The sequence below is a fragment of the Scophthalmus maximus genome, chromosome 19, assembly GCF_022379125.1.
Source record: "Scophthalmus maximus strain ysfricsl-2021 chromosome 19, ASM2237912v1, whole genome shotgun sequence".
Classification (NCBI taxonomy): Eukaryota; Metazoa; Chordata; class Actinopteri; order Pleuronectiformes; family Scophthalmidae; genus Scophthalmus; species Scophthalmus maximus.
This window is the reverse complement of record NC_061533.1, coordinates 5,994,629-6,136,766: the sequence shown is the minus strand read 5'-3', so window position 1 is coordinate 6,136,766 and position 142,138 is coordinate 5,994,629. Positions and strand designations below refer to the sequence as shown.

General features: G+C 44.1%; 7 protein-coding genes across 14 annotated transcripts; 2 read left to right on the top strand and 5 right to left on the bottom strand.

The window, feature by feature from the left end:
* Positions 1–7,620: 7,620 nt before the first annotated feature.
* aacs (acetoacetyl-CoA synthetase) lies at positions 7,621–39,316 on the bottom strand. The gene is made up of 18 exons (XM_035640248.2): positions 38,970–39,316; positions 37,472–37,575; positions 36,256–36,376; positions 35,978–36,091; positions 33,584–33,681; positions 33,083–33,197; positions 32,561–32,642; positions 32,292–32,445; positions 28,536–28,616; positions 27,742–27,866; positions 17,840–17,904; positions 15,384–15,506; positions 11,610–11,723; positions 10,492–10,617; positions 10,219–10,288; positions 9,827–9,885; positions 9,458–9,660; positions 7,621–9,344 (listed from the first exon to the last, which is right to left on the bottom strand). Exons 1-18 carry the CDS (start codon positions 39,106–39,108, stop codon positions 9,207–9,209), a joined length of 2,031 nt encoding a protein of 676 aa, XP_035496141.2. The 5' UTR covers positions 39,109–39,316; the 3' UTR covers positions 7,621–9,206.
* A 4,338-nt stretch (positions 39,317–43,654) lies between these two features.
* Positions 43,655–69,224, top strand: gak (cyclin G associated kinase). 2 transcript variants are annotated; one of them, XM_047329130.1, is made up of 30 exons: positions 43,655–44,047; positions 49,918–49,979; positions 50,515–50,574; positions 51,507–51,621; positions 52,367–52,509; positions 52,698–52,823; positions 53,575–53,664; positions 54,137–54,272; positions 54,749–54,861; positions 57,066–57,144; positions 58,402–58,519; positions 59,780–59,788; positions 61,105–61,154; positions 61,354–61,502; positions 61,734–61,856; positions 62,036–62,169; positions 62,319–62,513; positions 62,637–62,754; positions 62,887–62,966; positions 63,167–63,360; positions 63,496–63,657; positions 63,835–64,001; positions 64,132–64,384; positions 64,461–64,655; positions 64,854–64,997; positions 65,110–65,196; positions 65,579–65,875; positions 66,228–66,376; positions 66,548–66,724; positions 66,858–69,224. In XM_047329130.1, exons 1-30 carry the CDS (start codon positions 43,906–43,908, stop codon positions 66,957–66,959), a joined length of 3,969 nt encoding a protein of 1,322 aa, XP_047185086.1. In that variant the 5' UTR covers positions 43,655–43,905; the 3' UTR covers positions 66,960–69,224. The 2 variants fall into 2 exon arrangements, with proteins under 2 accessions (XP_047185086.1, XP_047185087.1); XM_047329131.1 differs by lacking the exon at positions 59,780–59,788.
* An 815-nt stretch (positions 69,225–70,039) lies between these two features.
* LOC118314308 (calphotin) lies at positions 70,040–81,219 on the bottom strand. 4 transcript variants are annotated; one of them, XM_035640680.2, is made up of 14 exons: positions 80,576–81,218; positions 77,804–78,403; positions 74,048–74,095; positions 73,564–73,614; positions 72,915–72,974; positions 72,425–72,724; positions 72,157–72,189; positions 71,967–72,035; positions 71,770–71,877; positions 71,600–71,644; positions 71,344–71,448; positions 71,130–71,246; positions 70,938–71,031; positions 70,040–70,807 (listed from the first exon to the last, which is right to left on the bottom strand). In XM_035640680.2, exons 1-13 carry the CDS (start codon positions 80,618–80,620, stop codon positions 70,969–70,971), a joined length of 1,644 nt encoding a protein of 547 aa, XP_035496573.2. In that variant the 5' UTR covers positions 80,621–81,218; the 3' UTR covers positions 70,040–70,807; positions 70,938–70,968. The 4 variants fall into 4 exon arrangements, with proteins under 4 accessions (XP_035496573.2, XP_035496574.2, XP_035496575.2 ...); XM_035640681.2 differs by having other exon boundaries at positions 71,976–72,035; positions 80,576–81,216; XM_035640682.2 differs by lacking the exon at positions 72,425–72,724 and having other exon boundaries at positions 80,576–81,219.
* Positions 81,220–88,368: 7,149 nt separating this feature from the next.
* Positions 88,369–92,858, bottom strand: LOC118314345. Its single transcript, XM_047329256.1, has 4 exons — positions 92,720–92,858; positions 90,796–90,877; positions 89,865–90,144; positions 88,369–89,755 (listed from the first exon to the last, which is right to left on the bottom strand). The coding sequence occupies exons 2-4, from the start codon at positions 90,825–90,827 to the stop codon at positions 89,573–89,575; spliced, it is 495 nt and encodes a 164-aa protein (XP_047185212.1). The 5' UTR covers positions 90,828–90,877; positions 92,720–92,858; the 3' UTR covers positions 88,369–89,572.
* Positions 92,859–93,934: 1,076 nt separating this feature from the next.
* erap1b (endoplasmic reticulum aminopeptidase 1b) lies at positions 93,935–103,904 on the bottom strand. The gene is made up of 19 exons (XM_035640088.2): positions 103,689–103,904; positions 101,793–102,316; positions 101,326–101,464; positions 101,022–101,156; positions 100,708–100,828; positions 99,783–99,937; positions 99,560–99,673; positions 99,186–99,317; positions 98,950–99,081; positions 98,697–98,780; positions 98,449–98,606; positions 98,117–98,196; positions 97,691–97,874; positions 97,321–97,477; positions 97,023–97,207; positions 96,775–96,936; positions 96,533–96,673; positions 95,785–95,866; positions 93,935–95,619 (listed from the first exon to the last, which is right to left on the bottom strand). The coding sequence occupies exons 2-19, from the start codon at positions 102,284–102,286 to the stop codon at positions 95,449–95,451; spliced, it is 2,826 nt and encodes a 941-aa protein (XP_035495981.2). The 5' UTR covers positions 102,287–102,316; positions 103,689–103,904; the 3' UTR covers positions 93,935–95,448.
* A 1,393-nt stretch (positions 103,905–105,297) lies between these two features.
* Positions 105,298–112,752, top strand: naaladl1 (N-acetylated alpha-linked acidic dipeptidase like 1). The gene is made up of 19 exons (XM_035640089.2): positions 105,298–105,734; positions 105,982–106,154; positions 106,616–106,737; positions 107,374–107,493; positions 108,655–108,847; positions 108,962–109,055; positions 109,148–109,252; positions 109,496–109,581; positions 109,672–109,791; positions 109,897–109,982; positions 110,173–110,236; positions 110,374–110,441; positions 110,540–110,631; positions 110,883–110,976; positions 111,193–111,274; positions 111,491–111,664; positions 111,949–112,036; positions 112,153–112,245; positions 112,347–112,752. The coding sequence occupies exons 1-19, from the start codon at positions 105,532–105,534 to the stop codon at positions 112,522–112,524; spliced, it is 2,235 nt and encodes a 744-aa protein (XP_035495982.2). The 5' UTR covers positions 105,298–105,531; the 3' UTR covers positions 112,525–112,752.
* Positions 112,753–115,749: 2,997 nt separating this feature from the next.
* On the bottom strand, positions 115,750–141,451 carry LOC118314066 (protein FAM214B). 4 transcript variants are annotated; one of them, XM_047329216.1, is made up of 11 exons: positions 141,046–141,451; positions 128,937–129,115; positions 124,048–124,236; positions 123,648–123,854; positions 122,072–123,430; positions 120,643–120,701; positions 119,785–119,884; positions 119,058–119,216; positions 118,158–118,226; positions 117,710–117,918; positions 115,750–117,105 (listed from the first exon to the last, which is right to left on the bottom strand). In XM_047329216.1, the coding sequence occupies exons 5-11, from the start codon at positions 123,257–123,259 to the stop codon at positions 116,952–116,954; spliced, it is 1,938 nt and encodes a 645-aa protein (XP_047185172.1). In that variant the 5' UTR covers positions 123,260–123,430; positions 123,648–123,854; positions 124,048–124,236; positions 128,937–129,115; positions 141,046–141,451; the 3' UTR covers positions 115,750–116,951. The 4 variants fall into 4 exon arrangements, with proteins under 4 accessions (XP_047185172.1, XP_035496061.1, XP_035496060.1 ...); XM_035640168.2 differs by lacking the exon at positions 128,937–129,115; XM_035640167.2 differs by lacking the exon at positions 141,046–141,451 and having other exon boundaries at positions 128,937–129,279.
* Between the last annotated feature and the right edge of the window lie 687 nt (positions 141,452–142,138).

Below are 142,138 nucleotides of genomic sequence, written 5' to 3'. Positions count from 1 at the left end.
CCACTTCTCTTGACGGGCGAACGGAGGCGCTGGGGTTTGAAGATGTGACTTAACGTAGATTGTCTGGACGAGATCAGTTTTGTTTGGTGAAAGCACGAAAGCTGATGTCAGGTGCGGTCCATTGCGCCGCGAGTTCCTCCGTGCAATGACTCGAAACGGAGTAACAGACGAGTGACGCAGCGGCTGATTAAAAGTACAAACAAGACAACGAAGAGTCCAACTTGACTCGGCATTTACCAAAATAGTGGGGAGTGTCGCCGTGGTGACGCACGGGACACATTGTGATGCATGAAAATGGACTTAGAGTTGAAGTCTGACATAGCTGGAAGTCTGATATCTGGTCTGGGCTTGCATCCAAATCCAGTAACATTTGGCCTTTTCTTCTCGATTGAATTCGAGGGGCTCAAAAACTTCACGGGAGGATCGGGGGCATCCAAAGGTCGTTGCCTGGGCCCTGCAGATCTCACTGAGAGGGCGTGTTTATCGCCGGTGCGGACCGTTTTGAAGTCGTCAATGTGCATTGCATTGTCCGATCCGGAAGGCCACGCGGTTCAGAAGAATTTACCCCATGACACCCATTTTCCGACTTGTCATCCTCAGGGCGTTCGGCAGGCCGCGGCCGACGCTCTCGGGGACAGAACTCGCGGCTGCGACGGCGCCATCTTCAACAAGGTCTCTGTCAGCGGCTCACTCATTAGCATCAGCCCGAGATATCAGGGGTCCATAAAGATAACCCCCTGCTCTCGGCAGAGAGGCGGGGAACAGCGCTCCCGGGCGATGGTTCTTTAGCCCTTTTTAATATCTGAGACGGGGATCCAATCGATCCACGATCCCTTTCGGGAGTGCTGAGGTGAGGAGCTTCCCACAGTGAAATCTGCAATGTGTTATATAAAGCAGATTAATATCGCTGCCACGTTTAGACGTGCAATAATGATTTCTCAACCTAATTTACAAGACGCGCGGCGCTGCACTAAATGGGCTTCATTGCTTCGGGAACATAAAGCTCGAATCGCCCGCGTGCGCTTCGGCGATGTTTGTGATTGCGTGTCTGTGTGTGTGTGTGTGTGTGTGTGTGTGTAAAATAAGAGAACATAAAGACAGAAGAACGGTTGCAGAAAGCATGTCTGCGTTCAGACTTGACTTCTCAATGGTAAATAATATCTTGGCGTGTAAACAAAAAAAGGTCAAAACAATTACCGTGTATTTCTAAAAACTCAAAAATACTAATAGCAAAAGCAATAATTTGCCCATTACATGAAATAATCAGATTGATTGTCAAACGTACATCCAGCACAATCGAGTCAACTGATAGTGGAAGACCAGAGAGTAAAAGGGACAGGTCGCGAATGAGAGTACATCCACTACACGCACGTTTTCATAAAACGCACAAATCACAAGCTAATATAAATTCCACGCCTCGGTGGATAATGTGTTTATTTTGTATTTTTTTTTTTTGCCACATCTGCATTTTAACATGCTGATTTAAGCAAAAGCGAGCGCGTGAAAAAAAAATTACGTTTCCCCATCGCAGGCCGTTCCCTCCCCTTCAATTTCATGCGGACGTGCACATGGTCCTCTTCAGCTCGCCACGCGACCGGACGCGGACGATGGGAACATGAATACGCTCGCATTGGGACGGGGGGACAGACGCATGTGCACGTGCACATAGTTACCGCACGTGTCATGACCGGGTTTATCAATTGGCAAATGTGACGTCTTAGTGTCTGAAGTGCTGCATAGTTCCACAAACGTTGCAAACGGAGGAGGGTCACGGTGGATGAATGCAAAAACAAAATGTGTGTGTGTGTGTGTGTGTGTGTTTTTGTATGCGAAAGTGTGGACACACACAGGTGCATTAACGAAACACACATTATCCCTCTGTAATCCGCCGACCCTGACAAGCAAATGGAAAAGCGATACCTCGCAGAGGGTTTATGTGCATCACGAACCATTTTCTCTGCGTTTCATTTCTTCTCCTTCTCTCCACGTCTTAATGAAGCCGACTGCAGTCAAGGACACGGATCGATGCCGGCGTGAGACGACGGACCAAACCACCGTGGGAAGAAAAAAATCAACATGATTTCCTACATCGTGCCGTTGAGGTAGGATGGAGGTCGCTCACGTGACCCGTGAACTTTTCGCTGTGAGTTTAATTTCTATCGCAGGTAAATGGGTGAAGCTTGAGCGTTATACTCTCACAACGTTTTGTTTTTTTTATCTTCTATTACATCGATCTTAAAAGTTACTCTGCGTATCAAAAAGCATTATTTCCTTCGTTCTTATTCCTGTCTCATTCAGAATTTCGTGAACACACCATCTCTCTCATGCTCTCTCATTGTTATCGTTGCCGGTACTGCATTTACAGAACCACAGCAATATTTGTCATATATGCTTGGATTTGTAGAAATAGATTTAGTGGAGTTTGAACGTTGAATCTGAATACTAAATATTAGTGAAGGTTCTTAGTTTTAGCCTGAAATCGTAGGAGCATTTACTCAAAAAAATGTATCAAAAATTTTTATGTGACATTTTTATTTTTATTTATTTGTAAAGGTGAGGAGTCAAAATGTTTTTCATTGGGAGTTTTGAGGATAAAGATAAGCGCTCATGCAACAACAACAAGTGGGACATCCATCCATCATCTACTTAAAGGTCGCAGGGGGGGGGGGCTGGAGCCAATCCCAGCTGACATTGGGCGAGAGGCGGGGTTCACCCTGGACAGGTCACCAGCCTATCACAGGGCCACACACAGAGACGGACGACCATTCACTCTCACGTTCACACCTACGGTCAATTTAGAGTCTCCAATGAACCTGACCCCATTCTGCATGTCTCTGGAGTGTGGGAGGAAGCCGGAGGAACCCACGCCAACACGGGGAGAACATGCAAACTCCACGCAAGTACATGTTTTCCAACGTCCACACACACACACACGGCCCCGCGTCATTCACCGCACACGCACAAGCGCGCACGCAGATCCGCGAAAAGATAGCGAAAGTGCCAAATGCATCCCACCCTCGAGTATTTCTCACAGAAAAAAGGATCCCGACACGCGAGAGGGGTAAAAGACGAAAGCGGCCACCTCCGACACACGTGAACTGATCGGCCCTCCCGCTCTGCTCGCGCGCTCGGATCCTGTCGCCCGTCGGCGCCAGCGATTCCTCCGCAAAAAGAACAGCGAGATTGACGGGCGGAGTTGGAGGGAAATCAAAAATGCTCAGGCTATTTGTGACTTCGGATGCGATTCGTCTCTTCACTCTCTCTATTATTTCTCTGCCTTTCTTTTACCTACTCCCCACAATGACGATGACGGAGGAGAGGAGAATTGGAACCACGGTGGGTGGGGCGGGCAGGCCAATGACCCCAGGTCAAGGGGGCTCGCGCATGAAATTTGCAAGAAATTTTTGTTTTTTTTCGTGCGCCACTGACAAATACAGAATATAAATAATTCGTCGTGACGTGCTGACGAGGTTGCGGCCGCGGTGTGATAACTTGTCCTGTAACTTGTTCTCCATTTCACAGTACCGCACCACCATCGATGGACAACAGACTTTGTGTCAGATAGATTATAAACTATGAACTTGTTTTTGAACTTGTGTCACTGACCCCTTGATTTTATAGATTTTTATAATACCATGTGTTCTATTTTTCGTTTGTCTGTAAAATAAAAGTACTCTATAATGTGCAATCGAATATTTGTACGTATTTTCGGTTGACAGAGGTTTAGATTTTTTTGTCATCTCATCTCAAACCTTGTCACTCTGAGCTCCTGATGCATACTGGTAAAATCTTGAACTCAGATCATGAAGCCTTGATGTGACAGAATAGCTGGTAGCGTCAAATGGCGCGTGGGAACTTCGTGTACGCTGTTTCCCATCGCCTCTGCTGTTGTGTCTCCTGTGAAACATGTTCATCTACAATAGAAGTGAAATAGTGTACAGAGGCTAAAATGATCAACGTACTGAAAGTCTCAGGAATGTTCCACACATCCTGTCTTTTAATCGCCATGGCCACCACACAGCAGGTGGGATCATCTGTGTCTTCCAACCCCCTCTCGTCTTTTCAACGATACGTTCCATGAAGCCCAAGGCTTTGACAGCAGACCCACCTGAACTTTGCTTAAAAAAGAAAATGGAAAATGTTCTAAGCAGATAAGTGCAAAACTATGTTGTGAAAAGACAAAATGATAGGAGTTCACCAAAACACCGACAGAAAGAAAAAGAAATACGTTTTTTCAAAGTATGACAAATAGAAAGAAGTAACTAGACACAACAAAGCATATGCAAATATTTCTTACGCTTGTCAGGAATATGCATTTATTTGAGTAAGTATTAGCATCGGCTCAATATTTAAATGTGTTGTCGAATGTACTGCCGAAAAATACAGTTTATTTTGCAAAATTATACATTTAAGTTTTGAGAGAGACTTTTTTTTTTTTTTTTTAAATAATAATATGTAATTTGAATCTGATTGGAAGCGGGAAGGACCAGATAAGCGTCCGCTTCTTTCTGTCCCTCCTCGAACCCAAATAATGTGTGTGCAAGATTTATGCCGACTGGAGATTTTTCTGTCATGGAAAAATATTTTCGTTTTTCTATTTGGATATTGATATGTTGTGATCGATTTGAGATAACCAAAGATCAAATCAAAGCGGTAAACAGGACACTCACATGTAGACACATCGAAGCTTGTGACTGGTTGCGGCGGCACCAATGCTTCCCAGATCATATCTGTCAAATTACACGGTGATACGGCACCAATTTGAAGGTTTTTATAAAGTCGCAATTGCCTCGATCTCCGCGAGGCACATGAACATCGTCTCCCTCCGCGGCGATAAAAGGGGAAATCTGAAAATTGTCTGGGGGGGGGGGGGGGGGGCACTCTGCACGAGCACATGTCTCCGCAGAGCTTCTCTTCCGCTGAGCTGCTCCTCGTGTCACGCCCAGTCCAATGACCGCGTCAAACGAATTTTGGAGTTCATTTGCTCAGAGGGGGGAGTGGAAAGAACTACTGTCGCGGAGCGGGGCGCTCGGTCGTCTCAAACTAATTGTTGACGGTGGACGTGAAAGAAGAGCCACGGCGTCGCTGTGTGTGCCCCTGCGAGGACCGAACTGTAAAGGGGGGAGGACACACGAGGCAGATTGGTTGTACTGTACTGTATCTACTTAAAATATGCATCTCTCTGGCTGTGATTATTCCCCCCGGGGCTTTTTTTCGCTTTGTGCCACGCGCTAACACAAACAATCAGTCGAAACGCAATCGGCACTTGCGTCCAGGCGTTCACACAATTGGCCTGTGGCTCTTTTTGCACAATTTGCGAAGAGCGGGGAAGAAGCGTTTATCGGCCAATCAGACCCGACGAGAGTGTCCACAGAAGAGAACTCGCGACCATTTGTCTTTAAATTGCTTTCAGAGGGAGCTCAAAAGGTTGCGTGAAGGAGGGACTGGGGGACCTGAGGATAATAGGGGGACATGGAACAAACAAGAAAGGAGCAGTAACACATCTGGGAAGAGGGAAGGTCTCCATCTTCCGAGCTCGGAGGATAAACGAGGAGTGCGGAACGAATTCATCCAAACTGGAAGATGAGCATGTTGTAGTGGAGGCCACGCTCTCTTCAAACGATTCGAACCGATTTTTGGCTCTTATAGCCACTGGGGAAGTCCACTTCGCTTTAGGTGGCCCAACGAAAATGGTAAGTGTAACACAGCCCCCCAAAGCCAACAAGAGCGGAAATCAGAGGTGCGGAAATAAGCAGTTCCTCCGATGGCCTCTAGAGACCGTCCGTCTCAAAGACGGAATACTCTCCAAACTGCATAGACACCAAGTTCGCGCCGGCCAACAGAGGAGTCAATGGACAGGGGTGAAAACATAACCTCCATGGCGGCGGTAATTAACATAATATAGTAGTGGTGGGTTGGAACATTTTTCCCATTAAGATTATCATTTGACAGTTGGGGAAATATGCGCAAATATCGGACGGGATAACGGACCCTTGGCGGACTGAATGGCAACTTATCATTCATGTTCATCGGATGAAAGTTATTTATTATTTGTGAATCTGGTAAACACTTCAGCTTTTCATTTGACCACACATTTCTATATTCAACGCGACAACTCTCCGAGTTTGTCGCAGCCTCCTCTTCCCCCCGTCCGTCTCTCCCGCGGGCGCCAAACAAAGCGTCCCATAGTTCCTCCCGTTGGGAACACCAGATTGGCGAGACTTCTTTCAGTGGACTCTAAAACAAGTCTCACTTCTCTCCTCTATTTTTAATATTGTTTTGAAGTTGCGCTGACTGGCAGGTCCGAGCTCTCACATTTGCAAAGGTTGCGGGGTTTTTTTTAAAACTGAACTGCCAAGATTATGTCTAAGGTGGGTGTCAGTCAAAAAGACGGGCGCGCACACACACACACACACACACACATTCTCACTTTCTCAATGTGTCAATATGCCAATATTCTTCACCCTACAGCTGAGGTTCAGGACAACACAAGCTGCCTCCCGTTGTAGCTGTAGCACCAACGCAGATTCACTTTTAGAACGTTGTCGGCTTGCTGATGGCGATGGCGGCGCCTCAACATCTACAGAAAGAGATGCAGGAAATAAATATCAGTTTGCAAAAGAAAGCAGAAACGTTGACAAAAGCCCTGTGCACGCGCCTCGTGTGCTTGTGTCCAGCCAGCACGGGATCAAGACTCTCTCGGTTTTATCTTAGAGAAAGACGACGCAGACGCTGATGCTGTAGAGCTGCAACGGGGTATTAAAGGCTCGAAGTTTTCGGAACAGATGCTGTTTGTTTGAGTCTTTGCTCTCAAGACTGGTTGCGCTTCATTGGGAAGACGACAGTTGTCAACCAGGAAATGCAACAAAATTTCACATTCCTTCTTTAATTCAATCGTCATTAACGAACAAAAATAAGAATTTAAAACATAATCTCTATTTGCAGATTCACTAGAGGTGGACATGGAAGAACTGACTTATTACATTCTGAGCTTTTTATTTCCATGTGAAACACCCACAATTATGTTTGCAAACTCTTGGCCTATTAAAAGGTTTGCAGTTAATGAATTATGATCCCCGTCTCCATAAGAGACTTCTGAACTACTCTACGGAGCCGTCTTCCACACAAAGACAGGTCTGTTTCATGTTTTTCTCAATAAAAAGGACTGTGTGTATACTCGATTCTTTAAAAAAACAACATCATTTATTTATTTTCAAAGTCATAAACAGCTTAAAAGCTGATAGTGTGAAACCACCGGTGAAATATGCATCTTGTCTCCTGCATTGTGCACAAGATATACATATATATATATATATATATATATATATATATATATATATATATATACATATATATATATATATATATATATATATATACATATATATATAAACATATAAAAGGGATGGGTACAGATTGCTTCACCGCACCACTAATGGTCAAAAACTATATATATATATATATATATATATATATATATATATATATATATATATATATATATATATATATATATATATATATACATATATATATATATATACATATATATATAAACATATAAAAGGGATGGGTACAGATTGCTTCACCGCACCACTAATGGTCAAAAACTTCACAGGGTATCGTAAAGAGGAATTGATTTATTTCACCTAAACAGTGAGTATGACATTAAAGATGAACTGCACAGAGTTTTCCAGTTGATTTGTTTACATTCATACCCTTTAAACATGCTTTAAAAAAAATGACTCGTACCGGGGTACAGAGACTGAATTATAAGTCATTAATAAAAAAAATAAAAACAAACACCACGAGAAAATGCTACTTCTATACAAAGACTTCTCAGACATTTATATCTGCGATTTTTCTCCACAATTCACATCCTGGCCAAGTTATTATTTTCCTCCCGACAGGAAATTAAAATCAGGGGTTTAGTCGATTTTGTTGCTCTGTCGCGCGCCGTGTGACCAAAACCCACCGCAGTTCATCTTTAAGAGCATTAATTAGCCTTTGGGCTTTTGTAAAACAGCGAGAGGAAATAGCTGAATAAATAATTCACTCCGTCTCCCCCACCACACTTTTTCTTTTTTTTTTTACAAAGCGAGGAACAGGCTTTACTGTGCCGCTGTTTCACTCGAGTTATGACAAACCACGGAACATCGATATGGAACTAATAAATACAGGCTTTTTGTGTGGCGGCGTGAACATTTTGCTTTGATCTGGACTGACTTTGTTTGTTAAAATATATTTTTTCATAAATGAGGCCTTCATGCCTCGACGTCTTGGGCGGAATGAAATGGACTCAACATCGCACAGTCAGATGACGGGTTAGGATTGAGTGAGTGATACACAAAGAGGTCGATAGGTTTTTTTTCTCATTTTTTTTTTACATTAGCAGTCGGGACACATGTTCAGTACCTTTTGTTTAGTCTGGAATCCTCAGGGATCGTTTTTACATCAAACTACATCTCGTCACGTGTTAGAGTCAAGCTGGCGAAGAACTTTTGGTTAAACAGTTTTAGGTCACTAACTTTGAATGCAATTATCCTAATGTTTCACAGTCCCAAAAAGAAAATATTCATATTTATATATACATTCAATAAAGAAACACACACACACACACACACACACACACACACACACACACACACACACACACACACACACACACACGCCACATAACGACGACATGGTGATCCCAGGCGTTAATGTGTGTTTGCCTGCGTACCGGAGGGAGACGTCTGCGACCCGGCGCGAAGAACCGACACCGGGGTCGAAGCAGGTGACGCACGGACAAGCCCGGCGGCTCTTCACTGGCCGATCACGACGCAACGCTAAATCTCACTACTCCATTGTCGGGCGGCTGCGAAGCACAACGTTTCGAATCCACTTCAACGTTTACCTACCACAACAGACTATGGAGCTAGATCGCGAGCGAGCCGATGGAGCGGTGGACCTCGCGTTCTTTAAAGTCTCTCGTCTGGCTGAGAACATAGATTTGTAATGCTGATGAAGAAATTATTCTTATTCTGGCAATTTTGACAAACATTTTCTCCCTGTACCTGTACGTTTCGGATGAAGATCATTGAAAAACTACGCTGGATTCTGGTCGGGTGGTTCTTCGTCGTCGGTGTCTCTGTCTCTCTCTCTCTCTCTCTCTCTCTCTCTCTCTCTCTCTCTCTCTCTCTCTCTCTCTCCACCTCTCTCTCTTAATAGTTTTGCAGTTGGGGGATGTTCTTGTAAAGGTCCAGCGAATCCGGATTGGAGAAGGCTCCTCTCTGCGCCACCTCCCGGCCGGCGAGCACCTGCTTCACGGCCACCTCCACCTTCTTACCACTGATGGTGTACTGCGGAGAGGGATGAAGAAAAAGGGGCCGTCACTCAAAGAAGTGACGTTCACAGTCGCGGGCCGACGTCAAAGCTCATGTCTGATTGGCAGGATTGCTCTTGTTTCTCTTACGGGAATGTCTTTGGTCTCCAGCAGCAGCGCGGGGACGTGTCGGGCCGACAGAGCTTTTCTAATGGCCCCTTTGATCTTCGCCGCCAGCTCCGGACAGTAGGGCCTACCGGGCGCCATCTTTAAGAACAAAATGACTCGCTCCTCTCCGTCCGAGCTGTACTGAGGGACGCAAAGGCTGTCCGACACTTCCTCGAAAGCTTCCACTGCAGAGAGGGAAGAGGAAAGGAGTAGAGGGCGAGGAGGGAAACACGGGGAGAGGCGATGACAAATGGACAAAATTTAAGAAGTGGATGACGGGACATGAACATTAACAGTGTAATCCTTTGCTTGCGCCAACATCCTGCTCCACCCGTGATGTTCAACGCTCACCAATGTTGTAGATCTCCGAGCTGCCGAACCGGACCCCGTTGGGATTCAGCGTACCGTCACTGCGGAGGAAACACAAGTTCAAGATTATCAAAAGTCTTGCGTCTGTCGTTGGGATCTAACAGCATAAAGAAACGGTTTCAGTTTCTGTGAGCTGGTTGGTCGTTCTCTCTCTTATTACACATATACAAAATGAAAAGTACTGTATGCGTTTGTGTATTTAGTTTTTTTTGTATATTTCTGTTTAGTTTATCTCCCTTTGCCATCAAAGAACCAATCATTTTTTTCACTTCAATCTCTACAATCTGCATAAATCATACTTTAACCTGTTCTTTTGCAGAGCACTCTCATTAAATAATCCATAAAATCAGTTTTATTTCAGTGAAGGAGCCGACCTTCTGCCCAGCATGACGACGCCTCCTGTCTTTGGGTTGATTTTACAGTAGTCTCCATGAGCCCATACACCTTGAGAGAAAGAGCGTTATTAAGTTTAATACAACATCTTTTTTATCAAGATAGATAGATAGATAAATACTTTATTCATCCCAAGCTGGGAAATTCTGGAAAGATATATATATATATATATATATTATTCTTTTTTCTGATTTCTTTGTTTACATGTATAAGTCATATTTGATTGTATCAACATATGATGTGTGTGTACCTACCAGGGTATGTGGAAAAGTACGCTTTGTGGTATTTGCTCCCATTCTCGTCGTTCCAGAAGTGTGTTGGCTGACAGGGGATCGGCTTCAAGCAGACAAGCTCCCCACTGTCTCCCCATAGGGGCTTACCTGTACACACACACACACACACACACACACAGACACACTCACACACACACACACACACACACACACACACACACACACACACACACACACACACACACACGCACACACAAGCAAAACAAAAGTTAGAGTTTTCAGATGCACTTTGTCTCACACACACACACACACACACACCTGGATACAAATGGAACACACACCTACACAGATACAGTATAAATCATTCTCAGATAAAAAAACTAAAAAAACAAACCGGTGACGTATCCCACACTGGGACGAACCCCTCGCACCACTTTGGTGTGAGGTTTCACAAAGCCCCTCGCCCTCCTCCCTCGGGACGGTGTTACGGGCTTAAGAGACCCGACTCAAATAATCCCAAGCTCTTCCTACAAAACTGCCGTTTAAATTTTCCCTCAATCCCCCCTCTGCCTTTGAGGCGGTGGGACACGCTGCCAGTGCAGCCCTGCAGCGGGCATCGGGAGCTGGGGAACGAGGGACTACAATCAATGAGAAAACAGAGGGCTTTGAAGACTCCCAGCAAGATAAAGAAAGATTTAAAAAATCACTTTTTTTGTTGTTGTTTGGACTGTGAAGGAAAAAATTAAATGAATAAATAGCGTTTCCCTGAAGTGTATTCCTGTGTTCATCCAGGAAAAGTTCACCAATTACTCGGGCAGTGTGTTTTCCGCAACCGCTGCCTTTTAAACTCCTGCCAACGCGCACAGGTAACATCCCCCACGCGGGAGCAACCGAGTGTAACCGCGGCCCTGCTCTGGGTGGCCACCGGGCAGCTCCCGCAGCAGATGGAACGTTCGCTCTCAAGGGTTCGCTGTGATTTCATTTGGCCCCACCGACATATTCGCGCTCCATCCCCGAGCTGCATTTTAAAGCCTCCGCGCGATCGCCGCACCCTCGGCAGCTGGAGCGCTTCGGTTAGATGGGCAGAGTGCAAAACCCAACGCAGTGTAACGCTCTCCGAGCAGTCGGCACACGCTTACGGTCAAAGCCCCAGGCTTCCACGGCCATGCCCAGGTTCCTCGTCTGGATCTCGCCCCGGTACACCGGCACCGTCGGGTTCTGGCCCATGAAGCACGACACGATGTCGGTGCCGCCTTGGACAGAGGAGAGAGGTGAGAGAAACACAGAGGGGGAGAGTTACTTCCAGTTATCGTTTCATAAAGAGAGAGAGAGAGAGAGAGAGAACATAACACAGGCTCTTTTGCTTATATCGAACCACGTCTTAGTAAGCGACACATGCTATGCTGGCGGTGAGTTTCAATAGAGACGTAATGTGAAATGGGTTCCTTGCAGTGACAAACCCTCAGACAATTGCCACCCAGCTCAGCAGCTCCGGGAAACAACTCCAGCTTCCATTAGTTCATGGTTTTCTTCTCGCCACTGGGCAGCCACTTACTTTTCGGAGTCCTGCGCTATTTTGGTCGTTTATAAAAATGCTTTTTATTCAAAAAAAATTTTTTTACTAATGCGCTAATGTTTGGAATCTTTTGTTTCAGCGCGATATTGCCTCTTCACGTTGACATTTGATCGTGCTGGTGTAATCGTAGGGCGGATCAGGAGGACTGACGGGGAGCTAAAAGAAAACAGTCGGCATCCAAGCAGTCAAATAATAGACTTATTGTTTCAGCGTTGATATCACATCAGAGATTGATAATAAAAAAACAAAAAAGTTCACCGCAGCTTTGAGTTTATTACAGCCAAAAAACTTCCTTCCCTTAGATATTCAAGTGACAACACCTGGAGCGTAGTGTACCTGCAGTCAGGTAACACACGGCAACACATCAGTGAATGTGCACCAGGAGAAGTTACTCCACTTGGTGTCGGAATCAATCTGGTATTTGGGCGACAAAGAGATGTTAACTCCCTGCTCCGCCTCCTTTGACCTACATGTAGGAGCTCTACTCTGTTGCAGCAGATTCCTAAACTCACACACACACACACACACACACACACACACACACACACACACACACACACACACACACACACACACACACACACACACACACACTTCCTCTGCCACGATATACATTTGTCTCTCTCTACCTTCCAATCATTTACTATTTCTGACGCGCCCGATTCATCTCGCCTCCCATTGTTCCGTCTCTATCTCCCCGTTTCGCTCCCGCTCTGTATCACAGACTCTCATCCATCCTTCTTGTTCGCTTCCTTTCAACTGCTCTCTGCCCTTCCACTGCTCCTTCCTCCTCTCTTTCTGTTCTTTCCACCCATCCCCTCTCTCCGTTTCTCTCACTCTCTCTGCCAGGCTGTTCATGAGCTTTAATTGGCTCCCGGGAGGAAGTAGGAAACTTTTGTCTTCTGATTAAGCACACACACCTATAGTGGAGAGACACGCCATTATTTTACTATCACACTAACACACACACACACACAAGCGCACACACACTCACACACACACACACACACAAGCGCACACACACTCACACACTCACACACACACACACACACACACACACACACACACACACACACACACACACACACACACACACACACACACACACACACACACACACACACACACACGTATACAGTATTTGAAGTAAATCCCCACTGTTGCTTTTTTCGAGATGGCTTCCATCAGCAGCCATTTTTGTTCTGTATTCGTATAAGCTCACTCGGACGTTCTCAGGAAGTTATACCAGGGGGGTTCTGGCAGGAAAAGTTCCGCACAACGTCCGGAGCAACATTTCCAGACATTTGCATTCTCAGATACAGGCCCTCAGGACAATTTCAGGAAAATGTCGGGCGAAAAAAGCATACAGCTAACCTATGTATACGCTCCTATGTTCAATCATTAATTATAAAAAGAATGGTCATTGTGAAAGTCACAAAGAGACTTCAACACAACCACACAGTGTCATGAAGAATGAAAAACAGATGATGAGGTAGAAGAGAAGAGAGGAGAAGAGAAGGAAGAGAGTAGAGGGATGACATATGGGCAGTCAGATGGAGGTATATTAGAACGGGGGGAGTCAAGCAGTGAAAGTGTTAAAATCCCCCGATGAGGAGCGACGGGGGTCTGAAGTTCCTGCTGACAGGATAAAACACACACACACACACACACACACACACACAAACACACACACAAACACACACACACACGCGCGTGCAAATTAAAGTCCTGATAAAGACAAAATCTAAAAAGAATAGAAGATAGTTTCCAAAGACCAAATTAAAATTGTTCACACTCGAGCACAAGTCTGTGGACATGCTCACACAGAGACACACACTGGGTAAAATCGGCAAAGGGGCCCGTCACATATGTCACTGTGGCTACCAGTCAGTCACATATGCTGTGATAAATCCCATGAACACACACACACACACACACACACACACGCGCGCACGCACGCACGCACACACCTGCACTCACACACACACACACACACACACACACACACACACACACACACACACACGAACAGAGTGTTGACCTCGGGGGTCAAGGTTAAGTCGGCTGGTGGCCAACAGGGTGGCAACCTGCTGGTGCCCTTGGTGAGAGGAAGGAAACTGGCGGGGGCAGGACATGCTGTTCTGAAGAACGCACACTCTTACTTGCCCACACACACACACACACACACACACACACGAACATGAGCACACACCATCTGATATCCACACAACGAACCCAATCTCAAAACGTGAAATCCACATCCGCAATCTTGAGTTTAACTTTCAAGGTTTTGGCCACTATTCAAATTGCCTCTGCTAAAACTGTGCTCACCAAAGTAATAACTGAAATATTGCTGCAGCGTTAGTTTGCGTAGGAGTCACCTGTTTTCTCTTACAAATGAGTTTGTCTATACCCGAGGGTTTGTTTAAATTCTGCTTGTGTTGACTGCAAATAAAAGTGGACGCAAGTCACCGGGTCCGGAAAGTGAAGCCAATGCGGAAGTGTCTGAAACCTGTATTCTCTGTAATGACCAGCAGAGGGCGACTCAACCGGCTGCAAAAAGAAGTCCGTTTCCATAGGAGTCTGTGAGAAAATGAAGTCTCAACCACCTGACTGCAGGATTTTATACTAACAAGAATGAAACGGGGCAATCTGTTCTGTTGCCCCTCCACCGTTTCTCCTCATCATCTTGCCAGACTTCTGCCTCCTTGCCGCAGACGTTCCCTTCGACGCCAGCGGCTGGTCTTTCTTTGTGCATGTCACTGTGAGAATGTGTCTTTGCGTGTGTGTACGAGTGCATTGGAAGCTAAATGCTATACCCATTACAGCTGTCGTTCACTGTTTGTTCTGGTGCTGCCAAACAGCAGAGAGTGTGTGCATGCGTTTTTGCATGTGTGTGTGTGTGTGTGTGTGTCTGTGCAATACGTCAGTCACCCAGGCTGTCTAAATGTTAAATGTTTCAGGGAGAACAGAATGGCAGCTTGCATTCTAGGGCCCTGTCACCAGTACAATGGGCTGAGAGGGCAGCTGCGTTTGCATGTGCAATGTGTGTGTGTGTGTGTGTGTGTGTGTGTGTGTGTGTGTGTGTGTGTGTGTGTGTGTGTGTGTGTGTGGATGTGGGTGCGTGGCGGTGTCGTGGGTGGTGAGGAAAATGTACACTTCTATATAATTAATTTTTTCTGAACAGTCTTTCTGTGCGTCAGCCCCCTTTGTGTCTGTTTCGCAGATGCTTTGTCGCTGTATTTCGCATATTTTTTTTCTTTGCCAGTGTGAGTTCGGTCAACACAAACAACGTTTGCTGCCATTAAGATAGTTGGACAGTCAGTCAGTCAGTCACCTGAGATGGAGCCCAGCAGCACGTTGCTCTTGATGCAGCGGTAGACGTAGTCGTAGCTCTGAGGTTTGAGAGGAGAGCCAGTAGACAGGATGGTGTGGAGGGACTGGAGGTTGTGTGTTTCCGCTGGAGGTGAAAGAGCAAAAAAAGGAAGATACAAATGAACTAAAGGAAAGATTAATAAAACACCGGGGCAGTACATCTCTTTACTTTAAATACTGCATAACATTGTATTTGGTTAATTTAAACCACTGTTTAATATCATCCAGATTTGAGCAGATACTTTATGCTTTTAATGAGGAAATCAGAAAACTGAATTAAGATTGTATTCGTGCAAACCATTCTTGTGTGGTTTCTGTGGAGTCTGTTGAGACAACAGTAAAGACAATTCATTAAGACGCTTTTACATATATTTCATTAGATAAATTTGGCATCGAGTTTTAGTGCTGAAACTCGCATATGATAGTAGCTACAGTTTTGAAAAATTTCAAATGTAATCCACTGACGAAAAGCAATCATTTTGACTGAGACACACGCACACACACACACACACACACACACACACACACACACAAACACACGTTCAACATGAACAGCTGTGGCACCATGCATCCCCACATTTGTGTTGATGCCCTTTGCCAACATGATGTGACACGGCATACAGACACAAACACATTTAGCTGTTGCCCCTCGATCTCTGTGCTCACATGCCCAAACCACAAGCCAGTAACACCCTGCAAACTAATAAGCTTCCAGCAACCAACCCTCAACCCACACACACACACACACACACACACAAACACACACAGTGGGAACTCTTGATAACCCCCCCATAATGCCTCTAGGTGCCCCGGTCCAAATGTCAGCCCGGGGAAAAGGGCCTCTCCGCTGGGGCAACCAGTCAAGAAGCTCCCCCTACCCTCCCCAGCCCACTGGAGGCATGCTTGAACACACACCCACACACACACACACGCACACACATGCACGCACAGTTAGACAGATCTCCCTGTGCCATGCTTTTCTCTAATAAGCATCCAAATGCGCGCACACACACAGTGCCAACTGGATCAAGTGGTTGGCTGACTGATGGGCTGCAGCAGAGAGAGACAGACAGACAGGGAAAGAGCAAAGTTTTCTTTTTCTTTTTTTGGAGGGGGGGGGGTCATGCCTTCCTGTTGTTTAGCTACCGAACTGGGAAAATGTGTTAAGCTAATCTACGTCGCAGACAGACGCACACATGGGGGGCAACATGAATAAAGATTTGTGGTGATTATAACAGCGCAGTGGGAGCTGAGACACAGCAACTGTTTATGCAATAAACATTGGTTACAAGTGCTAATTTAACATTAGAGAGGAGAAGGGGAGAGGGGGGGAGGGGAGGAGAGGAGAGGGGAGGAGACGAGAGGAGACGAGACGAGAGGAGACGAGACGAGAGGAGACGAGGGAGAGGAGAGGAGAGGAGAGGAGAGGAGACGAGAGGAGACGAGACGAGAGGAGACGAGGGAGAGGAGACGAGAGGAGAGGAGAGGGGAGGAGAAAGGGGAAAGAGAGAAGAGCAAAAGCTAAGAAAAGGTAAGGATAAGTAGGACGAGCCCTTTGCATTAACTGTAAGTGATGATTTACATGAAGATGAGGAGGACAATTCCATTAGAGTTAAAACGAGCGGACGAAGAGGACGACGCAAAGAAAAGGCCAAGGGACACGCTAATGTAACTAATGTATCTGGTACGTCCTTGTCATTTTCCCAGCTAAAAGAGGTGCGCTGCCATTAGCGTGGACCAGGTGTAAAAGCTGAAATACCACGGAAATAATTGCTTGACTGCGCGATGGATCGAATTCAAACTACAATTAAGGAACCGGGGGCAATTTGAAAAAAACGTTACAGTACCGCAAGTGCTTTGTTCAACTACAACACAGAGTGTACCTTTACAAAAGAGCCCGCGCAAAACGGCAATCATTTTGTGTCACACAAACAGCAGGAGACCACAACGGCATGTATGAAGGTTACAGCACGAGGGCTAATAAGCACGGGCACGACTCTGGTTACGTGCGGGGACCTGGTTCCCCCCCCAGAGAGCCGCAACACTAAAAGCAATTAGATGGGCCTATCCGTGACTCATGTGAATTATCCCAACAGCACTTTTATCCATTTCGATTCGGTGTCAAACAGCAGAGCACAGGGGGCAAACTGTTGATTCGCACAGTGAATGGCATAAAGGACATTTAGAGCCAAACAGCATCACTTTAATAATCATTATCGCGTCCATCTGCTCTCGTCGTTCCGCGATCGGTCCTCGCCGCGAAGATGAGTGTTTTTGTGCGCGACTGCGTTTCTCTCTCTCTCTCTCTCTCTCTCTCTCTCTCTCTCTCTCTCTCTCTCGGTTTTCCCCGCTTGTTACTTGTGTGCGTCCATGTGTGTCTCTGGATTTCTGCGCGTGTGTCCGTAAACCGCAACTCACCGGGTTTCAGGTTCTTCTCCTGCAGCACCGACAGCCACTTGGCCCCGGTGCCGAAGATAGTGATGCTGGAGAGGAGAAAAAGATAAGAGAGAGTGAAAAAAGTAGAAAAAGAATGAGCGAATCTTTGTTTTCCAAACCTCAAAATAAACATCTCTTCCCCCTTAACCATAACAGGAAGATTTTGTCCATTATTTTCAGCGGTGAAAATTTGCGTCAGCGTTGCCAACAATGACAGCCGTCGCAAAAGTCCTCCTACCTACATGTACTGCATTCTGCACAGTGACAGCAGAAAACATACACAACAGGACGAAATTAGCAAACATAATGAATCATCCTCTGGGGTGGTATTAATATCGCGGCCAAATTTCACGGCAATCTGGACGGTTATTTTTCGAGTTATTGAGATAGATGGGTGGACGGGCCCGACCGTCATCTGCACTGGAAATTCTCCATAGTGTCGGTGTAGTATGTTTGAGAGATGTTGGAGGGTCTTTTTTCAAGTGGGAAACTCACACAACTCTTGCACCTTCCAGTGTGTACGTTTTAGATTGTGTGTGTTTTATGTTTTGGATTGTGTTATAGCCCTATCCGGAACTATTGTTTGCAACATGAGCGCAACAAAATGCTTCTTCCTCTACACGTCGCCCGGCGGCGGCGGGCAGTCATCACGATGTCGAGCCCAGCATAGGGACCCCGACACCCCCCAAGATGTCAAAGCAGTTCATGTTTTACACCAGAAGTTCTTGAACACAACCCACACGTCCAAGACAAATACGAACAAAGTCGTCTGTGACCAATCAAATGTTCAAATTAATCATGAATAACAAGTTAAAACTGCCTTACTCACATATATGCTTTACATAACATATCATTCATCACGGCAAAAAAAAAAAATTTCACGATGACTTTAAAACATGTGCTCTGTCTCTGCAATGGAGTCGTGTATGATAAAAATGTTTTTTTTTTCAATTAATAAGACCTGTCTGGACTTCTTAAATTTAACAGCATTACAGTTCCTTTTTTGACAGGACAGACACGCAGCAAAGGACCAAAGAACCTCGCACCTGCCTCAGTATATGGGGCTTGTGCTCTACCAGGTGAGCTACCAGGCATTTGGGATTCTCCCGAAGCTTTTATTCTAATGTTTGCAACAAAAGGTGCAAGTGAAGAATCTGGCCCCGCAAAACACGCGGGAATGATCGGAAATAGTCGATCACACTTGGCGACGGCTGGGGGGGTAATAGGAGATGCGATGGCATCTGGCCTATACCGGTTACAAAAGGCCTAATACACCGTCGTGAATATGACTGGATGTTATTACTCAGCTGGGGGCAAAAGCAGTTGATGAATGAGGCACTGATTGTGAGGCATGAATGGAGGGGCTGATGCGAGCGTGACTCCAGTAATCGCTACGGAACTGATGCAACGCTCCATTTTGTTGCCCTGAATCTTTGCGCGACGAGGCAGAATTTGAATTTCTTCGAATGCCGAATGCGCAAATAAAAAGAAGGAAAAAAAAAAAAAAGGACAACAGTTGCCGACGATCGAGCCTTTGCCCTTAATCCCATCTGCTCCAGTGGAGCTGCTCTGCATCCCGGTCGGACCGGGGAGTTCCCAGGAGAGATTGCCACTGCGTAAATGTGAAAGCAACGTGACGCTGAAACATCGCCTGTGTGCTCAGTCAACCCTACATGGATAGATAAGGAAAAAAGTGATTGGAAATTGACTTTCAACTGAACAAACAACGCACAAAGAAAAAACAAGAGTCAAACATAATAACGGTCAGTCCAGCACGAGAGGCCAGAATGTCTCCTTTGTAAATGTTTCACAAGGAAAATAGTTGAAGGGAGAGTGTATTGACAGGACGTGTGCACACGCGACCAGCCTGAGATGAAATGATTTTTTTGGCAAGGTGCTTTCTTCTGTGAGTGGAAGCCACCCTGACAGCTGACAACAGTTGGACAACATGTGGAAGGGGAGAAGTGACAGAACGTCACTGCTGCGTTCCCCCTGCAGTTTTAATTTGAAGACAAAGGGGCCTTTTTAAAGTCTGCCTCTGTGAACGGGTGTGCGTTTGTCCCAGTCTGTGTCTTCCCCCGTCTTTTCAAGTTATGTCTGTTGACGTTTAATCAATAAAATCGCCTCCTATCACTATGGTAACCGTGACTGTCACTCAAAAATACAAAATAAAGAGTCTGTCTCTGGGATACAAAACAATTGTCTGAAGATTGATTGGTCGATAACCAGCAATTGGTCGGCGGTGAAAGATGTGATTTGCTCTCAGAGGTTCAAATTGATTCGTGCTAACACGGGCCGATCGCAGGGTGAACGAAGGTGAAAGGGGCAAAGGTCCCAAGAAGTAATATGACACATGGTACATGCGTACACCTCTCGTCCTTGCTGGATCTGGGTGCCACACACTTCACCATTTCATTCGTTATCTCATGTTAATCTATAGTGTCAAAGAATATGTCTTTTTAATATCTAAATCTTGATTTTTCAAGTATAATGAAGATTAACCGGACATGAATGAAACCTAAATATGACTTTTGGATTAGGTTCGAGACAAATCACGGTACGTCAGCCTTACAACCTGTGCGAATATTAATTTGCACCATTACAAACAACGGCCTAATCCACCATTATACCCACCAACGTACGGCAATATCTTCGAATGACAAATTTTTAAAAATTCATGCTTTTACATAATTTTGTCCCACACTTTTATTCCACGAGGGTTCAAACTGTTTGGCGAGAATATCTATACAACAAAATGCAATGCTGCTTTAATTTTCTTTTGTATTGATGATTTTAAATTAGATATTATATTTTAACACTTAATTGCACGTGTTCATTTCCATGATTATTTGCGTCCTTACAATATTAGATAGATTTTTTTGCTTTAGTAGAAAACATGCTGTATACAAAACGAAAAGAAAGAAAATTCTCGCTTTAAGGAATTAACAAAAAAGAAAAGTAATGCAAAATAACAAATATTAAATTAATAAAATGACTGCCCTGTCAATTATTTCAATTTCTAAAATTTAATTTACTGTTGGCTTCTGATCTTAAAATACAGATCCAATTACTTTATTCATTACAGCTATAATATGACAAAATATAATGATTCAAAATGTGCATAAGATTGTACTGCGTGTACACACCTGTATACTGTGTGTAGATGATGTGTTTATTCGGCTGGCTAGATATGATCTATATCTATATTCGCGGAAAGCCGCCTGATACTGCAGATAAGAGACGCGTGGACAAAAACACCCCATATGGCGTCTGCCCACTCGCGCGGTCACCCGCCCGTTCCGTCCATCATGTCCGACCCCCCGTCCGCGCATCCGTATTTGTTTGCCGCCGGCTGCCATGGAAACAGTCACTCTGCTCTGATAGGAGGCAGGTGGCCAGGTGTGGCTGCTAATTGGGCGTTTAGGATGGAGGGCGGAGGGAGAAGCTGCGATATCTGATTCAAAGAGGGCATGTTACTGGAAGCCACAGAGTCAATAAGGGACACTCGGAGACAATCAGATACGAGAACTCGTACGAGCAGCTATTACATTAATGCGTCTCTGCGCACGCTGTGATGTGGCGACCACAGTCACGCTCGCCGGAGCATGTTTTATGAACGACTCCCTCGCATACTCGTCATTCAGATATGTAATGGCTTTTGTTCTCAAGCAGGCGCAGTGTGAAACTACTGTTTGATGGGGGCAATTCTTTACAGCTTTGCAATTAGTAAAAGCATGAGGCACTAGACAACTTGTTTTCTTCATAAAATCAACACACTTACAGTATGAGGGTACTTTGGTATAATTACCATGTATATACAAGAGGGAAATGTCCAGTATGATAGACTGCCTTTAAGTACAATTGTTTCAACAAAAAAAATAATAACCCTGTTGTTTCCCGTCACAAACAGGATTCTGATCGAGTGACAGCCCAACGTGAGCTCACCCACTTGGTTTGTGAACAGCTGATTTGAAGCCTCAGGTTTAGCATTTTGGCCGGTGCCACCTTGATATTTTTTTCTTTTAAACCATGACCACATTTGGAGGAGAGGGGGCTGGGCCTGACACCTGCGACCTGCACCGTTGCCCCAATGCAATGCTTTATCGTCTGTTTTACTCTAAATGGGACCGTGATTTACGAAATGAACACCATGCTGCATTGACGAAGACTTGAAACAAGGGATTGAGACCAGTAGATCCTCGGGAAAAAATGTTAACTGACGTTATAGATCAAGTGATAAGAAGAGTAATTTTCTCATAGACTTCTATAGAAACAGACTTCTTTTTGCAGCCAGTGCAGTCGCCCTCTGCTGGTCATTTGAGAGAATACAGGTTTTAGGCACTTCCTCATTGGTTTCACTTTCCATACCTGGAATCTACATCCATTTTTCTTTTTATATACAGTCTATGATTCTGATACTCAGACCCCCGACAAGAATTTGATATCTCCCACGTGTGAAAAGTGACTACTTGGTTTATCTTTCTCTCTCTTGTGTAGTTTTGTGAAGCTCTTTCCTATTTTTAAAAAGATAGCAGAGGTCAACATGTCTCAAATAAATTGTGGTAATATTCTTTTTTTTAATACAGTAAATTGAAACGCATTTAGCAATTCAATTAAGTATGGTTGATATTTTTTTTGTTTGGGAATAAAGACACCTTGAAAATGATAACATGAGGACATTTGTCTCCAATTCATAACGTCATAAACAAGGACATTTCTAATCATGATGTCCGTGTGTCGAAAATGTAGCTGAGCTGGCAAGATGCAATCTGCTCAACGGTATCTGTAGTTATAGTTAGCCAAAAGACACGAGTTTCCATTCAGTGGATGTTACAATGAGAACAGGACGAAATCTTTTCTGTCGTATCGGCCCAACACGTAAATGACAAAAGATGGAAAAAGAAGACAAGAAGATCCTCAGAGAAAATAGAGGGGGGAGCCTCTAATGTCGCATACATACATGGAACCTGTCACGACTATAAATGCTGTAACCTTTTGCTGGTTTCACCAAGGAATACTGCTGAATCTGTCTCTCCGCTGTGGCCTCAGTCTCATTTTCCTGCATGGCACAGGTGGGGAAAGGGCGTTAGGAGGTTAGGGTGCATTGAATATAAAGAGGCATAAGTGAGACAACGTATGAAGCTCATCGTCTCTGTCTATATTTATTTTTATAGACAGACATATTTATTCAATTGATATTGACATCCATGTTACTGGAATGCCTTGTCGTAAAACATTTTTGAGACTGGTATTCTCGTTCGAGGGGTTGAAGCTCTGGTGCTTCTTTTTTTTTTTTATTTGGTTATTCTTCTTTGTGGAAATAAAACTAAACTTGTTTTGAGTTGGACAGCTTCAGCAGTGGGTCCTTGCCGAATCAACTAGTGTGGTGATCCGCCATTCAGCGCTTTGGGTCCATGAAAAGCGCTTTATAAATCATATATATTATTATTATTATTATTATTCTGTCCAACACACAGGATTCTTTAACATTTAGTCCATATGTGTTTGGTTTACATGAAGAACTCTCATTTTCTCTATTCTCTCCCTCTCAAGCAGATTGTTGTGGAGCACACACATCTACTGGATAACTAAACATGAACACAAGTCTACTGAGGCCGAGACAGCCCCCTCCCCATCTTTTCCGCTTTCCTTTTAGCAAATCTGCAATCATCCATTATAGCAATTAAAATGTTTTCATGCAAAATTGGCCATCCTTTTTACCCATTAGTGAAAATGTCATCTTTCAGAAAAAAATATCTGTAAAGGGATTTTAAAACTGTAAATGTCACGTAGTCCGCGTGATGTGGACGTTAAGTAGTTATTTAGAATCCTTTTTGGGTGTACCGTGCAATAAAGCAATCGTGTGAGTGCCCGGCTCCCATTCCTTTCAAAACCCAGGTGTTCTTGCACCTTGCCGTACTAGCTAATCACACATGGATTTGCCAAGTAGAAAGACAGAACAGACTCTCTGCATGAGCGTACATACATTATTTACCCGCCTATGTAGGAACACATACCTGTCTCAATGAAGTGCCTTTAAAGGTGACATATTATGCTCATTTACAGGTTCATACTTTTAATTTGGGTTACCACTTGAGAAGTTTTACATGCTCTAATGTTCAGAAAAGGCATCAGTGTTCTCATACTGTCCATTCCTGCAGCTCCTCTTTTCAACCTTTGTCTGAAACGCCTGGATTCCATTTAGCCCCTCCCCCTCCTGTTCAACCCCAGTCTGCTCTGATTGGCCAGCTGGCCCCAGTTTGTTGTGATTGGTCAACCGATTTCAAAATGTGTAGGAAATGTCACGCCCCTTCACCACTAAAGTGGAGACTCTCAGTTTGCAGGCGGGATTACCCCCAAAAGACTCCAACTGTGACATCACAGTGGGACAAAAATCTGAACCAGTCGTTCAGAGGCAGGCTGTAGGGTTTAGCCATTTCACAAAAAACCACAGGGTGTTTCTTTTTCACAGTTTGTGGGCTGGCAGGCTCCGCAGATACACACATGTAGTTGCCCAAACTCTGAAAGAAGTGATTTTTGTATAATATGTCACCTTTAAATAAAAACAGTAAAATTCTGAACCATCGACATCAGACCAGGTCTTTGTTGGTCGATCGCTCCCCAATCGCTTTTTTGCGCCAACAATGCACCTGACCACACCTCATTTTAAGACCAGCACACCCGTGGGTGCTCATTATGGGCACAAGTGCATTTGCTATCACAACAACACGGGCACTGGTGGAAGGGAAAAATATGAGCTGCGTCAGTCTGAAACTAGCAGAGACACTCGCGTTACACGCTTGGCGCCGTTTTGTGCCCACGGTGTACGATAGCACCCCGACACTCTGACAGAATTGGCCCCATTTAAAAAAATGTCCAACCTTAGTTTCAGAAGATGAGGGTGCAAAAGAAAAAAAATGCATGTCAGCCTCTCCCACAGGAGTTTTTTTCTTTTTTACACACGAGCGCTGGAATCTGGGAAATGATGTGGCAACATCAGCACTTAATTGGTAAAAAAAAAAAATCTCTCCTCACAGTTTAAAAAGGTTCCATCTGTCTTTCTGTCACGCTGGCAGCCCTCGACTGAACTCCTCTATGTGGGTAATTATCCTAACAGTATTCTAACCTTGCTCACTCCATTTTCCCATTTAATTTTTTCAAGCGGTAAACGAGCCGCATTGGTTGAAAGACAAGGACATTTATCTAATCTGAGCTTTTTCTAAAGAACCAAAGAATGCTGTTGATATTAGCCCGCCGCAAAGCTTCAGAAACTGGAATAACCTCTCACTCTATTAGTCATTTCACCGAGGAGGAACCATTCATACATTTGAAGAGCCTAACGTGTTTGCTATTTCTAATGTCTACTAAAAACTGTGAAAGGAGCTCATTGGCTTTGGGATCTTCCAATCCCGTTCTGAGTTTCTGCCGTTAAAGTTTATTTTTCCTTGACACTTTCACTCCATAGCTTCCACTACTCCCCCATCTGTGTCCGTTTTTTTCTCTCTCCCCATTACTCCCCTTCCTTGCTGAAGGCAATATGCCATCTCTCATGCACTGAATGTGTGTCTGGGGTATAACTGTCTTTAAGCGTCTTACTTTTGCTGACCACAGTGCTTTTATTTATTTTTTTTAAACATAGTTTAGCCAAAGGTTGACTGAGTGTACTCAGTAATACACACACACACACACACACACACACACAGTAAAGCTGCCCTTATGTGAGACAGTCTCCTACTGCTAAAGTGGCTGAAGGGCACGTCGGGTTCAGTGTTCAGTCGGGGTGAAGAGGGTGAGAGAATTCCTCGTGGATTTTCCTCCACCGCTTTCCTTTTATAATATTTGTGAGATGTGGAGTTTGTCTGCTCGAGACAAAAATGCATATTCCCACGAGCATTGTGAAACACATGGGTTACAATTTAGGGAAGAAGTAAATGTTTTGGGGTAATTAAAAAAAGATTCAGTGCGATCAGACAGTATTGGAAACTAATGAGTAGTGATGGTCACCTTAAAGGGGCAATAAGCAATTTTAATCCAATAGATTTTTTGTAAAGTTTAGTGAATATTTTCTCATGGTCGGCTTGCTGTTGGTTCTGTGTGTGCGGCAAAAAGAAATCAGTTTTTTCGTCTCATCTCCTATATCATCTCCTATAGGTTAGACAAAGACAAACTTTGCAAATGTATTGCCGTTCTAAACAAGGGAAGTACAATTACATTTTCTGATTCATATATTCTTACACAGTCTTGCACATTATCGCTTCAATTTGTGTTGATTTATTGTGTTTGTTAAAACATTTCTAGCCATAGGTAGTGAAGGAACAGGCAAGCGATCATCATATGTTATCTCAGCTAACAAGCTAACACAGATGTGTATTATTATCCAGCTTATTTTACTGGAAAGCTCTCCTTAAAATGTCCTAAAAAAAAAGTAGCTGCTATTAAGCTTGACTTCAGAAGCCAGTGGAATTAAATAGATATCTGTGTTCAGGGGACATCCTGATTGAATATGGCCTAAGTGCTTAATTTAAAAGGAGAGTAAAGTGAAACTACCGGTCAAACATCATGGTCCAACTCAAACTACTGGCTTGTCATGTTTTGAACGTAATTATCCACTATATTTTACGGACTATCTGAGCTTACTACCCTGCCCCTGCAAAAGTGAAATTTTAATTGGAAACGCTCGGAGAGTATTGAGTACACGCAACCTTCAGACCGTTTGAGGGAATTTAAATACGAGTACACACACACAAAGAGAAAATAAAATATCTGCTCACCACCTTCTCTATTAAATTTGAAGCAATTAATTGCGCCCACCGGGCGTTTTTTTTTTTTTTTTTATCCTTGACCACTTCGAGCTTTTCTCTCGCTGTCTTCAGAAGACAATAACAGAGGATCAATACTGGGTTTAACATCTGCTGTTTATGGTGGTGATAGTGATGGAGGTGGGAGGGGGCCTTCAGGACCTTTACCCAAGATAGAGGCTCTGCTGTTAATATCCTCTGTGCTATTTTTGAACCTGCGGGTGCAGTGTGTGAAATAGTTGTTCAATGATCGAGAGGGGATACAGGGTCTACACAGCATCTGACGCTGGTATCACAGGACCATTAGACGGCAAACTTTAGGTTTGACTGTCTTGCAGCTTGACCTGGGCGTTTGGGTCATTACAAATACACACCATCACCATCACCATCAATCTCAATAACAACAGGCTTGAGAGGGAGACGACTGGCCCCGGTGACTCGGAGCAGCCTCTTTAGCCGAGGAGAACATGTCACTGCATTTTTTTAAATGACAGGAAGGCAGCTCATTTGTGGTAATCCATGAGCAAGTTGGGTTTATCATAGGGGTGTAGAGTGCCTCTTGTGAGACATCAGGATGTTATGTTTACCAAGGCGTTACACTACGTGCAGGCCGTTTTTATCTCCTACTTTTGTTAGTCTCCTTTGCCACCAATCCATCTTGTCTGTCCTTCTCTAATTTAAAATTAGCATTGATAAATTAGAGAGCAAACAAATAAAATGTTTACTGCACGCCGCATGTCTTGGGCTGCACTCTACTCTATTACAGCCACAACCGACAGTGAGAGTATTTAGAGATTTTCTTTACAGAAATAGGAAGAATTAGTTCAGTTTTGGAATTTGTTTTTGAAATTGTTTTGTCTTTACGGTGGCCCCAACACCGTAACCTGATAATTACGGTTATGATTCTTCACAGTTCAACCCCCTTCTGTCAGTAAAGCTCACTTTGATAGCACTCATTTTTTGGGGTTGAAAATAAAAATCATCCAACTGTAAGTAATAAAAAAATCCAGTCACTGTCACTCCCTTTTGGCAGCCCCTCTTATTCAGGAGTGTGTGTGTGTGTGTGTGTGTGTGTGCCTAACTCACCCCAGCTGGTCTGTCAGGTTCCACAGTACATCAGGTGTGGGCATTAAAGGTGAACCGTCATATAAAACCACTGAGGCTCCCACCGCCAGAGCCGACACCAGCCAGTTCCACATCATCCAGCCGGTCTATAAAACATCACAGGCACAAACACGGTGGTCAGTTTATTTTTCTGCGAACGCTTCTTTCTCGTCAATAAATAGATAAACGGGTAACAAACGTTTTTATTTTGCCCCACAAATTCCACATTCCTAATGCTGAGCTACTCCTTTTTTCTACTTCATTAAAGAAATGCATGCAGTGCCAATACAGGATATATCAAAAAGAAATACAAGAAATAATTTGGTTTTAGCTTCTCCGATGTGGGTATTTGCTCCATTTCTCTGTTTTCTACTAGTATACATTCAATACTTTGGAGTGTTGGACTATTGCTCAGGCATAACAGGTTATTCAAATCTGAGGACTTCCTTGTTTGTGTATTGAATTTTTGCCACAAACCTGATGGCAATTGCACACTAGACACACAAATACAAATTCCACACAATCGCAGCTTTAGCTCTCACAAATCAATGCAGTTCTGCTGATCCTTCGATAAGATCTGTTTGTGCGTACATGTGAATGTGTCTTTGTGACCGGGTTCATGCTTAATGATAATAGCCTGCAATATTAAACATTACACCCGTGCAGATAGCTAAGATGAGACAGCCGGGAAGGGCAGTGGAAACTGCCCCGGGATTAGGAAGTCTTGGTACCACGCGTGTCCCTTTGTGTGAAAAAAAAGTTGTGTGTGGACCTACCGTGGTGTAGTAAATGATGACATCACTGCTGGTCATGTTGCCATGGAGAATGTGTTCCTTCAAGTGCTGGATGAGCGTGCCCTGAAGAGACGGACAGAGAGGGAGAGAGTGTTAATGTGCTTTGTTTTTCGGTTCATATTTTTGACACATCACAATAAGTCTTATTGATTATAGTTTAGCTGTGCCTGAAATGAAGTCATTAAAAAAAAGCTAGTTTGTTTCTTATTCAAAAATATGTTTATACTCCTTCCTTATCTGAGGCAACTGAACACAGAAGATCTCTGTCCAACAAAAAGGGCAATTCGAGGTAAGTGCGGATTCTCCCGCAGCGTCTTACCCATCACAGTTGGATAGTTCATTATTGATGGTGCAAAGTATGAACTGTAGGACTGTGTGTCACTCGGTGTGCACTTCAGTTTTGAGCCTGTGTGTGTACTTTGCTGTTCACATAAACCGCTGGTCCGTGTATTCGTGTGCGCGCGTGTGCATATAATCTTTGGCAGGACTCAGCTGCCATGCCCGTCCTTCTGGTTCGTGCCATCTCGCCGCCGACAGCATGTTAACAGAGCCGTAACAAAGCAGAACGCGCAGCGGTGCCGGGGCTAATTGGCGGAGCCAGAGAGGACTGCCAGCGTCCCAATATGAAATGTTTTCTCCGACGCATTACTGTCCAATTATCAGCGGCATGGGGAGAAGGATGCGGCGCGAAAGAAAGCGACGGCGACAGGGAGGACGAATATAAAAAGAGGAAGAAAGGGGAGGAAGAATGAAACAGGGTGCTGGGGAGAGAAAGAAATCGAGCCGGGGAATAAATCTAATGGGAGTCTGGAATCGGGGACTAAGTGGCATAAAAGGGAGAAAATATGCATGCAAGTTGAGGATAGAAAACCAATGTGAAAGACGACTGGGAGGGTACAAGAATGAAACCGGGAAAAAAACTGGTGTCAGGGAGGAAGCGCTTTGTGTAAAAGTGCAAATGTGTTTGTTTATGTGTGTTGGCCGCGTTTTGAACGTCGAGTGTTTCAGCCTTCAAAGTGCAGTGGCCCTTTTGAAATCGTCTAACACTCTGCCTCGCTCAGATGTGGCATGAAGCAGGGGGGGGAACAAATGTCATTCATACTCCCCTCCGAGAGCAAATAACCTTTCAGAGGCCTGCTGGTGGAAGTCTGCTGCCACCTAGTGGTGCAAAAAGGTAACAAAAATGAAAACCAACAGCTACATGAAAGAAGATGGTTTTGCTCCTAATATGTCCGATGTGCGTCCCGTTTCTCTAACAACTATATGGTATTGATTAAGTGGGAGCTTTCATGGCCTTCACAATTTTGGATCATATTGTCACATATCTCTGGATACTGCCACTACATGGAGCATGTGGAGAGACCTTCAGCTTCTGTTTCCAAGGTCAAGATTAACTAACTTATTTAAAGCATAAAACACAACTTTTTGTCTTAAACTTGTCATTGTGATGGAAATGACAAAAAGAACAAGCTAACAAAAGAAAAAACTAAATGGAGTTCCTGCTTCCTTACCGCTGCGTCTTTATGACAGTTACCAAAGAACAATATCACCTGGAACCACTAGGGATACGAAAGTCGTCTGATGACTTTAAATTCAGGTCTAGCACAAACATGAATGAGACATCTGGCCAGTTGCTTGACCACTGAGCAAAATCTATCTGCTGATGAAGACCATGTCATATTACTGAAAGCTCCAGAAAAGCTTCTAAATGGACCAGAAAGGTTATTTTCTCAATTTAAGAATATTTAAGAATATTTTTATATCAAAATATTAATCTTTCTCATCTTATTCTTTTTCCTGGAGAGAAAAAAAATGGCCGTATATGAAATTTGTGCCTTCCTTTCACATTGTTCATATGTATATCAATATAAATGGCGTGCACTGCACATGAAACTGTAAATATGGGCCAACTCATGAGGAACAGATGTGGCCAGAATTTGTTTTTGTGTGTGAGTCTGAAACAGCTGTGGTCTGTCTAACCCATTTGGAGCAGTGAGTCAATTTAATATAGCTGTACAAATACAAAGTAGAACACAGGACAACCCACGGGCCAACTCGTTTTTTTAGGATGTAAGATGTACCATTCCCGTGTGGCAGATACGACCCGGCCTCAGAGCCATTAAAGGGTTCATAGTGGGGACAAACAGCTTGTTTTATGGACCCAAGGATTCAACTTTCTTCCATCCTACAATTAAAAACTATCATGCGGATATTGAACCGACACGAAATCTACCCGCTATGAGGAGAGAACGGCTTTCAACTCGTCAGGGGAAATTTACATCAGATGACTGGGGAGATTAAAACACGACGAAGTGAATGGAAGGAAGCGAGCAACATCTACAAGGAATGGAAATTCTACAACAACAAGGACCCATCTCTGATTAATATGTGCCTGTTACTTCACTTAACATGAAAGGACTTTAATTATCCCTAAGGCGTCACACCTTCCTCACACAATGGACTCTGATCATAGCTCTATTTCACGGACGCGGTGCTGGCGTCGGTACCTAACGTAGAACCGGTTCAAAATTGCCGGTCCATGAAGTCGTAAACGTCGACATCACTGGCTACGGGAGGGACTAGCACAGGAAATCTAATGTGATTTTGAGAGAACGTGAGTCAAGGCAGCAGTAGCATAATGCGTTTTTTCCGAAACCCCTTTAATGTGAGACGTCATGACTTTAAGAGTAGATTTATAAAAAGCAAGCGCAAGCTGGGTTCTGTCAGCCATGATTTCTCTCCAATGGAATCTTCCCTCCTCCAGTCTCTGCAGAACTCCCTGTGCCAGGGATCTCTACCGAACCAAGCCCCACCCGCCTCCTCCATCTTCACTGGCTTCACGGTCGAGTCCTGCATCATGTACAAAATCCTCCTCCTCATCTATAAATCCCCCCCCCCCCCGCAGTTACCGTTTGACCTTCTACACCCCTATATCCCCATCCTGGAACCTACGGTCCTCTGATACGGGCCTGCTCACCGTCCCCCGCACCAGCCTGACTACCTATGGTGACAGGACATTCAGTGTGGCAGCCGTCACCCTCTGGCACCCTCTACTGGTAGAGATCCACAACACCTCATATCTGGACACGTTTAAAAAAAGGCCTTTGGCCACTAGTATCATCATCCCCAGCGTGTCTACTATTATTTTCTGGCCTTGGTTGATTTTTATGTTATTAACTAAACTCTGTAAAGCAGCAGCAAGTTTCCCTCAGATTCCGAACAGGCCCAAAAACCGTGAATCATGCTGCAAAGCCACTGTTACTGTGAAAAACATGTTTTTCTCCTTTTTAGCACATGAATTGAATTTGTAAATTAATTGTTTCAGTTTTTATGCAATAAAGTTAATAGCATCCAGTCAAATATTTCTGCAATTCTCATTTCCTTGCTACATGCAGAGCCTGCATTGTATAGTGTGTCTCTGCCATGGAACAATACAGCCATCAACTGACTACATATACATACTTATTTAGCACCTGTCATGAAAACTATGTTCAATGCTAAAACTACAATCAATTTTTCTTATTTTTTTATTTTAAAAGCCTATGTACTGTTAGAAATGATCTACTCTGTTTATCGGCCAAATAAATCATTTGTTTTATGTCAAAGATTTTTGAAAGGATGTACTGACATGAAATCCATGTTTTTTAGTTTTTTTTAAAATTCCTATCAAGGTGGGTTAGGGTAGAGCGATCCTTAGTTTTTGATTATGGGCCAATTAAAAGCCAGCGTATTCCTTACCCCAGCAGAGTGGACCATACATTTAGGGGCTCCTGTGGTTCCAGAGGAGTACATGATGAACAGAGGATGACTGAATGGAAGCTGCTCGAACTCCAGCTGAGGAAACTGGTCGGCGTCGCCGCGGCCGGATGCCAAGAAGTCGTCTAAAAATACACTGTGAGAGAAATTCAAGAAAACGTTTATTGGATCATAAAACTAAATCTCTGACCTAATGTCAGAGGTTTGGCCAGTTTTAACACTTCAGTACAGTTGTATCCACAGACACACACCTGTTGGGGATCTTGGAGAGGTCGGTCTCGTGTTTGGAGCGAGCGTAGGGAATCACAACCACTTTCTCCAGGTCCGGCAGACCTGGAGGTCAGAGAGGAAGAAAAGATGATGTTTTTGTTTGGTTTTTTTCTCTTCACACTGAAGTTTAATGGTAGAACCAAGAGGGTTCCCAGAGGACACATTTTGGTTCTAAGTAAAAGTATAAATACATTTTGGTAAAAGAGTGATGATGCGTATTAATTCTATGAATATTCCTGTGGTAGCAGATTAGGATCCCTACTTCATTCTTTACATCAATCCTGCCTCTGTTCCAAGGTTTCACTTGCCATAAAGTGACCAAATCTCTCATCTCGCATCTCTAACGATATGAGACAAATGTTGTCTCTCTTTGACGGCCTCTGTACAAACTCTGCGCCTTCCATCAGAAGAAGACACCAAATGAATTGGTCACTCTGCAGAATAAAAGGATTCTAATATTTGGTCAGAGACATCAGATCAGAAGTAAAAATGTGATTGACAACCTTTGACAACACTGTTCAGCTTTTCCATGTGGTCATGCGTCTTTCCGTTGTAAACCACGGCGGCAACAGAGAAGATGAGTTTGGGCTGGATTTGAGAAAACCTGTCAAGGACACCCTGAAAAAAACAGAGTGAGAGTTAAAAGTGGAACAAATAATAACAACTGCAGAAAAAAACGTTCAAGTGTGATTAACCTTTCCAGGAGATGAGAGGAGAATTTTACTGATGCTCACAAGAAAAACTTGAAACACTTGTTTTCAGCATGGTAAGAGTAGTTCCCTGATCTGCCAGAGGGGGCAGTAGCACACCAGAAACACAGAAAAACAGGGACCAGGACTACAAAAGGACCATTGATGAAGGAGATGCAGTTATTTCCACTCACGCTCACACACATGATACTTTGCTCCCTCATTCCCCCTTTTACTATACTACATATTTATAGGGGGTCTAACAGTGTTTTTTCCCACAACCATGGATACATAACTGTACATTATAATCCTTACATTGACTCCAAAGTCAACAGACGTGGAGCTCCAAATGGCTCCGATGCTGGCTGCTGCTAACATGGCCTCCACTGCATGGATACCATTGGGCAGGTAGCCTGGAGGGGGAGACACGGGACAGGGAGGAGGAACACATTTAAGTTTGAAATACAATTCGAAAAATCAATCTTTCTTTTTTTTAAATCAAAAGGTGACTATTGATACATGTAGAAAAATTAAGTATTATGGCGGTCTTTGATGAATTTAAAGTACAGGTTCATCATTTATTTTCGGATTCTACTGGAATAAATGTACATGCTGTAACGTTCAAAATACGTGCGAACGTTACATGACGTACCGCTGCACATTTGAATGAGTCAACAGTAAGACTGTTTATTTTTCATGACAAACACTTTAAAACATATATCCCCAGAGCATGAACAGTGGCTGTGAAGGACATAAGCATTGTAACAGGGCGGAGGGCTGTGTCCAGGATGTCAAGACCAATGCAAATAAAAAGGTGCACAGAAGAGAGCATACATATGTGTGTATGAGTGAGAGTGTGTGCATGTGTGTGTGTGTGTGTGTGTGTGTGTGTGTGTGTGTGTGTGTGTGTGTGTGTGTGTGTGTGTGTGCGTGTGTGTGCTGAGTTGACTCATGTTCTGCTATAAAGCTTGGCTGCCTTCATCAGCTAAGTGCACATATATCTCCTGGATTACAGACACTGACACTTCAATTAAGTTACAACCTGGACACAAGGACATCTCTGTCTCTCACACACACACAAGTGAGGACACGCATACAAACTAATTTCTGTTAAGATATGTAAGAAATGTAAAGGAAAGGGGTATAAAGAAGCAGGCTATCTCCCTCTTTCTCTCTCCCTCTGCCCTTTCTGTCCCTCCCTGCGTCCCTCCCGTCTTTCTAATGAGATTCCTACAGGGCTTAAGTCATTTAGCTAATGGATTTCCCTCCCGCATCCTCCATCTTTGTTCTGAACACAAACACACACAATCTTTCAAAGCGCATCCGAAAACGCATCCCGGTCCTTCCTGCACAGACTGACTCGATGTGAGTCACAGCCATAGACGTCGGTCACATGGCTGCTTCAGAATAAAGGCAGGAAACCTTTGGAACATATAAGAGCCAAAGAATGTGGGTGTTATTTCTTCTGGATATGTCAGAATACAGTGAGCCACTATTTTTTTTTTCCCCCTGGACACTCAAATTCAAAATCTCAAGTCTTACCAGGGTGCTGCCCAACCTCAACTTGGAATTCTCTTCTATTAACTTTTCGTGGAGGATGACTTGTTCATTACAGATGACAGAATATTTCTTAGACCCTTGTGTTTGTACAGATTTTCACTTTGTCACACATTTTTTGCCAGAAATGAAATCTCCACAACGTGTGGAATCCAGCTTGAGCAGAAACAGAGGTCGCCTCAAAGAATGAAAGCCTCTGAAACCTGAGATGCGGCTGCTTGACAGACCCCAGTGTGACTGAAGCCCCCTGACACTGACACAGCGCCAACAGCTCGATAAGCATTTCTGTGTCACGGCCGGTGGAAGTGGCACAGAGCGGCGAATGGAACGCGTAAATAGCCGTGTAGGAGACGTTGTGATTACAGTACACGATAGACAGAAGATAGATGCAGCATCAATTCATGAGCCGGGAGAGGAAGAAGAGGTTTTCGATCACACTATATTACACAGAATTTAGCAACCACCGAATTTTAGAGCTTCTGACTCATTTAGGCAGCCAGACGACCGTGATCTTGACAAACAAAAGGATTGTAGTCGTCATATTAGCTGAACAAACACATTGTACTTATGTATAATCAGCAATGTTTGGTATGGCTGTGTATTCTGAGAACAGAAAACCTCTGAATGCCCAAAGGATTTGAGTTCAGACATCTGAGATACTTCAGTTTGACACCTCTAAAGTAACTCGACCCCTGATAGCTGAGCAGCTCAATGTGCAGCAATGTGGCAAAAAAGAAATGTGAAAGTGACAGAGAGAAAAGTTCTCAAAAGCATTTGACACAAGAGATTTTCAGAAAATGTGCAGATCACAAATGAGGGGGGGGGGAAATGTGTAGATGAGAACTGCCTTAAGGCTCACGCCGCTGCACTGCTCAGTGTGAACGTGTGGATCTGTATGACTGCACTGTACAGTGGTGTCTTGCAGGGGGAAAGCAAATCAAATATTAACTTTGGAAAAGCAAATGTTTATTTTCATAAAAAGCTGTCGTCCTCGCCAGTGCACGCGAAAACACAACGAATGGCAAATGGCTACGGTGAGGTGTTAGGACGTGACTTGGCAGGGAAAAATGGAACAAAAATACATAAATACATCAAAATACCAACAATGTTTTACCCCCGATGACGCGGAGAACAATACAATCTGAGACTCACCTACAACCCTGTCTCCAGTCTGGACTCCCATCTTCCTCATGGCTGCCGCAAACAACGCCACGTCGCGCCTGAGCTCCCCGAACGTCACCTTCACAATCTCCTCGCCCCCTTCCCCTAAAAGACGACAAAACACATCAATCAAAAGAAACAACGATTGAGTAAACTGTGGACATTCACACGTGTTTCGAATTGGTTTGGACACTTTGAGATTTTGTGTGCCACTTTGTAAATCCCGTTTTCATTTACGAGTTGAGCCATATACTATGCCGTATACTTACTTGCCGCATACAGAGCCACTTTGTCCTGGTCTGCGTGTTTGAGCAGGTTCTCGGCGTAGTTGAGCCGAGCCCCTTTGAACCACTCTGGAACATCTGAGATCTGCTTGGTTACGTCCACCACCTGGCGAGCGCCAATAAAACAGACACCAAGAACATAGACGGGGGAGAGTCACTCCAGGGTCACGGACCAAGGCTCTTTTGCATTTTAAAGCTCTACAGGTGATGTTGCTGCTGGAAATATTCAAATCCCCCCCCCCCTTCCTTTAATTCTTCTTCATTAAACTCTGACGTGTGCCTCTCCTCTTTACTTGTAACTGCCAGATTAATGCGTCCGACTAACTGTCTCCGATCCAATAACGGCAGGTGCTGCAAAACCTAAGAGAGGATAAAGTGGGCAATAAAGTGTACGATGGAAGAAGAACCCGTGGCCAGCGTGTGACGTGGAAAGTCTTTTCCATGTGTACTGAAGGGGTGTGGTGACAAAACGCTTGATGTCATTAGCTCAGGCAACAGGCATCATTAGTTATCTCACACACCCACTTGAGTGGCCACATCCTGGAACTGAGCAGCACTAGGAGGAAAAATGACATAACGAAGACAACAGAACTCAGATACTTTTAAAACCAGTGAAACGTCCTTCCCCCGACCGCAATAGGTTGATCTTTCATGTCAACAAATGGGATGAATTGGTTTGGCAATTATTTTAACTTCAGCAATAAGAAAAGTACCGTGTGTACATTTCAGCTGTAGACATGCATTTTCTTTTCACTTTGACAGGTGTCATCGAGATTTTTTTCTTTATTCCAAAAATGGTTCACAAATCCAATAATTTGCTGCTTAATCAATTCAGATACTGACACTCACTGCCTTCAGTCAACTCTGCAGCTGTGGTGATTTCATTTTCTCGTTGACTTCTATAGAAACAGACGTCTTAAAGGCATCGGCTTCACTTTCTGGACATGTTGACTGTGTCCATTTTTATATAAGGTCTATGGTTTCTGTACTTGTCACTTTGGAACCTAAAACTACTCATTTGTTGGCACTATTCTAAATTGATTCATAATATGAAAAACTCTAACAATAATGAATGTTAGAATCTACCATTCTAACATTCATTATTGAATGTTAGAACATTCAATCTACTATAATGAATGGGATGTGACATCACACCATTCCACTCCTACAGTGATGACGTGACAGCGGATGATGGACTCACCTCCTCGTACGGTTTGGAGCTGACGACTCCACAGGTGCGCCACACCTCCGCCCAGAACTCCGCGTAGCTGTCCACCGACCACTGGTACAGGTCGTTGTAGTTAACTAGAGGGGCAAAAAAAAAACAAAACAGCAAATTACCGGAGATTCATTACAAAATATCACCCTGCTGTTGTGACTATCAGCTCAAACTTGTAATGTGAAGTCGCTACAGATGGCTGGATACAAGGAAATATCAGGAAACAGGAAACACAAAATCAAAACCATTAATGACACAAACTATGACCTTTGACTCTGCAAACATGGCACTAACATTGATAATATCCATACATGACGTAAAGATTAATGATTAAATGTCAATAGTTATTTATTTATTTAAATGATACCAGTGGCTACTGTTTCCTGTTTGAATTGACTTCTGCATATTTACATGTTTCATTTATTTTTAAAAAAACATCATAAAATGTAAAAGTCTGGTTTTCTGCTGGATGTTGAAATTTTCCTTCTGAATATTTACAGCAGATTCAACAGTTCACGTATCGACTCGTCAGCAGAAAACCACGAGTTACTGTATTTGACAAACCTATATGTATGTATCTAGTATTAATCATGCTGTACTTTGAACAGAGGATATACTTGCTCCTCGTATATGAATAATCATCAGCCAGGGAGAGGATGTTGTCGCTGCAGATTGTTTCATTAAAATTGTATTATTATTTTTTTTTTTTAAGTCTGAGAAAATAAACAGAATGGTTAGTTAGGTCATGTGATGATTTCTTCTTTTCTATTAACTTCATCATCTGGTGATCAGGCCTCTGTCTCTCTCTCAGACACTTTACTGAACAACTAATCCAACCTGTCTGTCGGCCTGTCACGATAATTACTTTGTACAATATTTACTGCAAGCTCATGTGATTCAGCATTAAAAAAAAGGTCTTAAAATGACGTCTAATAATCGAAAAAAATGATCGTTAGTTGCAGCCCTATGGACAATATATCGTGCAACAAAACAAGTAGTTATCGTATAATACACACACAAAAAAGATTTTCAGCAAAAAAAAATTGCTACACACACATCTGTTCTCTCTCTCTCTCTCTCTCTCTCTCACTCAGTCACTCATTCATTCATTCATTCATTCAAAACGCTGATGATCAAGTTCCTCTGCATTCCTCCTGGATTTACAATTACAGTAAAACGGCCAGCTCGTCCTTGTCTGGAAGCCGAGCATTAAACCACTGCGCATGTAGAAATATGAATAATAATATTATTAATGGTAATACTCAGTATGTGGCAGGATAACGACACAACATGTGCTGACAGGTAGCAGAGGGAGGGGGGGGGGGGGACACTGTGTGCCATTGTGTTTACACATCCACCCTCACGGGCTGTAATGGAATCATTCATTCCAGACATACACCCTGTGTGTGTGTGTGTGTGTGTGTGTGTGTGTGTGTGTGTGTGTGTGCGTCCCTCCCTCGCTCCCTGCCGCGCCACTCACCCAGATTAAGCCCGTAGTTCCCGTTGACCTGTATCCTAAACTTGTCCATCTGCGTGTTCCTCTTGGAGTCCGGGTACCACAGCACCTTGCTCTCCATGTCCATGATCTTCTCGCTCTTGCCTTCCGTGTCTTTGGACATCTTCGTTTTTTCCTACGTCCCTCCTTCGTCCGGCCCCTGAACGTCGCGTGTCGCCCGGCAGTAGAAAGGGGCTGGTGTTGAATTAGCTCACGGGCCGGCGTCCTGCTTCCAGTGTGTGTGTGTGTGTGTGTGTGTGAGAGAGAGAGAGAGAGAGGCTCGGGAATCACAGCGCGCAGCAGCAGCTAGAAGGCTCCACTGTCAAAGGACGAGCGTGGGGGGCAGACCCCTGAACGCCACACAGGCCACTCCCCCGGCGCTATGACGCGCCAGGGCGTGCTGCGTTCAAAAGCTGTCAACTGTTCTGTACTGTTATAGACAAAATGCTAAAGTCCTGTTTGAAGGCGCCCCAGGGAGGTTTCCAAGTATTTAATATTTAATTTTAAGTAAGTGAAACATCTCACAGTCTTGAGTATAGGTAATTGTAATCACATTTGTGGATTTAAGTGAATCAAAATTAGGCTAAATGAATGAGAGCACCTATTTTGTAACTCGATGAGTTACATCATTTCCCACTTCCTGTGTTTATTTTAAAATATGATAAACCCTAAACCCGATACATGAAAAGATCTCATAGATATCCTGACAGTCTAATAGATGCAATGGTCACTAGCCAGATATGAGAAACCTTGCAAACCACCAAAAATATTAGCTTTTTTTTGTTGTTCTTGAATATGTCCACTGTTTGATTCAATATATGAGATTCACTTAATCTATAAATAAATTGGAGACATTTTGAGGATATTTTTTACTAAGGCACTGTACCGAATTGTAATTTCTACACTCAAGACTTTTACATTTACATCTTATTCTTCTCATGTCACTGCATGTAGCATTCATGGGCAGGTGTTTTTTTTTTTTTACTCGTATGTGATACTTTTGCATTTGTTATTTGTAAAGGTTTAATTCAATAATAAATGCAGATTAAACGAGTGCAATCTCTTATGGTCAACTTTGATCCACTGAACAATATCATGAATTACACTTTATATAAACGCATATCTGTTTATAATACGGGAATATTAATTTGCCAACAGAAATTTCATTTATGTTAACGATCCAATTCATTTCCTCGATTTTCGCGTTCAGCCCGTAGAACTCTTGAACGTCTCCCACACGTGAACGCGCAACAGTCGAGACTCTCGTGCGTGTTGCAATCTTGCCTGTCAAAAGGGAGGATTCTGATTGGTCCAGAGCGCTCTGGTTCCACATCAGACGACCGATGGGTCTATGCGTGGGCGTATCGTCCCCCGTGGACGGGCGTCTCCGTGGAGCAATGGGCAGCTTGGTTCGAGTGCCAAAGGGAGCGCGTTGGCCAATCACACAGCGAGAAGGAAGGAAAGTTTTAGAGGTGTGCCCAATCAGTGAGAGGGAAGAACGACCCTCCTCACCTTGTGGTGGTGTCATCTCAACTTTGATTCAGTAATGCTCTTTTCTCTAGTTTTGTCAAGGTAAGTCCTGTCTAGTCTAACTAAGTTTGCATTTCTGAATGCCCATAATAACTTATTAGTAGTGATTGTAACTGTCTTTCATTTACTTTTCACTGTTTAAACTCAAAAGGCAGCACGTCATTCCCAGTATCTGCTCATTAATCTACCTAGAGACCGAAAATAACCCACTCTGAGTGAGTCATCTTATTTCTGCATCTTGTAGGTCACATTAGTATTGCTCAAATGCAGAGAGTGAAAATCTCTTTGTGAGACTGTTGCCATTTTACTCCATAGAGCAGAAAGGAAGACAGAGTCAACTGGGCAAACAAAAATGTAACCTGATAGTATTTTGTAATGTAAGCGTCTGCGTCCTTATAAGAGCAGATCAAACCAGAATGCTGCAACCCAAAGTCATATTCTGCCCTAAAACACAGGAAACGGTGCCAGTTGTCAAGGGAAAATAAACCCAAATGCATGACACATGATGCAGATGTAAAAGTGTAGAGTCTCTTCCTGACCAAAAAGAAAGAACAAAATGTGCAAATGCTCCAAATGACGACAGAATTGAACAAAAACTGGGATCTTTAAACACAGATTTACATATTTATAGTTAAACTGCAATGGATTTTAAATGCACTGATTCCTCTTTACGTGATGTCTCTTCCGTTTATGTAAAATTCGTGCAGACACGTTTTTAGATATCAGCTTTCCAGTATTTATTTTATTCTCATAAAAAGTCCACTTCATCCGCACAGTGTTGAAAGTTCTGCCCAAAGGCTTCAGCTTTTGTCTCATCAAACCAGAGAAGATATAACAGGAGGATCACCGGTTCCCAAGTCTTATTGTGGTCACTGTGCTTATGAGAGCATTTAAAGCTTTAGAAATTGTTTCTCTCGCTACAATATTATCACAGACTTCTACAAAGAGTTTCTTGGATTTCATTCCTTCTTTTTTTTTTTACCTGACATAAAGTATCAATTGATAGACCAGGGAGTTTGCCTTTACAAATGATGTATTATCAACTAATTTTGCCATGGATAGACTCTAGTGAAGTTCTAGAAACATATCAAGGACAAATAGGGATAACTACAGTATTTAAATTAATAGATTAAATCATAACTAAAAAAGAAAATCTAAAAAGCTGTTTTCACTTTGTTATTATGGGTTTCTCGTAGTTGGGCAAAAAATACAATTTTGCATCACATTAAAGTGTGCAAAAAGTCTTACAGAATATGTTCTGTAGCCACTGTACATGCTTCAGTTTCACTGAGAACATTTTTTTTGTGGAGGATTCGTAACTGAAGGTGAACTGAAATAAACCCTGGCCTCACTCCTCAGCAAGTGTCTCTTTTATCTGTTTGTCCTGGCTCTGCCTCTACATCAGCTCACATGTCCTGCAATCCTGCCAAAATTCACATTTTGCAACAAGCAGCGGCTACAAGTGCCATTTCACTTCTCTGTGGAGGTCTCTACAAATGACCAATGAGTCAATGACTGCCCCTCGGATCCTGTGATGGAAAATATGTCTCATGCATATAATGTCTTTTCTGCCTTGCATTTTGCAATACATTGTATTTAGCTTAGCATCTCAAACAGAAAAACCCACGATGAACGGGACAAAAAGATGAAACTGCTTAATCAACCGAATGTGTATGAGTGCTTTTTTTAATGTGCTGGATTGGGGGTGGGATTGATGAAAGAGTGAACCCAAAGTGAACTAAGTTTGCGTAATCTTTACAATAATTTCAGCAAGTCATGTAGACTTTTTGTTACGTGTTATCTGATCATATCGTTTAAAAATATTGATTTGTGTGCACAGAAGTTAGCTAATATATTTATTGATTAACTGTTAGACAGCAGTGACATTTTCCACCTTTCTGTTTTTCCACCATTCACTACACCAGTGGATTACAGCTGGGACACATTGAGCAGTCCACATACATATTTTCAATCTAATTTTAAAATCTATATATGATCTCTGAGTCCAATGGTATTTCAGAAAAAGAGGCTTAAACCCAAATCAGAGTAAGGAGGATTTGGCTAACTGACATCTGATTATGTCAGAATATATGAAAAGCCCGGCACAGATCGCATAAATACGCAATGAAACAGATTAATGGCAGAGGCTGCAGTACATCACATATTAAAAACGGTATGAAAATAATGATAATATATATAAAAACAAGCATTGTGAGTTTCTGCAAGTAAATTAGAGATCCACATTTTGATAATGCATGGTTGGCAAGTTGTAATATAATCTGCCATCCTGAGCTCAGATAGGCCTGTATGGGATTAATAGGAGGATGATGGTGATTCGTTCATATGTTAAACTGTGCAAATATACTTGGAAGTTACTCAGCATAGAGCAGGTGCAGTCCAGTAGATGTCGTGATTTGCTAAAGTGCTTTCATTTTCAAAATAGTTACGGTCACTCAGCTGCACATTAACAGGCAATGTCTGTCTGACTGTATTTGTGTTGACATTGAAGATGTATGGGCTAGAACCTTTATTTTGAAAAGTGCAATAACGGATACAACACAATAGCCAATCATAAGCAAGGGGGCGCCGAAGGCCCACCCACCAAATAAAATGAAATATTATTGCATAGTAAACTTTTTAGTCGATAAGAATGGAAAACAAGCAATCGAGCTGAACTTGCGTTTATTGTTTGTTTGTTGTTGTTGTTGTTTTTTCAAAATTTAGAAAAGAAAAAAATTGTATTTTTGTGTTTTCTGTAAAAAACAAAACAACAGACGATTAAAACGTACCTTGGTCTTTCTTAACTTTAATTCTCCATAAAGCTTGCACTTTGAGATTGCTTTTAGCAATGAAAAGTGCTTTATAAATAAAATGCATTATTATTATTTTTATTATTAACGAAAATGTTTAACAAGATAAGAGGGAAGAAGCTCTTTTTATTTATATTAAAAACATGACATAAACAGAGAATTATATATGTACAAAAAATTATTTCCAAACGTATATCAATTAACGCATATTAATTTAAAAGCGTGATCCAAACGTTGATTTTCAACACATAAAATAAATCTATTTTATTGTTTGGTACGGTTTTTTTCTTCTTCTTCCAACATCACATGACTGAATCGTGCCTCTGCGTCATCGCCCTTCACGGAAGTCAGCAGGCATTGGTGGCTGATGGTGGCGGCCTCGTCAGCCTCGCAGCAGGAAGAGGATGTTTGTGTCCACCGAAAGAATAATATCAGCTGATACCGAGTCTTCATAACAGAGAGAAAGCCTCCGTACACCTTTTACGCGGAGCTCGCCGTGGGATCTTGGTCCGCCCGCTGCCCGTTGCCCTTTCGCCGGAGCCGGCTTCTGTGACGTCGGAAGCGGGGCTGCTGGATATAAAATGTCCCTGTTCCAGTCGGCACTGGATTTCCTCGCCGGGCCCGGCTCGGCCGGAGGGGCCAGCCGGGACCAGAACGACTTCGTCGGGCAGGTGGTCGAGCTCGGCGACTTGAAGCTGCGGATCAGGAGGGTGATCGCGGAAGGTGAGCTGGTTGTTCGGGTCCTCCTCCGCGAGAATTTTTGATAACGTCTCGGGGGGGGGGGAGGCTAGCCCCCTGCTAGCTAGCTAGCTAGCTAGCTAGCTGCGAGTGGCTAACAGGGGCTAGCATCTATTGGCAAACTTCTATTGGTATTCAGCGACATTCGCTGTTAGCGAGTGCAGTCGCCAAGGAAACGGCGGCTGTGTGTGTGTGTGTGTGTGTGTGTGTGTGTGTGTGTGTTAAAATCAATTGGAGAGACGAACTTAACTTTCCAGCTCGCTCCGGTACGTTTGTTGAGCTGCAACAGCGAGATACGAGGCTTCACTTGTTACCTGCCAACCTGTCGTCCGCCGCCGCACACCTCGACCCTCGTCGTCCTCTTCGTGTTCGATCAGATGTCAAACTGTGTGTCGCTGAAACAGAACAACAACAACAACAACAACAAGTCTGGTGTAACGTTAACGATGCAAAACATTCAAATGAAAGCGTCTGCAGAGCCAGACAGGAGTCTTTCTGGTGACATAGGCTGAGAGAAAGTGCTCCTCTCTCCCTGCGCCCCCCCCCCCTTTTTTTCTCTTCCTTTTATCCATGTGTGTCTGGCTAGAACTGAAACAAACAACAACAATAGATTGAAAGTATTGAGGAAACCTGTTTTTTAAAATGTCCAATTTTGTCTTGGGGTGGCCAGCATCGGGACAGTTGTGTTTTTGTCTACATGATACCTTTTGCAGGAACAGGATATAATATATATATATATATATATATATATATATATGTGTGTGTGTGTGTGTGTATGTATGTATGTATGTATGTATGTATGTATGTATGTATATACACACACACACACACACATGTATATATATGTGTGTGTGTGTGTGTATATATATATATATATTTATACATATATACATGTATGTATGTATGTATATATAGAGGTGCAACAGTCAATCAATTAATCTATTAGTAATCGACTACTAAATTAATTGCCAACTATATTGATAATCGATTAATCGGTTCAAGTAGAATTATTAAAAATAAAAATAAAATAAAATTCTCTGAGCTCTCAGCTTCTTAAATATGAATGTTTTTTGGTTTCTTTGCTCCTATATGACCGAAAACGGAATATATTTGGTTTTAATTGCAGCCCTTATATATAGATATATTTGTGCGTGTGTGTGTGTTGTATATGTTCACATACATGGCCAATGAATCTGATTCTGGAACATTTTTTATAAATAGTCAGTTCCAGGATTGGCTTCACTGGCCATTCAAGTATGTGAAGTGAACACATACAAGGAATTTGATACCGGGTTTACTTTGCTATCAGTACCTGCGTATTAATAGACATACGGCTAGGAAGAGGGGCAACAAAAGAAAAAGAAACCGAACAAACTAGTTAGAGAATGGCCGAAATAAATAATTAGTACTTGATGATACATTTGCAGACGGGAGGGGTTCACAAATGAAAGAATGGAACATACAAGATGGAGACTGACTCGTAAAAAAACTGTCATTTTAGGCTGTAAAGTAGTCTGTAAGTCTGTAATGAGTGGATGTTATATAATGTAAACACACACTATGTGTGCATGCACATAAAGTTGGAGCCACTCTTCTCAGCAACACTGGTTCATAATAATGTGTCCATGAGTTCCGAAATCTGAAATAGTAGCTTGTATTTGTCCGTGTGCAACGAGTCTGGTTGCAGGACCCACAGGTCAGGTTTCTTCTGATTCTTGCTCTCATGGCAAAGTGGCGACTTGTGCCAGACAGTCTTGCTCCTCTGTCATATGTGGTTAGTTACTCGCCACACAGTCTGTCTGTCTATTAAAAAAAAAAATACTGGTTGAGTCAAATGTAACCAGGCGTTGTGCTTCATTTAACCAAAAATATATTTCGACAACGAATAGTGGTTCAAATCTTGGTTTAACATTAACAGTGGGCTGAGATGGGACCCGAAAGAACAACTAAAATCTCTCAGTGTCAACACAGTTTTCAGCATGGTCAGGCCATTAGGTCACAGCTGAACTCATCCATGGTGGCTTCAGTGGCTCCGCAAACAAACCTGCTCGACTATTTTTTGTAAATTATGATCATTACATTTCTATAACACAAACCAGCAAAGTATTTAAAGGTACAATAACTAGTTTAAGCGTGATATTGACCAGCTCTTAAACAAAGTAGGCCACTCATTTGACATAAGTCCTAACAACTAAATGAAGGTTTTTCTGTCATGAACCAGATGACATTGGAGAAGTTGGCTTGAGAAGTTGTTCTTTTGTTCACAAGTGAGAAAAGAATGTGACCCATCTCGGTCCACATCACTTGGAAATTAAAACTTGATCAGAGGGAGGCTGTTGCAACCAACCAGCTCTAAACTTGTGGGTTGTCAGGTCCATCAGCTGGTTCCACATTACACGGCTTAACAACTATGTCCAGTTCCTTTTGTCTGCCTTCCATGTCCTGAAACCCTCTGTCTTTCCAAATGCCCGGAGGAGGTCCTTTTTCCACGCTCCTTCAGATGCCATAACAGGCTTTTGTTTCTACAGTGTCGAAAATGCAGTGTTTTTTCACACAATGCACAGTTTTTCTTTGTCAGCGGCAACAGGGTTTTTAGCTTCAAAGCTATCTATGGTCTCGCTCACCTCAAAACTTGCCTGCATAACATCATGTCTGTCATCAAGCTACTTGTTGGGCACACAAACTCTGCCATAGAGCGTGAACTTCATCCAAGTGCGTTTGTCCTCACTAATCAGCAACCTGCCACCAATGCCTGCAGCAACCTCCAGCATCCACTTTTTCTTGACAGGCGCCATAACTCGTACAGTAATGTGATTGCACGCAACAGCCGCCTGTCATGTGTCATTGCTGATCACAGCTATGCATTTGTTTTGTTCACCGTCTCGCAGGCCTAATGTGGCGCGGAGGGTCCCTCATCCCAGAATTACGTGGTGACTGAAATTGTTGCCTAACTTCCTGTACACATACCGTCAACTGATTGTTTCTGCACAAACTCCACTTTAATCAACTGTATAATCACAGTGCTGTGATTGCACATCCTCTGCCAATGGTAGCTGGCCAAGGAGAGGTTAAAGCAAACATAGAAGACTTTTAGAATCAGAGCAGATGGCAAAACTCAAGATCATTTTACACACGGCCTTTGACTGTTTTCCTACCTTGTTCTTTTTTCCTCCTACCCTGCTATTTGAAGGGTGTCTTTGTTGTGTTCCCATACCAAGATATTTGGGTGAGTGAATACAATGGATGGTTGGAAACAAATCTATTGTTTTCAGAGCGTTTCTTTCCGTTGTACAGATTTTTATTATACCTGGCTGGCTTTTACTTTATTTTGGTTTTCGTATCCCTTTTCTTATCCTTTTTTAGAAGGTGACACAAAAGACAAGAAAGATCTCTATATTCAGAGCTAGCCGGGGATAAGCTCTGGATAAGTTCTTTAGTCTTTATTCCTGTAATCATTTAACACAAACTCAATGATTCTACCCTAGCAAGATTCAAAAATGTGGTGTATGATGGAGAAGGCTTTCACCCACATTTTCAGTATTTCTGTTGGCATGGCTCGGTAATTGGAGCAGAGGAAATGGAGCTTTTCAGGTTTCATTCCGTCACTTTGGCAGCACAAAACAGAGTAAGACACGTGATGCCCCACGGGGACAGGTGTGCAATCTCAAAGCAGTTTGTAGTCAGGTAAAATATAAATTTGTTAATTATTAAAATATTAACTTCCTGTTGAGGCAGAAGTCCGCCCACCCTGAGTCTGGCTCTGTCGCCAAGTACCTGCTCTTTATGGGAACTGTCGGGTTTCTCTCTATAATATTGTCAGGTCTTGACCTGATTATGTAAAGTGCCTTGTGATCATTTATGTTGTGATTTACTGCTATACAAATAAAATTTCAATTGAATGAATTATAGGGCATCATGGGTTCAAAATGCAATAAAACCAGCCTTGATCTTCCATGTCGTGTGTGACCTTTAGGTTGCTGGTTTGAATCCCAGTCGAGATCAAAAATCAGGACTGGCCAGATAAAAGCCTCTGCAGACTCCTGTGCAATCTTCCCTTCGTAAATAAAGGGTTGAGTTTCTTCCTTTTAGGTTTTCACAGAGCAAAGCAAGGCTGGTAGTTGATTTACTCATCACTATGGTAACCCTGCCTTGGACCTATTTGGCTCGCTGTGTACACTTAGTGTTGAACACAATCACGCCCTTACCTCAAGTAAAGGAGTTTAAGTACCTCGGGGTCTTGTTTGCGAGTGAGGGGACAATGGAGCGTGAGATTGGCCGTAGAATTGGAGCAGCGGGGGCGGTATTGCACTCGCTTTGCCGCACCGTTGTGACAAAAAGGGAGCTGAGCCGGAAGGCAAAGCTCTCGATCTACCGGTCAATCTTTGTTCCTACCCTCACCTATGGTCATGAAGGATGGGTCGTGACCGAAAAAACGAGATCGCGAGTACAAGCGGCCGAAATGGGTTTCCTTAGAAAGGTGGCTGGGGTCTCCCTTAGAGATAGGGTGAGAAGCTCAGTCATCCGTGAGGAGCTCGGAGTAGAGCCGCTGCTCCTTTGCGTAGAAAGGAGCCAGTTAAGGTGGTTCGGGCATCTGGTAAGGATGCCCCCTGGGCGCCTCCCCTGGGAGGTGTTCCAGGCACGTCCAGCTGGGAAGAGACCTCGGGGTAGACCCAGGACTAGGTGGAGAGATTATATCTCCACACTGGCCTGGGAACGCCTCGGGATCCCCCAGTCAGACCTGGTTAATGTGGCCCGGGAAAGGGAAGTTTGGGGCCCCCTACTGAAGCTGCTGCCCCCGCGACCCGACCACGGATAAGCGGTTGAAGATGAGATGAGATGAGAGACAATCACGCACCGTGTCTTGTTCGCCAATCTCAAGAATGGAAATGCAAGAAGGGAAATGCGTTTATTGATTTATAGAATTAATTGTAAATGTGTCATAGTTGATCTATTGTCGATCTTGAGGCCACAAATTCAAACCATATCTTAGTACAAGACTTTTGTTCTCTGACTGTCAACACATACACTGGAGTGTATTTGAATCCATTTTCATTTTTGCAGCTTCTACGTAGAGTTAAAATTTGCCTTTTAGAAAATGATTTTTTTTTTCATGGTACTTATCTGTGCATCTGCTCTCTTCCACTTCTGTGACACCTTCCCTGCGTGGGATCAATAAAGTTTATATTATCTTATATTAGTTTTTAGTGGCACAGATTTCTTCCATGAAATGTGTAGTCATTTAGGCCATTGAGGGCAGTGTGGCGTCTGTCCACCTCTTTGGATTTCTGTGAGTGACCGATCGTCCCATGCAGAGCCGATTCTAGCTGGTGAACGCTGCAGCGCTCTGCACGTCATCAGCACCAGTTCAGGTTTCAGCCACACCTCCAGTGAAAAGGTGGAGGTTCAGCGGGGCTTAGTGGTTTTGAGAAGTGTCAGTTGTGATTGTGTTGTGGTGTTCTTGAGCAAGGCACTTAAGCTCCCAACTTCTTACAATGTGGCTGCTCAGTGACCAGCAGATGAGATAGCTGGCGGCAAGAGTGACTTATCGAGTAAAATACCTAGTGTGGATGTTTGATATTCAGTATTCATTAGTACCTTAGAACCACACAGCTGGTTCTTCTTCAGCCATCTGTTCTATCTTAACACATGAAATACAACAATCATGCAAAAATAAGACACCGAAACTTGACATTAATAGTGTATAACAACATATCTGGGTAAGAATCCCAGATCTGGATATCTGTGATTGATGATTATGCTTCATTTTAATAGCAGAAGAGTGCACAAACCTTTTGTGTAAATGTAAACAAAGTAAATTACATCCTAGCTGCTCTCTTCTTTTATTTTTTTCTCAGGTGGATTTGCCTTTGTGTATGAAGCCCAGGACATGAGCAGTGCTAAAGATTTTGCCCTCAAGGTAAGATAAACGGTTGCACCCACGTAGCATAGCAATTTCTTTACATAGCTGCTTTCAGACACGCACCGGAGTCCGAACATTTTCTTAGAACTTTTCCGGAAGGTCTGTATGTGAGAATGCATATTTCTAGAAAATGTTCTAGAAAATGTTCGAGTGACAATCCCCGGAAGCTTCACTGCGAGCGAGTGGGTGCTCCACCCACCTGTCGCCCGAAGGTTCCAGAAATGTTCCTTCGGTTGTGAACGTTAAGCTCCAGAAAATGTCCAGATCTGCATCTTGCATCCTACAGTACACACTTGTTATATGAAGTGGATATTATACCAATAGTAAATACCAATCAGTTTGCAGAATGCAAAAGGCCCTGCATTATCAAACACAGATGGGTCTATAAGTATTCGGACAGTGACACATTTGTCATAACTGCCTCTGCACACCACCGCTGTGGTTTGGAAAAAAGGTGTCAATATGTGATCAAAGTGTAGACTTTCAGTTTGAATTCAAACTAATTGTTTGCGTGTTTGTGCTTCTATTTCAGAGGCTGCTATCCAACGAAGAGGAGAAGAACAAGGAAATCATACAGGAAGTCTGCTTCATGGTATCCGTTATCGTGATGAAAAGAAACGTTGTTTTCTTAAGATTGTTATCAGCAACGCAGTTAACTTTAAGTTAACCCATGACTTAATAAGATTGTGCCTCTAACGTAGTATGCTGTCATTACTACTGTTTATTGGCAACAACACACAATGTCGAAATGTGTCATTCAGCAGCTAATATACACTTAGAGTTTAACTTCATAATAGCATTGTGGTTTTACAAGTTGTGTATCATGTGGTCTTGTCCTCAAGCTCGTCACTGATGAATATTTTTTAAACCACATGAAAGATTCTGCCAGTTGGTTAATTCATAGGAGTACGATCATTTCAAGACAGCTTCATGTCACCAAAGGCCAAATGCTGCTGGACGTCCCTTTTATCTCAGTGGCTCTGGATGTGTTTTAATTCATGAAGTTTTTAATCAATAAGAAAAAACTCAGTGGGGAGGACAAACAAACCCGGTCAGACGCTAAACACTCTGGGATACCTCATGTTCACTTGTGCAATGGTTTGTTTGGTGCTGCGAAGCACATTGTGGAGGCTTCTTGGTAAATGACGCAGCGTGTCCCTGGATCCATTGCGACATTTGTGTTTCCAGAGCTGAAGTATTTGCATAACGTTTTGATGTCCTGAATGCTGAATTCCTCCTATCACCCAACTATCATTTCTCTCTGATTTCACTGTTTGACCAGCAAGCAACAGGGAAAATTGTTAGAGATTTCCAAATCAATTGCCCCTTTTAAATCAGTCCTTTTGAATTAATTTTTTTTTAATCATACAAAACACTCGGGTAGGAGAGTGGAGATTCTTAAATGACTGACCGCCTTCCTGGTACGTAATCTAGTTTTAGTAGTAGTAGTAGTAGTAGTAGTAGTAGTAGTAGTGGTAGTAGTAGTGTTTATCCTGTATGTTCCTTGACTTGTTGGCTGTATAGAAAAAGCTGTCGGGTCATCCCAACATGGTTCAGTTCTGCTCTGCTGCCTCCATCAGCAAAGAGGAGTCCGACACCGGACAGGCCGAGTTCCTCATCCTCACTGAGCTGTGTAAAGGTAAACATACAAACACACACATGGGCTGTATGTGAGAACGCAGACGTTGCTCCCGAAGTTGTCCTGACTGCACCCAAGTAAAACTTCCGGAGAATCTCCGAGTGAGCCCACGGGAGAATACAGCCGGGGAATCTCCGGAGAATTCGCAGTGAGCGAGTGGGCGTGTTGATGATTGTAACCAAAAGCACTGCCTCCGCAGCGCAGTTATCAGAGCCTCCTGCCGCTCTCTACCCAGACACCAAAGAATGCTCCGGAAGTTAACCTGCTGTTGTGAATGCGCCCGACTCAGACAATGTCCTGCTGCAGTTGTCACATGTGAACGGCAAACTCTGGAGAATGTCCGGACACGTTGACCGGAGTTCACGTCTGAAAACAGCTGATTGAGACACTTTTCTCAATACGTGTGCCTCTGTGTCTTCTACCTCTTTCTCCATCTATTTCTTCACTACTGAATCGGTGCTTACTCATTCATCGAACGAGAGTGTTACCCAGTAACTTCAACTGCAATGCGTTTGTGATGAAACGGTTTCCTGTCTGTGGCCTTTCCACTTCCTGCTCTGCTTCCTTTCTGTTCGTTTGTCATTCAGCAGTTTTCCAGCTTTAAAGACTCTTCACTTCCCCTTGAAAATTGCATCAGATATCATGTATCTTGTAATCAATGGACAAACAGTGTGTGTTACTTTCACTTACACAGATAGGTTTTCATTCATTCATTCATGCATTCGTATCTCCTCCGCTTCCTCAGGTCAGCTGGTGGACTTTATAAAGCGAGTCGAGCAGAGGGCTCCCCTGTCATGTGACACTGTGCTGAAGACCTTCTACCAGACGTGCCGCGGCGTGCAGCACATGCACAAACAGAAACCTCCGATCATACACAGAGACCTCAAGGTTGGTCTGTCCTTGGTGGTCGGATGAGTGAATGATGAAGTGTATTTAAAAGAGCTGGTGAATGATGTAGTGTCTGTAATGTGCAGCACTTAAAGAATGAAGTGATTAAATGGAACACCCCTCAACATATTTTACATTTAGTTTCATCCTGACGGATTAGAGCACAACATTTCTTTGATGTGTTGCAGATTGAAAACCTCTTGATTAGTAACCAGGGCACCATCAAGCTTTGTGACTTTGGCAGCGCCACCACAGTGTCACATTACCCTGACTACAGCTGGTCGGCACAGAAGAGGTCCATGGTGGAGGATGAGGTGCGCACACACACTCAAACATCTCTTGAAGACAATCTCAGTAGGGCTCACCTTGTACAAATCATTGATTCTCCAATTAAATCAGCTTTTTTCTGCTTTCTTATTTCCATTAATAAAGGAATTGTGTATATAATAGTATTTTTCTATCTCTGAGACAAAAGCTTGGTAAATGCACAAATATTTCACACCACACAAATGTTTAATTTGAGGCACTAAAGGCTTTAGTTTAACAAAGAACAGCCAGTTTTAAAAAACAATATTATATTCATAAAAAAGTCAGGTCAATCAGTTCAGAAGTGGCAACACTGACGTCATGTTATCGGACAGGAACCAGAAACCTTCTATCGAATTAACAGCTGGAAGTCCAGGAAGGACTGATCAATCCGGTTCATTATATTAATACCATAGCCGCACACACACACTCACACACACAAGGGGTTGTGCACAGATGATCTCAGTATGCACAACCCCAGAGATCTGAATGTAATCATCTGGGTGTCCACCAGGCACCTATGTGCAGGCTCCTCGGACAAACAAGATATTTGAATATTTTTTTATTTTTTATGATGGTAAATCTGAAGTGAGAGCTGTTTGAATCATTTTTTTCTCAAAACATGATTTAGCTCTTTATGTGGGAGCTAGTAAGATTTTCTCTTTTCCATAAAATCCGAAGGTTCCAAAGCGTTTTCTTGATTTATCAGTTTTTTATTTAAAAGCCAAATTTTTTAATTTTTTTTCTGTTTGCATGTAGATCACAAGGAACACAACTCCAGCGTACCGAACACCAGAGATGATCGATCTCTACTCCAACTTTCCGATCAATGAGAAACAGGACATCTGGGTCAGAGCCTTTACACCTTTTTTTTTGTTGTTGTCTGCTACTGTAAAAGACCAATAGTGTTAATCCAGGTCCAATCGTGTTTGAGATCTTACCCTTGCTACAAGTGAGCTTACCATCTCTGATGTCTATGAGCCAAGACAATCAAAGATCAAACCATCACATTCTCTGATTCCGGAGATGATGTAGCTGTGTCACTAACAACATTTGCAGTCTGTTGTTGAGGAGGAGAAAAAAAAGTGTTTTCTCCCGTTTCCTTCAGCAACGGAAAATAATGACTTCTTGCACTCACAACAAAAAAACAGGCTTTTTCAGACATGGTACTAACTGTGTCTGTAACAGATGGTTAGTTAGTCCTGTTTCTGTGAGTTATGTGGACACAAAATGTTGACTCTCATTCCATATTCTGAATGTGTTTTGTGTCTTTTGCTTGAACGCTTGAAAGTTAATTCATAATTTCGGCTCTTCCGTGTAGGCCCTTGGATGCATCCTCTACCTGCTGTGTTTTAAGCAGCACCCGTTTGAGGAGGGGGCCAAGCTGCAGATCGTCAATGGGAAATACGCCATCCCTCAGAACGACGTCAAATACACTGTGTATCACAACCTCATACGTACGTACTGTGCTGCCTGTCTGTCCCTCCTCCAGCCCGCATGTGCTGGTTTATTCTTGTCACTACATGTATCCATCAGTCCCTCTATCTGCACCTGCTTCTGCTCCTGCCCATCACCCACAGTGGTCACCACAAGCCAAATTTACTTATAAACTTTATTAGTTTGCTGAATGTCGTGGATGGCACCTCTGAAATGAATGTTGATATACTGTAGAAGGAGATTTTGGAGAGAAATGCCAGTGAAAGTAAATCAGGTTACATTTCTAAACCAGGTTAATTAAGATAACAAAGCATGTGATTAAAAAAATGAATACAATTTAATGAATATGAATGATTTTGATAAATACTGTTGTTTTTCTGTTGTCCACAAACATTGTATTGTCTTGTTAGATTTGAACATTTCCCTTAATAAAGTTGTCTTCCTTCCTACGGCACACACCTCTACTCTTCCTCCTCCTCCGGCTCCTGCTCCCCAGGTTCCATGTTGAAGGTGAACCCAGAGGAGCGTCTTTCTATTACCGAGTTGGTCAACCAGCTGCAGGAGATCGCGGCAGCACGCAACGTCAACCCAAAGTCTCCCATTACTGAGGTGGGTGAAAACAATATGACAGCACGACGTGCAGCAAACCGTTAAATTAGTTTTCGCTATTTTAGGCTTATAGTCTATGACTGCTGTGCTTTTTTGTTGCAATCAAAATCAGATTTTTTTTTTTTGTCCTGTGTGCTTTCCCTTGAAATTTAAGTCTCTGGCTTCCTGAATAAAGCAGAAACAAATGTTAGATTTTGAGAAAATATCAACACTTAAGATAGTTTAGATCTGGCTGTTGAATGACTCAACTCTTCTGTCCACCAAACAAGGGAAACGTACAAAACGACTAGATGAGAAAGCACCTCTTTCAATTTTAGTAATTGATTAATGAAATTAGACTTTACATTTTAGAGTGCGGCTGCGAAGTTACAAATGTCTGAAGTGTCTCTTTTTAATCTGCATCGTGAATTTGCCAAAAAAAAACACTGTGTGGCTACCAGTTCAAACGCTTCACTCAATCAATTTTGAGTAGAGGATATACTTCAATATACTTTCATAAAGTGTGTTTGAGTTGTGTTGTGTAATGAGGAAACATGTTGATTGGCCCTGTCAATATGCAGGCAGTCACAGAGACGCATCCTCAGTGTCTGCCTGCATATTGACAGGGCGTCTGCACAGCCCCTTCTGCGGTGTGTGTGTGTGTGTGTGTGTGTGTGTGTGTGTGTGTGTGTGTGTGTGTGTGTGTGTGTGTGTGTGTGTGTGTGTGTGTGTGTGTGTGTGTGTGTGTGTGTGTGTGTGTGTGTGTGTGTGTGTGTGTGTGTGTGTGTGTGTGTGTGTGTGTGTGTGTGTGTGTGCGCGCGTGTACGCTCTGAAATTAAAGCCCACGCAGACACACACACAAACACACACATGGTGACAGGCACAAAGGAGTCTGTATTCTCTCTTCCCAGCTGGCTTGGTCCTAATGGGTCCAAAGGAACATCGAGACAGAGGTGGAAACTGTGTGAACTAAAATTCAAAATAAACCCGAACCGATACCAACACGAACACCAACACATTGGTTTCAGCAGTATTGTGGGCAGCACAGTCTTTCTAAATGCTGAAAAGTAATTGTTTTCAATTTTTTTTTCATTTACCACCCAAGGTAGCTAATACAGAACAATCAGATTTAGGATTTTAGCCTCGGGTTTTGGAGCGGAGGAGAGAAAAGAGACTTAGCAGCCACAGCTTCTAATGATTCTTACCACAAATCCTTGTACTTATCACCAAATCCTCAACCGCAGTTGTTGTTTAATATAAAGCTGATTTCAGTGTCACAAATCTCCAAATTTACAGCATCTATTCTTTCCTCCAGCAACTTTCTGGTCTGCAAAATATGACTCTTGCAAAATGTTTATGGATCAGTTTATATTAAAATTTAAAGTATGGATCCTTTTTTTTTTTGTTGAGAACAAATTAGTAAATTAGGGACACACGATTCTTCTGCATCCCAACCAATTCATCACTAAACAGAATCCTGATAAGGCTGGTAAATGTGTGCGGTACAAAGGTCGATTTGACAATTGCTGATCTGATTAGGATTAAGACGGGGTTTCCCTGCTGGACATAAGAAGATTAGAATCCTTCTTCTTCTTCTCCTCCTCATCCTCCTCCTCCACCTCTTCTTCTCTCTGCTGCTTCTCAGCTCAGACACATGGAGAGACGGACTGTGAGAAGGAACAGAGAGGAGGACACTTGTGAGGGGAAAGGAACAAAGATGGAAGTGAAATACTAAGAGGGAAATACGGTAGACATCTCGGAGAGAAAGAGAGACACAGAAGCGATCTGGCTGCCTCAACACAGACACAGACCCAGACGCTGCAGTTCCCATTGGAAAATTTTATCTAGCACACAAGAGATTTTTTAAAAATTGCAATGTGTTGTGATGCATCTACTTTTTGGAATTCTTTGGAACTGAGGATTTTACTTTTAGGCACAGAAACGAGACCTGTTGCTCGACACTCAGGATTTTTTTCATGTTCCTCTACTTCCTCTTGTGGAACATTCGTTTTCTCTAGAGGACAATTTTTATCCAGGCTGTGATTTCTTATTTTAAGTCGCTATTGCTGCTCCTCGTTCATATCTGTTTTGAACCAAATTCTTAAGTCCTGGCTTCAAAATAAGTATTTTGCCAGCTTAGTTCTCAAAGAGTTGACCTACGTGTCACGATGTTGAGTGCATACTACTGTTGGCGTCCAGTGTATGACGGCTATGAATGTCTGCAGCTGCTGGAGCAGAACGGAGGGTTTGGCAACAACGGAGCCCAGCCGCCGATGCAGATCCACAACGTCCAAAACAACGCAGGTACAGTTATATTGTTGTTGTCCTTTTGGCATGTCAATGCTGTGCTCTCCGTGGGTTTGGGAAATCATTTTCTTTTCTTGAGATGTGGCCGGTTATCAAAAGTGAAATTGGAATAACTCATTGATTCACTGAAGGGACAATCTATAATGCTGCACTTGAAAAAGAACTACATTTTATGATTTACAAACAACTATGCTGCTCTCATCGCCAAACTTCCCTTCTTTTTTTTTTTTAACTGCCTATATCACTGAAAGTCTGGCGTGGCAATAAGTAATCTTGTTAATTCACCTATTAACAACTGCCTGCTGACACACAAATCACACTCGAACAACACTTTCTGTCTATCAAGGGCCCTGTGACGTAACTCAAACTATCCTCTTCCTGAGCAAGGGAGTGTCATCATGATCAGTTCGAAAAAGCCCAGATCAACGTGGGTGCGTGAAATCGCAGAGAACCGATGCATGGGGATTTATAGATTCATGAGAAATAAGGTGGAAATGTCCTAATATATTAAGATCTCTTACTCTACAGTCATTTTGAAATTGTTATATGGGAGGATTTTCTTTTTCATCCAGTCGGCATGGTTTCCCTAGCACTGTTTCATTGTCCAAGCACAGATTTGTTGTCATGCGGTGTGTCACTAACCTTGACTGGGGTGTGGCTGATGTGACACGATCAAAAGCAAACATACATATTAGCATTTGTCACGACAGCCGTTGGCAATTCTCTACCCTACAATATGTCTGAAGCAAAGTAGACAATCCCTAAAAAATAGCTTATCCTTCTCTTTTTCGGCGTATTTAATTGAGATTATGTGCACAAGATACGTCGTGCTTTTTTCGTACCTTTTCTTTAAATGAGCAATAATAGGCTCATCATTTTCCCATCTATGCACAAGAACAGACACGCATGCTGACACGCATGGCGGCCGTGTTCTGTCCATTAAGAGGATTTCTGTCATTCAACCATCTGTCGTAAGGCAGAAAACATTTGCTCTCACCTTTTGAGAGCGTCTCGTGTCCTCCTGTCCACACCTCCAGACCTGGATCAATCCAAAATCATGTGTCGGTTGTTCAGTCCCAACATCAGGCAGCTCATTCGATAATAATTTCAAATATTACAGATTTTGCTGGCTGTTCAATGGCAATGTTCCATGAATATCTTTGTCGAAAAATTGGGTTCAGCTGTGTCAGTGCCAAAGCTTAAACAAATGAAATGATATTAAGCCTTCGCTCTTTCCCCCCTCAATGCCTGTAGGCGTGTATGATCCTGATCAGTCAGGCAGTGGCCTTTTCGATATCTTGCGGGGAGGAACCGAGCGCTTCCTGACCAACATAAAGGACACTTCCTCCAAGGTCATCCAGTCAGTAGCCAGGTAAGCTACGCCAACCTCGTTACCATGAATATCGCTGTTGTTATTGTTATTTATTCACATTTCATTTGAAGTCTACAGATCAGCTGGCGCTGATTGTGCTTTATTCATACAACCAAACATTTCTCCCGAACTTGAGATTAGCGATCATTGAGTTGAAATTTTCACAATTTGCGCTGGCGACTCTTACTTTACATGTCTACTTATTACTTATTTGACCCTTACAATTCCACCACCATGTTTGGTGTCCTGCAGAGAAACTGTAATTTCTCATAACAGTCGTCATGTTTAATCAGTTTCATCAACCTGAAGAAAATTAATGTTGTCTATCATATTATACACTTTGTAAACTGATATTATCATTCATAATCATACTCACCCTTTCCCTTAGATTTACCTTTCTAAAATGAACATTTTCCTACTCGGCTGTCTGACGTGCATCACAAAGTGTGGGATGTCACGCTCCGTATGCCCCCGACTGAAGAGACCTCTACTCACGGCATATAACCTGCACTTTCACATGTATGCGTCGGTCACTATGTTCATCCTGCAGCTCTTCCACCTGTCATTAACTTGGAATAAACCCCAGCTACATCACGGCGCATGGCTGTGGAGAATATTTGGATTCGCATGGCGGCTGAGTAGGCTCGTCCGGTCAATTCCCCCACACCTTTAGAACCGTCCATGGTGACTTACTTGGCCCCACAAACAACCCTCCCTTCCAAGTACAGGTTCTCCACTTCTCAGCTGGATGATGCTGTGATCCCAAGGAATATCTTATCTTAAAACACAAATCTTTGGAACCTCCTGGCCGTAGATGAATCATCATCACAAGTTGTGAATAGAGGCGTCTTCGGTCTGGACACGTAGGGCGTGACATCCCACAAATTTGTGTTGTACCTCTGTCCTCTTTTTCAGGAGACAGAATTTATCGTTGAAACATTTTGTTCAGCACTGTGACTGTCCAGTTGTGATTCTCCCAGAGGAAAAAACTAACATTATTATCAGGTTATCTCTCTTGTAGTTCTTTGACTAACCACTGGCACAAGATTAAGTGAGTGGATGTTGGGAGTAACCTAGTTGAAAATATTAAGCACAATGTTCTTTTTACAGCCACCCTTGTCCCTCTCTGTTTGAGTTTGAGGTTTCATTTGGTTACTCTATCATCGCTTTGTTCCATTTGTTTGGTGGTTTTGTTTATTTTTTGTTGTTTCTTTTCTCTGTCCCAATCCCTCATGGTCCCAATATGTGTCCATCACCTAGCAACCCCAGGTAAATATGGGCCACAGTCGGGCGTTGCTCTGTGTGTTCCACAGTTTGTGTTTGATTTAGACCAAGAAGAAAAAAAAACGTTTACTTTTTTAATTTTAATTTGGCTGTGTCCGCCCTCACAGTTTGCTGATCCTAACATCACACATTCAATAATTGAGTTGAATGAATGCACAGCGGGGGAAAAATGTTTTTAACGTTTAGCTTTCTAGAGCAGACCCAGCCTGAATGAATGAGTGAGTGATTGAATGAATGGTAGTGTAAAGGTTGTAATGTGCTCCACTGCTTACTAAATTACCATGTCAGCAACGTCCGTGTCTTCATCTGTGTGCATTAACACCATACTGATAAAATATGAGTATTAGCGTAGATAGATTAATCACTTTGCTTGGCCTACACTTTGTTTGTCCGCACTAAATTTTTATAAACGTTAAGAATTATGATGCATTGTTTCTTGCTGCTGTCGTTCATTGTTCCAGTGTGATTTTGTTTGCTGTGAAATCCAATGTAACCTAATTTCTACTTTAATTAACGGTTTAATTGGTCTCAACATGATCAAGGAAATTGGCAGTAATGATTCTTCTGATCATTTTTTTTTTGCATCTGTTAGATGCCTGTGCTACATAAAAAAAAACTTAAACTGGGGACTGTCTTAAGGCTCATTTATGCTGCCTTTGTGTACGAAAAGAGATACGTCCGCTTCAAACAATGACCATGTATTTAGCAAAAAAACTCCACTAGAGGGCAGCACAGACTCAAGAGTTTCTGACTGAATGAACGCAGAGCGCGGACAGTCCGAGGCGCCGTCCATCCACGTACACGTATCTTAAAATTGAGCATAAATGAGCCTTTAATTTCATTTGTATATTTCCCCTCCATCACCACTGGTTGAAGTCTATAATTGTGTGGGTAGCTCTGGGACAGAGATGTCCATTCGTCTACCTCTCCATAATGCAACATTATGGATCCAAGTTCCAGGGTCATATCAGTAGTATATTGAAAATGCAAAGCTTTCTTGTGTGACTAAGCTTTGTTAATGGCTGTGTGTGTGTGTGTGTGTGTGTTTGTGTGTGTTTGTGTGTGTTTGTGTGTGTTTGTGTTTGTGTGTGTGTGTGTGTGTGTGTGTGTGTGTGTGTGTGTGTGTGTGTGTGTGTGTGTGTGTGTGTGTGTGTGTGTGTGTGTGTGTGTGTGTGTGTGTGTGCGCAGGCTCTTAGATCGTAGTCAAAACTTTTTTATTTCTAGTAGTGATTTTTTTTTTCCCTCCCTACTTCATGATCTACTTTCTCTTTTCATAAGTGCTCTTGTCCTTTCTCTCACAGCTACGCAAAAGGGGACCTGGATATTTCATACATCACGTCTAGAATAGCAGGTAGGCATTCCCTCCATCAAACGTAATTTTTTTTAAATTATTATTATTTTCTGTTCCTGTTAATCTGATTATCCTTAGACCTACAACTTAAGTGAAAGTGATGTGACCTAAAATCTTTCTGTGTAACTATTTGAGAAAGAAAGAAATATTTGATGTAATAGTTATGTTTGTGTGTGTGTGTGTGTGTGTGTGTGTGTAGTCATGTCCTTCCCAGCAGAGGGGGTGGAGTCGGCGATAAAGAACAACATAGAGGACGTCCGCCTGTTCCTAGATTCACGTCACGCTGGCCACTACGCTGTGTACAACCTCTCCAAACGATCCTACAGGCCTTCGCGATTCCACAATAGGGTAAGGAGTGTGTGTGTGTGTGTGTGTGTGTGTGTGTGCGTGCCTGTACATTTTTGGTGGGTAGACATATCAGAGTGGAACATTACCAAACTTGTCCCTGTGTAAGTCAATCATTGCACTGATACACAAGTTTGTTATTGCCACAGTAATTCATTTGGGTTTTTTGATTACTTTTGTGCTCCTAAACGAGATTCTAGGTGTATCTGAGTGTTTAATTTTGTGTGTACGCAGGTGTCAGAGTGTAACTGGCAGGTACGCCGCGCCCCCAACCTCCGCAGTCTCTACAGCGTGTGTAAAAACATGCACCTATGGCTCAAACAAGACCAAAGGAACATCTGTATAGTACATTGTCTGGTACGTAACCTCCTCCTGCCACTTATTAGACAACTGACTGGTGACTTGCTTCTTTGTTCATTATCAGATGGGGGAGATGCGATAAGAGGAATTCAAGAAAAAGACGAAAACAGATGATTAGGAGAAGGATGAAGCATTCATCATCTTTAAATGTCACATTCACTTATTTCCCTCTGCAGGACGGCCGGGCAGCGTCCGCAGTGGCCGTTTGCTCCTTCCTGTGTTTCTGTCGCCTCTTCACCACGGCTGAGGCGGCTGTCTACATGTTCTCAATGAAGCGATGTCCACCTGGCATAGCGCCCTCACACAAGAGGTATGAACACGACAACATCAAAATCATTTAAAGGCGTTCTGTGGTTCGTCGTCTTGGTTGTAAATTTGTCATATTTGGATTTACACTCTAGAATCGTGGATTAGATCCTTAGCAATTCATGATCCCGATCATGCTGTCGATTGTTGCAGGTATATCGAGTATATGTGTGACATGATGGCAGAGGAGCCCATCATCCCCCACAGCAAGCCGATAACCATCCGCTCCATCATCATGACACCCATGCCGCTGTTCAACAAGCAGCGCAACGGGTGCCGGCCGTTCTGCGAGGTTTACGTCGGAGACGAGAGGGTCCTCACCACATCGCAGGAGTACGACAAGATGAAGTAGGTTAACGCGCACGCAACAGGACGCCTATCAACTTTCCCCTGATCTAAAAAAAAAAAAATGCAGAATGCTTTCAGAAGAATGCTTTCATTCCTTCTAAGACACTCTTTTTCTCTTTTCAGGGATTTTAAGATGGAGGATGGGAGAGCGGAGATTCCCCTCAATGTGACGGTCCAAGGAGATGTGCTGGTGGTGATCTATCACGCAAGATCTACACTGGGAGGGCGTCTACAGGCCAAGGTACAGACACAGACACACACGCACGCACAAGCTTTACTGCAAATGGACATTTCAGGAACCCTGTGTCATCACTGTACTGTTGCTGTCATTGTAAATCACATTTTAAAAATTCCTTTCCCCTTACTGTTTCAGATGGCATCCATGAAAATGTTTCAGATCCAGTTCCACACCGGCTTTGTGCCCAGAAATGCAACCAACGTCAAGTTTGCCAAGTAAGCAAATGTCCCTGATTGATGAGTGAACATCGTCAATTTCGCTTCTGCAAATGTCATACTTCTTTCTCGAAAGTATCGTCTCCTCTTTTTACACTGACGGCTGACTCTTCTGTTGTAGAGGTGTAAAAGTGATTCTTAACGTTGTGACGTTTCTCCGTTAACTTGTTCTTTCCCTTCTCCTCTGTTCCTCCTGTCAGGTATGACCTGGATGCCTGTGACATCCAGGAGAAGTACCCAGACTTGTTCCAGGTCAACTTGGACATCGAGATGGAGCCCAGGGACAGACCCAGCACAAAGACCCCGCCATGGGAGACCTTCCAAACCAAGGGCCTCAACCCCAAAATCCTTTTCTCCTCTCGTGATGAGCAGCAGGAGATCCTCAGCAAATTTGGTACTTATTCAGTTCACTTATACATAGGACATCTTTCTTCTTTTCTTCCCTCAAGCCCATTGGGGTGTTTTATTGTACATTTTTTCCAAAGTCACTTGGAAATATAAACTAAACATTAAACCTTGTTTACTACAGGTAAGCCAGAGTTGCCTCGTCTGCCAGGTTCCTCAGCATTTTATGACTCGGAGTTGCCCCAGCCGGTGCAGACTCCAGAAGGTTCCAACGTGGAAGAACCTGAATCGCCCGTGAGCACCGATACCAATGCCAACAACTTCTTCCAGACGCTGGATTGGGAAGGTTCTGTACTCGTGTTCTCGTCACATCCTCCTTAGTATTCTGGTTTATATCCCTCTCTAAAGAGTAGAGTGCTTTGTGGTTTTTAAAACCATAAAAGATTTATGTAACCTCGCAATTTGATCTACCCGTCTTCTCTGAATGATTCCATAAAGTTTCCATCATTTCTTGCGTGTGCAGATGTGAGTGGCCCTCATGATGCCTCGGACAGTCAAACGGGGGCGGACATGATCGACCAGGACGACTTGAGTGATCAGTCGGAAGGAGAGTCCTACTCTTATTCGGCCCCCGGCGGGGAGCCACTGTCACGTGACCACAGCGAACCACTGTTCGATGCTGACTTTGAGGTGAATGAATGTCTTAGATGGCTTATTGTATAATATGGCATCAATACTGTGTGATTTAAGTAATCGGTTCACTCTTAACAGCATCATAAAGTTGAGCCAAAATGCTTCATTTTCTTCTGCTTCCCCTTAGACCCCCCCTCCTGTGGCCCAGGAATCTCCCATCGGCGACACAGCCGATCTCCTGGGTCTGCACTCTGACCCGGAAGCTCCCTCCGTGCCCTCCACCTCCTCCTCCTCTGCTCCTCACCAGGGAGTCCAGGCCGGACTGAAAGCTGCCTCCAGCAACAGCGACCTCCTCAACGACCTGTTTGCACCACCCACTGGTCAGACGGGAGGGGTGCAGGAAGACCTGTTCTTCAGTGAGGACACATCAGACTCAAAACGTAAGGGTCCGGGCTTGATGCGTGCTCATTGCAAAATATCCTCCAGTTATCTTTAATGTATCTGTCTGTGCTGCAGCCACGGGCGACCTGTTCGATCCATTTGGGATGGGCTCCGGCTCTGGTGTTGGCTCCAGTGTGGGTTCCTCTCGGCAGGCCTCTGGACCGGACCTGTTCGGGGACCTGCTGGGTTCCGACAGTTCAGCCACCAGTGGGTTTGGTTCAGGTCACGGTAACCCCACTCCAGCTTCCAACTCCAGCCTCTTCAACCTCAGTAAGTATATCAGCTACTGTGACATCACCCTATTTAACTTGTAAATAAAAACAGATTAATACTCCATTATCATTATCTATAAATTATATAAAAATAAAATAAAATAAAACATTCACTTCAAACTGGGAGCCTGAGAATGACCAATGGTGACATGCAAAAGAAACCTAATATTGTCACGTGATATTTGTGTCTCCACAGATAAGCTAGGAAACGATGCCCCAAAGATGACATCCTCTGCCAGCCAACCGGACCTGCTGGGCGGGTGGGACAGCTGGGCAGCTGGCACCACCACCACCACGGGCATGAGCGCCGCAAGCAGCAAACCCAGCTACACCAACTCAGGTAAGTGGAGGACCAACAGCAAACTGAAAGTTTACTGAGCCCAGTGGCAGTGTTGCCCTGAAAATGATCAACCCCGACAATTCTAACTTGCATGTTGAAACTCTGCCCGTAGCTGCAGGTATGTCCTCTTTGTCAAAGGCCAAGTCTCAGACCTTTGATCCCTTTGCCGACCTTGGAAACCTGGGCTCCACTCTACCAGGTAAGGTCGGATATTCAGTCGGCCTGTAATGCCAAGTTCAGACTACGCCACTCTCAAAGCCATCTGATCGCTGTGCAGTTCACACTTGTGATCGGGAGTCTTGATGTCGGTTTGAGTTCACACTACGCGGTCTCTCACCAGGAGAAACCCCCCTGACTACGCCATACTCCTACACTCCCATTGGCTGTAGCTGTCACCGACGTGTCTAGATATTTTTGTCTGCAAGAAATCTAGTCGGCGAGATTCTCGTATTGATGTAGTGTGATGTGTGACAGTTAGCAGTGGTCCACAAAGGGTAAATGCCCTTAAAAAAACATATTTTCTTATCTCAAAAATGTAATCTTTATCTCAACTAACTATCAATACTCCTTGTTTCTCGCAGGTTCCTCCAGCAGTAATTTTACGGGGCCTCCTTTGAGCACAAAGGCTCCCTCCTCCTCTTCCTCCTCCTCTGCTTCCTCCTCCACCAAGCCTCAAGCCAAACCCTGGCAGTCCGGTAAACCCGCCGCCTCAGCCCAGAACAAACCGTGGATGGCGGGACCCGGATCCGGACCTGCGCCCAAAGCCTCCTCGGCATCTCAGCCTGCAGGCGCGCAGCCCAGCAAACCCAACTACAACCTCAACTTCTCCAGTGTCATTGGCGGGCGAGAAGAGAGAGGAGTCCGCGGGCCTGGATTCGGTAAGTGAGACACTGAGTAGAGGGGAAAATGATTTGTCGCTGGAGTCCTGGATCCTTTTAATGTTTTACTTTCCATAATTATCACTCAATTAATTTAGAAATATGGTTTTCAGCGGCTTTTAAAATTGGATAAATGTGATTCTTGATAACCGCTGGAATTCACCAGCGGATGAAAATTATTGTTGATATTTATGTAGTATTGTGTTAATTATCAATTCCTGTAGGGGACCAAAGGATGGTGTGTTTCTTCAGTCTTCTCCATAAATGCCTCGCCATTTATATCAAAGTCTGTGTGAATCATTTTATTCCTATATATTCTTAAACCTTTCTCTGCGCCGTGTTGTAAATGCAGGCCCCAAGCCGAAGGTGAAGGAGGACGACTTCGGGGACCTGCTGTCAACTCAGGGTTTCTCCTCCAAGTTCGATAAGAAGGGACCAAGGACCATCGCGGAAATGAGAAGACAGGAGGTCACAAAAGACATGGATCCGCTCAAATTGCAGGTAACCAACTAAATGCATGCACGAAGGACGTGTCACACTCAAAACCAAGTAAATCACCTTTGTCCACTGATTTACGCACTAGATAATTTTCCCGGCACAACACAGGATTGTGAGTCACCTCATCTGTCCTCATCACAAAAACAACTCATTTGTTTTATTGTCATGCTGCAGATCTTGGACTGGATCGAGGGGAAGGAGCGGAACATCCGTGCGCTGCTGTCGACGCTGCACACGGTGCTGTGGGAGGGTGAAACCCGCTGGAGGCCCGTGGGCATGGCCGACCTGGTGACGCCTGACCAGGTGAAGAAGTACTACAGGAAGGCTGTGCTGATTGTCCATCCGGATAAGGTAATAATGATATGCATTTAGCCAGGTCGGGAATAAAAAAACAAACATCCTCTTAACAAATGAATATGGTTTATTTGTCAAAGCTTTGAATTCTCCACAAACTTTTTCTCTCCCTCTCTCTCTCTCTCTGCAGGCGACAGGCCAGCCGTACGAACATTACGCTAAAATGATCTTCATGGAATTGAACGACGCCTGGTCAGAGTTTGAAAACCAGGGATCCAAAGCACTCTTCTAAAAAAAAAACCCTGGTCTGGATCCCAGCTTAGACCAGACCAGACCGGACTGGACTGGATTTGGCCGAAACCAGACGTGGGTTGGACCAGACCGGGCCAGATTAGACGGGACTGAGCCCACATTGGGCCTTAGGGGGGCAAAGCGCCTCTGAGAGGTGTCCTCTCTACCATTCCCATCACTCCCTTGAGTCCTTCTTTATGTTCCTCTGCTCTACAGTCAAGGAAAAAAGACCTTTTTGCCTCGTGCCTGGCTGTAAAAAAAAAAAAAAAAAAGGAAAAATCCTCACTGGTTATTAAACCGCCAGTTAAATGTTGTGATCGTTGTTAAACTCACTGCCTACCTGTACGACTGCCTGAGTGGTGCTGCAAAAGGAGGGAGGACTGGGTGACAATCACACGGAGAAGACAAAGAGGGAAACAAAGGGGACTTTTAAAATTCCGAAGATTATTATAACGGCGGTGGTATTCCGATAAACCCCCCCAAAAAAGTAATGGTCCTTCACAAATAAAACGCCGGTAACTTTTAACTGCGGCTAAGTAAGTTTGAAATTTGTGCTCGGGACTTTTGCAAACGAAGAAAAATGAAAATGGCTCTCGGAAAAATCTAAATTTTCCAAAACAAAGTGTAAAAGGTTTTTCTGTTTGTATTTGTTTGTTTTTTTTGGGGGGGGGGGGCACAGCTGCCTCAAAGAGTAACAATAATTGCTCACGAATTTCGGAACATACCTGCCACAAGGCAACTGATGAATTCGTTAACGCAGAAGACAGGTGGATAATGACACATTAAAACTTTAAAGAGATTCCGCTGCACCTTTTTCGGGGTCAACACTCGCTTGGGTTTTGAACCATTTCCTCTCCAGACGGACAAGAATATTGCCTGCTGAACACTACTAGTGCTGCTCGTACCATTGCAGTCATTGCCACACACACACACACACACACACACTCACACTCCGCGTCCTAAACCTCTAACTTCTGACGGAGGAGCTGAACTTATTTTGGAGCCCCGAATATAAACCCGAGCGGGCCGTTTTGTCTTTTGAAGTGCTCTTTGAATTCCCACCCATTCGGGCCGCGCTGCGTCGCGAACTGCATGCTCCTCCCCACACTTAACCTCTGAACAACAGCAGGTGGCTGTCTGTTTGATTTTCAAACCAGGGTAGTCCAAATGGGCGGTGGCTTTCTCTATTTTTTTTTTATTTTTTATTGAAGTGCTCTTTTTCTTGTAGCAGAAACTGAGTCAACCTGCTGGAGTGGCAGAACTACTTGCTTCCACAGCGACTCCATCATCACCGTCTTCATTAACCCCCCACTCCCCGTCCTCCTCTTTGTCTCTGGAAGCCCCGCCCACCTCCAGCGCCGAGTTCAGGGGATTGTCAGTGCATAGGACGAGATGAAAAAGTGAAACGAGGGGGGAGGGCGGAGCTTTTTGTCAGTTAATCAATATTTCTTTGTAAATATAAAAAAAATCTCATCCATCAAGTGTAAGATGACGGTGTGAATGTGATTGGGCGTGTGCGAGTCAGTGTGTGTGTTTCACTCTGGGGGTGGGGTGATGAAACCTTGTTGGACAACATGCTTTTCTTGTCTGCAGTCACAATCTTTTCTGTATTCATATCCTTTTTTCAGCCACGTGTTCCTTTTTGTGCGTGTTTCTTTCCAACTTTTGCCCTTTTTTTTTATTCACATTTTTACCTCATGGACCAATCTGATCACCTGTTTTCTTATTTATTGTTTTTTTTGGGGGGGGGTCATAATGACACGTATTCATGCATATTAATGACTGATAAAAAAAAATCAGATAATATATAAGTGGAATGTGCCGAGTGAACACGGGGCAGTTGGTTGATCACAGCCTCTTGGTTGTTGTTTTCATTCCAAAGTATCGATTAATACGAATGTGCTTTTACCAATATATATATATATATATCCTCTGCTGTTATGTGGTTATGCGTTTATCATTTGTCTGTTTTTTTTTTCTTCCAATATGGCAGAACTGAAGTCATTCCTTCTGTTTTGCGCTTGGACATTTTGCTATGATTCCATCATGACCGGGGCCAGTAAACATAAATAAAAAATAAACTACACCGATGCTTGAAATTCAGCTGAAACCCATGTTGACCGTGTGATCTTAAGTATAAAGAGGGAGGATTGTAAAACCACATACTGGCAGTGTTTACTGAACCAAATTGTATCATCACTAATATGAATGTAGATTTCAATGCAAAAACAAAATGATTAAAAAAAATCTTTTGATCTGAGGTAAATGTTCACGTTTCATTGTCTTCATTTTAACAATCATAAAAGTAGTTCAATTCTTGAGAAGTAACCGTTCCGTCTCTTTTCAAACATGCCATTTATTTTCAATGGTACAAATCTGAATGTGATCATTTTTGAATGCATCTCATTCCAGTTCAAGTACTGATCATTTTTAAATCAGCCAATTGCTAGCGGAAGATTAGTCATTATTTGTGTCCATGACCCTTTTGGTAAAAAAAAAAAAAAATCTATCTTAAGCAATTATACTTAACTAATGGGCTTCTGGTTGACATGAGTTGAAGTAAACCATTTGCTTCTTCTCCATCCACATCCCTCACATGAAATCTCTAAAGCCAGATGATTTCCCTCCACTACTATCAATTATGTAAAAAACCCACTAAATTTTCTTTAAGTAGGGCTACTACCGATTATTTTCGTAATCGATAGTCAATTATTTTCTCGATTAGTCCATTAAATTAAAAATGTCAATCCTTTTTCCCAAACCCCCAAGATTATGTTTGGTCAACACTAAAGATATTTAGTTTGCCGTCACAGAGGAGCAAAGAAACTAGAAAATATTCACATTTAATAAGCTGAAATCAGAGAATTTCGACTTGAACCCTTTATCAAAATAGTTGACGATTAAGTAATCGATTAACTGTTGCAGCTCCAAGAGGATAAATTAGAAAGAAAAAAACAATCTTTGAAAGCCCTCAAAAGATTGTTGTTGCTACTGAACTGACCTGCAAATTAAATACATTTTAAATTGGATATTTCCGTTGTGTCGTAACCGTGTATGAACAGTGAAACACGTACTCCAGCATCACGATGCGTAACAGCTTTATTTCAAAGTTAGATCAAGTCAGACCATCAAACAGCCCTAAAATAAAAAAATCACTTCCCTCCCTCCAGAGCAGACTTTGAACACAAAACTGTAGCACATCATATGATCTATACAAAATTTTTAAAAAAAAGGAGCGAGGGAAAGAAACAAACAAAACAAAAAAAGACAGAAACACCCCAACGTCTAGTTCTGGGATGTGTTGTAGCATTAGACTAATGTTAGCAGTGGCCCTGAGAGGAGGCGGAAACAGAAGCTGGGTTGAAGTTTGACACTGCGACTCCCGGGTACAGGAGACGAAGCAAATTCAGATTTAGAAATGTGAATCAGAAAAACAGGAAAAATGTATGAACAAAAGGCCCAAGTGCAAACTGTAGCCGCTTTCACTTAGGCTACAGTGTTCGCAGATGTTCGAGAGAGATGGGATTATGTAAGAAATACCGGTCACTGCTCGAATCCAGGGAGAGAAATACATATTTATTTAATTTTTTTTTTTATTTAATTTTATTTATCTTTTTTAAAAGGAGCCACAATAGGTGCGTTTCCATTTTCTGCAAACGAATGACAACAGTCCGCTCTGCTGCCCCGAACGCATCAGTGTTGACATCTGGTTTGGGGCTTTTGACAGGAAACCGGGGGCAGGAGAGGCACTTCAAAGTGTGGATATTCCTCGGATTTCCTGACGGTTCTGTCGCAAAGCCCCCCCCCCCCCTTTAAAACTTTGAGTCCTCAAAGGCACCAAAGGGGAATCTGAAATTGCACAAAGAAGACAGGATCCTGGTGAGTGGCTGCAGGAAGAAGTCTTAACTTGAGTCTCCAGAATGTAATATTCTGGAAACTATGCGATAAAAGGACTGATTCAATATTGAGAGAAACTTACATGGGGGGGGGGAAGGTCCTGCTCTGGGGCTCTAACCCTCAATGGAGACCTCTGGAACCATGTGTCCATTCAACGCCGTCTCCACTGGCGTCTCCTGAACAGACGGAAAACAATCGGGGGAGCACATTTTAGGTTTCTTGTCAGTTGCAAATAACGGACAATGCAAGCCACCAAATATGCCATATAATATACCATTGAGTTGAGTTGCATGGACTCGACGGCGAGCTGCATCTGACACGGCAGGTCACGGATTTCTGGCTTTGGTTCCTCTGACAGCACGGTCAGACATTTCTGATCCACAGCAGCATCCTTTGGAAAGGAGAAGCGGCGGTTGAAGACGTGCACCGTACAAGGCTACAGGAACACGGCTGTCAATCAGCCCCCGTCCACCAGGAGAGTAACTTACAATGACCGTGTCCAACGCAGGGGCAGCGGCGGGCTCGGGCTCAGCGGGGGTCGTATCCACGGACTCTGTCGGGGCGCTGGGGGCGTCGCTCGTGACCACGATTTCCTAAACGCCGCAGAGAGGGGAACAGGTTAGGAAACGACCATTAGAAGTACAGTAAATTACTTGTGGTCCACTTTAAAAGTTACACTGAACCAGAACTGTTTTGTGACAATGACTTAACATCCACAACTACAGTAGCGAAGCTCAGTCGTACCTGTTCGGTCTCCGCGGTTACGACTGTAGCATCAACTGTCAGAACCTGGAGAATGAGAAAGAAAAGAAGTTGAGCGAGATCTTTGTTTTTCGGCGGAACAGATAAAAAGTGATCGATGGGTGGATGGGCAGATGAATAGCAGAACGAACAAAACTATATTTTTCTAATACCTCTTTGTCGGCGACAGACTCGGCAATGGCGTCCTCCACTGCTGACACGGACTCCGTGACGACGAAGTCGTCGACCACCACGTCGGCGACATCCTGGGGGACGGGCGCCTGAGGAGAAGGAGACGGGACAACGTTCCACGTGATAAGCGCCAACTCAAATGAAATATTCACTCAAGGATGAAATGAATTAAACATACATGTTTTACCTCCGTTACTTCAGCCACGGGAGTTTCTTCTACCGGCGCCTCGGGGATGGAGGCTGGCACCTGGAGAGACAACAGGTACCGTCACGACGTCGTTTTGCGCCACACACGCAGATAAGTTCAGAGTCACTACTCATTCGAGTCCCTTTTTTATTCAAATTGGTATCTTTAAAAGAATATTCACCTCTGGGATTTCCACAGATTGGACAGGAACAGTCTGATGAAAACAAAACAATAAAAGTTAGTTAGTGTTTGCTGGTAAAATTCAACTAGGAAAAAAAAATGATGCAAATGAAAAAAAAAACATGCCCAAAAACATTCAAGCCACATGCTGCACACCATCAACAAATTAGAAGTTAAAAAAAACACATTAACGTCAGACGGAAAAACACTGATGTGAGAAGAAGGGAGTAGGTTTTTTTTGTTGTTTTTTTTTTAAATAAACGCGGCACCTCTGCGATTGTAACCGGCTCAGCGGGGACCGCTGGTGCGTCTTCTTCCGCCAACACTTCTACTTCAGCTTCCTCCTCGGCTGCAGGACTGACGCCGGCTTCAGTCGCCTGTTCGGTCTCGGCGATCTTCTCCTCCGCCGTCGCGACCTCCTCGGCTGCAGCAGGTTCCGCCTCGGCAGACTGTTGGTCGACCGCGGCGACCTCTTCGACCGCGGCGACCGCTCCCACGGCAGCGACTGTGTCCTCCTCTGCCGAGGCCGCGGCCTCCACCCGAGTCTCTGGCTCGCAGACATCATGCGTCTGCACGTGCAAAAATCCAACACAGCACACGTCAAAGCTGGCATGCAACGTGCATCTCCCTGGACAAACTCGCGCCGGGTTAACGTCCATGGCCAGAACTTTCCAGGTTTATACAACTTTGACGTCAACTCATGCAGTCATATAAAAAAAAAAAGAAAAAAAAGAAAGAAAAGAAGAAGCTCATTCCTACCTGTTTGGCCTCGGTTGGTTCCGTCTCCGTGGGCACGATTGTAGCTTCAACCGACTCAACCTGCAAGAGAAAAATCAAATGAATTTGAGCCGGATGGATGGGAGATCAATATCAGAATTAAAAGCCAAACATGCGAGGGGTTATTATGACAACATTAGGAGTGCAAGGCCAAACTGTGATCTGATGAACTGTGTCATTTAAGAGAAGAAAGAAAAAACCTGCGGCAAAGTGCGGCCGTTTTTTCAGCAGGCGTGAAGCTCAAGTCACAGAAACCTCACACACTATTGCATTGAAAGGCGTCTCTCTCTCTCCCTCCCTCTCGTCCAGTCGGAGCCGCCGTGAACTCGTAAAAAAAAAAAACGCGAGTGGAAACTCTGAGCTACTCTTTGTTTTCTCTCTCTACTCCGTGCCGTCACGTCCACGACTGTTTCGGTGCAAATCCCTCACGTACACCGAAATTTGAATGACCACTAAATAAGGAGACCCTTGTTGATTCTTCTGCCCCGCCGCTTTATTTTGTCTGGGGAAAAGCCAAGGGAGCATTTTCTTTCAGTGGTGAGAATTGATTTTTTGTAATGAATCCAGCAAAACGCCAAGATACAACTGTGCAAGTTAAGGTTGTGTGAGGTAGAACGCAGGCTTGGTTTACCTCCGCCTCCGAAGGAGCTGCTGCCGGAGCCTCGGCGGCGAGCGTAGTAACCTGTGATGGAGAGATTATTCACGAGTCAGCAAATGGTGATAGAAAAGAGCAGCTGTCAAACACCCACGTTCCCTTTCGATTGACAAGGTGTTGTTCTACACGGAACGAGGCGTGTAATGCTGTCCCCGTCAAACGCTGGTCACAGATCAAAGCCGGTCCGACTTGAAAAGTGTCACGCTGAGTTACGGCTTCACCCCTCACTCATTCACACCTGCGTAATCTGCCTCTGGCCTGGATATACTGCCTGAACAAGTTGAGAGAGAGGGGTGTGTGTGTGTGTGTGTGTGTGTGTGTGTGTGTGTGTGTGTGTGTGTGTGTGTGTGTGTGTGTGTGTGTGTGTGTGTGTGTGTGTGTGTGTGTGTGTGTGTGTGTGTGTGTGTGTGTGTGTGTGTGTGTGTGTGTGTGTGTGTGTGTGTGTGTCAGTTCATTTTACCTCAGTCTCAGCGGGAGCAGCCACTGGAGCCTCAGCCGGGGGTGTAACCTATGATGGAGAGAGGGAGTGAGATTATTCACTTGTCAGCAAAACAATCATAAACACGTAGGTGGATTCAATCTGTTCAAACTCAAAAGGGCATTTGTCAAAAAAGGCACTGTGGGATACATCGTCAAGCATTTACAAGCCTCCTGTTTTCTGCCCCCCCCCACCCTAAAGGTAGAGGGCTGGGAGGGGCGCGCACAGCTGTTTTAAAAATGTGCCTAGAGCAAAACTATATTTTTTTTTACAAGCTGCAGAGAGAGTCTGAGCAGGATCAACGTTTCTCCAAATCAGGAAACCTTCCAGAAAGAGAAGGTTTTCAAATGAAACCCGTCGACCGGCGGTCTCCAAACAGAGGCACTTTATACATCCTACAGGAATGTTACGACCAATTGCACATTGGGAAGCCGCTACGCCCTCTCTTCTCGCCCCCTTATATAATCCACCTCTGGTTCATAAAAGCTAAATATTCAAATCATTAAATATCTGCCAACACACATTACAACACACAAATTCAAAAACACCCGCATGCTTTAATCGTCTGCTCAGCATCCATAACGAAGGCAGTGTTCTAATACGTCATCTTATTCTTATCATTCATCTAGATCATTAACACCAACAGAGATATGCATTGTAATAGAAATGATTCATATTTCTAATTTTGCCCGTGATTTTTGCTGGAGCCCCTTGGCAGTAGCCCACATGGCTACCGGCGACGCCCACTGTGCAGCCAAGCGTGTTGAGCCATAGTGGCAATCGCATAAATATTGTACATCTCCACGGTAAATTATTCAGCCTGTTTTGTACCAGCTCTTCTTCTATGTAGGACAAAGTCTGTGACACACCGGCTGCTCGTCCGCAACGGGCCAATCACCCGCTGGCCAAAATCATCTTTGTACAATAGTGAGAGCAGGTTGAAGAACCTCTCACAGGAGACCTGCTCAAATGCCCGTGATCGACCAATCTCTGCCTCTTTAGGAATCTAATTCTGCTGGATTGTGGCCCCTTCTGAACAAAAGCCAAGCAGGCAAACACGGATGTGCATATGGTTGAGAAGGGAGAATTTTATTATATATATTAGCCTCAGGACAGTAATGGGGAGCACGAGTAGTAGGAGGGAAAGAGGGGGAGGACTACAGGCTTTCCACACATGTGGCCACATACGGGATACACACCCCCCTCCCGTCTGTCCCAGAACACTCTGTACTAAACTGATGTGCGCACATATCCTGTCCCGCACGTCCCAACTAAAAAAGACACTTTTAAGCACAAACCGCAAAAGGAGAAACAACGTTGTGCACAAATTTGTTTGTGCAAAAACTTTCAGGAACTCGGACAACTAAAGGTGACGGTGGGGAAACAATTTTGCAGTTCTTCCGAGACATGCAACTAAAAAAAAAGGCATGAAATTATTTCGATAAAAGAGGAGGCTGTCAAATACAAAGAATAAAAAATTAAAACAGACAAAAAAAAAAAAAAGGAGATTTGAACAGTTCTGTGCTGAAATAAATGTTTGAAAAAAAAAAGACCAAATGTCTCTTCCAAATTATTCAGCTGTTTCGCTCTGACTCACATTTTCATTGCGAGCAAACCAAAATCACATCCGCCCTTCACTAGAAATCTGTCATGGACTTTAAAAAGCTTGGGACAGCTGTCGCAAGGTCCTACCAGTGACTGGACTACACACATATAGACTCTTAAACCCCCCCCCCCCCCCCCCAAATCCCAACAGAATCAATAAGTCCCATCTCCTTCCACCACTCCAAGCAACCCACACAATAAAGGAGGACGTGTGGATGAACATGCACGTGTGCTGATTGGACAAGATGATAAGGAGCCCACAGGATGGGAGAAGAGGGGGAGGCTGGAAGGGAAATGGGGGGAGGAGAGAAGACAAAAGGGAAAGGGGGATTGCTGAGGAGAGAGTAAGGAGAGACCAGAGAGGAGCAAGTGGTGGGAGGTTGCCTAAAGTTACGAGAGGTGAAAAAAAAAAAAAAAAAAAAAAAAAAAAAAAAAAAGAGGGTGGGCAAGTTGGTACAAAATGTTCAGCCCCAGCAGAAGCCGCGCCCAGCGTCAATTAAAGCCACAAAAAAAAAATTCTGCCGTTTCTAGGCTGAACGGTGGCTTCAGGCTCACCTGACCCTTCTTGGCGACGTCCTGAAGTGGAGGAGCCGCCTGGTTCTGGCTCCTGAGCCGGCTGAGTGCGAGCCCCATTAGTGCCGACTGGGATTATCCGTCAGTGTCGGGTGAAAACTCTCCTGCAGACACTGCGGCCGCAAAACTGTGCAAACTTACTTAACGTGTAAAGGATCGCAAAGTTTCGCAAAAGTCAAAATCTGAAGGAAAAAGTTCATAAACAGCTGAGAAAGTGGAAAAGAATTAATGACCGCGACTTGCATGTGTTCGTAGTTGTAGTCTGCACTGACTAAATGCTCTATTCAGTTTTGCAAAAAGAGCCAGGGTGTCTGCCGTGTCTGGATCTGGCACAAGTGCAAGCAACGACGGAGAAGACAGAGCAAGGCGAGAGGGGAGGTAGAGGGGGGAGAAGAGGAGGGAGGCAGGGACGAAGGGGGTGGGTACTGCCACAGCTTGATGGGCAGCCCAGCCCCTATAGAAACATCTTTACTGGTCCCGTATAGATCAGTGGTTAAACAACATCTGGGGGTTAAAGGGTCGCGAACCAAACCGGCAACGAAATGACGTGTATGTGAACCAAACAGGACGGTACGAGTGTAACACTTCGTTTAAGTCACTGGACATCATCATGCTCGTGTGTGTGTGTGTGTGTGTGTGTGTGTGTGTGTGTGTGTGTGTGTGTGTGTGTGTGTGTGTGTGTGTGTGTGTGTGTGTGTGTGTGTGTGTGTGTGTGTGTGTGTGTGTGTGTGTGTGTGTGTGTGTGTGTGTGTGTGTGTGTGTGTGTGTGTGTGTGTGTGTGTGTGTGTGTGTGTGTGTGTGTGTGTGTGTGTCATTCTGTTCCCAACATGCCGATGGTTTCGTGAAACAACAACTTGCAAATGAAAATGTCAGGCTGGGGGGGCCCCCTCCCTCCCCCCAAGATCAAAACTTGAGAAACAGAATTGTTTTTCCATCTCTGTCAATATAGAGTTTGAGCAAAACAAATAGCCAAAAGCCCATACTCAGCCAATACAGTACAGAAAACGTTTCTTTCCTTAGACTTCAGAATATAAACGTCCTTATTCATGCAGGCAGTTCATATAGGTGACTCCTGCAAAAAGCTCTGCCCAGTCTCCCACTGACAGAACACAATCTCTTTCCTACTTATCCACCTCTTTGCTAAATGGAACACGCTGTTCCCTCTGCGCCTAACAACCCCCCACCTCGATTCTCCCTCTAGCACCGAGCCACCACAGCACATGCTATTTGACCAAATGAAAAACCCAAACCAATCACTAAACCCCAACTCACACCAACAAAATGTATATATGGAAATATATATGTATAGAAACGGCTCAAAGAAAGGGTCTCTTTAAAGCAAACCCACGCGTAAACCTGGAACCTAACGCTGCTCATGTCTCCAACAAGCTCCGCAAATGGCCACGTCGTGCATTTTACAGGAAGGTACATGGTGAACCCCACACGTCGAGAAGAAACCAGCTTGGTGAGATGCTTTTTCTGCAGCCACTCCAGTCCACTGTTCAGTCAAACCATTGTCCCAACATCCACACGTGTGTAGAAAAGAGAAGACGTTCTTACCTCAGCTACTGGTTCTGTTTCAGGAATGACGGGCTCAGCCTCGGGTTCTACGGCAGCTTCAACTTCAGAAGGCGACAGGGTCTCGACGGCGACCGGCGCTTCAACTTCAGAAGGCGCCACCGGTGGCGTCTCGACGACGACCGGCACTTCAACTTCAGGAGCCGCCACCGGTGGCGTCTCGGCGACGACCGGCGCTTCAACTTCAGGAGCCGCCACCGGTGGCGTCTCGGCGACGACCGGCGCTTCTTCGGCGACGGGCGCTGGGACTTCAACCTCCACTTCTGCCGGAGTCTGTTCCACTGCCGCCACCACAGCCTCGGGCTCTGGTGCCTCTTCTTTGACTGGGACGGGCAGTGCGACGGGTTCCTCCACAACTGGCTTGGGTTCGACTTTGGGCGTCTCCACAACGGGCACGGCGATGGGCACGGCGATGGGAACAGCAATGGGAACGGCCTCTGGGATCTTCTTTGGAACCGGTGCTGGAGGTTTGGCCGCTTTCTTCGGGGTCGCTGCAGGGGGCGCACTCACGGCAATCGCCGGGCCCGCCTTGGCCGGCCGGTTGGCCGCATACTGCTCTTCGAGTGCTCTCCTCTGGGCCTGCTGCAGAGGGGGAAGACACAAACGTCTGGGTTAATGGTAGTCGTCCAGGCATTACGTACAAATTACAGAGTAGGATTAAATTAATATTTTCTGTCAAACAAATGAGCCTTTTAAAGTTTAAAAGCCGAAATATAGTGTGAAACTTGGATTTTTCCACGTGGTTCCTCTCAGTGCGCCATAAACAAACAGAACTGGTACTTTGTGTGCAGTGGCTTAAAAAGATTCGGGGTCTTGAATGCAACCGAGGCCCCCAAACGTGTTCAAATGCCGCTGTTGTTGTCAGTCACGTTCCTGTCTGCAGGAATACCAGGCATGCCATCCCAGCCAGGTCCAACATGTTTTTCGGCGCCGGACAAAGCACCCCTCGGGGCTTTAATGGAGGTTTTGGGAGCCCGGGCCAGGGGGAGGGGGGGGGGGGACAGAGCAACACGGGAGTGGGCCCAGCAAAGTCGTGTTACATAATGGGGGCTAATTAGTTGAATCAGAACCGTCCTGACAGGTCTGGTGAAGCGGGAAGGGAAACCGCGCGAGTCAGCAGCAGCGACAGACAGCGGGCCTAATCACATCACAGGCGGGTTATAATCAGGCTACAATCACTCGCCGAAAATGCTTTTGTTAGGCCCGACAGTGGGACCCCAGTGCTGTAAGCCAATGGAGCACGTGTGTGTGTGTGTGTGTGTGTGTGTGTGTGAGCGCATGTCCGTCCAGCTCGCCACAGTCAAAACAACTCCTCCCTTACCTTTAATCCAACCCTCCCATCTTGGGTCACGAATAGCTCCGTGTGTAGAAAGCCAAATATCTCAACCACAGACGGACATTTAAGTCTCCATTAATCAAGGTTGATAACCAAGTCCTCAGGCAGAACTCGTTCTAATCAAAGTGAGGGTGCTTGCATTCAAAGCAGCGCAGCGCGTGGGCTTTTCAGGGGCCCACTTTTATCTGCGAGTGTCACTGACTGGGAATGGGAGAGACTGTGCAAAAAACATTCCTCCAGACAACACACTACCAAATACAGTTGCGTGCTGTCCAGAGTCGCCACCAGCCAGAGGCTTGAGAGGAAAGGTGGGGGCTGGGGGGGGGGGGGAGGCCTCAAGACGCCACACTGAAAAGTCTTAGCAGAGCTGGAGGACTGGGTGATTAAGTAATTGACTCATTTTAAGTTGAAATTTGGAAGATAAACAATTCATCTTTATGATTGGAAATGACATAGGGGGGGGAAACGTAAATGGGGGATGGAGGAACCTTTGCCCTCTGAGAAAGTGGAGCTTCAGTGTTACTTTTTTCACTCGTTGAGAATCCCCTCCCCCTCCTCGCCACACCCACTCCCCTTCGGGCACTGAATGTTCAAAAGTAACAAAATTATATCTGTTACCTAAAAGCAGGGGAAGGGGGGGAGGGGGTCATATAATCGTATGACATATAATGTCACTGGCCCTACAGCATATTGAATGATGTGATAATAGCAGTGAAGCCCCACTAGTCGAGACATTGTGTTCCGCAAGGGAATGTGCAAAACAGATCAAAACCATGTTTTTTTTATTATTTAAATATCACTTTTCCACGACAAATGACAATAAACAAGATATTAACCTAAAAAAAACCCGCTCCAATATTTAACTTAAATCATCCAATTTGCAGAGAGCACACCGGAGAACGCATGTGGCGCACGTGCGCTAATCAGTGAGGAGAAGTGAGAAGAAAAAAAAAAAAAAAACTTTGGAGACAAAAGCACGAGCTCGACGAAACGTCTCAAAGATTCGTGCGACTGGAACAAGAATATGGATAAATCAATTCTGCGCGCATTTTGGTTCACTTTTACGCACGGAGCTTGGAGCGCCCGGCGCAGCCAGAGCGCGTCGAATGAACAGCAGCAACAACAGTGCGTGCAGCCAAGCGACAGAACACAATTATCACCTTTCCTTTGCTATGTGGATTTGGGGTTTCAGGAAAAATCGTGTGCAACATTGAGAAGCAGTACTTTTCTTCTTTTTTTTTTTTTACAATAAACATATACATTTCGGATTAAGTGCACAAAAGCATTTTTTTTTGTTCCCTCTTGGAGATAAAGACGCACTGAGTGGAACCAACACAAACGGGTCAAAAACAGGCCGTTTTCCCCCAAAAGTGGAGGGTGTAAACTCTCTTCTAAGAAGTCCGCCATCCACCACTTACCACCCTCTTCATGCGGCGCTTGTTCTTCTTCCTCTTGCTGGGCATTTTTGGTGCTTACTTGGCGGAGACAAACGAAAGAGAGCGCGGAGACACCGGGCGGCGGCGGCAGCAGCAGCAGGGGCCGACGGTGAACAAGTGGGATCTTTATAAAGCCACCGGTCCTTCCGCTGCCTCCTCGGGTAACCTATGAGAGGACCGGGATGAAAGATTTTTGAGGCGGGGGCGTGGACGCGAGAGACCCCGGGGGAGAGAAGTGGGGGGGAGACACACCCCCCCGCGAGCTGGACAAGACGCACGTGCACACGGCAGCTCAATGAGATGATTGCATTAGAGTTGGTGTGTATATATATATATATATATGTATATATATATATATATATATATATATATGAAACGGGCAGGGTGGTGGTGGGGCTGTGTTATGTAACAAGCCAAGCTCCTTCACAGCAAAGACAAAGAGAGGGAGAGGGAGAGGGAGAGAAGTCCATGTGCTCGCAGGGTGCCACACCCCCCTTTTCTCGAATCAGTTAGAAATACTTCAGCTCCAGCAAATGGCAGCAAACTGCACTCTGCCTCTTTCCTTGCCAGATGTCCGTTGAGTCTCCTGCGAGTTCCTCTGTCGCAGTCCGCGTCGCTCGTACGCCGCCTGCAATGACTTTGGAAGTCAGTTAGGATGAAGGAAATGATGAAAGAACCCCCTTTGGGGGCTTTGATCTTCAACTGTATGTGCGTTTGTGAAGATCATAGCAACGTGGCTGTGATACCAGACACAAGCCCACACACCAAACATTTTTGGAATGGTGGCACTTTGGCCACTGTTCCGCTCCTCGCTCCGCGTTTTTGCCAGATCTGGGCCACAAGCATACGGGAGCAAATGCCGCACGTCAGCAGAGAAACGAAAAAAACCAAATGAACCGAACCTGGCCCAAATCTTGCCAAGAAAAGGCCCATGTTGAATTTGGGATGTCTGGGCCACATTTGCTTTTTTGCACGTAGGGCCGCTTCAGGCCTGACGACGGCCGGCATTGCCTGAAGTGGCCCCACGTCCGCGTATTGTCATACAACATTGGCTGCATAATGTAACCCCACAGCTGCGGCTTGAGCAAAAACAACAACAACAACGAGAGGGAAAGCACTCATGTGCCGAGACTCTTGTATGTACAAAACAGTGTGTCTCTGTCAATTCATTTGAATCCATTAAAAACCGTGGAGCCAGAGAACCGTTTTCATTGTATGTGTTGACAATCAATAGAGGAAAGCTTTTACATGTGTCTACGTCCAACAACCCCCCGCCCCCCGCAATGCATCAGTTGTGAGAACCCATTGTGGCACCAAGCGGCCCAACCATACAACCATTCTCATGCATAACCTCAGCAAAGGCTGACGCCTTATACCTCGCCATGGGAAGGAAGGAGGGGGGGGGGGGATATCTAGAATCCGGCCTGTTAATCCAGATCCGCTCCACAATTTAACGGGTTCTTCTTTGGGCCGCGTCCCAACACTCCACCAAATATCATTGATATGTGTTCCATAGTTTTTTTGGCGTAATCAGCTGTTAAGTGAGAAACAAGCAGATGCTAATGTAAAAAACATAAGTATATAAATATAAGTTTTATTCGGTCATATATGGTCCTGAACTTCCATTGACACGTTTCTATACTGCGTTGTACAGCGGGAGAGACTGTGAGTTTCAATTTTCGGAAGCAATTTCAGCGTTTATCTGATCAGTGCCTCTGGATCGCATGCACGCATGTTTCTCTTCATCGTCACATCTTCTCTTCATCGCCGATCTTCCCATCATGGCCGCCGCGGCTCGAGAGGACAGCTGCTGCAGGAACTGAACAACTGACCTTTCTGTCACTGTGTGACCAGCTAATATTAAAATAACTTCAAAATTATTTGCAATAAGGACACTCCCTCTAGAGCTTAGATGTTAAAGTGCAACTTTGCAGTAAGCCCAACGGACAGAGTTGAAGAAAAGTTCGGAGTTGTTGAACGATCCGGTCCAGATGAAATGATGAATGACTAAAATGTACTGAATTCAATTCAAAAAAAAAAAAAGGAGGGAAGTTTTAAAAATGAAATCAAAGAGTTCACACTTTTATTTTCAGGTACGTTTAAGCATTGCACAGGTGTTGAGTGTTGAACAGGTATGAAAACAAGTGTGAAACTGTTCTCTCTCTCTCTCTCTTTCTCAGTTTTTTTAACCATACAGAATATAATGCAAAGGGACCATGCTTCCATTCAAATAACATTTTCTTTTTTCTCGAGAGAAAAACTAAGAGAAGACGTGTCACTCAGAGTGCATGCCTCCGCCCAAGGCTGAACAAACTCCCACACCCAAACCCGGCGCACTCCCATCTCCATCTGACCTACATCATTTTAAAATGTTATGCACGTGCGGAGAGACGACTCAGGTCAAAAGGTCAAGGGTTTTCGCTCTCCCAAACTCGAATTACCTGCTGCCGTGGCTGAGACCTACATCTTTGAATTGTTCTTGCGAATCCGTCCGTAACTTTTTGGGCAATCCTGCTAACAAACAACCAGACAAACAGAACCAATCCCCATGACCTCCTCGGCGGAGGCTAATAAAGTGTTTTGGACAAGTGAACATACTGGATCTGTTGCTGCCACTTGATGAAAAAAAACTCTCATTCATCCTTCTGGGACCATGAAGGTTATTATTCTACCATATTTCATGGAAATGTCATAAATCCTCAGGGACAGAAAGGGGGCACTCGTATGCAGATTCTTCCCAACACACTCACTCAACCACTGCTGGGGCGTGATCACATCAAAGAGTAATCGCCTGAGACACTAATCTCGTTAACCTCTTTTAAATTCAAACTGGCCGAGGCGTAACGAGTGACGCTTTTGATGCGACCGTGATGTCGCTCGCTTTGTCGTCTCCTTCCTGTCCAATGCCGATTGCGTATTCTGCAATCAGTAGTTGATCAGTTTACAGTATAGAGCAACGCCAACTTCGTTTGCTCAGTCGGACGGGATTAGTTTGGTTTGGACGGGGTCTGCAACTTTACCATTTAAGTCTTCAGTCAAAAATCTTTGGGGCAACGGACGAGCCTGAAGATCGTGCGTTGTGCTTGTAACTCCCGCCTTTCTCATGACGCCGAGCTCCGCGCTCAGACAAGCTGCCCTGCATTAATCAGCCGATATGCTTTTTTAAAACTCGTGATAGGCTCATTTAGGATTTTTGTAACTTACACGTGAATATAATTCACCAGACTGAGAGACGTCGCACTGTCGGAGGAGTTGAACGTATTGGTCAAATGGGTCACTGGCAGATCGCATCACATTGTCATGTAGATTAAGGCCGTCCATGATGACTTCTCGAGTTGTAGCCACCTTTGTTTGTCACAAAGATTATGACCTGATTATCCGCCGGGCACACAGCCCATTGTTTTGGACCTGCCTCGATGCAATTGATATCAAATCTTACTCAGACAGAATAGTACGGCCTTGCTGGGATCTTCGAGAATCAAACCAGCCACAGAGTTGGACCTGGAGGGATTTATTTTTTAGAACTTCCATACAATGCCGTATCCAGGCAGAATAACAGAAGCATCGCGGAGTTTATCTCGAAGACTAAACACAGCGAGTGCAGGGACACTTTGGCAATCAGCTGGTCAGAGACAATCACCATCTTTAAATAGGCACATGATCTCAACCTGTGCTGAACTGGGTTATCACACACACACACAATGGAATGTTGTTCGTCAACAAACACCCCTCCCCCGAGGTCAGCTCTATGGTTACCACCCCTGTTTCATCAATGTAAACAACACACACGCGACCACACACACACACACACACACACACACACACACACACACACACACACACACACACACACAGACACACACACACACACACACTCACTCACTCACACATACACACACACACACACACACACACATACAGACACACACACACACACACACACACACACACACACACACACACACACACTCACTCACTCACACATACAGACACACACACACACATACACACACACGTCATAAAGTTCTATTTTTGGTTTTAAAGTTTTCACACTTATTGTCCGCAGAGAGAAAGTTTTCACCAGTAAGTGACAACGCAGAAATGCCGTCAGATGTTCAGTAACAAGCGGCTTAAACAAAATGTATTTCAGCTCAAAATTACATTTCATCAAATCACACGTTTCATGTAACTAACTAGACGATTTGAAAGTACGGAACGCTTTGTGTTTTTTTTGTTTTAAACCCCCCCCCCCCCAAAGTGTAAGACAGTGGCCCTGAACCTCTCGCTCACAGGGACTATTGTCCCCGCTCCTCCATCTTGTGAAGCTGATACTCGTTGACCTTATGCCCCTCAGTCCCTACGGAGCCAACACCTCTAGGTCGTTTTTTGTTGTTGTTGTGACCTCTCACATTCTTGAGTCCCACCAACAGCAGCCCACCCGCACCAACGGACAGGCATGAGCGTGTATGTCGAGCATGTCGTGCGTGGTGTACACGCACACAGTATGAAAAGGTGTTGCACCCTGCGTGTGCTGCGCGATTTGCACACGAGGGAGAATATCGTGACATCTGGATCATGTTAAGAATGCCAGTTATCTCCCTGCTGTTACGTCTGTATATCAATGGAAAAGATTGGAAAATATTGTTGTTGTTTTTAAAAAAAAAAACTGATTTGATTTAGTTTATTTTAATTTAAAAAATGGACATGCAGGCCAGTGCTGTTCATGTATCACCACTGGCCCAAGACAAACAACAGTTTTGAGTGTAGGGAATCGAGTAAGACCAGGTGTCATTATATATATTATATATATATATATTCAATCAGGAATTCTGGAGTCATCGCTGTCTCCTTGAGCAGAAAGAAGAGGGTCAGAGGCTGGGCAGAGGGAGCTGAGGAGGAAGATCAGAGAGGGGGAGCATGTTTACGAGAGGAAGATGGAGGGAGAGGCCTTAAAACCCTCGCAGACCTGACCGTGTTCTTCAACAGGTTTGACCAGCCAAGCCCCCCCCCCCCTCCTCATCATCTGCAACCCACAGGTACACTGCCTCACACGTCTCACACCGCGTCCCTTTCTCCTGCCCCAAAAGGGTGGGACACAACGCTCATGGCCTTCGCCAGACTGAAGGCAGCAACAGACGGACACATGCACAGACAATGTGAGAGAGAGAGAGTGTCGATGAAGAGTCCCGGCGCCGGGGGCGTCGGGGGGGGCCAGACAGAGATAGCAGCCCGGGGAAAGACTCACTGGGGCGGGGCGGCGGCCCAGCAGTGACGGTGGGATTCCAGGGACTCTCCAGTGTGTATTCATATCACAGAGCGGCAGGGCGGGGGGGGTCCCGATGGAGAGAATGGAGGGAGGGAGGTCACTCGTCCCTGGTCATAAAGGCCACTGTGCTAAGACATCATTCACCACAAACAAACTCACTTTCTCTCTGCATACCTTCTGCCCTGTCTTTTCTTTGACTGTCATCTGTCCTCCTTCTCTGCCCGAGCAGCATTTTCGCCTGAGGAACCGCAATATTCCACAGAAGAGGCCTCAAACAGTTCGCCAGAGTTAATTTTCACAACACAGTTCACCAGCTTTAAAGTCCACGTGCCTGAGTCCAGCTCTTCGGACCGGCGCGGCTCTTTTTTTCTCCCCCCGCAGGTTCGCTCGCCTGTCTGCCAGCAGGAATTCTTATGAGGGCAATAAACAGATTTCACTGTAGTTTCAGTGGACAGACGGACCCTTTCTAAACTGCCCACATGTGCACAGACACAAAGGGCACACGGAGAAGCGAGAACATCATTATTCAAACCCAAAGAACAATGTCAACAAGATTCTTACCATAAGTACATTTCCCAAGTTCTTCTTTCTTTTTCAAAATGAAAATAAATTGTGGCCAGGACATCTCGACAATTTTCCAAAAAACGAACTTCCCGGATGTACACGGACAGTCAAGTTATGTGCACCTTTTTTTTCCAGGAGAACCTAGGCCATGGAAAACAAAAACAAAAGAGAAGACGAGAGCAGTGTCTAGCTGCAGACGACAGCAAGAGGTTTCCATTTATGGGTTATTGGCTTCTGCTGTGGCAGCTGGTGTCACATCATCTCCCCGGGACTAATATCTTTGTGTTGTCGTGTACATGACTTGCAAAAAACCAAATGTAAATAATGATTTGTTGTGTTGAGACCCACAGTTGTTTCTCTCTCTCTCTCTCTCTCTCAGAGGTCAGTGGCACGAATCAGGAGCTTTTGCCATAAAATACACGCCGACTCCAAAAATGAGCACACGGGGGGAAAGACATTGAGGGATCAAAGCCGACGCATGTCTCTGCATGAACACGCGTGCACACTGTTTAAGTGACAGTGCAGTGCAGTAAAGATATGGTGGACAGGTTGTTCCCCTGTTAACTAATCAGCGGCTGGATGGGGATTCGATCCCCGCGGCCCTCGGGCGAGACACCGAGCCCCAGATTGCGAGGCGACAGAGACGCGCCACAAACCCAACGAGCGGAGGAATGTGACTCTGCGTGGTCGTTAAAACTATAAAAGCTCCATATAGATATAATCCATCTTGACATGTTCGGGCCCTCTTGACGTGTGTAGGATTACAGATCGTATGTGAGAGGCATGAGATCCACGGTGTAGCACCGGTGCCTGCATGTCGGCCCACCGACATGGTGTCAGCCGTCGTGGGACGTCCCGCTCTGGCCTCCACCGAACAGCTGCCGAGCATTTGGCTTTAGTCGACAAAATGTAAATGTCAAGCAAAGGGTAATGTTCCGAACGGATATTATCCAGAATGGCAATTTGAGCATTTAACTGAGAAACAAATGGACTAACGGTTGAACGGCAGTACGGGACACTGTACTATACGCCGAGGTTCTGAGGAAATAACAGTCGAAGCCACGTGTGTGTGTGTGTGTGTGTGTGTGTGTGTGTGTGTGTGTGTGCTTATTTTTCTCGGGGTCTGTCAGTTTGTGGGATTTATATGGAGGCCCCTGGAGTGCAAATCTCAACGACATATAGTACAACACAACAACAACAACAACCGCACCGGCAAATCATAAATCACAGTGGCAGCAGGTGCGGCCTAGTGGGTTTACACAGCTGTCTGTGATGCAGAAGGTCAGGGGTCAATCCACTTTTAAAAAATTCTGTCTATTTAACCAATCAATGTTAGTCGCTTTGGACAAAAAGTGTCAGCAAAATTCATTGAATGTAACAATGTGTGACTAATGTCGATTGAACAAATTGATTACACGTTTTTGTCCAAAGCGACACACATTTATTTACATTCATCTGTTACATAAAGTGGAATTTTTTTTTTTTTAGCCGTGCCCAAGAATTGAACCCTAGACCCCACAGACAGCTGCGTAACTAACTAAGCCAAATCAGCTGCCGTGGTACCTTCTGTTTTGCCGCTGTCGTGATTTGCACTTCAGGGCCACCGTAGATTTAACAGCAACAACACAAATCAACAAGCAAACAAAAAAAGTCGGTTTGAGCTGAAGGGACTTCATTCTAAAATATTACAATGCAATTTGCGCGTGTGCGAGTACTGAAATTTAAGTGGCGAAAATGGGGCTTTTGAAGGCGGCAGCAAGTTCTGTAAGAAAAAAGTAAAATGTTGGCACCAGCGCAATCTCTGATCACATACAAGACAAGTTGGGAGATTGTGAATCAAAGTGCCAACACGTGCGTAGGTCATACTTTTGGTGCAAGGGTGGACTCTGCTGGCTGAAGAAAAATGAAACTCAAATGAAAACAATGTCAGAGCAAAACCACACAATAACTGAAACCCCCCTTTAATCCTGCAAGTCTAAAAAAAAAAGAGGGAAGAAGATCAACAACAGAACTGAGTGAGAGATCTCATATTGGTACTTCTGTAATGCAAAACAAGGTTTGTCGTTGTTGGAGAGACAGTTATTCAGCCTGGTAAACTGAACCTTTACAAAATATACATTTCATTTCACTCTTGTTCACAAATGTTAAGTATGTTGTGCCCTAAATATTAATACTAATCAGTGTTAAGCTACAGCACGGCATTTACAGTATAGTTATTTGAAAAATATTTCTGGTATGAAATATTATGACAATATCACCTATCTGAAAATATAGGATAAGTTGGTAGATGAGTTGAGAAAATGTTTCATGGCATATCTGTGCAGGCTCGAATACACTCAGAACTGTTTGGGCCCTAATTTATGATTTATTTATTTCAACTGCATATTAAACCTCCATCCATTTGGATTACAGCGACTTAACATTAACAACCTAATAAACCTAATGTGATGTCAAGCAAATAGTCTTAAGAGTTTGAAACAAATTGGATTTATTGATTATAAATAAGTATTTTAAAAAATTAGTGTATTTAAAAAACAACAACATTGGGTTCATTAGAACAATTACATACATTTAAGACTTCCTTGTTTGACTGACAAATATGCCTCACATTAGGCTTTTTAGTTGGTTTATGTCAAATCTGTGTTTCCATGCAATTAAAATACCTAAATCTTAAAAAAATTGCACTAACTCCTCGTGATCCACGCTCCATAAATGGCCACATGGTGGCACCACTGGATTTGGATCGGCACCTGGATTGACACAAAATTTCATTAATGCCTGTTCAGTAGTTTTTTTTTTTAAAGATATTCTGTGGGGGGAAAAAACAACAACAACAACAACAAACATACAAGTAATGAAAATCAACCGGACTAAACACACAACCCTCCGAGGTGGCTGTTACAACACCACCGGAGTAAATGACACACAGACTCGTTTTGACATTCATCATACGTGGGGGATAAAAACCTACTTCCAGGGTCCAAAGTGTTTCAGTCGCTCGGATGACGCAACTGCAGCTTTAACCCTGGTGTCACCTCCGCGGCTTCTCGTCGTCTCTGTGCCATACTCACATTCACTGCCACGATCAAACAAAAGGTTCCTTTGGCATATCGTAAACTCCAGTTACCAGCTCACTCAAAGTCCATGGTTCAGTGCAACAATCGACTGTCCTCGATGACCTCCGCGCGGGCGAGCTGGAGAGGGTCCCGGCTCGGGGCTTGTGACCGAGCCTGCGACTGTACCGTGTCCGTGTGAGGTTGGGGCGCCATTGGAAACGCGGGAACGCTTTGCTCCGTGTACGCGGGGGGGAGATCCTCGGGTTTAACTCCCAACTGAAGAAAAACACGGAGAGAAAGTTCAAATTTAGACGCGGGGAAATACACACCGAGGCCTGAGGCAACGGTGCAGGTACACGCTCGTGCGTTTTCTTTGTCTCATCACCTCGGTGTAGGAAGGCGGCGGCCCGCTGAAGACGGTGCTGTAGTGTGGGGGCGTGTGGAGCTCCTGGCTGTACCGAGGCGCCCGGACGTCCTCGCCGTCCTGCTGCGACGACACGCTGCCGGGGAAGGGGATGAAATAGATGGACGGCGGACGGCCGTCCTGCTCACTGCGCCGCCACACCTCCCGCTCGATCTGCTCCTCGCGCATGCGGCTGCACACCCTGCAGAAGGTGGTGCAGAACATGATGGAGAGGCCGAAGCCCAGGATGCCCAGGAAAATCCTGGGAGGAGGAGGAGGAGGAGGAGGAGGAGGAGGAGGAAATCAGAGAGGGAATTGGCTGCACACATTTTCCAAATCCGGGACTTTATTGCTCATGGATAATTCATGCCTGTCAAGATGTATTGTTTTTAATGTTGCAGGGTCCTGAGGATCCTAACGCATACTTGTTTTATTGTGTCACTGATACTTCTTCAATTTTTTTCTGAACCGGTGACAAGTTTCAGAGATCCGCTACGGAAAATGACACATTACTTCTGAGACCTCAGCTGGGAAACATGATGAAATATAAGGGATTTTTTCTTTTCTTCTATATTGCTCCATATTCGTAGACACTCCTGGATTTCATATACAAGCTTGAGTTTGACTACAGTTTGTTCATAAGATTACACAGATGCATATGACACATTTCTTTATCTCTGAGTCACTTTTCCCGGCAGGGTTCCATGGAGCATGGATGATACATAACATATAAACATTACAAGTATCCTTATTTGGTGTAAATACAATGCTCTGAGACAAGGCCTTTGTTGGTAGTACAGGGTTTCTCAGATCTTCTTTTTTTTAAATACAGCCGCTGGATTTGTCGGAGGGGAGAGTTAAGGGGTTGAATCAATTAACAAAGAAGCTTGTGGTTAAAAGGAACGCGTCTTACTCTAGAACAGGAATATCCTCGAAGGGAGACATCGGAGCCGGTGGGGCAGAAAGGAAGTCGAGACAGAAACCACGGAATAAACCTGAAGGGGGGAAACAAGCAAAACGTTGCACATTGCCTTTGCCACTTTATTCATCTTGAAACGTTTTAGCTGCTCCACTGGAACAGATTTGAAACGAGGCCCCTTTTTTTTTCGATTACTGAAAAATAATCTTTGCACCAACTCGCCGCGTAGCCTACTTTTCTCACAGGAACACTCTTGAACTCAAGACCCATGGATGTTTTGCCCTAGATAGCATGATGCCGAGGGGATTTTTATTGTAGGCGGAGAATAAATACAGTGATAAAAGTACAAGAAGACCGTTGGACCTGCAGTAACTTCGCATGGTTTACAGCCGTTCAGGCCAAACGCACTGATTAGTGTCAATACGCAAAGACATTTGTTCCGCTATGGTTGTGAACACGTCGGGTGATACTCTGGTACACTGAGATCATAGTGTGTGAGAGGAACTCGGAAGGCGTCAACGTCAAAGCCAAACTGTTTAGGGTCAATATATCGTGAGTTAATCACCTCAGTTTGCGCTACAACTGTCGGATCAGAAAAAGAAGGTGTCAAAATCTGACCCGTGATGCCTCGTGAGAAACGAAGGCCTGACGGTTACTGTACACACTCGCTTTTTAAAAATTTTTTTTTAAACCTGCTGAAACATTGTGGTGAAATCTATTGCACAATTTCATCAAATCGAACCGGATCATCACACTCGATGTCATCCGCAGTGTACAGCTGATTAACCGCTGGAGAAAACCATCATAACCGTTAACACTGACATACTAGAAATGGAAATTCTGAATTTGAGACTATTGTGAAGAGACATTATGTGAGTACTTTTTGCAAATGACTCCCATCATGTCCTTTTTGCCTTTTTTCCCCTCAGATCTCTGATATCGCTGTCCAGTGAAAACCATGAACAGTAGGCCATATCTCTAATATTGGTGATTTTTAATTTTTTTAATTTTTTTATAAATAAACCGGTTTGAGAAGATTCTCCAAACTGATGAAAAAAGAAAAAGCAAACAAAGCTGAAGAGAAAGCTGTTATTGGCTCATGAAATGTTGTTGTGTTAGAGATGCATTGTTAGAGCATGACAACAACAACATTTTTGCTGATCAGGGGGACGGTCAGTGGCGTGTAATAATAATAATAATATATAATAATCAATAATAATAATAATAATAATAACAATAATACACTTTTCAAAATCCACATTACAAAGTAATAGGATGTAAAGACAGAAATAGGGAAACTCAAGTGTAGTTCGCAGCCATACTCTAATCACAAGTTTCTAACATTTAGAAAACATTTAGACTTCTCGTGTGTCCCAACACACGTCCGCCAACTGAGACGACATCTATCAGGTTTAAGGTTTTCCTCGGCACTTGAGCCGAGTCACTGCTGACACACTGTGGCTTGATTTCCTGCCTTGTGAGCTGTGAATTACAACCAACCGTGCGCCTCTGAATTCACCACTGAATTCCGCAGCCACCGTCTACAAATCCTTCGTCAAAAATCGGAACTCAACTTGCACCTGTTGCGTGTCCTTAAGGTCCTCAGCACGATGTTGAATCGTCTGTGCTCTTGAAACCATGTGATCCCTGTTCAAAAGTTTTATAGATTCAGAACAAAAAACATCCAAATCACCCCAGAGGAAGACGAGGACAAAATTGACATGACACGGTCAGGGGGAACTTTTTTTTTTTTTTTTTCACAAGGTGCCAAGTGTGTAAATACTGACTGAACAAACAAAACGGCTCCCACTCTTTTTTTCCTGTCCGGTACTGTCCGATTAAATCGACCACAGGTTTTCTGCAACAGAACACAATGTTTCAGTAACAGGAAGAACGAAAAGGGCCTTGAGGCTCTTACCTTCGGTCCGGAGACGGCGCTGGTCAGGTGTGGCACCGGGAGGACAAACGCACTGGTGCAGAGAGCGGTTTCTGTTGTGGGCGTGCTGATGATGAGGATGAGGGGGCGGTGGGTGGGGGTGGGGGGGGGGCTGCGTTTGTGTGTTTTGTGCGCGTGAGTGTGACCACGCGCTGAAGTGTGTGAAAAGCTCAGGATATATTTTGTCGAGTACGTGTGTCAGCCCCTGAAAACTCGGATCGTTTTGTTACATTGGTGTTCTTTAAGCTCAAGTGCTGAATGTGTCTGAATACATACGCTCCCCCATGTATTGACACACACGTTGTATTCTTTATCAGTTGGACAGTGTGTCATATTAGTTTGTGCTAAAGGTCCGTCAGAGGAATTTATGGTAGCCTCAGAAGATTTAAAGCGACGGCAGCCTCTCTTCAGCTGGACAAATCAAAATCAACTTTTACATGGGAAAGATTAAAAATTCACGCAGCAAAATTCTTGAGTTTTCCTCAGCGTTATAAGACATTTAGCTTCACTGGGTCTAAAACACTATTTAATGGTTTTCACTGACTAAAGTTAAGAGCCTGTGTCAGGTTTAAGGTGTGCTGAACCAGTTTGTGATTGCACGTCCATAAAAGTTGGGAGACTGGAAAGACATAGATAAAAAATACATTATAAAAATCAGGTTCATGCTCCAAAACGACCGGATCCTCCATTTCCCATGATACAACTTGAAAGCAGACCCTGTGTAACGTCTCGCATAGGCCTTAATGTTAAAAAATCTGTAGTCCGACCCAACCAGATGACATCACTGTGACATCACCAGAGGTTATTTCCTCAGTCTTGGCAAAGACCCAGTGGACCAGGGCACATTATGCAACTGTTGTCACGGGCCACTTGACAAGGAAAGTGATCCTGATGCGTATCGGCAAGAAAAAAAAAATGAGAAAAAAAAGGGTGGAATTCAATTTTAAGCACAAAGTTTCGACCTCCTGCTCGAACTCCGTTTGAGCGAATGCGTTTGTGTGACTGAATGGAAATAAAACCGATAAGTACGAAGTCAGCCAATAAACTTGGATATGTAACTTTTTTACGAGTTAGAAGCATATGATCACTGAAGTGAAAAGGTCAAAGGTCACATCCATGTACTGTAACTCCAGAGGATTAACTTTAACGGTTAAAGAAGAAAAAGTGGTTAGACGATAATAGAATACAAATGGCGAGTGAAGGGAATTTTTAAACTTTATTGGTCCAAAATCTGATTCAACCATAGAAAAAATAAAACAAGAGCCATTTTACACATTCAGACTCTGTGGAATTTTAAAAAGGTCTTTTTGTAACGACATATTCCTAATAGTGCATTTTCTTGTGTTCAGCTGTAGGTGAATTTAAATAAAGCTAAATATCTTTCACATAATTTCGTACAGCGGAGTGATATTGAGTTTTATCACAATTGTAATTCAAAGGCACTGGAATCAGTGTTGTGAACAGGCATTTCTTTAGCAGACATGTACAATCCTATTTTTTGTTTTGTTTGTTTTTTTTCTTATGAGAAGGAGACGGGAAGGTGCCAAAAATAATTATGGAGAAAAAAAAATCAAATATCCTATGTCGTGCAGTATATTAATTTTGTGCAACATTCACAAAGTAATTTCACAAAACAGTACAATATTAACGCCAACACGAAAACATCTTTGAACGTCTTCAAATTTAAGTTAAAAGCTCACAGGTGCACGCACACACACACACTAAGTGAAATAAAGACATACACACAGCAAGCTCAAAAATAGAAATATTCTATTGCACATAATTTTCAATGGGAAAAACAAAACTAAACCAATTATACTTTTTCTTAGAATCACAACAACAATTGAGCCCTGACGGTTCCTCAAGAAACTTACAGTGCTTCCTCAGACCTCTCACATACAGAAATTATTTATCGGTTACAAACAAGATATTCACTTTGGCACTAGATGTCACACTGGCACCAGCGTCTTGTCAGAACAAAACACAAATGCTTCGTGGCTTCTCCACCTCGGAAAAGCCAGACCAAATATTGACTCTGGTATTTTCTTCCATCATTTTAAACCAAATAAACCAGTGGAGGAAATTTTGGAAGGACGCTTTGACGTGAATGCTTCCTATTGGACTTTGTCATCTCGCTTCATAAATATGAGGAGGGCCAACGGATTCACTGGAGGGACACACGCACACAAGGAGTGACATCATTTTCTGCTCGGGATGTCAATATACACACATCTCTATATATACAAAATCTTGTATAATATATATCTCGTAAAAAAAATTATATATATATATATATATATATATATATATATATATATATACACACATAAACTCCTTGGGGCTACTTTCACAGACTGAGGAAACACTTGCAGATCTGGGAACAGAAAGATATTTACCTTCTGAAATTGTAATATTTTATGGGGCTAAAGTGAAAAAATTACTGTCTAGGGCTGAAGAACTTTTCCGGACGCGAGTAGGTTTGTAAGGATGCAAATGTCCGCAAATGTTGTTAGGGACATTTTTCCGAAATTTGGCTGGTCAAATTTACGGAAAATGTCAGAGTGAGTCAGGAGACTTTTGCTGTTCAAGTCAAAGTTGAGAAGTAGCAAAGTCTTTTTCATAGTTGTAGTCAAATATAAGCGTCCACACGAGACCCACACTTCCGTTAAGCAACACAACTAACCACACCAGATGTTTTGCGTCCCCCGGTGCTATAAATCCTCATGAGACAATTTGTTGCTGCGTCTGTGCAGCCAGGCCTGCAGCAGAGGAAGGTTGGCGTCCATCCAGCGGATGTTGTCCTCGATGCTCTCGTAGGTCTGCTTGATACACCTCATCTCGGAGCCCATCTCCTCCGTCAGGGAGCCGAAAAAGCTTCTCACCTGAGCACGCCCAGAGGATCAAAAGCACACGTTATGTTTGACACAAGACCAATGACGGCAAAGCAAAACATGAAGGATGGGAAAGAAACAAAAGAAATGATGTGGGACAAAGAATAAAAGAATAGACTGAAACCCAGTTACAGTACACGCTCCCCGTTTGCTTACCTCATCCAGCATCTCCCTGGTAGAGTACTGGTTGGTCACCCCGGTCACCATGTATGACATGGTGCTGGAGCCGAGGTCGAACCTGGGGCATCGAGGCACAACGCGGTTAAACACAAGTCAAAGATCAGCGGACTCAAATCTGCTTTTAAAAAAAATAAAGATTTTGAACAACGTACATTCTAGCAAAAAGAACAAAAATACGAATATTCAACTGTTAAATGTCCTTTTTTATAGGACCCCAATGTCCCTGCTCAAACAGAAAACACATAAGTATGAAACTATAATCACATCTCTACGGACGAGGGATGCAATGGCATGTTTGTTTAAGATATATAGGGCTGCAACCAACGATTATTTTCATTTCGATTAATCTGTTGATTATTTTCTCGACAAACCGATTAGTTGTTTGGTCCATAAAATGTCATAAAATGGTGAAAAATGGTCAATCGTGTTTCCCCCAAACCCCAACATGATGTTTAGTTTCGTCCGCGGACCAAAGATATTCAGTTTACTGTCACAGAGGAGCAAAGAAACCAGAAAATATTCACATTTAAGAAGCTGAAATGAGAGAATTTTGACATTTTTTCCATAAAAACTACTTGAACCAATTATCAAAATAGTTGGCGTTTCATTTAGTAGTCGATTAGTAATCGACTAACAGTTGCAGCTCTAAAGTCATAACCCCATTTTGTTTTTTGTTTTTGCTCAGAAAGCGACAGAAATGTGTCTGTGCGATTGGCTGACTGACTTCTTGACGAAGGTGTGCCAGTTGGCCCGGAAGAAGTCCCAGGCCAGTTTGTAGCCGCGGGGGTTCTTGCTGACATAGACGACCACGTCCGGCAGATCCTGGGTCTTCATCACTTCGCCGGTGAGGCTCTGCTCCATCATCCTGCAGACACAGAGAGAGAGAGAGAGGAAGGTAAAGGGAGCGCGGGAGAGGTGACCCATCACATTCTCCTGATTGTGTCCCGTACTACGCGGCGTACACACCACTTGAGCTTGTCCTGCAGCGGGCTGACGGCCATGGCGGATTTCAGGCGGCTCTTCAAAGACATTTGCATCGAGCTGCGGTACTTCTCCAACAGGAAGTCCCACCCCTCTGGGGTTCGAGCTCCAATCACAAACACAGCCATCGTGACGTCGACGGGGAGGCTGAAAGAGACAGGGCTTTCAGGTTTAGACAGCCACGAGCAAATACTGTCACAGAGTCAGTTAACTGGCTGTTTAGGACCCCTGACCTCATGTTGCCATCGGAGTCCTTCCACTTGTTAAAGAGCTGGGTGGCTTTGGTCACACAGGGAGCGTAGTTCCTGACACAGGCAAACACCAGCAGGTAGCTCCTGAGTACTCGCTCAGACACCGATCCAGAGTCTGTCCACTCCTGCCGATCTATCAGGCCCCGGAACAGATCCACAATGAAGCCCTGAGAAAGGCGAGGAGCCATTGTATGAATTCATACTGAACTGACACAGCGGTTTCTTTCTGCTCCTCCCCGAAGAGACGAATCAGACGAATCATCTGCTCGGATTCACTGACCTTCATCTGGTTCTCCAGAGCAGCCATGTCCCTCTTCTCCATCAGCTTGTAGAGAGGCACGAGCTCCCCGAAGCCCTGAGTGACGGCCATGACCTCGGTCTCCCTGGACAGGTAGAGAGACAGCTCCAGGGCCGTGTCTAGCCTCACCTTCCCCACGCTGCGACACACAACACAGGCTTTACGTCGACTTATCATTAAATGTCAGGTTATTCTAAATTTGGCTGATGAATTTCAAAATTCACAAACCACCCTGTGCAAGAAATACTCTACTAGGAATTGTCAGTGTTTTTCAGATTGCTTCACTAAAAAACTGTGTGTGATGCGAGATGAACAGCAAGATATTCGTTATCATTCAATCTTTACGACCGACCTGACTAGCTGGAAGACGTTGTGGATGAGGCTGGCGCGATCGTTGCTGGTCAGGGCCGTGTGGTTGTGCTGCAGCAGTCTGATGACGGAGTTCCACCCCTCGCCCGCGTAGTGGACCATGTAGTAGCCGCTCATGTCCACATTGAACTTGACCCAGTCGACCTCCTCCGGCAGGTGCAGGACGTCTGCGTGGAGGAGTACGGAGTAAATTAAAGCTCGGCAATACGACAATCTCATTACAACAATATAGCCACATTACAGTCTGGACATTTTCCAGACATTTTCCAGGCATTTGCCGAAAAGGTCTGTATGTGAGGACGCAAATGTTGCTCCAGGCATTTTCCGGACCTTTTCCTTGATAAATTTCCAGAATATGTCATGGGTGAGCACATTTTACGTCTGGTGACGTCTTGAGCAACAAACTCACCAGTCTTGGTTTTAAGCAGGAAGCGGTGGAGGGTGTTGGAGGCGCTGGTCACATACGTCAGTGGAATCTGCCAAAGGAAACTATCAACACACAATGAAAATTAAAATAAGATTTTTAAAAAACGCAATACATTTTTCAAACTTCACCTAGAATCTTCAAAAGATATAATTAGTGCAGTGTTGAAAATACTGCTACCCTGTCACATCGTGATGTCAGAAGTTGAAAGAAATAATAAGCAATTTGGCAAATTGATTTGAAATTCACTTCAAGTGCAGGAAGACACCGTGCACTCATTTTTATCTGTGGTAACAACTTCACATTTGACATTTTACCCTTCAGTGAGGGAGGGGTCGTCTGTCTTCAGGTAACGCTCCTGACTGAGCCGGACCTCGCGACCTCTGACCTCTACAGTGACCAGCGGGAAGCCCTCCTGCAGTGTCCACGTGTCCATGATGGCCCTGACATCCAGCTCATCACCAGAGTACCACTTCTGCGCACACATTTCGACACACAACAAATGATTTAAGATCACGAGCAGTGACAAGATTTTTTGTTGTTGTTACAGAGCATGAAAACTCACGGAGGCTCCAGAGGGGAGGTTGCGCTTGGAGCAGAATTCTCTGTGTTTCATTCGGCCTTCGTCCAGATCATCTGAGTTGCAGATCTGTCGGGGTGGGTTCACAAAACTTAAGCAGAGAAACAATATAGTACCGAAACTTCTGGAAACTCTCTAACTCTTTAAAATGTCTGGAAAATTGGCATTTAAATGCAGTTTTATCCCTCATTCACTTTCCTCACACACACACACACACACACACACACACATTACTCACATCCGTCAGGCTCTCCCACAGGTGGCTGTTGACAGTGTTTTGGTAGCTGTAGCGTTTGAGGTATTTGATGATGCCAATCTCAAAGGCCTCTGGAGTCAGGAAGTCCCTCAGCATATTCAGAATACATGCTCCCTAAAAGAAGTATATATAGAGTATTAATGTTTTGTTTCGACTGTTAAGCTTTGGCAAACCTTTAAAAAATAAACAAATGAATCTCATCCCGGGATGAAGCTGACCTTGTCGTAGGACACGTCGTCGAACATCTCCTGGATCTGCATGGGGTTTTCCACGGGGGTGGAGACCGGGTGTGAGGAGCTGAGGGAGTCGACCTCCATGGCCTCAAAACACTTCCCCAAGAAGAAGTCATCCTGGAAGAAAAGTAAAAGAGGTTTAGGTCAGACGTGGGAAATTTAGAGTTTTACAGTAACACAACCACTGCCGTGTCAAAATATCTATCATATTTGATCTAACTCTTTGTAGACATACAGTATCTAACATAAAGGCCGATCTAACAAACAGAGATAAACTGCACAGTATGGCAAACAGACAAATTAGACGATCAAGCTGATTCGTACGCTCCTGCATGCTCCTCCGCGCGTTCAACTCTCACCACATGCAGCTCGGGGTAGGTGGCGTCGACAGAAATGAACTCCATGAACTTGGCAAAACCCTCGTTGAGCCACAGGTCATTCCACCACTCCATCGTCACCAGATTGCCAAACCACTGGAAAGGAGGGAGGACGTGTGAGAAGAACAGCATTAATGTACAAGGACGTGATGATTTAAACAGAAGAGCAATTTTGACTCTAAAGCCGCCGGCGACGGCCAGATACCTGGTGTGCGAGCTCGTGGGCGATGACCTTGGTGATGCCCAGTTTGTCCGAAGCCGAGGACTTGTCGGCGTCGAAGAGGAGGCCCGTCTCCCTGTAGGTGGTCAGCCCCCAGTTCTCCATCGCACCTGACTGGAAGTCGGGGATAGCAGCCAGGTCTGCAGGGAACAACACGAAGCACACAAATACAGTGAAATGATGCACATTCGCCTGCTGGTCTATTAATTATACTTGTGTATTCAAGTCTCCTCCGAAACATGCATTCATACAAAAATACTTTCAACATGCTGATTACATTTTAAATGACTTGAAGAAACATTGATGATCTCCTTCCCTCTGAAATAAGTTTACTATCAATTTTCAATGGCGGCAATCGATGTTTATTCAATACAAAGGCCTTGTGCTTTCAATTCTCTTCTTAAAGCCCCAATGTGTAATTTTTTATAATTTTCTGGCGGCATCTGGTGGTGAAGTTGCAAACCGCAACCAACAGGGCAACCGACAGGGGACACTTTATGGTGGCGCACTGCTGAATCCATTTCCGGTTTCCGGCAGCGCTGAAAATTCAACGCGAAACGCGACGTATTCTGGACCGTTTTGTGCAACAACCGTATTCAACGCGACGAAGCAAACATGGCGACTCACACTATACTCATTCAAAGTTGACGAAAAAACATTGGTTCTTTGTTGCAGGTGATTATACATATATGAACACATACTAATGGACAATATATTCAATTTCTGTGAATAGGTTCTTCTTAATATTACACACTGTAGCTTTAATCTGAGTAAAAAAAGGACGTTTTAAGAAAGTTACAACATAAATCTCTATCTCAATGTAAGTTACAACTGCATGGAATAATAGAAATATGCAACATAGAAAATGACAAGACAAATACTGCAGGCGATAATATTTCTTTCTACACACCCTGTTTGGGAAGCGGGTAGGGAATGTCAAAGTAGTCGTCGTAGAAGTCCAGCAGCTTGACAGCAGCATCCAGAGCGAAGGCCGTCTGGTCGATCTTCTCGGGTACAGCGTAGATGGAAATCTGATGGGAAGCACACTCTTCAGTATCAATACAACAGGAACTGTATGTTTGTTCGGGTTTTTTCTTTCAAACTTCAAATGTATGTTGCATTTAATGTCAGAGATGTGGCTCCAAAATACACTAAATTAAAAAAAGTTAACAATACTTAAATGCAAATTTTGACATGGCCAGTGTCCGTTGTTGTCCTCCTCACCTTGATGCCGTGCTGGGTGGTCTTGCTCACGGACAGGAAGTCCGACACAATGTAGGCCACCAGGTAAGTGCTCATCTTTACAGTGGCGCCAAAGTGATCCTCGAGCAAACCGCCCGGCAACTCCACCGTTTTAACCTGAGAAACAAAGATGTGTGGAGAGAGAGAGAAACGGAGAGAGATGGAGAAAAGGAAGGAGAGGTTCGGTGCGTCCATTTGAGTTTGACAGCAAAGATGACGGAGCTGTTAATTCCTCACTTGTTCTTCAAACAAAGTCAACAGATTATACTGCTGCCCCTGTGTGTACCTTGGGCATGTTGGATATGGCTATGTGACGCGGCTCTCGTATGAGCCGTATGGTGAAGTTGGCTTTGAAAGCAGGCTCGTCGAAACAGGGGAAGGCTCCGCGGGCAAACGTTGCTTCAAACTGGGTCGACGCCAGAATCCTGGTGATGGAAAGAAAAGGCGGGATAAATAGAAGTGACATTGCACACTGTAATAAGACTGAAGGATACTCGCGTATAGTAGTATTTGAACTGGAAAAAATGGCTCCCTTCAAACTTTGAATCAAGTTTAATCTAAAACCAATCAGCAGACTAAATCTCCCATAAACACTGGCGCTTCCCTTTGTACCAAGGTTCCTAGTTGTACTACCTTACCAAGGTTGTCACTTTCATTCAAATGTAATACAAATCTATGTGGTATTGATTTGATGATGATAAAATGAGACATACACAGTGAATAATCACTTAAAAAATACATTTGGGCCCTCACCGTACTTCCCCACTGCTGGTGCGGTAGCTGCTCTTGTAGAAACCGTGATAGCTGTCCGACAAGTTGGCAGCAAACTCCAGCTGAACCTCATACTTCCTCCCTTTGGTCAGCACCGAGTCCGACAGCAGGGCGAGCTGATGGAAGCGAGGATACTCCAGCACCCGGAGAGGCCTCGCGCCCTCGGGCGCCAGAAGCAGCGCGCCGGATATCTGCATCTGCTTGGCGTGGAGGACGATCACGCCGGTGTCCTCGAGCACGTCCAGCTCGATGCGGACGACGCCGGTGAAGTCGAGGGTGGTCAGGTTGGGGTGGATGTTGAGGTCGTAGTGGAGGGGGAAGATGGTCTTGGGAAGTCGCATGCTGCCCCAGGGGAAGGGCTGGCCGTTGGTGGCTATGGGGGGGTCTTTGGCTTGGCCCTGGTTGGGCAGCTGCGCTCCAGATGAGGGAGGAAAGTGAAGGAACAGCAGCAGCAGCAGGAGAGGAGTCTCCAACATGGTGACGATGTACGCAGAGGATCCCCTCACCTGTAACGCAAATGTCACACAAACGCATCATTATGTTCAAGAAATGCGACTGCTCTATTGTGCATTTTCTATTACAACTTTATTTGAATGCTCACAGATGTGGTAACTCTGGTGGTCAATGTAGAGCTGCAAACAGTTCAACGATTAATCCATTATTAATCGACTACTAAATTAATCGCCAACTATTTTGATAATCAATTAATCAGTTCAAGTCGTTTTTATGGGGGAAAAAAACTAAAAATTCGGTCATTTAAATTTCTTAAATGTGAATATTTTCTGGTTTCTTTGCTCCTCTGCGACAGTGAACTAAATATCTTTGGTGTGTGGACAAAACAAATCATCATCTTGGGGTTTGGGGAAACACGACCGACATTTTCCCCCATTTATGGACCAAACAACTAATCGAGGAAATATTCGACAGATGAATCGATTATGAAAATAATCGTTAGTTGCAGCCCTTCAAGGCTTTTTTCCCATAATTTTTTTAATTAATGTTGTAGGCTATCACATGCAGTGAAGGTTATGCAAGAAATGTGATTCCGAAATGACTCTAGCGGCGGCAGCGTTTTTGCTCATGTCTGCATTTCCATGTAGATGCAGATGTGCTCTGAAAAGGTTTTTGATAGATAGATAGATACTTTATTCATCCCAAGCTGGGAAATTCCAGTGTAGCAGCAGCACGTTTCACACAGCACACATTAAAAATATATACAATATATACACAAATAAATTGAAAATATAAAATTGCAAAAAAAAATATAGAGAACAAGAATAGTAAAATTTAAAGAATTTACATGAAGTATTAACAGTGGAAATAATGCAAATGTGCCGGGATTTATGTTTACTGTTTAGCTTAAACAAAGTCTATCTGTCTATCTGCCTCTGAAAAGGCCAAAAAGGAAAAACATTTTGCGCGGCCCTGCTGAGGGTGGAGGACACATATTGCCCATCAGCATCACTTTTTTTCTTTCTTTACCGACCAGCATTATTTGAATTTGTGTTTGCAGGACATGTATACAGCATATTCAATTACATATTTTTGGGCATTTAGTCATGACGTCACACAATGCAACTTAAAACAAGCACCATCACATTTATAAATTAATTAGAAATTAACTTCCTTAATATTCATATTTTTAATCAAACTACTGAAACGCAAACACACAAAGGATATACAGTAGACAATGACAACGCGCCATCATGTCAAGTTACTTTCGATGTCGCACTCGTTTCCATTCATTCACTGTCCGAATAAATCTCTATAGAAAACAATCTGCCAATATTCTGGGGCACTATACAGGTTCCGTTTTTCTTTGTCTGCTCTGAACATTGATCGTGTGTCGATACATCTCATTTCGTAAATCGATCTTACCGCGTCGTCTCCACGTCGAGCACCAGTCGAGTTCGCAAGAGTGAAAGTGAAACAGGTGAAGGAGGAATTGCATTCTGGGAGAAACGTCCTCCAACGTCAACTGTACTGTCGGTTCAGATCATCGTCACAGTAATATTTGAAGCTTTTTTATTTAACTGGATTCACAACTAATAAATCTTGCAGTACCAAAACGGTACCAAGGCAAACATGTTTAGTGTATTTACAGTAGGAACGTGAACAGGAACTTCCGTGTTGATGTGTTCGAAAACGAAGAAGACCCGCCCCCTACTCTGCCTCTCATTGGCTAATCCTGACCCTCTCCCCTAATGTTAACCAATCAACACTGTTCATGCTTAAACCTAACCAAATCGGGTGGAGAGTAGGTGAGGGTCTCTGTCCACCTATGGATGTTTTTTTTGTTTTTGTTTTTTACAAAAGAACACAAGATTACAAAGACATTACTCATAAAGTGCAAGTTTTTATTTATTTGTGAAAATGTAGTAATCAACATAAATGAATAGATTCAAATGAAGACTTGAGATAAAATAATTTCTCTTAAATAATTTAAGGTCAAAAGAATAAAATAAATGAATAATAATTCATTACAAATAAAAATAAAACACATAATAAGAGACAAAACAAATCTGCAGTGATGTATTCCAACACTAGAGTGTACATTGCTTTCATTACTGATCGTTTCCCGTCTGATGTTAGTTCCTACCTGAGTGTACTGTGATTAAGCTTAATCGAAATCAATTGTTTATTCTGACTCATAAACTATTGCAACTACCTGAAATGACACTTGTATTGTATGGTTCCACCTCTAATCATTTATTATTGAATGTATATTTTAATGAATGTGAAGACAATGAGGGGTGTCATTTCAAAAGTTAATAGTAGAACATAGGAAAGAAAATTTGAAAATGTGTCCACACAGCAACAATGATGTATTAATATTTTTTGTGTATATAACTGCTCCAAGAGACAAATACATTTTCAGAACATTGTGGGATAAAGAATAAAAGAGAGTGGATTTTCTTATTTCAGTTTTTTTGAGTAAATTTTTTCACAATGCTTGAATCATGTTGGTTAATCAGTCATGTTGTATTTCTTGCCTGAAAACTTTGAAATAACATAGCAATTTTACTATTGTGCCATATTGTATTGTATGTATTATTGTATGTAGAATATTTTTTGAACCTAATGCTTTTTATATGACTAAACCAATTCATTTTACATATTTGTATCATATTCAGTGTTTTTAACTAAAGTTGAAAAGACAAGTTGGCAAGTTTACTTTAGCTTTTAATCGTGTCTAAATCAATCAGATGTCATAAAACATTTTTTTTTTGCAGTAGTTAATCTTTTGTAAATGGCCACTTTTCCAACCAGAGCCTTTTATTGAGAAATCCATTTCCAAATCATTATCTCACTTATTTAAAAATAAATGATGCACCATCGAACATCACCTGGATTTAAAATATCTACAGCACGCTCACATAGGGTTGGTGCATGTGAACATTGCAAAAAAAAAAAACAACGGATTTTAACTCCCTCATATACACAAAGGGCAAAAGTCCATCCCATCTGCAAACAGTAATGAGTAAACCTCGCGATGATAATGCCTCTGTCATACGGGAGGTAACGTCAGCGGCTGCTCTGGTGTTACAGATCATTTGTGATTCAGATTCAATCATTTTCTCTTATGGGTTCATAAGCAACACCCTGTGACCAAACACCTTCTGACCTTTGGAGGAAGCTCACTGTCAGGCACAAGGTTGTTTTTTTTGCTCCAGAGAGGAGGTGAACTGTTTTCTGGTGGAGCTTACCCCCAGGGAGGAGAATGATAACGCAGGTGTTGATCGGGATTCTGTCTGGCGCTGCCATCCTGACCGCAGGTATCCTGATCGGCCACTACGGTATCAGCCAAAGTAGCAGCGGCGCGCCGCCGTCCTGGCTGAAGGACGTGGCGAAGGATGTGGACGAGAGTCTCATTGAGAAGTTCCTGTCTGAGGTGGACAACATCCAGATTCAGGAAAACTTGAGGTGAGAAGAGAAGTGATCGTATTCCGATTCTGTTGGTTGATTCTGAACATTCCATTCATCTGTGATCAAATAAAAAGGAAATAATGGGAAAACTTTGTCTGTGTGAGTTAGAAAAAGTCATAGAAGAAAAAGAGTCATAGAAGCTTCAGATCCCGTTTCTCAAGGAACCGATTTTAGGTTTTAGACGATAAAATGTCCAAAGCATTATTGATCCAAACTCTTTTCCATCCTCTTGTTCTTCTAACAGGGAGTTAACAAAAGTGCCTCACATGGCCACCACGGCCGGAGATGAGCAGACGGTGCAGTTCATGCTAAAGAGATGGCAAGACCCCGAAACCGGCCTGGACCAGGCCTGGAGAGAAGAATACATGGTCTACCTGTCCTTCCCCGACCCCAAGAACCCCAACAAGGTCACTGTAGGTGAGTCGACGGGCTGTCCGCTGTGTCGGACTGACAGTGGGGACGGTCGTACCGTCCTCTTCCTCTTCCGCTGTGTAGTTACTGTGAGTCTGAAAAGCCAAAATTAAAATCTACATTCGTCATTAATCAAAAAAAATAATTTAATTGGTGATTCTCGGTATAGATTAAATTCATATTAAAAACTAGATTTGACTTATCTACAGGAAACTATTAAATTGAGCTCCTGTTTTCCATTAGGTTACTCCAAATAAATTATCCTTTAAATAAAGTAATATGTTTTGTTTAGATATAAAATTACATTCCAGACTCAAACCAATGTCCCAAGAAAACTGGATCCAAAAAAAAAAGTCCACTGTTTGTCAGATTTAGATTTTATTTTCATGGCGTCCAACATTCAGGAGGTTTTCTTTTCGTTCTGCCTGTGAGTTTCACTCACTTCACCACGAGTTGTTTGATTTCAGTGAGCCCGTCGGACACTGTGCTGCACACCGCCAGAGAGAAAGAGAAGAGTTACACTCCGGACCAAGATGATCCGGAGGTGGTTCAGCCGTACGCTGCGTACTCCCCCGCAGGACACGCAAAGGTAAAGAGATCTTTTGGAACTCTCTTTGTGCCTTGAACACTGATCACCTCTGCACTGGGGTCTGCGGAGGAACTAAAACAGAAGGCTGGTCTGCGTCTGTGGGACTAATAACTCACTAAAACCGTAAAGCTCACATGATTGTCACGTCTCTGCTTTTTACCGGCACACATCATGTGCTTACCTGTCATAACCTCTGAGGCCTCTGCCTTGACCTCACACACTCTCTGACAGATAAGGTGTACATTTATCTGTTTTCCGTTTTTTCCAAATCCATTTCACGCAGCACCACACCAGATGTTTCGCTCTCTGATAATTCAACGATGTCACTGAACTATTATGACATGGCATCGTCAAGGCCAAAACCTTTTGTGCGTCTTATCAAGTACTGATAATATCACAAGCTATGATGTAGACGGAGTTTATAAACAAGTGCCCATCAGTTAAGACTACAGACAAAGACAGGTTGATATGCAACACTACTATCTCGAGATAAGGACGATCGTCCGCGTTACATTAGAAAAATTACAGAAAAGCACAAAGATGGGACAATGCACAAAAGTCCTTTTCTGTGATCATTTACGTTTGTACCATAAAAGAGTTGTTGCTGTTGACGATGCATTTTTGTGATGGCTTCAGGGGAAACTGGTTTATGCCAACCAAGGGAAACCGAGCGACTACCAGCTGCTGAACCAGACGATCGACCTGAGAGGAACCGTCGCCATCACCAGATATGGTGGCGCAGGAAGGGCAGCTAAAGTGAGTTGCACGCACCCGGAATTAATTATGCACTATTATCAAAAAATAGGCAGTTCAGGAGAAACAAAACTCCTGTGCCAAAATGTTGCTATGAGTGTCAACAGCTCAACACTTTTTTATTTAGCAAGTAAAAGTTTTGGAGGACAAACATGTCATAATGTCAATAGTCTGCTGTCTAAAACAAATTAGTCTTGACGGACCAGAGCTGTGACTGTGAGAACTGCAACCAACTGAAGAAACAGAAAACAAAGCCGGAAACGTATACTGCACAAATGATCAATCAGCACCACGTGAGAACTCACCAACACAATTTGAGTCACATTCTATGTCGTATATCAGGCGATAATAACTGAATCAATACATCCCAGATGACTTTGAATGCAACGCAAATATAAAAAAATTAAAAGGTTTGGACAGGCGTGTATGTGTGTTTGTGTGTGTGTGTGTGTGTGTGTGTGTGTATCACATTGTCAGGGAACGTCTGTAACAAGTTCAAGTGAACTTTTATCGTCATTCATCTTCATACAAAGTACACGGCTGAGAGAAAAGTCCTTCCTCTTGGACCAAAGTGCAAAATTCGCGGAGCACAACAACAATATAACATGAAAACAGAGCAAGACTAGCACTAAGGTGGGTGTGTTGCATATGACTCCAGTAAAAAAAGAGTAAAAAGTAGCCATAATTGGCATAATAAACAATAAAACCTAAAGAGATTGAAAAACAGCCGACTGAATATAACAGGGTTTTTGCAATGTAATTATGTCCATATATATATATATATATATATATATATGGTTACTGAGTAATAATGGAAAATGAGCTCAATATACAGTATATACAAAGTGTATTGTCACAGTGCCACTCTAACTGTAAAAGCTGTAAGTATCTGAGTATCTTGTAAAATAGCGATAGAAAAAATACTATAATAGTATTTATAAAAGCAGTGTTGTATAAAATAGATTAGTATAAAAATAAAATACAAAAAAAATGGTTAGTGACGGCATAATAATGATAACAAGAGTAATCGTATCATAGTAATAATGATTTATATCATTCATATATATATAATTTATGTTATGGTATATAGATAAAAGGGCCAAACAATATATAGCCAGTGTAATTACACATTATGTATATAATTGAAGTGTGCGTCCCATCCAGGCCATCAACGCAGCACCCTACGGTGTCCTGGGTGTGCTTGTCTACACGGACCCGCTGGACATCAACGACGGTCTCATGTCAGACATCGATGAGACGTACCCCCACTCCTGGTACCTGCCGCCCTCCGGGGTGGAGAGGGGATCTTTCAACACTCACTATGGAGACTTGCTCACACCCTACCTGGCTGCCAAAGGTAACGATTAAAGTGCTCCACAAGGTTTACAGCATGTGTTTACTTGACTGCTGCTGCACTCCACATTCCTCAAAAATAGAAACATACCTTTTCTGATGATTTGGCCTTTTGCAGAGGAAACCTACAGAATTCCAGCGGAGAACATCACAGGAATCCCCCCTATTCCGATTCAACCAATCGGATTTGAGGACGCCTACACATTAATCTGGTAACCTGAGATGAGATACATTTTTTTTTGAAGTTGTGTCGTTGATGCAGAAAAAAAAGGGGGGTTCATTTGACCTTGATTTCCACCTTCAGTGAGCTGGGGGGAGAGGCGGCTCCGGCTGCGTGGCAGGGAGCCTTCAACTGCACCTACAACTTTGGCGGGCCGGGATTCAAGAGTACATCATATTTCAACAACAGGTGAATACAAAGGAATACAGGGAATAACTGCATCTTAATCTGAAGTGGGAGTGTGAGCATAGAACACCTGTTTTATTGAAAAAGGGTGAACGGTGTACGAACAGAGAAGGGAAGCATCAGCCACTTCCAAATGAGATAAGATAACATGTTAACATCAAAGAACCAAACTTTCAATATTAGATAGCTAGATAGATAGATAGATAATTCTTTCTTCGTACTTCTGAAGTTGAACTTCCGTTCCAGTGACGTGAAGCTGGACATCTTCAACCACGAAGAGGTGAAGAACTCCTCCAACGTGATGGGCGTTATCAGAGGGAGCGTCGAGCCAGGTGGGACTGGTGACCCCAAAACCATATCGGCCAATACGGCATCGTCCATTTTTTCATCTTGAGGTGAACATGCGTCTATGTGTCCCGCAGACAGGTATGTGATCTACGGAAACCACCGGGACAGTTGGGTTCACGGCGCCATCGACCCGAGCAGCGGCACGTCGGTCATGCTGGAATTGACCCGGGTGCTGGGCTCGCTGGTCCAACAGGGTGAGGAGGAGGAGGAGGAGCCGCGGCCTTCTTGATTGTGTTGCACCGTGTGTGTGTGTGTGGCGCTGGATAAAGAAGCTGATTTCCCGCTCGTCTCTGCGGCAGGAAAATGGAGGCCTCGCAGGTCCATGATCTTCGGGAGCTGGGGAGCGGAGGAGTTCGGCCTGATTGGGTCCGCAGAATACACGGAGGTGAGTTAGGATTAGTCTGCAAGATTAGGCAGGACGTGAACATGAACGCACTCTCCCGAACCGTTTGTTTGAAAGGTTGCACCATGTGCATTTTGAAAGAACAGTTCTTTCTTTCTCTGTCTGATTTTGTCACTGAAACATTTTGCAGGATCCATTACAAATCTGACCTTGACCTCATCTTTTTCTCCAGCAATACTTCGCCAAGCTCAGTGAACGCACCGTTGCGTACGTCAATGTGGACATAGCTGTTTTTGGTAAGTGGCTCCACCTGCGAATGACGAAAAACCCTTTGCTGATTTGTTAGTCTTCACCTGTTCGTTGGATTGTCTTGGATCATGTCGGATCTTTTTTTGTGGTACAAAACATTGAAGCGTCTCATTCCACTCCTCAGCCAACGCCACCCTCAGAGCTTCGGGGATGCCATCGGTGCAGAACATCCTCTTCGCGGCGGCAAAACAGGTGAGCTCACGACCAAAAAAAGAAGAATACCTCGAGTGTTTCTCTGCAGCATCTGGACTTGACCAGTATTTGGTCACGTGAGCCTGTTTGCCGCGCAGGTCGATGCACCTGGACTGGACTCCACGTCGGTGTACGACAACTGGGTACGATACGCCAATAGGACAAGCCCCGCGCTGGGCATCATTCCCAGGTAATGAACTGCACCGGCACCTTTCTAAGTCTCCCACTTGTTGCATTGCACGCTGGGAGAATGGTATCAAACCCCCATGGCTGAAGTTTTTGAGAGAAGCAGCTGTGATTCTCCGCACATCACATCGTTTGTTATCTGTGTTGTGAGCTGATTTATTCCCATAGAAATCTCAGGTCTGTAGATAAATCTCCATGATGATGCAATAAATGACTAAATTGATGTTTCCTGTTTTCGGTCCTGTCTTGTGACAGGGTGGGATACCTGTCAGGTGCGGGGAGTGATTACGCTGCCTTTGTCCATTACCTTGGAATCACTTCGATGGACATTTCATACACATATGACAGGGTACGGAACTCAGCAGTGTTGTATTCAGGATGTAGAAGTCTGGTAACAATTCTTATTTCAGATGTGTGCCGCAACATTTATTTTAGAAACGTACAAAGTAAATGTTTTTTGCCGCTACTCCACCTGAGACAAATTTGTCTTTTGATGTATGCGTGTGGAAAAAATATTGAGATTCCGAATTGAAGTGAGCTCACTTTGTATTTTTTCTTCACACAGACGAAAACGAATGCTCGCATTTACCCTGCGTACCACACAGCGTACGACACCTTTGACTATGCCTCAAGGTTCATTGATCCCGGTGAGCAATGATGTCACACTCTTATTCTTTTCACACGTTATCTGTTACGCTTTCTCGCACAGCCGTGGTCAAAGGAAGAGACCCCAGTGTCATGGGATGTCCTATTAAGTTATACCGTTCAAAAACGTGATGTATTTGAACAGAAGGCCTTGTATTTCGCAGCCAAATAGTTTCCACTCAACTCCTCCATATCTCCTCGTCCTCTCCTCTCGTCAGGGTTCGTCAGTCACCAAGCCATTGCCAGGACGGCAGGGAACGTCCTGATCCGATTGGCCGACAGTCTGGTGCTGCCGTTAAACTGCAGTGACTATGCTGAGATTCTGGAGGACTACCTCGGCACTGCAATGACCCTATACGAACATCAACTGAGAGCTAGGAATATATCCATGGGTAAGGACATAATGCAGGTAAATGTGTTTATTCCAGGTTTTATGTTTAATCATGTCATTCAATTACATTTTTTCAGTTGGGGCAGTTTTATGTTTTGTTTTTATGACTTTGACCTTCTGCCATCTTGGGCCAAATGATGCTGATAACTGTTGGACCTTCGATTTAACCCAAAATCAACCACGGTGCTCTGATAGTGACAGTAAACTGTGTTCACGCTGCATCCATAGAGACAGCAGGGGAGTAGAATATTCAAGAAGGTTCCTGTCATCTGTGTCTTCTTCCAGAGCCATTAAAACGCGCGGTTGCCAGCTTTCGCAGTGCTGCTGCTCACCTGGACCGGGTGATCCGCACGTCAGACCTGGCAAATGAAACGTAGGCGCACAATGATACTGTACATACAGATACGGACGCAGTGCGTTGGATTGTGTCGACCACATGCAGTAGACATGATCAGCCCCTCCCCTCTCCCTCCATCGCTCTTGTCTTAGACCACTGAAGGTGAGGAGGATCAATGACCAGCTCATGCTGCTGGACCGAGCTTTCCTGGACCCTCTGGCCTTCCCAAACAAACATGCATACAGGTGAGACGATGATTTGCCACACTCATTTGGCCCTGCGTCATGCTGTGTGCACATAATATATCACAGTTGTTTTTTCTCTCCCCCTCCTGTACCTCACACAGGCATGTTATCTGGGCCTCAAGTGACGCGGGCAAACCAACCTTCCCAGGTCTCGCTGACGCCTTTGCCACTGCTGAGTCATCTGGTCAGTCGCGCCACTGGGACAAAGTGCACTACCACCTGTCAGTCCTGAGCCAGGCCATCGAGGGCGCCGCCCACACGCTGGTTGACGTCATTTAGACGAAGAGGAGGAACTGCACTTGCTCAGGGATATTCTTAAAAAACAACATATATATATATATATATATGTATATCTAATGAGCACCAATCAACTGGGCCATAATACAAATATTTATGCATCATATTAAGTGTGGTGATTTAGCAATCAATGAACTTAGCTCATCACCAAACTGTAACACGAGTGACGTCTTTTTCTTTGTCACTGGATTAAAATATTAAGTTCGAAGAGTGATTTTCATTTTTATTCATTGGATGTAGTTGTTTTTAAGGGAACATTAACTATTAAAATGGGATTTCACTTATGTAGGTTAAAAGTACCTGCTTTTGGCAACATACAAACTAAGCAATAACAACGAAAGACCCTCAGGACACAAACTAAACCTCAGTTATGTATCGCGCAGTAAAAAGATGGAACGATCTTTTTTTTTTTGCCAAAAGTGAAAGGAGTTTATGTTTCCTTTTTCATAAAATCTTTGACAGGCTTTTCAGTCTTGGATGTAATAGAGTTTGTTCCTCATCTTTTCACCTTCCTCAGTACAACAGAAGATATGACAGGATGGCTGAATATCTCCCAAGTCAATCTAAATTTGTAAAAATGATTGAATTTTAGTATTTAACAGCAAATTCCGTCATGCTTTTTATTTTATTTATTTTTTTACATTTTAAGAGATGAGTAATCGTGGCATTTTTTCAGAAACATATTTTTAAATTATTCACAGAAACAAAAACTGGTGCATGTGTATCATAGAATTTAAATAATTTGAAAGCAGTTGCTCTAAAACAAGAAGCTGCACCTCATCAAAAGCCTTCATGTACTTTGGGCATTCAGTTCGCTGTGGGTCTGCAATACCGCCGCTTGCCAACAGGGGTCAGAAAAACGCCACGAGACAGCACCAGAGGCCAAGTCAGAGTTTGAGATTGCAAATGACAACAAAGTGGAAAGACAAATCTGGGTCAAAAAACCAAGAGAATGCTGCAGTAATGCTGTTGACTCTGCTTAACTGTCATGTCAAATAAAGAAGTGTGAGGACAAAAAAGAAAAATTGCAAAGGAGGGGGGGGGGGGGGGGGGGTGAAAATTTCTCTTTTCTGACATCATGGTTGTCTCGTCCCAACACTGGTCTCCCAGGGACTGTTGTGTTTTATCCAGCCCCCTCCCCTCTGGTTGAAACTTACAGTGAGTCACATCCATCTGAGCTCTTCAAGCCGCTGTGGAGACATAACACAAGGGGGGGGGTCCCCCTGATCCAAGTCCTCAGATTTCTTCGTTTCACACGACCTGGGAAAAGCCTGCCTTATAAGCCCCAACAAAATGAAGTGATACAAGAATAAAGCTGTTACACTATAAATGAATGATAAGATCTTGCGTTCAAGGTCGGTCAAGCTGAACTGTTCGTCCCCTGACAGTCACGGCACACATGTTTAGAGTGGTAGGATAGCTCTGCATATATATATATATATGTGTGTGTGTGTACAAAAATAACTTTGCTGTGAGTTCAGAGGAGTCAGCTGACTTCTGACTCCTAGCAATAGCTTGGTCTTGGAAGAAAAATGCAGGTACCATCAATACATGTACTGCATAGGCGAGGGAGATGACATCTTTAACTGATGACGGCCGGTTTTGCTCTTTAATTTTTATCATTACCATTGTTGTTGTATAGCTATATATTAGTCATTTATGTGAAAGTCAATAAAATGTATTGTTTGCAATTGCATCTTTGGTGGAAGACGATCTATTTGCAAGTCCAGGATCATAATCCTTTTTCTTAATCTGGCTTGAACAAATTCTTCTTGCATTGTGAGCTGGAATGATTGGCCATTTTGTTGGTGAGGTACATATTTATATATATATATATATATATATATATATATATATATATATATATATATATATAGACATTTCCTCTATTCCTATTTTTAGAAGGGGGATATTTACTTAGCCTGGTTTCCCTTTTTAGCAATGCTGCGTGAGTGACTTGACGCAGTCTGGCATTCATTTTTTGCAGAATTGCTCAGAACAAGCGACGACTGTCTGCCCGTAGCCGCCGAGAGGTTTCAGTGGAGCAGCAGAGGTCGGGGGGGAAGGACGCACACTTATCCTCCTCTGGCGTAGATTATTTTTTTTAAAGATTCTGCAAACAGGAATCTTTTTGTGACCATTAGTCAGATGCCTACTTCATTATTCATGTGTGTTTTCACAATCCAGACTCCGACGTTGTGTCGTCAATTTGCTTTCATCAAAACACATGCTCGCACATTTGGAAAAAGCTCATGTTAAGAGCACTGCAAATAAACAGCTTATGTAACCTTGACGGAACATTACCTTCTTTGTGAACCGTTACTGTTATTTTATTGCGAGTGGAATTGAATAGATTGTAATTTGGGTTATAATGGCATAACCCAACTCCCTGACTTGTCTCAAGTAGGAGTGGAAATTAGTCCAAACATGACTATTTATTCGACTTGATTTGATTTTTTTTTTATAAGAACTCTTATACCTGATCTAAAGGGTAATGCCACAAATGTCACAGAAGTTCAGTTTACTTTACTTTCGTGGTTATTTCCTCCTAACCTGTAAAAATGGTTGACTCACATTTTCTGTGGCTCTGGAAGCGTTTTGTCAAGTTAGAAAGTCCTTTCCTCAGATCGTATTTTGAAATAAAAGCAATAAATGGTCAAACCTAACCGACCTTCCTCCTGAATGTAACATGGAATTCAAATGCAGGCTGCTACAATTAAGAGTGTAATTAAAAATGTGTCAGTAAAAGACAAAAGCTGCTCCAAATACAGCCGAAAAATAATAAAAAAAATATTTCCCATACTAATTAAAATACCTGAATAATATGAAGATGTCTGTCATATAAATCATAAACAAGATCATTTTTGGGGGGATCAAAACATTTCTGTGGCTCTAAAAATGGAGTGGGCAGCGTGCCACGAGTGAAAGAGTGTAACTTGAAACACAACATTTTATGACGACATTGACGAGGAAACTGTATTCCGCTGATAACCAATCCACTTAACAGGGTCAGTGTCTGCTGCCAAAAGCAATCTGGTGGAAAGCCATAGTGCAGTGTCAGCGGCGACGGGGCCTGTCAATCAAAAAAACACAACACACACACGGTTGCTACCCACTAGTCGCAAGAGTTTATTCTTTTAAATATACATAGACTTTCCCCCCCGCCCCCGCCCCCCCCATATTAAATTACCCCGCCCTCCCCACTCATCCCTCCCTCCCTCCTCCCTTTTTCCTCCCGCACCCTCGATCCTCTGCTTTCTCCGGCGCCACCCTTCGCGGAGAAAACTCGTCCGACTGAAAGAAAACAACACTTTTTTCTACTTTGTGCAGTATATTGCTTATTAAGACATTTGCGAAAAAACATAAATTAATAATACTACAGCTCGTTTTCTGCTCCGACGTCAGAATGTTTCCGAACAGAATTTAAAATTAAAAGAAAAAAAAGAAAAGAAAAAGAAAAAACAGCACAGTGTCCCTCAGTCTGGCTACATAACATGAACTGGATTCCCCTGTTTGTCGTGACATATACTACGGCCCTCTTGCTTCACAGTGGTCTGTACCGTGGTGAATGAAATGGCGAGAAGAGAAATCGGACGTCCTGAGTTTGGTCGAATCGTGTCGGCATGGTGTTTATATCGTGTGTTCCAATTAAGATGGCCGATTGTAATTCACTCCGCGCTCACACTAGCGTTTGTGTCTCTGCTGTGTGTGTGTGTGTGTGTGTGTTTGTGTATTCACCCCTCGATCAGGGATGTGCTTTCATTGTTTGTGGCTCTCTGTCAAACTCTACTGGCTGCGACAAAAGTATTGGTCCAATGAGGTGGTCGGAGCTGCAGGCAGAGTGAAGGACAGTGTGATACGGCACTAGAGGAAAATCCAGGTGTTAAAAGTCACAAGGCATGCACGTTAACAGTGAACTCAGAGAGACGCTTGTCATCTGCGACGCACGTAGTATGTGCCGTGATCATCGGATTTGGTGTGTGCGTGTGTGCGTGTGTGCATTTCTTTCTTTGTTCAAATGAAGGTGGTGGAAAAAGTCCTACTTTTGATTGCATGCACACTTGACCGCTCTGTACAAATGTTTCTAATGTTTTTCAGTATTTTCCGTGAACGGAACATACCAGGTTTGGCTGAGTGACATTTTATGTCTTGATCTGAATGCTCATGTGCAGAATGAATGCATCAAAAAGGGGGACTTTCCCAATGACCAACACTGTATGATGTATGCGCGCATGTGTCTTGTGAGCGTGTGACACGTCCCGTCCAGGCCTTTAAAAAGTTTTTTTTGTGTCCATCATCATTCTAGCAGTCTGTCCGTTTCTCTCCCTCCTCTTCGGGGAGCACGGGAGGGGGCTGTGAGGACCGGGGGGGGGGGGGGGGGGGGGGGGGGGGGGGGGGTCAAGCTAGGGTCACACGCGGGGGGAGTACTTAGGGTTTCTTGGCACCTCGGTGAAAGATTTCAGCTCATAAGAGATCCCCGAGTCCACCTCGATGGATTTGCGGGAGAATAGCAGCCGGATATCGTTGTGCAAGTAGATCTTCCCAGATTTGGAGCTCTGGAATCTGAGAGAGGGGCACAGTTGACAGCAGCGTTAGCAAGACACTTCACGATAACTGTTAAAGGAGCTGAAACAAAAGCTGTTAATCACTATTTTTGGGACATATTGGAAAAATGCATATCGGCGTCCGTGCCAAGAGTAAGAGGACAAAATCAATATCAGTCATATCCATCCATTTCATATTGGGCCACAGCACAGTTACATTAGCTTTAATAAAAAAACATTATGGCCGCTAGCTAGCTGATCTTCCCTGTTTTCAGTCTTTATGCTAAGCTAAACTAGCCTGCTAGCGGCCGGAGCTTCATGTTTACGGTACAAATATGTAAAGTATGGTATCAATCATCTCGTTTGACTTTTGGCAACAAAGCAAAAAGGCATATTTGCCAAAATGTTTACCCACTGATAACCCTAACCCTGAAAACAAACTCCCTAAGTATGAAAATTGTTTCCGAGCACTGATTGAATGTCTCATAAATATAAAAGGCATTAAAAATATCAGAATATAAATCCAGAATACAGATTTTTGTATCGCTTCAATCTCCAAGTCAAGTCTTATAAGAAGCTCTGGCTATAAAAAGGAACACAGACGGACGAAGCCTCGGCCGTACCTGAGATGCATCAGGTAGCAGAGGGTTTTCTTCCTGTCTAGAGCTCCGCCCCCCGGAGGCCCCTCGCCTTTCCCCTCGGCCTCCTCCTCCTCCACGGGCACCAGGAAGATGCGATGGCGCAGGAAGGTCATGTGATTGACGGGCATGTCGTCGAAGTTGTAGGTCGCCAGGAACATCTTCACCACAGTTTTGTTGGGATTAAATAAGGTCTGGGGAGACAAATCGGGCCAAAGTCAGCATTTTCTAAAGGTTTTTTAATTTTTTTTTAGGTTTTAATTAAAGTGTTGCACAGGTTGTTTTATCCACATAGTTTCAGTCTTGCAATGACAAGTACCCGACCCTTACAATTTGAAGATCACAATCTGTCATCATAACTTTAAGTGTAGTAGTAGTACTGATGAGATAGATTTGATATATTTACAAAGAAGAAGATAAAAGTCAAACTCACCACTTGAATGGTCCCTGCTTTGGGTACGCTGTATCCTTTCTTTCCGAGAGGCTCGAGGGACATTACCCCCTGTGAGGGGCGAGAGACAAGAGACATGGCGCTGACATAACATCCTCGGGTCTGACGGCAGAAACACAATAGTAAGTTTAATTTGGGTTTTGGTTCTGCTGATACGACACATTTGTCGCCTATGCAGGTGAGAACCAATTCATCATCATAACTCTAAACACACAAAACCCACAACCAAGTGCATTGACTCTTAAACAACTATTAACAACTATTCTATTGCCATATGATGTTAAATGCAATTTACAGTTCAAAGAACTGAATCACAAGAGGCCCGACAATCACCACTTTGATACACAACAATTCAAAGTCAACACACGAGACACAAAGCAAAGAAAGTGAAAACAGCTGGTTTCCAAATGGAACGAGTGCAACAGCAGACAGTTCTTCCTGTAAAGTGGGACTAAAGTTATTAATGCTGGTCTTACTGAGTATGTGCTGATCATATTTCATGTGACTACATGTTGGATGAACTCGTAGAGAAATCAGTGCTGATGTACAGATGTGGGAAAAGGCTTTAGGATATACACAGGAAAGGGAAAAACATACCGCATATTTCTTTTTTTAACATCTGGTTCTGAAGGAGCAAGCCAACATCAGCTCTGCTGCAGCCAACCGCGCAGTTGTTTTTGTTTTTGGTCGTTGTTCTGATCTCTAATTTGGCTTTGTTTTTCTTTTCAAGGGGTGTATTACTGTCACCCTCGCAAACAAACCTGCTGCGTGCAATAAACAGCGCTTGGTTTATTGTTTTATGCCTGACTTAGCATGCACACACACACACACACAGACATTAGGGAACAGATATGGAGGAGTGGACGTGCACGCAAGACTGACCAGGAAGGGCGAGGGAGCGCTCTGCTCTGAGATGTCGTAGTACGTAACCTGCACCGGCAGGGTAACGTGCTGTGGGCAATAGGAGCCGCTGGCCCCGATCTCCGCCGTGAAGCCTTCGATCTGGCCAGACGGGGAGAATCGTCCCTTCAGAATGGACTCCTGCAATACACACGACACAGAGGACACATGGTCATGAAAAGGAGCCTTTTCTTTAAGAGCGCATGGTTTATTAGCGACAGACTGCTGCTGCACTGCACCATATCCTCAGAAACCCTATCAAATCTTTTTTTGACTTGTTAACTCAGTAATACTGGCATCAAACTTATTGTCTATACTTCATTTAAGTCTTTATAATCCATAGTGAGGCTCTGCAGCAAATAGACAGAGGTCGGATTTCAGCACTGGAAAGATCGACAATAATTGTGTTTTTTCTAGATTATATTCAGATATACTGGGCATAGTAAAAAGAGTAGCAAAGGATTAACAATGTCATGCAATAAATTTTAAAAAAATAATAGAGACAAAAAGGTTAAAATTCCATCTTCCTTTAAGTCGTGTTGAAAAAGGTAAAATATAGACAATTATCGAAAATTGTTCCTTAAAAAATGTGTTTCCAAAGCACACTGGCATCCTGGCATCATAACATGGACGCTGGCGTTTATCTTTGACCTGCAGCGAACCCGTGTCTCCGGAGGTTGCTATATCCAATAGTTTAAAAAGTTTTTACCTCAAAGTTGCCGAGTAGCGATCTGCTGATGGAGGATGAGGGCCAGTTGGAACGCGTGGAGCGCCCGGTGTCGGTGTGTCTGCCGCTGCGCAGCTGGCGACTGAATACCACCACAAAAAAAAAAACACGCACACAAAACAGACCGGTGGTTAGTGGTTGAGATTACACTAATTTTGTTTTAACCAACATGTCGCATGCCTGTGAGTGTGTCTGAGTTTTCAAGTCCAGACACAAAACCCTCTCATTTTTAGAATACAACCTCCACTAACTCCCACCTCCTTTCCCTGTGTTTACTGTGCCGCAGTCGATCTTACTGACTCATCCATCCACATACAATGTGAATATTATGATATAACACATTTGTTCTGCATTTTACATTCCATTCCATTCATTTTGCTGCAGCTTTTGTCCAAAGCGGCTTACAAACTTCGATTTTTGACTCACATCAGAGGTGGGCAGGTAGCGTTGAGGCCACACTGGATTTTAGCCAGGCCCTTACTGGGAATCAAACCCCGACCTTCTGTACCACAGTAAGCCGAGTAACCCCGCTTAGCTGGTATAGCTTAGTGGGTTGTTTCATCCCGATTGTTACTAGCAATTTTCAAATGAAGAAATATCTGTCTCTTTAACGGTCCATTTCATTTAGCCAACCACCAATGGTGTCAATGGAATGGCGTCTTTTTTAATCTTACGATGAATTTACGACCAAATGTTTTAACCTAATAAAGTAGTTTTTTTTAGAAGTCAGACATCTGGACATTAAGTTATCAGAGAAACAAGCTGAGCAATGTTAACGCTAGTTTGGCTCAAATTGTCTAAAACTGACATCAACTGTCAAAAATATGATGGATGACTCACCTTTTCAGGCGCAGTCCACTTTTAATTCGTCTCCCTGATCTTGTGCAGTCTGTGGAAGTCTAGACAAAGAGTGCAAAAACAAAATAATATATGAATAATAACGATTTGTTAATGTCAATCGATATTCAGATTTCTCACTCAGTCTTGCACAAACATCTGTATGGGAAATTGTCAGTACAGAAAACGAAGACACTCCAGCAACAGGTAAATGGCCGTGTTGGTGTTCCGGTGTATGTCAGGTTACTTACTGAGCTTTCACCACTGGACTTTGGGTCATGATGCGCACTAACTTTCCCCATTTCCAGGCTGCTGTTCACTCCGATGGTCACCCAACTGTCAGATGACTCATCACTAGGCAACCCTAAGCTACCTGCTAGCCATATGGTCTTCGTCAGCTGGTAGCCTCATCACACTCGATCAAACCACATACATTTTTGAATAATAATAATCCCCACTTACCTGGTCTCTTAAATATCTTTATCTAACCTATATTAACCTATCAGCTGTGACCATTTCACCTTTTAGCATTAGCTTTTTTCTATTTTAAGTCTTAGATCTATCTGTTTCTCCCTGTGCCTCCCTCACACAAACACTTAACACCTCCTGTCATAATGATGCCACAGCTGTATGAGGCCTAACAAGTGAACTAGTGAACCCTATTGTGACCATTACCACACTCCCCATCGCACGAGCCCACGCACTCAAAGCTCTTTCTGGCCTCCCAGTGTTCAAAAAAGGGCCAATTCACTTCACTTCCAGAACCATTTTTTTAACCAGAATGTATATGCGTGTGTGTGTGCGTGTGTGTGTGTGTGTTCGTATGTGTGTGTACACACACACTCATGTAGGGGAACAATCAACTCTTCCTCAATGGGCTTTATTCTGGAGCTACTCAGCCTGTTCCAGCGTAGTGTGAAAATGAGCCGGCCATTACTTCATTCTTTCACTTTTACTTCTCCCCTCAGACTTCTCTTTATTTTACGCCGTTCACAGATTTCTACCATCGACGGCTGATTTTGGACGGCCACTCCTCGATCTGTAGTCACATTTTTTGACGCCTCCGCATTGTAGGGGCCTTGATGTTTTTGGGGGGTCTATTTGCATTTAAATGAGCACATGCTGTTTTGTTTTTAATGTATGCAGCAATTAAATCACCTAGAGCCTCTTTCTAGCTATTGTTAATTGGAGAAATAAATTAGAAAAATGATTTCCTCATCCCCTTCCTTCAAGTGCTCTAAGATACGGAAAATACTTGGATATTTAACTTGACACCATGGGTGTCCTGTTATTACAGTCACGCAGTACAACAGCTAATGTTAGCCATTACCTAGCACAGTGGTTGGAACTACAGGCTGATGCAGTCGTTGTGGCAAATTTTCCAAGACAGATGTATGGTGTGTTTTCTGTGTTTGTACAAGAGTGTGCTCACCTTAGAGCGATCCCATGCAGAGGGCAGCAGGTGGTTCCAGTAAGGGGCAGCTTTGGCATCAGTGCTGCGACACGAGGCAGGGCCGAGTCCCGGAGCCAGCAGTGACAGCCTGCTTCTCTTGGATGTGGAGGGTCCCTCGTCTTCTGAACATGACTCCCCTGTGTCGCTTGGGGACAGCAGCCTCTTTTTGGCCGGCCAGTGGCCTCCGGAGGAGAGACGGTGGCCATTGCTGCTGGGTGTTTTCTCCCAGGAGGCCAGGCCATTGGAGGAGGACGCGGCCGCCTGGGTGGCACTTCGCTCGGGTGGGGAGGATTCAAGTCCAACTTCCCATTCGGTGGCCTCCCCAGGTTCCTGCAGCTCTGTGTGGTGTGGGGGAGAGAAGGGGCCTGGAGGACTGGTGGGACTAGCAGGGTTGGGAGTTTCGTATGTGGACATTTCATATAGGTGGGGGCTGGGTTGGCCTCCAGATGAGCCATTAGTACAGCTCTCATTTCCAGGGCTACTGAGAGAGTAGGTGGGTGTACGGCCCCCATTAGGAGACTCGGTCCTGGCTGAGCTTCCGAAGGAGTGGCCCTGGTCGGAGAGATGACCATGATGGTCAAAAATTGGGGACGATTTAGGTGAGAGTGGAGCAAATACATCAGGAATGGGCTTATCGTGATTGTGCTGAGTTGGGCGTCGGGAGGGTGTGTGGCTTGGGGAGAGGGGTGGAGACCTGGGTGACAGCCCCCCCTCAGAGTCCCTGTGCTCCATCTGTGTGCAAGAGTATAAAGAACCAGGCCCACCAGGGCCCGTCGCTAATCCCATACCAACACCCTGTGCTGGGGCTGGCCCACACAGCACCCCTCCCTCCAGTGCCTCCGTGTCTGAGGAGTCTCCCAGGTGAGGGCGCTTATGAGTCAACTGGGGCTCCTCTAGCCCCCTTTTCACACCCAGCCGGACAGGCCTCTGTTGGGCATCAGTGTTGGATTCTGTGGAGGTAGAAAATCCCCCCAACTGGGAGAAGATGGAGAGCTGGTAGACCTTTTGGAGCCGCAATTCCTCCTGGCCAAAGTGTCTGGGAGCCCCTGGTCTTACCCCAGGGTCTAGGCCCTGTGTCGGGGCTGTAGGCGGAGGCAGGTCCCCCTCCTGGGCTGGAAGCTCTAATGGAGCCTTTTTGTGGGCTAACTCCACATGAATGTGCCGCATGGTTTCTACGCTGGAGGTCAAGAGTCTTGACTAAGTTTTGAGCAACAGGTCAAGTAGGTTCTCACAAGTGCCAAGAGGCAGAGAAAGAAGTTCCACAGGAAGAGGAAGCCCTATACTTTGTGCTGTGATATTGTCAAACACAGTGAAACAGGAAGCTGAGCCGCACAGCACCTGAAGAGAACATAATACAGCGTTATCAATATTATTATATCATATACTGTATTATAATTTGTATCACAATTATGGAATACTATAGGAATGATGGAAAAAATGAAAAAGCTTGGAAGACTTCAAAATTATTCTTGCCACGAAACTGTGGGGAAATCAAGGTACTTATCCATCTGAATTAATAATAGAACGAAGACAAAGACCTCAATTGATATCTCACCTCTGTGCCTGTCCTTGTCTGATTCTGCCCGTGTGGACAAGCTGCACGTGGCACAACATTTGGAAGTTGTGTCTAAAATGGCCTAATAAAGGAAACCGTCTATCTCCATGGCAGCTGCCACAGACCAAGGGCAACATCCCAAGATAGGTGATGAGGAAACAGGAAGGATGCCAGAGGAAGTAGGAGTGAAGGAGATGGAGCAAGGACCTGCGGAGAAATTATTTGAAAAAAAGGTTTGTGTGTTTTCAGTGACAAAAGAAAATGTACGACCACCACTGAAGACATTCCACTTTGTTTACAAAAGTGACATCTATATTTTTGTTGAAGAAAGACATTTGCTATACACTGGTCTGCGCTGAATGACTTGGATCAAATCATCTGCCTTAGGGATGAAACTAACCAGAGGGGCGGAGTGTCAGTTATTCAGGAGGTTCTTGGGAGGAAATGTTTCTGTCTCCAGAATTTGATGAAACTCTACAGGGGCTCCCTTCTGCGATTGGCGGATTGATAGACACGCCCTCCTTGGTCACCTCAGCCTGGGGTGTGGCATGGCTATGGCATCATGACAGGATAACTCAACCCAGAATCCCTGAACAGACAGAAAGACATAAAAAAACAAAACATTTTTGTTGTTAGACTGATGCTTTACCATTAACAGTTATTAAGACAGAATTATTTCTCTAGAAACACTTCTCTATTCTTTTTCCTACAAAACAAAAGGAGGCGCAGAGAGTTTGATGTTTCTACTGCTAACTCAAGAGAAGTGGGCCATTGCCGACCCACTTGGACCAGAACTTGGGAATGTGGGCTGGGGGTGGGGAGGTTGTCACAGTGAGTAGTCCCCATGGCAACCAGTAGCCCCAAGGATAACGGCTCCTTTGTGCATGGCGACAAAGACGGAGAAAAAGAAGAGTCATGGGCAGAGAGAGAGGGAGAGAGGGAGGTGGGGGGGAGACGGTGGTGCTGGTGCTGGGGACGGAGGGGGACAGACGAAGATGCTCCTCCAAGAAAATATCTTCAAACGCAACAAAAATGGCTGTCCTCCATGAGGTAGGGACAAACACAGAGAAAAAAATCAGCACACCGTGCTGCAGACATGTGTTCTGTAAACCTAACGCAGGTAGACACGAATGTCATTGAAGCACTGAAATCCTCCACATTTCATCCAAACCTTGAAATGTCACACGTGACAGTTGGAGGCGTTGAAAATGGCCAAGAAAGCTCAAATGAATCAGTGAAGAGGAGACAAAACATTTGGTTCCCATTTAGAACCTATACATTACAGAAACTAGTAACTTCACTTTTTTGTATTTCCTCTTGTATTTCCTCGAAAACGGTGATGTCGCAGTATACCGTTACCAACACGCAATTGATGAAAAAGGCCAAACGATTACGAAGAAGCGTGAAGAAAGAGAAAAGCTGGTGAGAAAAAGGAAATGTGCATAATGAGAGTTGTTCATGGGTATTTTCCACCAGATTGAAATATTACATATTGGTAAATATTGAATACCGGCTGTCGAATAAAATCCCTTAAATGACTATAGCCTACAAATGTGTAATGATCAAAGTAATACAGTCCTCCACTTGAACGGGATGGACAGAAGGAGAGAGATCATGACAGAGTGACATTAAAAGGGAAATATAGAGATTGTATGATCCTTAAACTACCCCCTTCAATTTGACTATTTTGCAAATTCCTCCTAGGGTGGAGGACTCTCTGCTGGCAACCAGAACCGTCCCAGTCAAACAGGGATGTCGAGTTCAGTCCGCATAATACACAAGGAGTCACCTCCTCCTGCTTTGCCCCCACGAGGACAGGTGGAGTCTCCTGAGCGAGGGCCCAGGGGGAGGACACGGGGCAGTGGGGGATGGGGAGGAATGGGAGAGGAGTCAGCAGTGAGTATTTATAGTTATTGCCGGTGCCGGTGTCGGAACTCACTGGGAGCACCCAAAGGCTCTCTGGGTCCCACTTGATTTCTGACCTCATTTTGAACTAGCTGAGCAGGAGGCTATGAAAGGCTTCCCAGCCCTCATCAGGCTCGATCCAGCGGCCTGCGAGGGGAGACACCCGTCTTAACCCCAGGAATGGCTTTAGGTTGCCGGGCATGTGAGCCAACTTTTTTCATCCTCCCAACGAGAGTATAAATAAAACAAACCTTATCTTGTCTAAATAAAAAAAAAATGTAAAAAAAAATCATTGCCCTAAACCTCCATCTCACATTTCCTTGACTGAACACTGCTGGCATGAGGACTTGGCAGGCCATGTGAAATCTTGACATCTCATCTTTGGCATCGCTGGAAGTGAACCAACAGGTGATCAATTCAGCGAGGGACGGAGCGAGAGCAGGAACGGTGAGATGACGGACGACAGGAATGACGCAATCAATAATGAAAAATAATCGGAATCCCCCTTCTGATCACTGTATTACAATGAAAGAATTTTAGAAAACATCATAAATAATCTCAAACCTGGGAAAACAGGTGAACCTGACGGCACTGGGTCAGAGGCGGGGCGGGTTGAGACAGGCCCCGCTCCCCACTTCAGTTGTTCAATCTCGTTCTCCGGGTCAGGTTGCCTGCGATCCTGGGATCTTATTTCCATTAGATTGGAGATAAATTGGACCCGAACAATTACAGAGGCATTTCGTGTGAGCGGTGATCTGGGGGAGGTTCTTTTGCAGCATTACCAAATACCCAGATGCTGGCCTTCCTTTTGGAATACAGTGCCCTGAGTAAAGGGCATTGCCTTTTAACCAATTGATTTGCCTTTGATCAATTGCCGATCGACCGTTGAGAAAAGAAAACACGCTGAACAAGAATGACACATTAAAATACCTTTAAAAAAAACAAAAACGAATGACATGAACAGCCAGTAAAGTGTTGTATGAGACAAATGGGACCAAAGGACAAAGTATAAAAAACAAGTGCAGGTTTCCTTGGCACAGTCTTAGGTCTGGATTACAAAAAGAGTAGACTGAATCATGTTTACAAAAAACATTCAAATACAATTGGTTAACAATCAAACCTGGGAAATGATTTTCCAGCCGCCATAAATAGGAGAATGAAACGGGACGGTGAAAGGAGAGCTTCTGTCTATTCATTTATTGCCAAGATGCACAGCAGAAAATATCATTCTAATAATAAGAACATTATGGCGACTGTGTGGGGAACAGTTGTTTCCTGGGGGATCTGGCTACTAAATGTTTTTGTGGAGCAAAACTAAAGTGAGCTAAAACTCAAAGTTCACATGATCCTAAATACACGAGGAATGGCATAAAGAAACACTAGCGCTCGTAGTCACGGTCACGTGTAGGAACACAAGACATTATCTGTTGTGGTCGTGTCCTTCAGGGAGGATATTCATCTGCAGAGGTGTGCTGAAATTTGTGTTCACGAGAATGCATGCACGCCTGTAAAAAGCACCATTGTGTGTCAAAATGACACACGACGACCTTTAGGGTCAAGGAGGACCGCAGTCAGGAAGTCAAAGGCTAACAGCCGTGGGTCAGCTGACTTGCAGCACCATCAAGGAGCTGCAGACACATTTTTTTCATTTCGTCGTCACGAGAGAGGCGGAGTCACGAGCGATGGTTTGACTGCAAACAAAGTGTCCATCTACATGTGGCTGGCAACATGGGCAAAAGAGTACAACTAAAACCCTGCGGACCCTGTAAACACACGCAAACGTAAACACAAACCTTCCAATCGGAGGTTGGCCGACAGCTCTGACCTAGAAAAAAAACAGCTCTGGGTAAAAATGTATGGAGGCGGACAGGGGCAGAGTTCACAGCCAGCATCTATCTATGCTCAGAAACTACCCTGACATTTGGCCTGTATACGTTCAACACCAAAATGACGCACGCACGCACGCACACACACACACACACACTCAAAGCACCATCGCCTACTCTCTGTCAGCATATAGGAACACTTCTTTTTTTTTTTTTTTTACCCAACATTTACAATAACTTTTAACTGCACGCTCTTCCACAATTGCTGTGCTCCACCTTTGGGAATCAGTTCACGGGAGAACAGCTCAAAACCCAGTACACGTGCTGACTGAAACAAAGTGAATCTGAAGTGGATCGGGCGGAAATTTTTCCCCTTTGGTTTTGTTTTTCCTTCCCCCTTATAGGGAGATTAATAACCGTGTAAATCATTTCTAGGTTCCCAGGCTGGACAATTGCTCGTGACTGGGTTATTTACAATGGACAGTTTTGCATGTGCTCTTTTGATTTCTTTGAACTAATTCAGTTTGAAGTGGAAACTTTTACTTTCTTATGTCCACTTTCATTCTCTTTTAATATGAAAATGTTTTTTTAATGGCACAGGCGGCTAAACAATGAATCGGGCAGCATATGGCGACGCTGTAGCTACAACATTGATCAAATGCACAAGTATGAGTTGCCTCTCTGCCCCATAGTGGAGGTTTGATAGCATCAGCATGAGGTTATCAGCTCCCAAAAACGCCTTGACTGTCTCATCAGCTTGTCGTGGAACCCCACCCAGCCAGCCCCAGGCCTGAGGCACACGCGCGCACACACACACACACACACACACACACACACTTATGTGCAAATTCCCCAACACAAAAAGTTTCCAAGTGCTCCTGCGAACAAACAATCACCTGTTGATTAGATTACAGGAGTCAACTAGAGTATTTTGAAATCTGATGTCACTGTGCATGGGTGGAGGAGGACGAGGAGGAGGAGGAGGAGGGGGGGGGGGGGGGGTGTCGAATGACAGCTGATTGTGACTGTGTGTGTGTGTGTGTGTGTGTTTGACTATAAAGACAGAAGACAGGAAGCAGCAAAGTAACAGACGGAAAGTGTACGGAAGGAGAGAGGCCGGGTTTGATTGAAACGGATGAACTTCTGAGCGACACAGTGTTACACAAAACACACACACACACACACACACACACACACACACACACACACACACACACACACACACACACACACACACACACACACACACACACACACACACACACACACACACACACACACACACACACACACACACACACACACACACACACACACACACACACACACGGTGCTCAGTCAGGGCAGACTCAACTAAGCTGGCTCAGTGACATAGTTGCTGAGAATGCTGTTTGACACAGGGTCCCGTTCCGTCCCTCCCTCCCTCTGTCTATGCAGTTTGTCCCTTTCATGTAGCCATTTTAGGAGACGTTGAGTCAGCCGGGGCCCAGCTGACAACGTGACAGCGATCACCAGGAGCAACACTTGACTTGACAGCGACGGAACTTGTGACACTCACCCCCTCATACAGAGTTTTTCGCTGTCTCACTCTTTGTCTCTCTCTTTCCTTCCTCTATTCCGTCTGGTGGCTGGATGGGGCTTCTCTCTCTGTCTCTGTTTCTATTTCCAGCGAGGTCAGGCTGCCTTCTCTCGCTCGCCTGACTCTCTCGCTCGTTGCCCCTCTGTGCTTCCTTCCTCCTGTAGAGGTGGTGTCGAGAAGGACGGAGAAATGTCAACTTGTTCTGCCTCCATCTGCTCGTTTTGGTCAGGACACCCGCCAGCCTGCACTGGCCGTCTCTCTCCCTCTCGCTTGTTTTCTTCCTGTCTACCTCTCTCCACCCTCAGTCACACATACACAAATCAAAACCCCCCCTCCGCAAATCTCACCCCCCGACCCGTCTTGGTCTTCCCCTCGCTCTCCTTTTCTCTCTCTTGAGCTCCCCCCCTCCCGTCCTCTTCTGTTCTCTCATTCGCCCCCCTCCAAAATATCTTGAATACAAAAGCCCCTCCACATGCTAGCGTTCCCCCTTTCCTCTCCTCCCATTCCTTCTCCCCGTCACCCTCTCCTCTATTCCTCTATCTACTCTCAGGGCCCTCCTTCCAGTCCTCTCTCGCTGGCCCACCCTCTCCCTCTCTCTCTCTCTCTCTCTCTCTCTCTGGTGTGTGTGTGTGTGTGTGCGTGTGCGTGTGTGTGTGTGTGTTTTCTTTCTGTCTGTTTCCTCTCAGCTGATAGAGCAAGGTGTGCTTTGCTTTGCTCAGCAGTGAAGGCACACAGGGGAAAGAAAAGGGTGGTTGGGGGGGGGGGGGGGGGGCACCAGCTGATTGGCTACAGAAAAGGGGGGTCAGCTTTGGTGGTGGAGTTCTTGATTGGCCAGGGGGAGGGACTCAAAGGGGGCGTGGAAACCCCAGAGCTGAAACCCCGCCCGCTTGCCCCTGCTCGGCCTGTTCTGCAGAAGAACCGACTTTCCCCAGTGTGTGTGTGTGTGTGTGTGTGTGTGTGTGTGTTAAATGTGTATCATTGACAGCTTCAAGCATGTTTTGTGTACAGTGTTCAAGTGTGTATTCCGTTGCCGTACTGTGCCAGCCCCATGTGCAGTTGTGCGACAGCGTTAAAGAACAGCACCTAGCAAAAAAGGGAGTTAACGCCTTTGGAGGACCAACACGCAAACATCCATGCAGCTCACCTTCCCCCTTCCTTCGCCGTCTTATTCTCTCAGACGCTCGCACGCCATGACACACAATGTACACACACTGTAACGCCCACATCCGTCACCGAGCCCAGAAGCAGAGAGGGCTTTATCTGCTGCTGGAGCACAGACAGAGAATGAGGTGCATGCGAAAGAGTTTATCAGCTGAGCACCGGGAGCAGCCCTCGTCCATGTGTGTGCTGTATATCTCGCCGTCTGTGAGCTAATAAGGAACAGCGTGTTGACTAGGCGAGGAACTATTTTTTGAACAAAGTGTTGTGGTCAAAGTACCCACACACAACACATACACACACAACACACACACACACACACACACACACACACACACACACACACACACACACACACACACACACACACACACACACACACACACACACACACACACACACACACACACACACACACACACACACACACACACACACACACACACACAGTGCAAGGAAGTGCATCACAAGCTTGTGTCCTCACACACACAAGCACACACTGTATGCGGAAAGGCCTTCTTGTTACTGACACACCTAACCTACCCAGTTATGCTTTATCCTTGCAGGGTTGACAAACCTATTGACAGCTCTCTGTCTGTCTGTCTCTGTATTTCTTTTTCAGTCACTGTCTGTCTGTTTCTCCCCCTAAACCCTCATCTATGTTTATCTCTTGCTCAGTTTCCACCTGCGACGGCCAATTTCTGTTTCCAAAACAGGATGAAAAACTTACTGCTGAGCTTCTCTACTATCGCCGTCATGCAGAGGGAGTTTCTTGTTTCACCCACGCAAGGGTCCAGATAAAAGATAATAGTGTTAAGATTGTACAGTTGTCGGAGCTCGAGCTCAATGTGCGATTTGGGGTTATTTGAATAAAGATCACTTTAATAGTTATGTCATGATTTAACCTTTTAAAATTAGGTCGCGAACAAAAGATCACCAAAGGCATTTGGGCAGCTTGCTTTGTTCACAGGACAAATGAATTATCTGCAACATCGTCCAGGTTTTTCACCAGATTGTGATATCTACCTTGCTGCACGTTTACATCCATTCTGAATGGCATTTAAAATAAAATACAGACAGACAGGAGAATATTAAAGTTATCCACAGCCACTAGGGCAAATGCTGTAAATATTGGCCTTATTGCTCAAATAAATATGTTGTCTGTAAAATGTTGCAGGATATTGAAATTAAGTTCATTTTAATATTGTAAATTTAAATAGCGTGTTGGAACCAACAACACCACACCCCCAGAATATAACATTCATTATCGAATAGGACAAATATACTGCGATTTGAGAGGGAATGCTTAATTTAAATTGGTCGAAAATCGACTGAGATGATGAATCTTTCATCAAAATACTTGCGAAATTAACTGATAAAATCAGCTCAATGCTTCGGCTCCACATGCGTGTCCTTGTAGAGCTGTGTGGGAGGATGTCAGACTTGTTTTTCTTGAGTGTGTGTGTGTGTGTGTGTGTGTGTGTGTGTGTGTGTGTGTGTGAACATTAAAACGTGAGCAGTGGAGGTTTGAAAAACAAGATGCTTCTTTATAGCTACGTACCTCCAAATATAGAGATGTGGGGATAGAGGACGGTGGTGGTGGTGGTGGTGGTGTTTGGGGGAATGTGGAATGCGTTTTAAGACAGCAAGACAGACAGAGGAGGACGAACTCTCCGTGGAAGACTCAAATACTGAGATCAGATGAGATTTCTATTGTCAAAGCAGAGCCCCTGCATTTGATTGCAAAGCTTGAAAAGAACATCAACACATATTCACACACACCTGCTCCTTTAAGAGCCCATGTTGGCTTCCATATTTGGGTGGTGGTGGGGGGGTGTCTTCTCAATTAAGCCCATCCTCCATTCAAGGGCACTCTGAGTGCAACTGAGGATAAAGAAGCATTGAAAACACACACACACACACACACACACACACACACACACACACACACACACACACACACACACACACACACACACACACACACACACACACACACACACACACACACACACACACACACACACACACACACACACACACACACATTCCATCAAACACATGCATTGATGCAAATGCAATCCTGACCACAATAGGGTTGGATTTTCCTTTTGAGGCCTTTAAAGTGACTGGGAGTTGTTGTTTTTTAATGGGGTGGGGTGGGGTGGGGGGTTATCCACCAGCTCTTAACAGTCACAGCCTTGAAAAAACTGAACAACTTCCGTTTGACTCCACCACCCCAGAACCTCCCTTGGGAAAATCGGTTAGTCACAGTTTTCAATGAACAGTTTTCATAATCGAAAACAAGGTCCAATTCACCCTCCTTCCTTCGGGGAGGGAGAAAACAATAGGAGGAGAGGGGAGAAGGGAAGGGGTGGAGGAAGGGTGGGAAAGGAAAGTGTGTGTGTGTGTGTGTGTGTGTGTGTGTGTGTGTGTGTGTGTGTGTGTGTGTGTGTGTGTGTGTGTGTGTGTGTGTCCGTCCGGGGGGGGGCGGTCTGTGCAATATCCAGCGTTTTTAAAGAGCCGTGGATCCCTGCGTGTGTCCGCTGGCATGCGAGTGTGTCAGTAGTGAGCACACACGTGCACATGGAGATGCATTTGTCTCAGGCAACGGTGTGTCGGCCTGCTGGTTCACGTCCATTTGAAAAATGGTGATGCAATGTGTTTTGACTTCACTGCAACGTTCAAGTGAATAAGTATGTGTAATCTAACGGGAGAAATATTGCAGCAAGGCTCTTGAACATTAAATTGTAATATGACACCCTGACTCCTGTCAGTAGTTTACTTTACTGACGGTAAAGTTTCAAGTGCAAATTTAAAACTGCCTTTTCACTTATACAGCACATGCTTTTGGTCTTAATTTATTTTTGCTTGGGTCATTATTGTCACCGCATTGTTATAACTTTAACCGCTTTCTATTTTCATCATGTCAGCGCCTTATTTCTCAGCAGACCAGTGTCCTGTGTGGCCTGCATGCAAGAGTGGATTTTACAGTAGCGCTACTGTAAATGACATGTTTACCTACCAGTTTAACAGCTACACGCAATACCACAAGAACTTTACCCTCATCAGATGTAGCTTGTTTCCCCTCCCGGAGTGGTTTCCATTATATTTACATTTCTACAGCAGAGTAACAATCGGGTGAGATGAGCTGCGTCGGGCAGGGGCACGTTTGACCAGCTGCCTGTTGATAAATAAGCCCTCAAAGCTGAGAAGAGACAAAGGGCCCGTTTAAGTTAAATCATTTCACTTTACTGCTCAGGGAAGAGCTGCGTGTGCACTTGAAATAGCTTGAAATACTGCATCTATAAAAACTAGGGTTAAACATAAGATTCAGGGTTCGGTTTAAATTGGGCAGATGCAGCAAATAAACATCCCTGAATACCGGCTTTATTTGTTGGTCCACTTTAACACACAGGGGCATCCAAATAAAGCATCCCCTGGAATAAGTTGTGTTTGTTGTTCCATTACTTGACACTGACGTCTCTCCAAGAAAAGTTTAATCCAGGGCAACTGGACTTGGTTGTAGATACTTGCAGTTCTTGGCCAGCCATGAGCTGGATGACCGAGAAGCTTCGTCGATTGTACGTGCCTCCGTGCACTTCTGCCGACATTTAAAAAAACATTCATTCATTTATGTCAATGTGAGCTGACCAGATTATGAAAGTGTGGAAGTGTTCCTTTTGTGTATCCTGCAATCTCTGATTACATTTCCTCACAGAGGTACTTAACATTTGATGTAATCCACTTGAATCCGGTCTCCTATGCGACTGCTATTTCCCAAATGTTGATTTACACCTCTCGTATTTTTTTAATAGGCGGATCAAAAATCCTTTGGGGGACGAAACAGCCCACAGATAACTCTCTTTTGCTGTGTGAAAACTGGATTGAAAGGGAAGAGGAGGCAGAATAGAAATCAAGAAGTGTCTCATATGTGCAATGGGAAACAAAAACAAGGAGACAAGAGTGCAATGGGAGGAGATGCAGAGATGGGGAGGAGTGTGGCACCCGGGGTCTTGGTGACAGGCCGGGCCAGCTCAGAGGATGGAATGTTCCAGAGAAATATGTTGCCTATTCATGGAGGACAGGAAATAAAGCTTGCGCACTCGCTCTCCACCTCTCCTCCCTTTTATTGCCTCTCAGTCCTCACGTCTTCACCCTGAATTCAGCTGCCTGTCTTTTCACATGTCTCTCTCTCTCTCTCTCTCTCTCTCTCCCACTGTATCACTTCGCCCCCTCCTCTCTCCTCCTGGCCTTTGAGTATTCCTTGTGCATCTTCCTTCAGTTTGAAATCATTTCCTTTCATGCTTGGGGAACTCGCACAGCGTGGTGTTGCACCACTCACACTGTTACCGGGTGAAAGTAGTCTAGCCTGCCATCTGGCCAGTGAAAGGGAAAGAGAAAAAAGAAAGAAATTGCCCTTTATTTGTTATGTAGCTCACTAATACGTGATCAGGGCATACTCTCTCTATGCAACCAGCCAACCTGGCTACAGCCAAAGTGGATGGTAGAGAAGATTACAGTAGTCGTATATATACCGACATTGGTTTGCGTGGAAAATGGGACAAATCACAACTTGACAATGACCTTATAGATTACTATTAAAGACCAGTGACGTTTGCTCAAGGACGCTTTTATAAACACACTGCGAGAGAATGGCTCATCCCCTCTGGTTTAGGGGACGTTACAAGGTGAAGGGTGGAGCGAGAGGTCTGTCTGGGGTTAATCCCGAGATCAGTCCAACACAAACACAAACACACACACACACACACACACAAACACACAAATGCACGTGCTTGCTGACGTTAAGCAGCAGTTAATAATGAGAAGCTTTGGTACCACGAGAGTTGCTGTTTGTTTGCCTCTAAGGCTCGGTCCACATGTACACTTGTATTTATTTTTATTTGAAAAACACAGCTTTTCCTATGTGTTTAGTCCATTTCCAACATCTGTATCAGATCCCTAGGCATTCCAGCCCACGATTCATTCACTCACAACCGCAAATGTCAACAACTAGGGTGCTAGAGGAAAGGTTTGGGGCATCACCAAGTCTTTTAGATAAATAATCTGGGATCTACAGGTGTCCAGACAAAAATTCGTACCGATCCCTCAAGTAGACTTGGAGATATTTCACAGTGAAAATGTTTACTCAGTGATTCGAACTAGATAAAAACGACTCACGGCTCATTATATTCCTATCTTCTTTGTAATTTGTCATCCACCCAGTTGCTTAAATATGTCCGTCTGGAGCAAAGTGGTGGATCACCGGCCTTCCGACAGACTAAAACTGCTTCCAGACCTCCACTTGCGGAGGGGCTGTGTGCGAGACTGCAAATGTCAATGGTTCTCCGGACATTTTACGGAACTTTTCCTGGCGACACCCTAAAAGATTTTGAGGAACTGTTCTCCCTGTTGAGAGCGCATCGGACCCTCACAATGTCCCGCTGCGTCTCAACTGACCCTTCAACACTGCCATCCCTGCAGGAGTCTTCGGTTTAGGAAAGGTTTACATTCACTTTTAATTACCTACTTCTGATTTCTACAGTCGGTTTAAATGAGACAATGAGTTCCTTTGACTCAAAAACATTGCCCAGGCGAAGGCAGTTTCCTTGGCTCCGATGGTGTAATAACGACCAGGCGCACACCCAAACATTCGTACACTTCAGCATAATAATGAACCACAACCACGAGTATATACAAGTAAAGACGCAGATGTGCCCTGACGACAACACAAAAGGCATCAGGGCTCCGTTTCTTTCTGTGTGATTAGCACTCGCTTCGCTTACGCTTTGAGTGTGGGAAACAAACACACGACACACAACACACACACACACACACACACACACACGTGCACAATCGCAGCCCTGTATTAAGGCGTTTTCTGTAGACCACAGCTTTAAAGCTCTCTGGGAGGACAAGAGACGTGCTTAAGCTTTCAGGCCTGCAGGAAACACACCATTGTGTGTGTTCTTTTAATATCAGGAAAAACATGACTGGGCAACTGACTGTTCCAACTGAACCCTGGGAGTATTTCCCTTCCAAAATTTCAGTTCAGGTATACACTCACACTGCAAACATCGCTGCCAAAAAGCTCCTTAGCCCTTTTGGATCATTACCTGAAAGTCGTTTTTCAGTGCTTTTCATTCATACAAACAAATCCAGTATGTAAAACAATATTATAAATGAATTTCCAAGAGAGGGTGCCGCACCTTTCCAAAGGGGGGAACCACTCGTTCATTCTTGGAAAAAAAATCAATTTAAGTGACAAATGATGAGTGCAACGTCCCGGTCCTGTCGTACGTAGTCAGCCTCCGCGAGATGGAAAGGTGGGAATAATAAAAGCGTGCAGCCCAGGGAGATGGAAGGGCTCTGACGCCAGCTGAGGGGAAACGAGACGAATGACAATACAGCGGAGAGTAATGGACAGAGGAGACCAGTCAAGGTCGAGAGGGAGAGGGGCAGAGGGCGGACAGGTCTTAGCTTGATAAGCTCTGCGTTGACCTATATAATGCACAGGGATACATCTGCTTTGCAGCGTCCACACATTGATTCTGGGGGATGTGTGGAAGTTTAGACCAACGGCCTAAATAGCTCACAGGCTAAATACATAGATTTTATATATATAAAATATGCATGTAAAGGCCTCAAAATATTACTACCACAATAAACATATTGCACATCAACAACTACACATGGTAAACTCATTTTGTCTAGAGTAGTTGGCGTGAATGAAACCAAAAGAACAGAGAGTATCAATGCAAAATTCGAGATGCAAAACAATAGTGCACGAGTGAGTTGTGGTGAATTGTCTCTCGGCCCGATCTTCCCACTGTAACAATCTTGTTTTTTGAAAGACATTCAATATAAAACTATAATTAGAATTCACCTTGCCAGCCAATGTGCTATTTACTAATTGCTAGCAAAGTAGCCGTACAGAAGTCCCATTTGCTTCGGACGGTGAAATGTCAAACCCTGCTGATTTATTCAGCAGGTGGTACTGTCGCCTTGCCATCCTCCTCTCTCTCTTTCTTTCTTTCTCTCTGGACTTCGGTTGTCAGTGGTGTTTGAATAAAGAAGAGCAGGCTGCTACTTTATAGATGGAGCCAATAGAAAAAGATTGAAGAACTCAACAGGAGAGAAACTTACAGATCATCTCCGGGGCTGATGCGGATTTTTTTTTAATAATGACACGTGGGTGTGGATAAAGGACGTGAAAGAAGCAGTGGTCGTTCTTTGAGATTTTCTAAAATCCTCAGATACCTAAAATAGTACAGCATATAAGCCATTAGCCAATTCTTAATATTTCCATCCAGCAGGTATTTTACTAGTGCACTGATCCTCAATGGGCTGATTTATTTCATTCTGAATAAATACTTCATGAGTTTGTGGCGCTCTCCTCCCATATTCATCCACAAGGTCAAGCAGAAGGAATATATTAATTCCATTCTGGGCTCTGGCTGAAGTAAGCTGCTCAAACATGGTTGTCCACAGGTGAAATCACCCTTGAATGTTTGATCCACTTAAACTGGACTTTATAGGACACTGAAATCCATAAAATTAAAATACTGCTTGGCTGTCTAATTGTCAATAAGTTTTGACCCTCCACCAAATTTGAAACCGCCCCCAGATGCTTACTTTACACCATGCATCCTTAAATTCATTAGCTTTCCCTTCCATGCCCTATAAATAGGTTAAACTATTAACCACGGCCAGTCAATGCTCAAAACACATGGACACCGAGGGTCTGTAATAGGAGCGACTAGTTCCCCCTATTGACAGACTGTTAAGTGGACTAACTGACCTTTAATGATAAGCCTGAAGCAGGGTTTAGTTTAGGGTGTGGGTCTGTGTGGGTCTGTGTGGGTCTGTGTGTGTGTGTGTGTGTGTGTGTGTGTGTGTGTGTGTACAAGGGTGCGTAAAGACCAGAGGTAACGGAGTGAGGGACTAAGGGTGAAAGGTAGACCAGATAAGGCTGCACAAGTGCTATTTTAGACGCTCAGGAATAAGCTGTTATCAGGTCGCATGAAAACACGATTTAAAACATGCACTGTCGAGCAAACACACACATAATGTGATTTGTGTAATGTCTTTATCGCCTTAAAACAGACCACTGCAAAAGTTCACAACCGGAGAGAGTCTGTCTTTACAATGGAAGCTTTCTCTTTTACATCTGTTAGGAGTGCGAGGACATTTGGTTATCATTAAAGGCGGAAATGACGTCCACACACTCAGAGTTAAAAGTTGCCCTTTGACCCGTCCTCTTGTTACTTTTACGCTTCATCTCGACCTGCCTCTACGCGCCGCCCTTGGGCCGAATGAGGTATCTTCTGGTAAAATGGCAGCATTGCTCTCACTCTCACGCCTTTAATCCTTGAGATTAATGTTTTAATCCTTTAAAAAAATGCTAAATTTTCACCCACACTGGGCTTCGACAGAAAATTAATGAGAGAATATAGAAGATGCCTTACGGTGCAGCACGTAAGGCATCATGTGAAATGGAGGCTTGCACTGACACAACTATCAAATAAAAAGAGAAGCTCTTGGGAAAGTTAGGGTTCTTCTGTATTTTTTTATAAGACTGTTCCTGTCAGATGGCTTAAGGTTACAGGTCACAGTGACATGCAAAACTACATCTGTGGACAGCTTCCCTTCTCTCAACCTTACATTTAACCCTTGATGGCTCTTTATTCAAGGGAGGTAATTTGGCACACACACACACACACACACACACACACACACACACACACACGAGGGAGATCAATATAGCCCCAGAGCATTGTTGAGTACTGGATCTAACCCATATAATCATCTGTAATCTCTGACATCAAATCCTGCAGAGACACATTGGAAGGCTGACAACAAGCCCTCATCAGCTCAAAGCGTTTAATAGACACCATTCAATTTCCACACACACATACTCACACACAAACACACACACACACACACACACATTGTGCCAGGTACAGACGAAACCATGAACCACAACCACTCAACCAGAAAGCCATAAGAGTTACCGAAAAAGGTAAAAAAAAAAAAATCCAATTTCGGTCAAACCAAGGCATGAATGATGTCCTTTTAACTTGGATCCCTCAATGTCACACATTGTCAGCTGAGCTACACATGAATAAAATTGTACCCTGCAGCTGATCTGCAGGCAAGAAGAGCACAACTGCAGGGCCAGTGATCGACTGGGGCTGTAACGCCGTTAGTCTAATCCATTCAGACAGAATCAGGAAAGACTTGGATTTTTTATTACAAGTCTCAAGTAAGCATCATATTGACCATAATGTACTCACCTAAACAGCCTAACAAGGCACCGGTGGTTTTGTATGGGAAAGCACATCACGCTTAACCTAATGTACTTGGCTGGTAAACTTAGAGGCGTAGAGTATATCTCCCTGAAGTTGAATATATTAATAAGCATACATTTTGATGTAAGCAAGCAAATCAGTCATCAATGGGGATTTCTGGGATTATTTTCCTTCCATGCTACTGTAAAAAAACCAAAAACATCCCACACTCCTGCTCCTTGTTGAGTTCATGACCCCTTATACCTCCCTGTCCTTTTCTTTTGTTATGAGAGGCTTTGTCTCAAACGGACCACCGCCGCCGCGTTTAAAGAACTCCAGTCTAAAGTGCGATTGTGCACATGGGACAAGCCCAGGCCCAGGACTGCTGCACAACATGCACCTCGCCTTCGGGGTTGGTTAGAGCAAGGATCCTGCATGACGTCACACTCAGCTGAGGACAAAGCCCACTGGTTTCTCACAGACAGAGCGGTGGGTGGGTGGGTGGTGGGGGCTGTCAGACCAAAGCAAGGACAAGAAAAAGAGAGACAAAAATGTAGACTTGCAGGTGAATTTGCTGCAGCAGTGTGTAGACATATGTGTGCTGAAATCTGCTATTTACATATACATGATGTGACAGGTGGTGGATTCCCATGTGCACGTGTGTTGCATGGGTGATGTAGAGTGTGTGTTCGTGTGTGTGTGTGTGTGTGTGTGTGTGACTGCACACACGTGTGCCTTAATGTGTATGTCGATGGCCATCATGCCCTGCTCGTCAGGACAATGGGAGGAAGACGTGCATTGCAGCTGAGCATAATTACAATGTAATACACTGTAATCACTGACTCTACTCTTAAAACTGCATGGGTTTTCTATATATATATATATATATATACTGTAACAAGGGGTTTAGTGCAAACACCAATGCTCCCCCTCACCGCATGATGCAATGCAACTCCCAAGTGCAATCCAAGGGGAACAATGCACCCAGTGCTATCCTCTCCCCTGTACGGCTTTTGCAGTGATCACCATCACTCCACCCGCTGAGCTACAGTCATAATCTCCCAGACATATACAAGTGCTGATTGATCCCTCCTCCTCCTCATCCTCCTCCTTGCACAGCCCCATATATGCACAATCCCATGAGGGCCCAGATTGTGCAGTGCAGTGCAATGCAGTTATGATAAAATGAAATATGTACACATGCATTTTGACAAGAGAGAAACACAAAGCGATGACTGTATGCACGGATTTCTTTCCTCTGATTTTGCTCCTGATCATCACCACCACACACACAGTACAGTGCAATGCTCGCACATAAAGGAAGGAGTGAGGACAGCAGACAAAGCAGGGGAACGCCCCCCTTGCACCCTGCAAGATACTGGCAGGACATCAGCTGGCTCAGACTGGATTCCAGTCATTCTTTTGCTCAGGTTGACAAAAGGGAGACAATATTTTTTTTTTTTTAAATGGAACACTGTGATGATCTGCGAGTTCAAACATTCACCTGAAACATTTAGATGAATCACTACATTGACCTTAACCCTTGTGCGTTTTCCATACGTGTATGTCTCTTTAAAGTTAGCTCTATGGCTACCTAGCGTAGCCACAGCTGAAAGACCCTTTAAAAGCCAACGACTCACCTCACGTGAAGAAAACGGTTAACTCCGGAGGGGATGGGGGGGGGGGGACACACGGTCTTGAGCTGACGCGTCCCTGTCGTCCTGGTGTTCGTTTGGCCTTTTCTTCTTTTTGTTATCTCTCTGCCGCGTTGTCAAATTCCAGGTAGCTCAGCAGAAAAATCGACTTCGAAGTCAAAAAAAAAAAGCCGTCCGCCGCCGTAGGAGTGTGGAGATGGGTCAAACTATCGGACAGTTCCAGACTCGTCTTGCCACATAGCTTTCTTGCCTCTGCTGTCTACGTCCCTTCCTCTCTGTGCCTGTATTTTTTTCTCTTGTGTGTGTGTGTGTGTGTTAGCAGCTGTTTTCGTTGTTTCAGCCTGCGCCTCAAATTCCTCCTCTGTCCCTTTAAGCGACAACGTTTCCGGGGTTTGCCAAGTGCATACATACACACACAGGGGGGCGGGGCTTCACGGCCAGCTGAGCGCCTGTCATTTAAGCGATTGGTTAGCCTCCTTTCCGTATGGCCAATCGGCGCTCGGGGGACGAGGGCCGTCTTTAAAACATGCAGATTTATTCAAACTTTCCCCGCTCCGCGATTGGACCACGGATTAACTCGGGGAACGCCCAGTACACGTGCTTTTTCTCCCCTCCCATTTTCCAGTGTTAATGTGGGCTGTTGTGCTGTCAGTAGTTTTATTATTATTATTATTCAACCAAAACCCACAAGAGCATGTAAACATAAACAAAATAAAAACGTTATAGTTTTGCAGCACTCACACTAGCTAGGTGGTAAAATAATAAATGACAGCGGTTGAATTTGCAGTCAGATCAACACTTGGTAACCCCTCCTCCTTCTTTTCTTCTGCTTGTACTGAAGCGGCTCTGGCCATGTTGTTGTCACAGAGCTAAGAATAGATCAGCTACACGTTGTATCCCCATATTGCTTTGTGGTCGCACTGAGCTCCAACGCCCATCTACTGGGGCCTGATTACACTTTGCTGTGGAGAGAGGGGGGAGGCCTGCAGAGATCACACACTGTATGGTAGAGATAAATGCAGGGGCCTGGTGTGAGCACATAAGATGGTACATCACATCCACTGCTCTTCACCAATCA

Excerpts from the sequence above, each read along its gene's own strand:
- aacs (XM_035640248.2), bottom strand. The coding sequence starts at position 39,108 with ATGTCCAAAGACACGGAAGGCAAGAGCGAGAAGATCATGGACATGGAG. Across the intron at positions 33,682-35,977 it reads GACTGGAGACAGGGTTGTAG|GCTACCTGCCCAATGGTATC; the intron begins GTGAGTCTCAGA and ends CTCCCCCTCCAG. Across the intron at positions 32,446-32,560 it reads CTCTCCAAGATCCCCAACAG|TGTATTTTTAGACGACTTCT; the intron begins GTGTGTGTCTGT and ends TTTCTCTCACAG.
- LOC118314345 (XM_047329256.1), bottom strand. The coding sequence starts at position 90,827 with ATGTCTCCCTTCGAGGATATTCCTGTTCTAGA. Across the intron at positions 90,145-90,795 it reads GAGGATATTCCTGTTCTAGA|GATTTTCCTGGGCATCCTGG; the intron begins GTAAGACGCGTT and ends TCCTCCTCCCAG. Across the intron at positions 89,756-89,864 it reads CGCCGCCTTCCTACACCGAG|TTGGGAGTTAAACCCGAGGA; the intron begins GTGATGAGACAA and ends GTTTTTCTTCAG.
- gak (XM_047329130.1), top strand. The coding sequence starts at position 43,906 with ATGTCCCTGTTCCAGTCGGCACTGGATTTCCTCGCCGGGCCCGGCTCG. Across the intron at positions 52,510-52,697 it reads TCATACACAGAGACCTCAAG|ATTGAAAACCTCTTGATTAG; the intron begins GTTGGTCTGTCC and ends GATGTGTTGCAG. Across the intron at positions 54,273-54,748 it reads TGTGTATCACAACCTCATAC|GTTCCATGTTGAAGGTGAAC; the intron begins GTACGTACTGTG and ends CCTGCTCCCCAG.
- LOC118314308 (XM_035640680.2), bottom strand. The coding sequence starts at position 80,620 with ATGCCCAGCAAGAGGAAGAAGAACAAGCGCCGCATGAAGAGGGTG. Across the intron at positions 72,975-73,563 it reads CAGCTCCTTCGGAGGCGGAG|GTTGAGTCGGTTGAAGCTAC; the intron begins GTAAACCAAGCC and ends TTTCTCTTGCAG. Across the intron at positions 72,725-72,914 it reads AACCAACCGAGGCCAAACAG|ACGCATGATGTCTGCGAGCC; the intron begins GTAGGAATGAGC and ends TTGCACGTGCAG.
- erap1b (XM_035640088.2), bottom strand. The coding sequence starts at position 102,286 with ATGTTGGAGACTCCTCTCCTGCTGCTGCTGCTGTTCCTTCACTTTCCT. Across the intron at positions 101,465-101,792 it reads ACCAGCAGTGGGGAAGTACG|GATTCTGGCGTCGACCCAGT; the intron begins GTGAGGGCCCAA and ends TTCCATCACCAG. Across the intron at positions 101,157-101,325 it reads CCATATCCAACATGCCCAAG|GTTAAAACGGTGGAGTTGCC; the intron begins GTACACACAGGG and ends TTTGTTTCTCAG.
- LOC118314066 (XM_047329216.1), bottom strand. The coding sequence starts at position 123,259 with ATGCGGCACATTCATGTGGAGTTAGCCCACAAAAAGGCTCCATTAGAG. Across the intron at positions 120,702-122,071 it reads CTGCATGGGATCGCTCTAAG|ACTTCCACAGACTGCACAAG; the intron begins GTGAGCACACTC and ends CTCTTTGTCTAG. Across the intron at positions 118,227-119,057 it reads GCGCTCCCTCGCCCTTCCTG|GGGGTAATGTCCCTCGAGCC; the intron begins GTCAGTCTTGCG and ends CGCCCCTCACAG.
- naaladl1 (XM_035640089.2), top strand. The coding sequence starts at position 105,532 with ATGATAACGCAGGTGTTGATCGGGATTCTGTCTGGCGCTGCCATCCTG. Across the intron at positions 106,738-107,373 it reads CCCCCGCAGGACACGCAAAG|GGGAAACTGGTTTATGCCAA; the intron begins GTAAAGAGATCT and ends TGATGGCTTCAG. Across the intron at positions 112,037-112,152 it reads TCAGACCTGGCAAATGAAAC|ACCACTGAAGGTGAGGAGGA; the intron begins GTAGGCGCACAA and ends CTCTTGTCTTAG.